The 144179-nt window shown below is 40.8% G+C and overlaps 2 protein-coding genes and 3 pseudogenes across 3 annotated transcripts; 2 read left to right on the top strand and 3 right to left on the bottom strand.

The window, feature by feature from the left end:
* The first annotated feature begins 28354 nt into the window (after positions 1-28354).
* Positions 28355-29026, top strand: LOC149009307 (uncharacterized). The gene has a single exon (XM_089164158.1). It carries the CDS (start codon positions 28400-28402, stop codon positions 28970-28972), a length of 573 nt encoding a protein of 190 aa, XP_089020284.1. The 5' UTR covers positions 28355-28399; the 3' UTR covers positions 28973-29026.
* Positions 29027-67549: 38523 nt separating this feature from the next.
* LOC149009306 (LEAF RUST 10 DISEASE-RESISTANCE LOCUS RECEPTOR-LIKE PROTEIN KINASE-like 2.1) lies at positions 67550-72352 on the bottom strand (annotated as a pseudogene).
* A 6356-nt stretch (positions 72353-78708) lies between these two features.
* Positions 78709-83031, bottom strand: LOC149009305 (protein FAR1-RELATED SEQUENCE 5-like). The gene is made up of 3 exons (XM_089163786.1): positions 79343-83031; positions 79201-79263; positions 78709-79097 (listed from the first exon to the last, which is right to left on the bottom strand). Exons 1-3 carry the CDS (start codon positions 81542-81544, stop codon positions 78993-78995), a joined length of 2370 nt encoding a protein of 789 aa, XP_089019912.1. The 5' UTR covers positions 81545-83031; the 3' UTR covers positions 78709-78992.
* Positions 83032-93835: 10804 nt separating this feature from the next.
* On the top strand, positions 93836-96297 carry LOC149009304 (protein MET1, chloroplastic-like; annotated as a pseudogene). Its single transcript, XR_016174367.1, has 5 exons — positions 93836-93925; positions 95076-95183; positions 95285-95361; positions 95599-95719; positions 95938-96297. The product of XR_016174367.1 is annotated as a protein MET1, chloroplastic-like (transcript).
* A 2085-nt stretch (positions 96298-98382) lies between these two features.
* On the bottom strand, positions 98383-117020 carry LOC149009303 (pentatricopeptide repeat-containing protein At3g62890 pseudogene; annotated as a pseudogene).
* Between the last annotated feature and the right edge of the window lie 27159 nt (positions 117021-144179).

The raw sequence follows: 144179 nt of genomic DNA, 5'->3' as shown, positions 1-144179 counted from the left end.
ATCTTGATGAATTTGAAATAGAAAACAAAGACAAGAACAATAGGAGGATGGATCATTGCTTTCGGTAATGAAAACATGAAAACATACATAGATCTTCATGGAATAAGGCTTAGAAGCATAAATCTAAATAAGGAAATAAAACCTACCATATATGTAATTATCATGCATCATGAAGAACACATAGTATGGTAGAAGAGAACAACTAGAAATCTATAGATTATGGATCATGGAAAGAAAACACAGTAATTAACTACTAACATGATCAACATAGAAGATCCAAAGAGATCAGAATTCAGATTAGAAGTTTAACGAGAGATTAGATCATGGTTTGATCATGATTCCTTCAAAAGCTTGCAATGATCATGGTTAAGATCATTGTTCTAGCCTCAAATCCTTAGGATGATCATGAGAACATGTTCAGAGATGTTTGCAACAGAGAATGCAGCATCTCTTCTACTGTCTCAACTCAAAAAGGAAAGAAAAACAAAGATGGAGGAGAAGAAGAGAGAGTAGACATACCTTTTGATGCAAAAAGAAGAGTTTCGACGAAGATCCGTCAAGAAAACACCAAGGATGCAAGAGAGATGACTTGCAGAGGTCTTTGGTTCGTTCCAGAGGGTTTGGAGGCAGCAAATACGAAGTGGACTCGAGATTGGACTTAAATAGAGCAAGAACAACCTAATTGCCAAAGACAGCACTCATTGGTCGAGTGGATTGGTCGACTGGTCCAGTCGACCAATGCTGACAGCAAGACCAAAACAGGGAATTGAAGGTCCAGATCAAATCCAATCCTAAAGGGGTTTTGCACACAAGTCAAGTGACTTACCTAATAGGTAGAAATGCCTTCAAACCAAGATAGAGAGCACTCCAAGTCCATCAACTAATTAGATCTTCATCAGGATTCAGTTTCCATAAATAGAACCTCATCATCAACTTTCATGGATTCAAAGCCAGACACCAAGTCCTCTACTGGGATGGCCCAAAGCTGACTTCTTACTTTACTTCGGGTCATCGGACCTACAAATAACAAGGTTTCCGGGTCAAGGTTAGGGCTGGGTTTTACAGAAAGAAGAAGACATGAAGGAGAAGTTTCCTCATCTTTTTGGAAGCACATGTACGCTTTCAATTTCGAGGACAAAATGTCTTTTAAGGGGGCGGGCGAGAATGTAATATCCTGCCCTATTCTAACCCTGACCCCAACCCGAATCCACTATTGTATTTAGGTCTGAAGACCCGAAGCAGTGTTAGAAGAGATTTGTGGACCATTCTGATTGATGATCATGATTCGGAGACCGAACCCATGGACATGGACGATGATACCCCTTGCTTAAATGCATTGTCAGTGTTTAAGTAAAGTCTGTGCATCGAAGAAGATTAATCTAGTTGAAGTACCTAATGACCTTCAGTGCACAATCCGAAGGTATTCCCCAAAACTAGACTTCTCGATTGAATTGTAGAAGAAAGCCTCACTCAAATAGACCTTGTATAGCCTTTCAAAACCCTACTTGAAGTTGCTAAACGAAACCGGATTTTCTGCTGAGAAACATTTTGGTCGATACCATCGACCAAGGACCATCGACCAAAGTTCCCCAGTCTGCCAAGTTAATGATTCCATGGAATATTCCATCCTATTTATTATAACCTCGAGCCTTGAGCCCTATTGCAATCATTTTCATACCTGAAAAAAAGGGGGGAGCCTCCCAAAGCAACTCCTAAGCTAATGTGAAGGGTACTCCACCAAAAACTCATTGTTTATCATTGATTCTTGTCTACATCTTCAACATCAAGGTACGAATCATCATTCCACACTCTATTCTACCTTTCTCTATTCTTTTCTATTCCTCTCTTGCTGTTAAAACATTGGAGATGGTGCTACAACCTTGCAACCACCACTCCAAGTGTGTACTCATGCTCAATCCATGATCTTCTTAGCCAACCATTGATGCTATGCCTCCATCTCATGCCTAGCATATGTATTCCTTAATTTTTCTATTAACATCATGCCATTTTGTACAAAACTGAGTTGTATGGTATGCTATGTTCATGTTTATCACTATTATATGATTCCAATCGAACTTCTATAAGTTTCCCTACCTATTACATGCCATTTCAATGCCAATGTAATCAATTCCAATTCATACCATGATGCTTGTCACTTGAACTTGTTAGCTCAATTTGGGGCTTTTTGTTTAGACCATTGGATTAGGTTATTTTCTTGACTTATAGTGTCCTACTACTGTTATTAAGCATTTCCCCAAGTTTCAGATTGATCCAAACACCGGAAAACCAAATTCGGATGAAAACCCCCAAAATCCACCATTCTGTCCCGAAGAGAATTTTGGTCAATCCTCTTTGGTCGATGCCATCGACCAAAGACCATCGACCAAGGTTTTTGCTGATAGCAACCTTGGCCAGTTTTGATCCAATTAGCATCCGATCTTCCCAATTTCTTTTCTAACTTATTATTGATGTTTGTTTAGGGTCTTAACAATTCTTTTGGACCATTTCTTGGTATTCTCAATTCATCATCAACATAACCTAAGGTAAGGATGGTTATCTCCACAAACATATAGGTCATCAACTTATAATTTGTGTTCTTATTTAAAGAATAGAATCTCTTGATTACTTTTAATCTTTATAAGACTGTTATATATGTGTTAGAATAGTAGTATTGAAATCTTTATACTCTTGTCATGTTACATTACTGTTCTTGATTACTTATGTCTATGATGATTCATTTCAATATCATGATTTAACTTTTATTATGAAGATGTATTGGATGCATGAAAGATGATGAACTTGAATATGTGATTGCCTACGCATAACTTGGAATTGGGGAGTGTCCTATTGACACTTCTGTCCTTGGGCATCGGAGGGAATATTATGGGATGTTCTCCGATGGTGCCTATCGACACTCTCCCGGGTTATTGGATGACATACATAGGATTGTCTAATTGGGTCTCTAGGTTTATCCTTGTCGTGTCAAACTCGAATCGGAAGGGCATTGAAACCGAACGACCCGTGGTAGTGTATGGTTGGATGGGCGCTCTAGGCCGGTAACCAATCCGGTAGGGGACATAAACCATTCTACGGATACTTGAAAGGGGCCATTTATTGGTAGGGTTGCAAATAGCTAAACTTGGGCTCACGGGCGCTCAACACCGGTAACCAACCAGTGAGAGGATGTGAGAGCTTCCCGTTTACTATTTGTGGATGACCAATAGGGTTGATGAGTCCGTAATCCGGGATTACACTGACTCTAGTCTGAAGGATACCGGAAAGGATCGCCAGGGGCGAGGAATGGACGTATCTGGATCTGACTTAACCGATTGAGTAGATGACTTGCATTGGGCTAGGCTTTATTGTGACATGCGCCAGTACTTATACTAAATGGTGATGTGAGAGAGCGGTGACCGATTCCCCTACCATGGTTTTTTAGATGACTTTACCGAACTTCCCTGGCAGACCCAAGATATCTTGTATGATTGAGGGGGAGTGACTGACAACCCAAAGATGTACGGTGCTATGACTTAAAGCATGTCTACCATAGAGACCAGCATTCATAGAGTTAGAATCATATTTGCATCATATGTTCCATATCACATTGCATTATGTTATGTTCTGTATATGTATGCTTTAATTGTGGAATAACTACCTTGCTGAGTTCTTTGAACTCATTCCTTTTGTACAATTGTTTTTAGATTATCCTACAGGTACTGAAGATTATGATGGCACCCCCTTCGAGACGGACTTTGATTCCGCATACTACCCTCCGGGGTGGTAGCATCTGTGAAGATCCGAGTGTTGGTGCCGAGGAGGATTATTATCCGTACCAGGGTTAGCCCCACGATTGTGCGGGAGTGGCAAAGTTGGGCTTTCTTCATCCATTCCATAGAGGAAACCATCATTAGGATAGAAGAAACCCTAGTTTAGTGCCCCATTTCCCTAGTCTATTTATAGAATCATTGGATATGTAATTAACTTGTTTTGGATTATCTTTTGATACTTAGATTTGTAATTAACTTAATCATACTTCATTTCAGTTGCTCTAAGAGGGTGATATTCATACATTCTCTCATCTTTATGATTACATTCATACTTTCACATTATCTCGTTTTTAGCACTCTGATTTATTGAATCTTATCTTATTCATGATATTTAGTATTAGTTACTTTTACCTTGATTATTATTGTTCATGATTATGTTATCGTGTATGTGGGAGGCATGGTCCCTCGATTCTTGATCCTTGGACTGTGGATCACATTCCCGGGTATGCCAAATGGGGTACCGGCTGGGTGGATGTGACAACTTCAGCCCCTTCCTGTTCTTAGTTGGAAGTGGGAAGATATCTCTATGGACTTCGTGTCTAGCTTGCCTCGGACAAGTAAAGGCAATGACACTGTGTGGGTGATTGTTGATAGGTTTACCAAATCAGCCCATTTCATTCCTATGAAGATCACTCATACTCTGGATAAGCTAGCTAGGCCTTATGTGGACAATGTGGTTCGTCTGCACGGTGTGCCAATGAGTATTGTTTCTAATCGTGATCCTAGGTTCACCTCAAGGTTTTGGAACAGTTTGCAGAAGGCCTTGGGAACCCAATTGAATTTGAGTATAGCTCATCACCCACAGTCAGATGGACAATCTGAGCGGGCAATTCAGACTTTGGAAGACATGCTCAGATCTTATGTAGTGGATATGGGTGGAAATTGGGATGAACACTTAGCTTTGGTTGAGTTTGCCTATAACAACAGTTATCAAGCAACAATAGGCATGGCTCCATTTAAGGCTTTGTATGGAAATACTTGTAGGACGCCATTGTACTGGACTGAGACAGGTGAAAGAAAAGTCTTAGGTCCTGAGATGATTGAAGCTACGAGCGCGATGGTCGATATGATAAGGAAAAGGATAAGTCTGCGCAGTCAAGACAGAAATCCTACGCTGACAAGAGAAGAACTGATCTAGAATTTCAAGTTGGAGAGAAAGTTTTCCTGAAGGTTTCACCAATGAAGGGTGTGATGAGATTCAATGTTAAAGGAAAGCTTAGCCCTCATTTCATTGGACCTTTTGAGATTTTGGAGAAGGTTGGACCTGTTGCTTATCGTTTAGCATTACCTCCGTCTATTGCTGTTGTGCACAATGTGTTCCATGTTTCGATGCTCCAGAAATATATAGAGAATCTGGAACATATTTTACAGCAAGCACCTGAAGGACTTTGTGCTGATCTTATCTATGATGAAGAGCCAGCTGGAATTTTGGATAAGAAGGACAAGCTATTGCGGAATCGCACCATCCCTTTGGTAAAGATTCGTTGGAAGAACCATACCCCTAAAGAAGCTTCTTGGGGGAACCAGTCGACCAATCAATTGACCAATTGGTTCTGATTTTACCAATTAGGTCATGGCTACTCTATTTAAGTCTAATCTTGGGAATACTCCGCCTCATCTGCCTCCTAAGCCTTTGGAACGAGTTAGAACTCCATTCTAATCAATTCCCTTGCATACTTGGTTGATATCTTGCAAGAACTCAAGTGATCTTCTTCTTCCTGCATCAAAGGTATGTCTACGCTCTCTTTTTCTTCTCTATCTCTGAACTTCTTTTCTTCAACCTTGTTCTTGATTGAGATCAAGAAGAAGATGATGCATCCTTGCAACCATCTATTCCATGATCTCATTCTATTCTTTGAGATCTATGATCATCATCATGATCTTAACCCTAGCCAAATAAATTCCTTGAAACACTAACCCTAACCCTTGAATGATCTTTCTGGAAACCTTTGGTAACCTCTCATGAGGGGGAAACCTCATGGGTAATATTTATGTTAATCTAAATTTGATCTTCTATGTTTTTCTTGCTATTATTGGCCAACAATTTACTTCCCTTTCATCCTGTGATCTCAACCTTTTCATGAGAGCCAAAAAGGTTGAAACCCTAGTTTCTTGGGTAAAACCAAGAACCCATATTTTGATCATGTTAGAAGCCAATCACTTTATTTTCTTTACAAGATCTGTAACCTATCACCCTCTAGTTCTTTATCCTTGATCATACTATATTTCCTTCATGATCCATGTTTAACCTAATTAGGTTAACTTTTTGGTTCCTAAGTTGTAACTTGGAAACTTGATTTGATTGATGGTTTGATGTCCTCTATATACTAGGATGCTGCCATTATAGTTTCCCCCTTATTTTGTACCCTTTTGAACCACCAAATTCGGTTTCTTATTCTAAAAATTCTGATTCTTGAAGGCCACTGTCTCTGTTGGTTGACTGGGACAGTAGACCAATCAATCGACCAATGAGTACAGCAACCTCATTCTTGGTTTGTTTTGATTGATTTGATATCTTTCCTTCTATGTATCTTTCCTAATATGTTGTATACACTTGTTTAGGACCTTCTTATCAGGTTTAGTCAAGGTCTTACTTGATTCCCTAAATTCCTTTACGAGTTAGAAGGTAAGGACAGTTATCTCCTTAACTACATAGATCACATACTCTCTGGTTTCTACTTTGTGAAACTATGAGTTTACCTACTGTTCTTGTTCTTTTACTTCTGATATACTACTGTGAGAACAGTAGCACTTGTTTATATAGTCTTTTCATTATTCATGTTATATGAATTGTTTATTATTGCTTGATCGGATTATGCTCTTACATTCTCTTTTATATGATAAACTATTGGTTGTGTATGTCATGACTGATCTGAGAATGTGTCTGATTAAGTTTGGTTTGGGATTGAGAGGTGTCCTTTTGACACTTTTGTCCTTGGACATTATCGAAAATAGTATGGGATGTTTCCGGGTTGCCTATTAACGCTTTTCCGAATCATTGGATGTCATACCTAGGGCTGTCTAGCAGTGTTTGGCTAGGATGTCCCCGTTATATCAGACCCGATTCGGAAGGGTATTGAGACCGAACGACCCGTGGCAGCAATGGGGATTCACGGGCGCTCAAGACCGGTAACCAACCTGTGAGAGGACGGGAATCACATTATGGAGGCCATGTATTGGAGGGTTGCATATGGCTAGACTTGGGCTCATGGGCGCTTAAGACCGGTAACCAACCCGTGAGAGGACATGAGAGCTTCCCGTTTACCATATGTGGATAACCAATAGGGTTGATGAGTCCGTAGTCCGGGACTATTAGGACTCTAATGGAAAGGATATCGGAAAGGATCACCCGGGGCGAGGAATGGAAATATATGGACCTGAGTTGATGTAACTGAGTAGATGACTTGCATTGGGCTAGGCTTTACTCTGACATGCGCCGGTACTTATACCAAATGGTTTTGTGAGAGAGAGTTGACTTAACCCCCTGCCATGGTTTGTCCCGAGGGATGTCCGACCCACTACCAACAGGAGCCGTATGTGAGACCTACCCAAAGAAGTACGGTGCTATGACTTAAAGCATGTCTGCCATAGAGACCAACATACATAGAGTTTAGATGCATACATACATTATTTGTTTCATATTGCATTGCATCTTGTTATGTTCTGCCAAATGTTATTTTTTTTGTTTTTTTTTTTTTTTTCTTTTTTCTTTTTTTTCCTTTTCTTTTTTTTTTTTTTTTTTTTTTTTTTTTTTTTTTTGTCGCGGTTTTTACGACGGACGGACAGAAAGGAGCAGGCGGGGGGGGGGCCCTTTGTCTGGCGCCCAAAGCCTCCTTTCCCGGTTTTTCCGGTCAAACCAATCTTAGCCGGGTTCGATTGAGAGAATAAAGGAAGGATGATCAACGACGTCCAAAGAGGAGCGATGATCCGACGGCTATGAATGAAAAAATGTGATAAGCGGGAAAGCTAGTATAAAAGGGAGGGAAGATTCGTAAGAAGGTAAGTCTCTGGAATCAACCAAAGTCTAAACTTGCTCTGATTGAACTCCATTAAAAACACTTTAGAAGCTCCAGAGAGCTCGGAAGCATCGTCTTCACCATACTGACTAGATCGTCGGAGACGAGACGCCGATCAAGACGATCGGCTCCGTTTCTTACTGGTATTCTGTTTCTTTCAGGAGTGAGAGGTTGATTGATCGAAGAGCAAACCAGATCGAATCAGATCTGAGGAGTTCGGTGCGGAAAACAACGGTTCAAGGCGATCGGCAGAAATAGCACCAACATTTTGGCGCCGTCTGTGGGAATCAAGAACTGGAACAAGTTCAGAATAGAAGCTATGGCTCAATCACCTGAGCGAGAGGAAGAATTACCAACGAAAATGGCAGAGACAAGTCAAAGAGAGCGAGGAGACCAAATCCAAAGAGGAGAACGAGAGAAGTGGTTCCGATACCGCAGATTCCGATGATGCAGACTTGACAGAGGCAGAGAATGATTGAAGATCATTCACCTCGTCCAACTGATCAGTTCGAAAGGCAAGAGAAGCAATTGGCGGATACATTGGCGGCATCTCGTCCAGAGCTAGATCGAAATCTGATTACTGAACGATTTGAGAGCATGCAGTATCAAATCCTGGAGACACAAAATCTGATGAGGACATTCATCAAGCAGATTGGAATTCATCCGGAGGGAAGAGTCCCGGCTTCACCAGCTAGAAGATCTCGTACTTTTTCCCGAGTTGATGCCGTTTCTATCCCGAGTCGGATTTAAAGGTCAAGAGAAGACCAAAGGAGATCAATTCTAAAGGAAGGATCAGGAGAGAGTGCGGATCCAAACTATATTCCACTGGAGACCGAAGACCGAGGATCGTCCAAGGATGATCAATTGAGTCGCATTTGGAGCAAAAAGAGTAGAAGCGTTGGAGATCGAAGAGATAAGAAGGAAACAGGAAAGGTCGGAGATAGCAGATCTGAAGTTCATGGATCGGAAATCAGTAAAAGATTTCGTATCCTAGATGATCAAATTCAGCGATTGGCAAACAAAGACACTGGAGAAAAAGTGGAGGAAGTGATGAATTAAAATCCATTCACTAAGGAGATTATGTCAGCACCATTGCCGTGCAATTTTAAACTCCCGGTATTCACGATGTATGATGGAAGCACAGATCCGATGGAGCATCTAGCTCAGTTCAATTCTGTGATGATGTTGGCAGGTAATTCTGACATTTTAAAGTGTCGATCCTTTCCATCTTCATTGAAAGGTTCTGCAACAACTTGGTTCTTCAGTTTATTACCAGATTCTATTAAGGATTTCAAAGATTTGACGAAGATATTCTTGTCGAGGTTCCAAAGTAGTATGAAGAGTAGCAAAACTGTTGATAATTTGGCTGCAATTCATCAAAAATCAGGAGAATCAGTTCGAAATTATATGAAGAGATTCAATCAAGAATCGATTCAGATTAAAAATTTGAATGAGGCAGTGGCATATGATGCTATGTTCAGAGGTCTGACAGATGATCATTTACTGGAATTCCTGATCATGAACAAGCCGGCAAATATTGCGGAGCTGACAACTCGTTGTAATCAGTATGCTAACATGAAAGACATCCTTCAGGCGAGAAAAGAAACTGATGGTGGCGGAAGCAAAAGGAAGGAAGACGGAGTCATGAGATCTGATCAGAGGGATCATAGAAGTAACAGAAATTTTCTGAGAAATGGCCCTGATTGTCAATTCAGAAGAGATATTCCGAGACCATTCCAGGAAAATTATACTCCTCTCAATACTAGAAGATCAGAAATTTTGATGCGAATTCAACATCAAGGAATTCTGAAATGGCCATTACCAATGATAGCAAAAGCAGATGAAAGGAATCCAAATAGATTTTGCAGATATCACAGGGATCATGGTCATGATACTGATGATTGTAGAATTCTAAAAAATGAGATTGAACGATTAATCAGTCAGGGAAGACTGGATAACTTTGTCCAAAGAAGAAATGGAGGTAACCGGAGAAATGTTCCTGATCAGCCAAGGAGATGGAATAACCAACCCCCACGAGGGAAGATCGAGCGAAGGGAGATTTTCAATATAATTCTCCAGATGAAAATACCAAACACCAGGAAAACCAGCAAGTTCAACAGAAGCAGTCTCCTGTTATGACCATCTTGGGAAGTTTAGATTTGAATTCAATTTCAAAGTCTAAGGCACATGCCAGGTATGTAAGTGCTGTCGAATCTCATGTTATTCCTAGAAGGATCAAAATGATGAAGGAGATAGTCTTTACGGAAGAGGAGATGGAAGGAATTCAGGAACCACATGATGACGCCATTGTGGTAGTTATTGAGGTGGCAAACAAGGATATTCACAGGGTTCTAATCGATATGGGATCTTCTGTAGACATAATGTCTTATGAAGCTTTTCAACGATTGAAACTAGATACAGTCAAGATAAAGCCTTGTGGCACGAGACTATTCGGATTTTCTGGAGAATCTACCTCGGTAGAAGGAACCGTGGAGTTAACAATAACACTGGGAACACATCCACAAACGGTAACTATGATCACCAAATTTGTGTTGATAAAGAGTTTGTCGGCATACAATATAATTTTGGGGAGACCAACGTTGAATGCTATTGGAGCTGTAGTTTCGACAAGACATTTAAAGGTGAAATTCCCAACTGAAGGAGGCGTTGGAGAGTGTAAGTTTGATCAGAGAACTTCAAGGCAAAGTTATACAACTTTTCTAAAAGATTCGAAGGCACAAGGTAAAGCTCTTGCTCTCACTGTGGAAGTCATGGACAACAGGGATGAAGAAAAAAATTCAAAGAGGTGAACCAGTGGAAAAGCTGAAGAAAATTTGTTTTGGCCTTGAAAGTCCAGATAAAGGAACCATGATTGGAGCTGATCAGAACAATCAAGACAAGGATCGTTTAAAAGAATTTCTTCAGCAAAATGCAGATGTTTTTGCTTGGTCAGCACAGGATATGCCAGGTTTAAGCAGAGAGGTGGCAGAACATTGTCTCTGGATAGATTCTTCTATCAAACCAGTAAAACAAAGGCGGAGGAATTTCTCATCAGAAAAGCATGACGCGATTAAAATTGAAGTGCAGAAGCTTCGGGAATCTCAGTTTATCGAGCAAATTGAATGTCCTAAATGGCTGGTGAACGTGGTAATGGTGATGAAGCATAATGGCAAGTGGCGAATGTGTGTAGATTATACTGATTTGAACAAGGCATGTCCTAAGGATTGCTATCCTCTGCCGCGGATTGATCAGTTAATTGATGCCACATCAAGTCAGCAGATGTTGAGTTTTATGGATGCTTATTCTGGTTATAATCAAATTCTTATGAAAAAAGAGGATCAACCCCACACGGCATTCATGACGAACCCAGAAAGCTATTGTTATAAGGTTATGCCTTTCGGGTTAAAAAATGCTGGTGCAACATACCAAAGGGCGATGAATAAGTTGTTTGCTGATCAGATTGGAAGAAATATGGAGGTTTATGTAGATGATCTTCTTGTAAAAAGTCAATTCATATCTGATCATCTTGCTGATCTAGGGGAGTGCTTTGATGTACTAAGGAGAAATGGAATGAGACTCAATCCTGAGAAGTGCGCGTTTGGGGTTTCATCTGGTAAATTTCTTGGTTACATGGTCACGCAGAGGGGTATTGAGGCCAATCCAGAAAAAATCGGGGCTATCTTGAACATGATGGCGCCCAACAGTATGAAGGAGATCCAAAGTCTAACAGGGAGAGTAGCGGCATTAAGCAGGTTCATATTGAGATCAGGAGATAAATGTGCACCATTCTTCAAGGCGTTGAAAAATCTAAATGCACTCAATGAATTCAACTGGACAGAGGATTGTCAAAAGTCATTTGAAGAATTAAAGAGGAGACTGACCAGTCCACCAGTTCTATCTCGACCAAAGCCAGGAGAGATCTTGCAGATATATTTATTTTCTTCGAAGGCGGCAGTAAGCGCAGTGTTAGTTCGGGAAGAAGGTACTGTCCAAAATCCTATCTACTTTGTAAGCCATACATTGCTAGATGCAGAATCTAGATATCCGGAATTTGAAAAACAGGCTTTAGCTTTGATAATGGCAGCTAGGAAGCTCAGACCTTATTTTCAGGCTCATCCAATTATTGTTCTTACTAACTGGCCTTTAAAGAAAATATTGCATTAACCTGATCTGGTGGGGAGAATGGTATCATGGGCAGTAGAATTAACAGAACATGAAATAGATTATAAACCCAGAACTGCGATAAAAGCACAGGTGTTGGCTGATTTTATTGCTGAAAGTATTTCACTACCGGAGGAGGAAAAAGATTCCAGTGAGATGTTTTCTGGTTGGACTTTGCATGTTGATGGGAAAAGTCATTCTCAGGGATCAGGAGCAGGGGTGATTTTACAAAGTCCGTTCGGATTTGTAATTCAGAATGCACTTCGATTTAATTTTCATGCTTCAAACAATGAAGCGGAATATGAAGCTCTTATCGCAGGTTTGCGATTGGCCAAATCTCTCTGTGTACAAAACATTGAAGTAAAAAGTGATTCTGAGCTGGTGGTTAGCCAAGTTACAGGAGCGTATGATGCGAAGGATGACCGGATGGTCAATTATCTTAAAAAGGTATGGGAGTGCAAAGAATGGTTTTCACAATTCTCAATTATGAGAATATCCCGAAATCAAAACAGTGAGGCAGATTCTCTACGAAATTAGCATCTGCAAGATCTACTTCTATGCCACAGGTTGTGTATTTTGAGGAGCTGAATATTCCAGCATATTCAGAGCCAGAGATAATGGAAATCGATGCAGAAATATCTTGGATGGAACCTATTATACAATATCTTAAAGATGGCATTCTTCTTGAGGATAGAGAAAAGGCCAGAACTGAGAAAAGAAGAGCTGCTAGGTTTATCCTAAAGAATGAGCTGTTATATAAAAGAACAGTTTATGGGCCACTCCTGAAATGTTTAGGACCATCTGATATGCAATATGCTTTATCAGAGGTCCATGAAGGAATCTGTGGAAGCCACTTAGGTGGGAAGGCTTTGGCTTATAAAGTTCTAAGACAAGGATTTTATTGGCCACGCATGCAATCTGAAGTGATTGAGTATGTAAGAAGGTGTCATCAATGTCAAATTCATGCACCAATTCAGAGTCAGCCAGCAGAACAACTAACATCAATTCTTAATCCTCTTCCATTTGCTATGTGGGGTATGGATTTGTTAGGCCCATTTCTTGTTACAACTGGAGGGAAAAAGTTCGTAGTGGCAGCAATTGATTATTTCACGAAGTGGGTAGAAGCAGAAGCCTTGGCCACGACTACCACAAATCAAATCGAGAAGTTCTTTAGAAATCATGTCATATTTAGATATGGCCTGCCAAAGATTCTACTGACTGATCATGGACCACAATTTGACAATGAAAGATTCAAGGAATTTTGTGTAGATTATCATATTGAATGCAAGCACTCATCTGTCGCATATCCTCAATGCAATGGTCAAATTGAGGTAACCAACAGAACACTTTTGCAAGGAATAAAAAAGAGGCTGGATGAGGCACATAGCTTGTGGATCGATGAACTACCTCATGTATTATGGGCGTATAGGACTACAGTCAGGACTCCAACGGGAGAAACACCTTTCAGACTAGCATATGGGTCAGAGGCGTTGGCTCCAGTGGAGGTTATGGTGGGAGCAAACAGATATGAAGGATTTGATCCAGTGGTTAATGAAGAAGGATTGCGAGCAAATCTTGAGTTCTTAGATGAAGTCAGAGAAAGAGCATTATACCGCAATACAGAATATTAGAGGAGAACATCGGCATATTACAATGCTCGAATCAGACCTAAATCTTTTAGAGTGGGAGATTTGGTTCTGAGGAAAAAATCAGCATCAGATCCAAGAAACTGTGGAAAACTTTCTGCAAACTGGGAGGGGCCATATGTGGTGACAAAAACTATGAGCAGAAACACATACTGGCTGAAAGATGCTCATGGGAGTTGTTTGAAACGACCATGGAATGTAATTCACCTTAAGAAATATTATCAGTAGAAAGGAGGCAGGATTTTCTGGTATTCTTGGAGAAATCATCTTATTAATCGTGGTCATCAAAAGTTTCTTCTTCATTTAGTCACTATGATATTTTTACGAACCAGTTGTCTGATCATGCCATTTCAACGCTGATCCAGGATCATTCCTTCCGAGGATGATCCCGACTTTCCGAAGTCAGACCAAGTGGCCAGCCTTACGAGGTCTGATCATGCCATTTCAACGCTGATCCAGGATCATTCCTTCCGAGGGTGATCCCGACTTTCCGAAGTCTGGCCAAGTGGCCAACCTTACGAGGTCTGATCATGCCTTTTCAACGCTTATTCAGGGTCATTCCTTCCGAGGATAATCCCGGCTTTCCGAAGTCAGGCTCAAGTAGCCAGCCATCTGAGGCATGATTATGCTAGCTGATTTGGATCATTCCTTCTGAGGGTGGTCCCGACTTTTTATAAGTCAGGCTCAAGTAGCCAGCCTTCCGAGGCCTAGTCATGCTTTCGGAAGATGATCATGGATCATTCCTTTCGAGGGTGGTCCCGACTTTTCGTAAGTCAGGCTCATGTAGCCAGCCTTCCGAGGCCTAGTCATGCTTTCTGAAGATGATCACGGATCATTCCTTCCGAGGGTGGTCCCGACTTTTCGTAAGTCAGGCTCAGGTAGCCAGGTCATGCTAAGCTAATCACGGATCATTCCTTCCGAGGATGATCCCGACTTTCCGAAGTCAGGCTCCAGTAGCCATTTCTCTAAGGCAACATCTTTACAAGGCAGCATCTCTCCAAGGCAGCCTTTTGATTGAGAACAATGGAATTAATCAATAAAACAATTCAAGGATCAGGTCTTATGGAAGATCATTTATCGAAAGTTCAAAGATTGTCTGCAAGTCATTATCTGAGAATATCTGATCAGCTATTGAGGTTCGTATCAAATATTTTCTCTTTAGGAGTATCTCATCAGAAGTAAATGAAGAATAAAAATATGATTAGAAATGTGTCTAATCAAATATGCGATGGTCAGAAGATGATAGTCAATATTATAAAAGATACTATTCTGTCAAAGCCAAAAGGAACGAAAGAAAGGGAGGAAATTTCATTAATATAAAAGATAGACAAGTTCAAAAACCTCATATGCTAAAGAGGTAAACGAAAAAGAGGAAAAAGGTAAATTCATAAACACAGGAAATGTTTTCTTCACACTTGAGATTTTGCAGAGGATCAACATCTGGCAACATTATCGATGGATCGACATTAGCAACATCATTTGCAGTAGTCTCTTTATCATCTTGAAGAGGTGAGTTACCATCACCATTGTTATCTGAATCACTGGCAGAATGGTTTTGGCCAGAACTGGAAAACTCTTTGTTATCATTGTCAGAATCATCTTCTGATGAGCTATCAGAGTTGGGGTATCTTAAGTTCCTAAGATCAAAAAAGGTTCTGGATGGGAGAAATTCTGGAGGTAACAATCTGAAATCTATATTAGGATGAATCTTGAGGATTTCTGAGAAGATTTGATCAGAGCAATCCTTCACCATATTCTTGCAAAATCTGAGGAAAGTTGGATTATCTCCAACTTCCTTCATTGAGGAGGTGACCGAATTTAAGACAATCTAATTTTCACTTTGTATTCTTTTCTTCTCTACTTCAAATTGTCTTCTCTCTAATTCCAAATCTTCATGCAGTAAAGTTTTGAATTTTAAAGTTTCATCCAAAAGAACATGAAGACTTTCCTTTTCTTTAGAAACCAAACCAAGGGAAACCTCAAGATTATCTCTTTCTGCTGTCACCTCACTGAGTCTCAATCCCAAACCATCATTTTTATCCTCTAAAGCAGACTTTTTTCCTGTAAAATTGAGCTGAAAGCTTTCACATGATATTCTTGGGCCAACTCTAAAGTTGTATTCAGCTTTTCAATCTCATTGAACTTTTTTGAAGTTCATTCTTTTCTTTCTCAATACTTTGTGACCAGACCAAAGCTCTGGTTATATTTTCCTTAAAATCCTCTCTTTCATCTGTGGTAATCCTGGCCCTGTCAAGGGCATCATTCTTTAACATTTCGAGCTGAAGGAGCTCATCTTTATAATTCAAGACAGCATCTCTCAACATAGAAATCTCTTCCTGTAATTTAGCACAATGGTCAGAGCAAAGTTCATAATCAGTGTGCAAACTATTAAGATCATTCATCAAATCAATCTCTCTGAACTCAGCTTCTGTTAATTTTCTCTCTAAAGAGCCCAATTTTCTCCGAAGATCTTGTACCTCATTGATCAGCTCAAAATTCCTCTTGATCAAATCATCATTTTCCTGGGATAAAGTTTTTTCCCTCTCCAACATTTCGAAAAATGCATTAAAAGCAGCTCCAAAACATCTGTAGATTAATCAATATAAACTAAATAGAATAAATATATAAATCAATAGTAAATCAATCTTAATCAAAGAATGAGAATAGGGATCTTTTTCTTACCCCCATCCGTGAGAGTAAAGTTCAGAGTTAGACATTCGAGCAGTTTTTCTCTTGTCACGGGGAATTCGGCCTTTTGTGCTCCACTCTCTGGCAACCTCCCAATTGTGGCTGGCTGTATGGTTTTCTTTTAAAAGCCACTCAGGATTGAAAGGATTTCCAGAATCAGCAACACTCATGGTATCATCAGGCTGGTTAGGGACTGGTTGAAGATCAACTATCTCAATTACATTCTCAATATTTGCATTCACAGCAGCATCATTTGAACCAGTATGCACGACAACATTTTCTTGATCTCCATGACCAATCTGGGGATTAGCTACCATAAGAGCTTCCGGATTGATAGCATTATGTTCTGGTGGGGCAACTTCATGAATTTCTTCAGGGAGAGGAATATTCTGATTATTCTCTTCTAAAGGAGGAGCATCTTGATCATTTTCTTCAACAAAAGGGGGGACATTAGTATCTGGAACAACAACATCCAACAAAGGGATGGATAAGGGTAAAACAGAAACAGAGGGTTCATTCACATGGTCCTTGGCAGCAACATCCAAGGGAGAGGTAGGCATATCAACATTTACACCACACAATTGGTCAGCAATTTCCTCAATAATATCACTTGCAGCATGAATTAATATGTCTTCAGCAATTCTCTTCAGATGATCAGGAGAATAGTCAAAAAAGTCCTTACCTCGATCTTCATCCTCAACCATCTTTTCTGGGAAGATAGAAGTATCGTGGGGTAAATCAGCTGGTGCGTGTGACAGTAAGCTTTCTCTATTTTCTTCAGCATTAGCCTCGGAGGCAACGGGAATTTCTTCATTGGTGGCAGCAGGAATTTCTTCATGTGGATTATTTTCTTCAGTGGGGACTTCTGTAGGAGCAGTATGGGATTCTTTTCTTTTCTTCTTCTTCTTCGAGCCAGACGAACCCTGGTCAGAAACTAGACTTGTAGACCTAAGTCTGCATCTCAGTGTATTGGAAGTTCTGGAGGTCCTCGCCTTGGGACCAGGTGTCTTGCTTGCAACAGTTTTCACGATTTGAACATCAATGTTTTCTCTGGCAGAATCTTCTGGCACCTGGTCGATTTTTTCTTGACCAGGGGAAGTTTCCTTCTCAGTAAGTTTTCTTTTTGAAGGGTGAAGGGCACTGTGTTTCCTTTTCTTGGAGGATTTGATAACTTTGGGATCATATTTCTTTTTTCTAAAACAATTCTTCGGAGATCAGCAACGCTAGGGACTGGACGAGCAACTATTTCTGATGATTTAAAAAAAAAAAAGAAAAAAAGTATATATATATATTGATGATGAACAAAGATTTCAAGGAAGAGGTAATGGTAAATGAAAGAAAGATATACTGTTGTTACTATCTTTACCTGGAAAGAGGCCATGACTGATAAGACCTGCATCCGTTTTCAACTTGGTTGCATCTATTGGAGTTTCAGTAGGAATCAAACTCCAAGTTTCTCGGTCGTACTCAGTGAGTTCGGGACACACTTTCAGAGGGGATAAGGAGTTCGCGGAATGTAAACACCATCAAGACCGAAAGTTTTGATTCGGAATGGCGCAGAAGAAATACTTCTCCCGCCATTGCTTCTTATCATGGGGAATGGAGGAATCAATGAAAATCTGGGAGTCTCTTCCCAGTTCATTCGAAATGCAGGTTCTTCTGGCAAAATGAAGGTATCCGCGTTCGCGGGATACTTTCAAGGTGTAGTAATTTTTGAAAAGATCAACAGAGGGGATACGATTCATCTTGAGGATAAAAGCGAAAAAACAGTAAACTAGTCTCCAACTGTTTGGAGTAAGTTGAGAAGGGCAGACATGATAGTAGTCCAATAAAGATTGAACTATGGGGATCGAGGGGATTCTAAAGCCTGAGTCAAGATGATCAAGGTAAATGGTGATAACTCCTGGATCAACTGAGTAGGGACCGTCAGAAGATTCGGGAACCCATATTCTGGCATCAGAAGGGAAATGGTAACTTTCCAAATAGGAGTCCAGGTGAGATTTCTTTATTTTGGTGGGATACCACTCGGGACCAGCATATTTTGGGTCCATCTTCTCTCTGGACGTATTTACAAGAGTGTAAATGACGATGGCCTCATCGTGAGCATATGGAATAGGTTCTCAGTCTGAAGGATTCTGATGAAAGGAAGAAGCACCAGATACGCCTTTCATTCGCTCGTCGTTTGAAGGTATAGCAGATTAAGCAGAGGTACTGGGTATTAAAGGGTTGGAAGCAGGATCCATGGCGGAGACAGGAAAGGAAGAAGAAGAAAACCTAAAAGATAAAGCCAGTTTCAAGATAATTTGGGGGCTGAGTACAGTAATATAATAATTACGCAAGGCAGTTCAAATATTATATTCAACTATTGCAGAGGACATAATTTTATAAGAGACATGGTCATAAATCAACTTTCAAGTTAATGATGATATGGTGACTTGGCATCAAAGTTTTGAAGAAATCAAGGATTATCTAGGGAAAAGGCATAATGGCTGAGCAGGGAGTACTGGATGATTTTGACAGGAAGGATTAAACGTACTGATCAGAGTCTCATGTAAGTTCAACCTGATCAGTAGGCTTGGGGGCTTATGTTGTGACTAAAGTATCCATTTCCGGTTTACACCGGTCAAACCAATCTTAGCCGGGTTCGATTGAGAGAATAAAGGAAGGATGATCAGCAACGTCCAAAGAGGAGCGATGATTCGACGGCTATGATTGAAAAAGTGTTATAAGCGGGAAAGCTAGTATAAAAGGGAGGGAAGATTCGTAAGAAGGTAAGTCTTTGGAATCAACCAAACTCTAAACTCCCTCTGATTGAACTCCATTAAAAGCACTTTAGAAGCTCCAGAGAGCTCGAAAGCATCGTCTTCACCATACTGACTAGATCGTCGGAGACGAGACGCCGATCAAAACGATCGGCTCCGTTTTTTACTGGTATTCTGTTTCTTTCAGGAGTGAGAGGTTGATTGATCGAAGAGCAAACCAGATCGAATCAGATCTGAGGAGTTCGGTGCGGAAAACAACGGTTCAAGGCGATCGGCGAAACTAACACCACCATGTACTACACGCAAGGTGTTGGCGACAATCAAGATTACTCTGATGATCCCTCAGTTGATCAAGTTGCGTACTACGATTAAAGGCAACGTGGAGTTGGAACATCTCCGTTGGATTGATGAAGTCCACTATTTTGAAGATGTCATCTATAGGATAGAAGACTCTTGAGTTTAGTTTATTTTCTTATTACTATTATTCCAGTTGTATTTCCTTTTAGACTTACATACTGCGTTCCGCTATATTTGTGGAGTGAGTTTCCGCCTCACTTTACTTCTTTTGATATCTTCAGATATCTGGTATCATTTTCTGCACTCTGATTATATTGTTTATTCGTTTCTTGTTTTGAATCTTTGTTCATAATATTTAAACCTTGATTATTCCTGTTTATGATTATGTTATTGTATATGTGAGAAGATGATTTCCTTGATACTTGATCTTCGGGGCTGTGGATCACACTCTCGGGTATGCCAGTTAGGGTACCGGCTGGGAGGATGTGACACAAATCCTAGGTATGACAACCAATAATCCAGGAAAGTGTCAAAGGGCAACATTGGAAATATCCCATACTACTCCCAATGAGGTCCAAGGACAGAAATGTCAAAAGGACATTCCCCAATCCCAAATCATACCTAAACAATCACAATCAGAATTCAGTCATATCATCCACGACAGATATCTCAACATAAGAAAGAGTATAATAAGACAAAATCGAAATAATGAAAAACATACATGAATAAGTATTCATACATGATTCAAGTACATCAAGTAAATAAGGAAATAAGATCCTAATGTACTTACAGCATTCATATCATAATAGAAACTAACATATCAGTAACAAATATAAGTAGTTCCCAAATTAGAAACTAAATCTATGCAATCTATGTTAATATGGTAATAACTTTCCTTACCTTAAATAGATTTGAATGTATTCCGAAGAAGAACAAGAGGATGAATCCAAAGTTAGCAAACAAACCCTAGAATAACATTATACAAGTCATTAGGAAGTAGTCCTAAAAGAATGAGCATCAATCGAATCGAATCCGGCGAAGAAATCAGATTCTCATTGCATTGGGTTGATTGGTCGGGTTGACTAAGTCGTTCGACCTGAGCAGTTCCCCCAAGGACAAATCCGAAAATAAAAAGGGAATCTTGATCCAAAACCTATGCTACACAATCCGAATGCATCGAAACTTGGAGAGAATGTCTAACACAGTAGTATAAGACTAAAAAGCATAATTTAGACATCAAACAACCATTAAAACCAAAACTTACTAATTTGGAATCATAGTTTCTATTTTGGTAAAAATCATGGTTTTCATGGAAAACATGCTATGAACGAAAAGAGCTGAACTAGAGATGATAAGATCTCATTCTAGTACAAGAACACAGTAGATCAGAGGTATGAATAATCATGGAGAAGCATCTATAATGCTAGATTAAATCAAAATAAGAATATGATCATGTTTTAAGAAGAAATCATAAAAAATCATAATAAGAATGAATGAGATGATCATGGCTTAAGAGAATGAAAAGAGATTGTAGAGATATGACTACAAGGTTGCAGCATCTTCATCATAATCTCAATTCAAAGATGAGAGTGACCATAAAAAGAATGAATCAATAAGACAATAGATTGATTACTAACCTTTGATTGAAGAACAAGAGAGAGAACTTGTAAGTTTGCAAGGTTAGGTCTTCTTCTTCACCTTTGGAGGCTTGGAGATGGTTTCCCTTCGTTCTCTAAGTCTTTAGGAGGCTAGGGATACTAGAATCACGAAGTCATGGGGTATATATAGCAAGATACTCAAAACGAGAAGATTATGTTCGAGTTCAGCATCTCTCGGGTCGATTGGTGGGTAGCCTGGCCCAGTCAACCCAGGCAGACAGCAAGGCCAAAATTGTGGATTTGAGGGTCTTCCACTACTCGGAATCAAACGAAACTTTAAACACATATTCTATAACATACCTAGCATGGAAAAATGGCTTTAAATCATATCCCACCAAGCTCTAAGGTCATCAACCAATCTTCTCTTCATCAAGGCGTAGTCTCTTTCCTATATCCAACACTGTCTTCAAGTATGGGGTATCATCTTCAATCTCCATAGGTTCGGAGTCGAACACTATATCATCTACTGATATGGCCCATAGTTGACTTTCACTTCTACTTCGGGTCTTCGGACCTATAGACAAAAGAGTATCCGGGTTAAGGTTAGGGCCGGGTGTAAAATCCAGCCCAAACCTAACCGGGATACCCTATTTGTTTTGGGATAAAGAAATACTTGTTTAATGTTAGACCTTGAAGTTGGACCTTGATTTCAATGTTATTATCCTTGAAAGCCTTAGGAGGCCATGTCCGGCCTTATCCTTACCCTGACCCGGCCCGGAATTTGTATTGTCTGTAGATCCAATGACCCGAAGTGGTGGGAAAAGTCCTTGTGGACCCTTTTGTTTGATGATTTGGTGTTGGAGCCCAAGCCCATGGACATTGACAATGATGCCCCTCACTTGAGAGCATTGTCAGTGTTAGTTTTGAATCTGCGCACCGAAGAGGGGTGAATTAGTTGAAATACCTAATGAACTCCTGTGCTCAATCCGATTATATTTACCAAAACTAGACTTCTTGATGGACTTGTAGGAGAAAACCCCACTCAATTTGACCCCTTATAGCCCCCCAAATCCCTGTCTGAATTTGCTGAACTATGTCTGGCAAATCCTGCTTGCGCATTGAAGAAGGTGAGCTTAGTTAGTGGACCTAATGAATTCCCATGCTTGATCAAAAGATCTTTCTAGAAACTAAACTTCTTTATTGACTTGTAGGAGAAAACCTCACTCAATTTGACCTTGTATAGCCCTCCGAATCCACATCCGAAGTTGCTGAACTATTCCTGAAAATTCTGTTGAGACTCTGTTGGTCGATACTATCAACCAAAGGTATCGACCAACAAGCCCAGATTCGAATAAAAAGGTGCTTTTTGGATATTCCTTTCTCCTTTTTAAGTGAAACCTCAAACCTAAAACATTATTTCACTCATTTCAACATCTGAGAACGTGGGAAAGCTCCTCTAAGCCTCCTCCTTGGCTTGGGTGTTGATCTTCTTCAAGAATCATTGTCTCCCTTCTCTAATCTCTTCTCCAAGGTATGTAATCTCTCACTCTCTCTCTAATATACTTCTACCTCATCTTGTTCTTGCTACTGAGTTCGTGAAGAAGGTGCTGCAACCTTGCAACCACCTCTTCTACAAGCTCTTTTGCTTTGATTAAACCTCTCTTCACCCTTTCCATTCTATGATTCTCATACATGATGTTCTTGCTTTCTTATTTAGATTTTTCTCTTCTTTACAACATGAATTCATCTCTTAATCTGATTTTCCCTTTCAATTAGGTCTGATTATATGTTAGTATGTATCTCTAATCTACTGCCCATCATTCCCTTAATTGAATTCCTAAGTTCTCTTGCAATTTCAATTGATTCCATTGAAGAACATGATTCTTGCAAGTTTGAACCTAGGACCTCAATTTGGGGGTTTTCAATTTGACCATTGGATCATGTTAATTCTTGCTACATAGCCTCCTGCTACTGTTCCTAGCATTCCCTCCAAGTTTCGTATCGATCCAAGACCCGGAAGACCAATTTTGAGCCAAAACCCAAAAATCCCATTTGCTGTCCAAGACTCTGTTGGTCGATACTATTGGTCGATACCATCAACCCAATGTATCAACCAACAGTGTTGTTGTCAGCAACTTTTGCCCAATTTTGATCCATTTGATCTCCGATTGTTTTGATTTCTTCTCTAATCCTTCATGTATGTTTGTTTAGGGCTTTAAGACTATGATTGGACCATTCTCTTGTGACTTTGGATCATCTTCTTCACAATTTGAGGTAAGGATGGTTATTGCCATATAACATAGACTGTATGACTTTTACACTATTGTTGGTAACTTAGTAGACTTAACTTATTAATTGATTTTAGACATTATATGACTACTGTAGTTACCTTATGACAGTAGCACCATGCTTAATTACTTGGTTTATCATGTTTACTTATTCTTGTCATTTATTTATACACTGTATTATGAAATGTTATGACATGTTTTCAATATGATAATGTATTGGAAATAAGCATGTGATTGCTTAGGTATGATTTGGGATTGGGGAGTGCCCTACTGGTACTTTTGTCCTTGGACATCGGAGGGAATAGTATGGGATGTTCTCCGAAGATGTCCATCGACGCTTTCATGGATCATTGGATGACATACATAGGACTTGTCTAGATGTATGGCTAGGATGTCTCTGTCATATCAGACCCGAATCGGAAGGGCATTGAGACCAAACGACCCGTGGTAGTAGTGTGGATTTGTGGGCACTCAAGACCGGTAACCACTCCGTGAGGGGACATAAATTGCATTGCAGATACCCGAAAGGAGCTATTTATTGGTAGGGTTGCAAATGGCTAGACTTGGGCTCACGGGCGCTCAAGACTAGTGAAATGATCCGTGAGGGGACGTGAGAGCTTCCCGTCTACTATTTGTGGATGACCAATAGGGTTGATGAGTCCGGTGGGTAATATTCGTGACTCTAGTGTGAAGGATACCGGAAAGGATCCCGAGAGGGGAGGAATGGACGTATCTGGAACTGACATGATATGACTAAGTAGATGACTTGCATTGGCTAGGCTTTACCTTGACATGCGCCAATACTTAGATCAAATGGTGAAATGAGAGAGTGGTGACCGAAACCCCCAACCATGGATTTGTCTGAGAGGGATGCAGGACCCCATTCCCCCCGGTGATGAGTGACTAAGACTACCTAAAGAAGTATGGTGCTACAACTTAAAGCATGTCTACCTTAGAGACCAGCATACTTAGAGTTAGATTCATGTTTGCATCCTATATCTCATATCATATTGCATCATGCTATGCTGTGCATCATATGATTTATGTTATTATGGAATAACTTTCCTTGCTGAGTTCTTTTGAACTCACTCCTTTTTGCAACATATTTTGTTAGACTTTTCTGTAGGTACTACTATTGTTGACAGTGACAGTCAACACTTTGAGGACTAAGTTGGTGACTCATATCACTTTGGCTACGGTGACTACATTGGTGAAGGCTATCAGTTCAAGACTCATATTACTAAGGAGTAGATCCGGCCTGGCTTAGTTTCTTATGATTATGTTATTGAGGAGACATTATATAAATTAGAAGAAACTGTAACTTAGTTGTTCACCTTGTTGTTTCCCTTCTTTGGGGATCTGGTTGTAACCTTTACCTTATTTCGATCTACCTTCCGCACACGTTTGTAGAGTATATTCCGCTATACTCTATAGTTGTCTTTTGATTTGGTACTTGTTATTTTGCACTCTGATGTTCTTTGTGATCCGTCTGTGATCATTTCTTAACTTTTATTATTAGATTACTTGAATACCATAATTTGTCCTTGCTTTTGATTATATTATTATGCTAAGTGGATATGATCGTTCCTAAACTGGATCTGTTGGGCTGTGGATCACTCCCGAGTAACCCAGATAGGGTACCCCCTAGGTGGATTTAGGGCGGGATGTGACACCGGGTTTCACATTGATGGCTCCCACTACGAGGCAGAGCAGGATCCCTCATACTATGGTGAAGGTCCTGGCCATTACGAAGGTTACGGTGAAGGTGCCGAGGGTGATTACCCTCCGTACTAGGATTAGCCCAACCTTGTTATGGGAGAGGCCGTGCTTGGTTTCTTTTGTGTATACATACGAGGACACCTTATACAAGATGGAGGAGACCCTAGCTTAGGCCATTTTCTGTCATTCTGGAACTTAGACATGTTATATTAACTTTTATGGATTTACTCTTTGATATTGGGTTTGTAACTTAACTTAATTAACCACTTTCTGCTGCTCCTGAGGGAGTGACTTCTGATCGCTCTCTCTCTCTTTTGAGATTACCTTTATATATACTTGATACCTTATAAATTTCCACACTCTGATTTGGTTATCTGTTTCTTATCCATTTTGATCTAGTTATTACTTGCTTAAAACATTGATTATATTGTTTGTGATTATGTTATCATGTATGTGGGGGCATGACCGCTCGATCCTTGATCCTCGGGCTGTGGATCACATTCCTGAGTATGCCAGATAGGGTACCAGCTAGGTCGATTTGACAACGTATCTTTCAGTATGATGATATATCATGTATGTATGATATGATGAACTGAGGATGTGATTGGATAAGTATGATTTGGGATTGGGGAATGTCCTTTTGACATTTTTGTCCTTGGACATCAGAGGGAATAGTATGGGATGTTCTCCGAAGATGCCCATCAACACTTCCCTGGATTATTTGATGACATACATAGGATTTGTCTAGATGTGTTGGCTAGGACATCCCCGTTGTATCAGACCCGAATCGGAAGGGCATTGAGACCGAACGACCCGTGGTAGTAGTATGGTTGATGGGCGCTCAAGACCGGTAACCACTCCATGAGAGGACATAAATCATACTACGGATACCCAAAATGGGCCATTTATTGGTAGGGTTGCAAATAGCTAGACTTGGGCTCATGGGTGCTCAAGACCGATAACCAACCCATGAGAGGACATTAGAGCTTCCCGTTTACTATTTGTCGATGACCAACAGGGTTGGTGAGTCCGTAGTCCAGGACTATGCTGACTCTAGTGTGAAGGATACCGGAAAGGATCGCCTGGGGCGAGGAATGGACATATATGAATCTGACATGATATGACTAAGTAGAAAACTTGCATTGGGCTAGGTTTCACCTTGACATGCGCCACTACTTAAACCAATGGTGATGTGAGAGAGCGGTGACTTAAACCCCAACCATGGATTGTCTGGAAGGTTTCAAGACCCATTTACCCGGCTTGAGTGATTGAGACCCACCTAAAGAAGTATGGTGCTATGACTTAAAGCATGTCTACCATAGAGACTAGCATGTGTAGAGTTAGTATCATATTTGCATCATGTCCCTCATATCATCTTGCATCATGTTATGACTTGTATCATATGGTTTATGTATTATAGATTAACTGCCTTGCTGGGTTCTTTTGAACTCACTCCTTTATGTGCAATTGTTTTGTTAGACTTCTCTGCACGTACTGAAGAAGCCGATGGCTCATACTTTGAGACGGACCAAGATCCCGCATACTACACTAAAAGTCTTGGCCATTATGAAAGTTACGGTGAAGGTGCCGACGTGATTACCCTAGATCTGTACCAAGATTAGCTCGACTTTGGTGTGGGAGATGCCTTGCTTAGTTTCCTTCATGTACACTTATGAAGACACATTGTATAAGACCGAGGAGACCCTAGCTTAGGCTTTATGCTGTTCTTTGGAACTTGGATATGTAACTTAATATTCACTGATATACTCTTTACATTTTGGGATATGTAAGTTAACTTGATTTGACTACTTTCCGCTGCCACTGAGAGAGTGACTTCTGATCGCTCTCTCTCCTTTTGAGATTATATTTATACTTTTGGTATCATCTTTATTCCGCACTCTGATTATCTGCTCTTATCTTATTCATGATTTCTTTTATTATATGTTATTACCTTGATTATTATTGTTCACGATTGTATTATCGCGTATGTGGGAGGCATGGTTGCTCGACACTTGATCTTCGGGACTGTGGATCACATACCCGGGTATGCCTGGCAGGGTACTGGCTGGGTGGATGTGACAACCTATATATTCATCCCCCACACCTACCCTTACAAAATAACCCCTCTCATGACTCTTGATCAGTATCATAACATAGGTTAATATATTGTATATGAAACCAATTTGGCCTTCCCAATTAAGGTGTTGCTCCAATAAATGATAAGGAATGAGAAAGTCATTTGAGGTGGCACAATCACGTTCAATGGATACAAAGAAGCAATTTAACACAAATTGAAGAAATTAGAAGAGCTTGAGTGGACTTGTGATAACCTTAACATCAATGGTGTGAAAGCATATGTCCTCCAATAGAGCTGATTGAAGGCAAGTATCCATGTATTTGACCCCAGTTAGTTGGGACAAGACTACTTATTTTTGTTGTTGTTGTATATGACTCACCAACTGTATACAGACTCAAGTGAAAACACTTGAATTTGAATCTATACGAACTCCAGTGAAAACACTTGAATCTTCTTCAACTTGAACTAATCATGACAGATTATGGTTCTTTTCACCCTTACAAGTTAATCGAACTCTTGATCAAATTTTCCATAATCTTGACTTGTCTTGAGTGACACAGTCAAGCCAAAGCCTAGTCTCCCAATAATTGTGTATTCAGTCAAACTGACCCACTTTTATGTGCCTAATTGGGTCCACTTTGTTGTATGAGTGCTAGAACTATTTTTTTTTTGGCCAAAACAGAAAAAATTTGAGTGCTAGATTGGATCAGCCTAAAATTGGAATAGGTGCCAAAAGGCTTAACTCAACTCATTTCATCTTTAAAGTTGAGGGAATAGGTGAAGTCAATCTCTTTAACCTATCTCATTTTACGTTAGTCCAATCTAGCGCCTATCACAAGAATGAACCCCATTAATTAGACACATAACATCCATCACTTTTTGGGTCTTGAAATAATTCTTCAACAAGAATATGATCTTAATGGAACAATGGTTGATGCCAAATGGTCCATTAACCTGGATTGGAGTTTTGTACACATCTCTTACCCAAAAAAAAAAGGAGTTTTGTACTCATCTTGGACATTATGTCTAAAAGGTAGGTTGTCATGTCAACGTATGTTAAGGTGTTGGGAAGAAAAACATTCTTTCAAGGGAAACCCAGAAATTTTGAGAAGTGCTTTATAATCCATTGAATGACAACAGTATCATTTCTTAGAATGAGAGTCAAGTCACTCAAACTTACAAGTTTCTTCCTTCCTTCACCCAATCAATCCACCCCTCCCTCAACAGTACAAGTAGACCTTCTCACGTTCCTCTCTTCAACATCTTTCACTGTCTTCTACAGTTCTACTTACCCACACCATTTTCTCCATTACTTCCAAGATGGCTCCATTGAAACACATTACCAATCCTTTCCCTTACCATCCACCACCTCCTTCCTCACCCTCTGCAACACCACCACCAGCACCGTTTCATCCTATAGTTCCACCATCACCATCTCATCCTATAATTCCACCACCACCTCATATTGTTCCAACGCCACCTCCACCACCGCCAGGGAACCACACTATCATCATAATAATTATAGTGATTGCAGTTCTCTTGTTCCTTGCCTCCATCGCAGTTGCTTTGTGTTGTTTCCTTTCGAAGAAAAAGAAGAAGAAGATGGTTACAAAAACTGAGATCATAAATATGGATGAACATATGAAGTTCCAAGAAGCCATGGTACCTGGTCCCCATGGAACTCAAGTTAAGGTAATAACTATGGAGGAGGACATGCATGTAGTAGAAAAGATTGAGAAGAAAGAAAAGGTTGGTGAAGGATCCAACTCTCTTTCTCATTCAGAGACGCAGATTAGCAGTGCAGCTGAAGGAGGTGAGATCGGTTCTAGAGAAATTGAGGCTAAGCCATCCTCTCAGCGTTCCTTGGAATCCCATCTCCAGCAGAAGCTCTGATTACTTTAGTCTATTTCTTTGTAATCTGTAAGGCTATAATAATAAAATCAATAAAATGCAATCCATTGTCTAAACTATTTTCTTTCCATTTATCTCTTTCTGTCGCCACAGAGACCCTTCGGTGTTCACTGCCATCTCTCTTTTGACTGAGTCAATTTCCTGAGTACAGCTCCCAATTCTAGATGATACTTCTTCTGAGCTGTGAGCAGAAGGAGATCCAGGGTAGTGTTGGTATAGCAGAGGACATGAGGGAAGGATATAGTGGGGAATGTGAGACTGAACTGTAGGAGAGCGGATGAGATGGACAGAGGTTAAGAGAGTTTTTGAAGTAGATTTGCAACAGTGTGCAGAAATTATGCATATTTCAAAAAAGTGAAAACGTTAATTGACTGAAAATATCTTATTACAGTGTTTAGTGGATTCATCCTGAGAGATTGTTTAGATGATAACCAAAAGGATACCAAATAAAACAAAAGAAATGGTATAACGTAGTTTACAGGTGATGCGTCCAAATTCTGTTAAGCCGCCGGACTTCTTGATGCATCCTGCAAAAGAAAGTTAGATGTGGTTCTACCGGGGGGGTCGGAAGGCCACCTCCGATGCTTAAGTCAGTAACTGGATTGATCACAAAGGCTCTGGCAAAATGCAGAGCATAAAAGCAATGAATGCGTAATTGAGAAACGATTTAGATACCTGATAGGTTGTGCGTCTTGATTTATATAGATTTTACCTCTAATCTTTGGTCGTTGATTGTATTCTCAATCTCCTTCGGTGGCCGTCCGATCTTAGGGTTTTTCCCTAAAGATTCGGGATATAACTAGTTACCTATTCTCAGCATGATTCCTTCACCGCTTTGTTGATAGAGGCCTTCTACAAGTCGGCTTTGTCTACCACAAAGTTCGGGAGGCCATACCGGATTAGTAACTGGAATACGGCGCCCTTATGATTGTTTCATTAGGTCTTGGTGGGCCCTGGTCATGGTCCGACCAGGACGAAGACTGTGAACCTGGTCTGTCGAGTTCGGTACAATTTTCATCGTATCATTTGCCCCACAGGCCAAACTTTCAGGCAACATTGCAGAATGAGAGTAAGTTCGGGTCATCTCCGATGATCAAAACATCTTTGCATTTAATTCCCCTGACATTTTTTCCAATGGGGTGCCGTCGAAGTGTTTCGATGTCTCGTTGCTCGTGCGTTATGGGCCACGTGTTGACGGAAGAAGCATACACACTACCTCCTACTGTCCAAACCGTCGTGTCCGAACTTTTATCATCATGGCGAGAGTTTTGAACCGTCAAGGGTTACAAGCCGTCGATGGTCCTCAATATTGAACGTTAGATCCTTCCTTTGAATCGGTGCGTGCTCCTAACTGTCAATAGGATTCATCCTTGTTTCTTTCTTTTCTATAAAAGATTCTTTCTTCTTCATTTCATCTTTTTACTTCCTTGCGTTTCTTTAGCAGAGCTTTCGCCTTGCATCTTTTCCAATTCCAAACTGTAATCCAAGCTTTTATCCTTAGCTCTTTTGGGATCACAAGTAAGTTTTTTCTTCTCCTTACTTTCGCTTTTTCCTTTTCGTTCCAATATGGGTAGTGATAAAACTTCAAGTGATGATTCTGTCTCTCGTATGGTTTTGGGAAGAGATTCTGCTGAACAGAGGTCTCCCTCAGTTTCTATTGAACTTTCTAATGAGGGGACTTAATCCAGTCTGTCGCCCCTAGGGTCCTCCCTGGTTGTCACGCCCTCCCAGCCGGTACCCTATCTGGCATACCCGAGAGTGTGATCCACAGCCCGAAGATCAGGTATCGAGTGATCAACCTCCCACATAAACAATAACATAATCATGAACAATCAAAACAAGAGTGCGGAAGATAAATCATAGATCCAATAAAGAAAGAATGAATCGTAAATGAATCAGAATAATAGATATAATCAGAGTATCAAACAGATAAGTAAAGTGAAGCAAAAATCCCACTTTACATCCAGCGGAAAAGTAGCTCTAAAGAATAAACTAGACAAAATCTAATCCCAGTAGCAAGTACATTGGGTAACTAAATTGTTCTCCACTTTATAGACAACATCCTTGTAAGTGTAAATCTCATAAATGGCACAAGGACGCTTCCACTCAATGGTCGGACTAAGCATCGTACGGAGCATAACCACTCGTGGGATCTTCAGAGTAATTGTGGTAACCGCAATCACCTTCCTGGAGATATGCCTCTTCGCCTTGCGCTTCTTCATAGGGACCGTCATAGTACTCAGTACCTGCAGGATAGTCTAACAACATTGTACAATAAAGGAATGAGTTTCAAAGAAACTCAGTAAGGCAGTTAAAAATCCATAATAACATAAATGGCAGGATTCCAGAACAAACATAAATGCAATATGATATGAGACAAACAATGAGTGAATGAATCTAACTCTATGTATGCTGGTCTCTATTGGCAGACATGCTTTAAGTCATAGCACCGTACCTCTTTAGGAAAGTCCACTCACATCCTCAACCATTTAAGATATCTTGGATTCTCTCACGGATCATTTCACCGGTCTTGAGCAGCCGATTGGTAATGGGTCCTTCATCCCTCAGGACAAACCATGGCAGGGGGTTAAGTCAACACACTCTCTCACAACCATTTGGTATAAGTACTGGCGCATTGTAAAACCCAGCCCTAACCTTGACCCGGAAACCTTGTTATTTGTAGGTCCGATGACCCGAAGTAAAGTAAGAAGTCAGCTTTGGGCCATCCCGGAGAGGGACTTGGTGTCTGGCTTTGAATCCATGAAAGTTGATGATGAGGTTCTATTTATGGAAACTGAATCCTGATGAAGATCTAATTAGTTGATGGACTTGGAGTGCTCTCTATCTTGGTTTGAAGGCATTTCTACCTATTAGGTAAGTCACTTGACTTGTGTGCAAAACCCCTTTTGAATTGGATTTGATCTGGACCATCAATTCCCTGTTTTGGTCTTCTTGTCGGCATTGGTCGACGATTGGTCGATCGGGCCAGTCGACCAATCCACTCGACCAATGAGTGCTGTCTTTGGCAATTAGGTTGTTCTTGCTCTATTTAAGTCCAATCTCGAGTCCACTTCGTATTTGCTGCCTCCAAACCCTCTGGAACGAACCAAAGACCTCTGCAAGTCATCTCTCTTGCATCCTTGGTGTTTTCTTGACGGATCTTCGTCGAAACTCTTCTTTTTGCATCAAAAGGTATGTCTACTCTCTCTTCTTCTCCTCCATCTTTGTTTTTCTTTCCTTTTTGAGTTGAGACAGTAGAAGAGATGCTGCATTCTCTGTTGCAAACATCTCTGAACATGTTCTCATGATCATCCTAAGGATTTGAGGCTAGAACAATGATCTTAACCATGATCATTGCAAGCTTTTGAAAGAATCATGATCAAACCATGATCTAATCTCTGTTAAACTTCTAATCTGAATTCTGATCTCTTTGGATCTTCTATGTTGATCATGTTAGTAGTTAATTCCTGTGTTTTCTTTCCATGATCCATAATCTATAGATTTCTAGTTGTTCTCTTCTACCATACTATGTGTTCTTCATGATGCATGATAATTACATATATGGTAGGTTTTATTTCCTTATTTAGATTTATGCTTCTAAGCCTTATTCCATGAAGATCTATGTATGTTTTCATGTTTTCATTACCGAAAGCAATGATCCATCCTCCTATTGTTCTTGTCTTTGTTTTCTATTTCAAATTCATCAAGATCCATGGTTGAGTTAATTATGGTAACTTTTTGTTTCCTAATTTGGATCTTGATATCTTGATTTGATTGGTGTTTTGAGGTCCCCTATTTGTTAGAATACTACTGATGTAGTCTACCCCTTGATTAGTACCCTTTTGAACCACCAAATTCGGATTTCATATCTTAAAACTCTGATTTTATAGGCTTCTGTCTGCATTGGTCGACTGATTGGTCGACTGGACCACTCGACCAATTCGACCAATGAGTACCGCAACTCCAGTTTGGTCCGTTTCGAATGTTTTGATATCTTTTCTGTTAGGGATCTTTCCTAATATGTTGTATATACTTGTTTAGGACCTTCTTCTCAAGTTTGCCAAGATCTTACTTGATTTCTTAGGATTCCTTTGCGAGTTATAAAAGGTAAGGATGGTTATTTCCTTAATTACATAGATAGCATGAATCTAGTTTCTATATTTGAATATCATTAATATGTTTCCTAAATTAGATTCTTACAATGATATACTACTGTTGCATAACTTTGATTACAGTAGCATTACTTATTCATATTAAATTGATTCATGTATGATTTACTTACCAATGTTATACAAGTGATTGTAATTATTGATTTCTTTCCATATATGAAGTTACCATATATGTGATGATATGAATTGATGCATGTGTATGCTTACGTATGGTTTGGGAAGGAGAGGTGTCCTTTCGACACTTCGTCCTTGGACTACTACGGGAATATTATGGGATGTTTCCGGAGATGCCCTCTGGACACCTTCCTAAACCGTTGGATGACATATCTAGGATTGTCTAGTAGTGTTTGGCTAGGATGTCCTGTTATGTCGACCCTAATCGGAGGGGTATTGAGACCGAACGACCCGTGGTAGCAATGGGGATTCATGGGCGCTCAAGACCGGTAACCAACCCGGTGAGAGGACAGGAATCACATTGTGGGGGCCATTTATTGGTAGGGTTGCATATGGTTAGACTTGGGCTCACGGGCGCTTAAGACCGGTAACCAACCCGTGAGAGGACGTGAGAGCTTCCCGTTTACCATATGTGGATGATCAATAGGGTTGATGAGTCCGTAGTCCGAGTTGGTCGGTGCCATAGGATACGCCGACTCTAGTGTGAAGGATACCGGAAAGGATCGTCGGGGACGAGGAATGGAAGTATCTGGATCTGACTTGATGTAACCAAGTAGAAGACTTGCATTTGGCTAGGTTTTACCCGACATGCGCCAGTACTTATACCAAATGGTTGTGAGAGAGTGTGTTGACTTAACCCCCGCCATGGTTTGTCCCGAGGGATGAAGGACCCATTACCAAACGGCTGCTCAAGACCGGTGAAATGATCCGTGAGAGAATCCAAGATATCTTAAATGGTTGAGGATGTGAGTGGACTTTCCTAAAGAAGTACGGTGCTATGACTTAAAGCATGTCTGCCAATAGAGACCAGCATACATAGAGTTAGATTCATTCATTCATTGCTTGTCTCATATCATATTGCATTTATGTTTGTTCTGGAATCCTGCCATTTATGTTATTATGGATTTTAAGCGCCTTCTTGAGTTTCTTTGAAACTCATTCCTTTATTGTACAATGTTGTTAGACTATCCTGCAGTCTTGGTGTTATGACGGTCCCTATGAAGAAGCGCAAGGCGAAGAGGCATATCTCCGGGAAGGTGATTGCGGTTACCACAATTACTACGAAGATTCCACGAGTGGTTATGCTCCGTACGATGCTTAGTCCGACCATTGAGTGGAAGCGTCCTTGTGCTATTTATGAGATTTACACTTACAAGGATGTTGTCTATAAAGTGGAGAACAATTTAGTTACCCAATGTACATGTTACTGGGAATAGATTTTTGTCTAGTTTATTCTTTTAGAGCTACTTTTTCCGCTGGTTGTAAAGTGGGATATTTGCCTCGCTTTACTTATCTGTTTGATACTCTGATTATATTTAGTATTCTGATTCATTTATGATTCATACTTTCTTTATTGGATCTATGATTTATCTTCCGCACTCTTGTTATGATTGTTCATGATTATGTTATTGTTTATGTGGGAGGTTGATCACTCGATACCTGGGGGGTCGGTGGGCCAGTGGGGGTGGTGGGGTTCGGTCTCAATACCCCTCCGATTAGGGTCCGACATAACAGGACATCCTAGCCAAACACTACTAGACAAATCCTAGATATGTCATCCAACGGTTTAGGAAGGTGTCCAGAGGGCATCTCCGGAAACATCCCATAATATTCCCGTAGTAGTCCAAGGACGAGTGTCGAAAGGACACCTCTCCTTTCCAAACCATACTTAAGCATACACATGCATCAAATCATATCATCACATATAGTGGTTTTTTTTTTTTTTAAATACAATTTTTTTAATATCTTCTTTTACATTAGTTTTTTATTTATAATACAATCATTTTTTTTATTTTTATTAATTATTTTAACATAAAACAATAAAAAACAAAAATATATTATATTAAAATATTTTTTTTTAGTATTTTTTTTTTTTTTTTTAAAATTAAAAAAATACTTTTTATATTTTTTATTTTATAAAAAAAAACACCCTTACCTTTTATAATAACCAAAAAACCAACCAAAAAAAAAAAAAAAAACCCACAAAATAAGAAAAAGGGCCCAAAAACAAATATATACAAAATAAGAAAGAACCCCCCCAAAAAAAGATACCAAAACATCCAACATAGACCAATTCGGAGTTCCTTGTACTCATTGGTCGAGTGGATTGGTCGAGTGGTCCGATCGACCAATGCGCAATGCGACGATAGCCTAAAAAAAACGAGTTTTAAGATATGAAATCTGAATTTGGTGGTTCAAAAGGGTACTAATCAAGGGGTAGACTACATCAGTAGTATTCTAGCATAAAGGGGACCTCAAAACACTAATCCAATCAAGATATCAAGATCCAAATTAGGAAACAAAAAGTTACCATAATTAAATCAATCATGGATCTTGATGAATTTGAAATAGAAAACAAAGACAAGAACAAAAGGAGGATAGATCTTTGCTTCAGGTAATGGTATCATGAAAACATACATAGATCTTCATGGAATAAGGCTTAGAAGCATAAATCTAAATAAGGAAATAAAACCTACCATATATGTAACTACCATGCATCATGAAGAACACATAGTATGGTAGAAGAGAACAACTAGAAATCTATAGATTATGGATCATGGAAAGAAAACACAGTAATTAACTACTAACATGATCAACATAGAAGATCCAAAGAGATCAGAATTTAGATTAGAAGATTAATCAAAGATTAGATCATGGTTTGATCATGATTCCTTCAAAAGCTTGCAATGATCATGGTTAAGATCATTGTTCTAGCCTCAAATCCTTAGGATGATCATGAGAACATGTTCGAGATGTTTGCAACAGAGAATGCAGCATCTCTTCTACTGTCTCAACTCAAAAAGGAAAGAAAAACAAAGATGGAGGAGAAGAAGAGAGAGTAGACATACCTTTTGATGCAAAAAGAAGAGTTTCGACGAAGATCCGTCAAGAATACACCAAGGATGCAAGAGAGATGACTTGCAGAGGTCTTTGGTTCGTTCCGGAGGGTTTGGAGGCAGCAAATACGAAGTGGACTCGAGATTGGACTTAAATAGATCAAGAACAACCTAATTGCCAAAGACAGCACTCATTGGTCGAGTGGATTGGTCGATCGGCCCCGATCGACCAATCAGTCGACCAATGCTGACAGCAAGACCAAAACAGGGAATTGAAGGTCCAGATCAAATCCAATCCTAAAGGGGTTTTGCACACAAGTCAAGTGACTTACCTAATAGGTAGAAATGCCTTCAAACCAAGATAGAGAGCACTCCAAGTCCATCAACTAATCAGATCTTCATCAGGATTCAGTTTCCATAAATAGAACCTCATCATCAACTTTCATGGATTCAAAGCCAGACACCAAGTCCTCTACTGGGATGGCCCAAAGCTGACTTCTTACTTTACTTCGGGTCATCGGACCTACAAATAACAAGGTTTCCGGGTCAAGGTTAGGGCTGGGTTTTACACTGGTAATGCCCCATTAACCCTAGGAACTTCCTTGAAGAGGAGGAAGGCTGTTAAGAAGCCTATGGCTGGGAGTTCTCGGCCATCCAAGCGTCCTTCTACTTTGCCCTCAGATATTAAGTCTTCAGTTAGTCCGGAAGATATCACCATGTTCTATTCTGATTATTCGATTCCTATTTCCTATTATCTTTGTGTCCCAAATGATAATGAGAGGGATGACTCTAACTGTCCCATCCCCCGAGCCGGTACCCTAACTGGCATATCCGAGTGTGTGATCCACAGCCCCGAAGATCAAGTATCGAGGAAATCATCCTCCCACATATACAATAACATAATCATAAACAGGAAATAATCAAGGTTTTAATATTATAAAAGAAATATCCAAATCAGTGAACGAATAATCAATATAATTAGAATGCGAAAAAGATACCAGATGTAAGCATATCAAAAGAAGTAGAGTGAGGCAGAAACTCAATCCACAGATACAGCGGAACGTAGTACGTAAGTCTAAAAAGAATTACAACTGTTTCTAAAGAAAAGCAAGAATAGAATGTTCAAAGTAAACTACACGTTTTCTAATTTATAGATGACATCTTCAAAATAGTGGACTTCATCAATCCAACATAGATGTTCCAGCTCTACATTACGTCTAATCGTAGTACGCAATGTGATCGCTCGTGAGATCATCAGTGTAATCTTCATTGTTGCCAGCACCTTGCGTGTAGTACTGTAAAACCCAGCCCTAACCTTGACCCGGAAACCTTGTTATTTGTAGGTCCAGTGACCCGAAGTAAAGTAAGAAGTCAGCTTTGGGCCATCCCAGTGGAGGACTTGGTGTCTGGCTTTAAATCCATGAGAGTTGATGATGAAGTTCTATTTATGGAAACTGAATCTTGATGAAGATCGGATTAGTTGATGGACTTGGAGTGCTCTCTATCATGGTTTGAAGGCATTTCTACCTATTAGGTAAGTCACTTGATATGTGTGCAAAACCCCTTTAGGATTGGATTTGATCTGGGTCTTCAATTCCCTGTTTTGGCAATTAGGTCTTGTTTGCTCTATTTAAGTCCAATCTCGAGTCTACTTCGTATTTGCTGCCTCCAAACTCTTTGGAACGAACCAAAGACCTCTGCAAGTCATCTCCCTTGCATCCTTGGTGATTTTCTTGACGGATCTTCGTCAAAACTCTTCCTTTTGCATCAAAGGTATGTCTACACTCTCTTCTTCTCCTCCATCTCAGTTTTTCTTCCCTTTTTGAGTTGAGACAGTAGAGGAGATGCTGCATTCTCTGTTGCAAACATCTCTGGACTTGTCTCTCATGATCTTCCTAAGGATTAATGGCTAATGCAATGATCTTAACCATGATCATTGCAAGCTTTTGAAGGAATCATGATCAAATCATGATCTAGTCTTTGTTTATCTTTTGATTTGAATTCTGATCTCCTTGGATCTACTATATTGATCATGATTAGTAGTCAATTGCTGTGTTTTCTTTTCATGATCCATGATCTATCAATCTCTAGTTGTTTCTCTTCTACCATACCATGCTTTCTTCATGAATCATGATAATTACATATATGGTAGGTTTTGTTTCCTTATTTAGATTTCTGCTCTTAGGTCTATTTTCTTGAAGATCTAAGTATGCCTTTCATGATACCTTTACCTGAATCAATGATCCATTCTCATATTGTTATTGTCTTTGATTTCTATCTTGAATTCTTCAAGAACCATGATTGATCTAATTATGGTAACTTTTTGTTTCCTAATTTGTATCTTGATGACTTGATTCGATTAGTGTTTTGAGATCCCCTATATGTTAGGATACTACTAATGTAGTTTACCCCTCGATTAGTACCCTTTTGAACCACCAAATTCGGATTTTATATCTCAAAACTCTGATTTTATAGGCTACTGTCTGCATTGGTCGACTGATTGGTCGACTGGACCAGTCGACCAATCCACTCGGCCAATGAGTACAGCAACTCCAGAATTGGTCTGTTTTGGATGTTTTGGTATCTTTTCTATTAGGGATCTTTCCTAATATGTTGTATACACTTGTTTAGGACCTTCTTCTCAAGTTTGTCAAGATCTTACTTGATTTCTTAGGATTCCTTTGCGAGTTATAAAAGGTAAGGATGGTTACTTCTTTAACAACATAAATTGCATATCTTAGTTTCTATATTTGAATCTTGTTAAGTTATTTCTTTAATTAGATTCTTATAATGTTATACTACTGTGGTACTGTCTTGATATCAGTAGCATTACTTATTCATATTGAATTGACTCATGTATGATTTACTTACCAGTTATATACAAATTGATTGTAATTATTGATTTCTTTCCATATATGAAGTTACCATATATGTGATGATATGAATTGATGCATGTGTATGCTTAAGTATGGTTTGGAAAGGAGAGGTGTCCTTTTGACACTTCTGTCCTTGGACTACTACGGGAATATTATGGGATGTTTCCGGAGATGCCCTCTGGACACCTTCCTAAACTGTTGGATGACATATTTAGGACTGTCTAGTAGTGTTTGGCTAGGATGTCCCGTTATGTCAGACCCTAATCGGAGGGGTATTGAGACCGAACGACCCGTGGTAGCAATGGGGATTCATGGGCGCTCAAGACCGGTAACCAACCCGTGAGAGGACAGGAATCACATTGTGGGGGCCATTTATTGGTAGGGTTGCATATGGATAGACTTGGGCTCACGGGCGCTTAAGACCGGTAACCAACCCGTGAGAGGACGTGAGAGCTTCCCGTTTACCATATGTGGATGACCAGTAGGGTTGATGAGTCCGTAGTCAGGGACTATGAGGACTCTAGTGTGAAGGATACCGGAAAGGATCGTCAGGGACGAGGAATGGACGTATCTGGATCTGACTTTATGTAACTAAGTAGAAGACTTGCATATGGCTAGGCTTTACCCTGACATGCGCCGGTACTTAGACCAATGGTGATGTGAGAGAATGGTGACCTATACCCCCAGCCATGGAATGTCCCGAGGGACGCCGGACCCATTACCAACTGATGATGAGTGATTGAGACCTTTCTAAAGAAGTACGGTGCTATGACTTAAAGCATGTCTGCCAATAGAGACCAGCATATGTAGAGTTAGATTCATACATTCATTGTTTGTCTCATACCATATTGCATTTATGTTTGTTCTGAAATCCTGCCATTTATGTTATTATGGATTTAATCGCTTCTTCCGAGTTTCTTTGAAACTCATTCCTTTATTGTACAATGTTTGTTAGACTATTCTACAGGTACTGAATATCATGACGGCCCCTATGAAGAAGCGCAAGGAGAAGAGGCATATCTCCAGGAAAGTGATTGCGGTTACAACAATTACACTGAAGATCCCGCGAGTGGTTATGCTCCGTACGATGCTTAGTCCGACCATAGAGTGGAAGCGCCCTTGTGCCGTTTATGAGATTTATACTTATAGGGATGTTGTCTATAAAGTTGAGAACAATTTAGTTACCCATTGTACCTGCTATTGGGATTAGATTCTGTCTTGCTTATTCTCTTTTAGAACTACTTTTCCGCTGGTTGTAGAGTGGGATTTCGCCTCACTTTACTTATCTGATTTAGACACTCTGATTATATTTAGTACTCTGATTATATATGATTCATTCTTTCCTTATTTGGATCTATGGTTTATCTTCCGCACTTTTATTATTATTGTTCATGATTATGTTATTGTTTATGTAGGAGGTTGATTACTCGATACCTGATCTTCAAGGCGTGGATCACACTCTCGGGTATGCCAGATAGGGTACCGGCTGGGAGGATGTGACAGATTGGTATCAGAGCCCAAGGTTTGAGGAAATCCTAACAACCAAAAGACAATAACTGAACATTCCTGAGTCATTGATCTAAAATGACTCCTCTACTCTTAGAAGTGAATAATAGAACACTTGGATTAGAAACTTAACCTATGAAGCATAACAGAACATTTCCGAATAACATACCATAATTATACTTAAACAAATGTCACTAATACAAAGAAAAGAAAGGTGCATAATATACAATAATTAAGTGAAACAAAATGAACTTCATTAATTTCAAAAGCTTTTACAGCGATTACATCTGAAATGCATAAATGGAAATCCTAGGGTACAGTCTATCTAGGTGATCTTCTCGATCTCTCGTATGCTCGAACTCCTCCGCTAGCTGAGTCACCCGATGCTCTATCCTATCCCGTCGTGACTCCATCCTCTCATACATCTGCTCTGTTTGACCTCCATCCTCTCTAGCATGGAAGTCATCGATCTCATCCGTGCCCCAAGATCTGAAGTCTCCGGAACCGCATGTGAAGGGACACCGCCTCGAAGTGTGATGAAGGAAACTCGTGATGCACCGGCTCAGCCTTGTGCATATCTCAGTATCATCTCCGGCCTGATCATCACTATCAGGACCGATATCCTCTCCTCCATCCTCCGACTCCCGATCCTCATCCTCCGACTCCTCATCATCCTCACCCTCCGGACCAGGAGATCTCTCGGATTGCTGCAGTCTCATCCGACGAATGGTCCGAGTCCCGATAGAGTATCCCCGTGGAACCAGTGTCCACCGGTGTATCCTTGAAACTCACCCCGAAATGCCCGAAGATCAAGGTCGGTAGCCTCCCATAGAAAAGGTTCCGCATGCTAGGCCGCAGAACCAAGTCCAAAGATGACCTGCTGAATGATGTAGGAGAGATCGATCTCGAAGCCCATGTAGATGCGGTAGATGACTAAGGCCTCCATCACTGTGACCCGATGGTGATGTCCGGCCTTCGGCATAATGTTTCGGCCGACTATGCGACCGATAATCCGTGCAGAGTCCGTCATCCGTCCGCTGGTCCACGGAGTGAAGCATCGACGACTATCCCATAGCGTAGAGCATATCTTGCGAAGCTCGTACGGCATCAGATGGCTGTCCAAATCTGCTCCAGCAGGTATCCACACACACTGCTATGGATAGTAAGGAACCCGCAAGATCTCAGCCCGGTGCTCGGGTGGAAAAGCGAATCTGAGTCCGGAAGACCCTGCTCCTTAGGACAAGTCTAAGTGGATGTCCTTGACCTCGAGCCTCCTCTGTGTAGGTTAGGTTGCTGAAGAACAACCTCACTAGCTCCGGGTATACCGGCAGATCCTCGGTGAAGAGATGAGTCCACTGCAACGTGTCGAATCTCTGCCGAATCCTAAAGACTAGAGCTGGTGCTAATGTGAATCCTCATGCCGCAGTCCTGAATGCGGGAGGTTTAGCTGGAACTCCTCATACTCGACTGATGGAGAGTTTTCTAAAGATGCAAGTACCCACTTTCACTGGAGTTACCAAGGACCCCTTGTTTCCTAACAAGTGGCTTCGTGAGTTGGAGAAGGCTTTCCGACATCTGCAATGCTCGGAAGCTCAGAAGATTTTGTTTGCTGAATAGAAGTTGCAACAAGAAGCTGATGCATGGTGGATCTCCACTTGGCCTGTTTTGGAAGGTTTGCATGCAGGAGTTGTAACTTGGGAGTTGTTCAAAGAGGCTTTTTGTATGAATTATTTCCCCGAGGCGGTGAAGGATGCGAAGGAAGCTGAGTTTATGGTTCTCACACAAGGATCTTTGTCTATGTTGCAGTACCAACAGAAGTTTGAGGAGCTTCATTTCTTTGCTCCAGATTCTCTGAAGGTCGATCTCGCCAAAGCGAAGAAGTTCTTCAAAGGACTTCGCCACCCTGCCATTAAAGCTTACCTCACAAGTCCAGCCTATAGTGAGCTATGCTCAAGTGGTGCAGAACTCGAAGAAATTGGAAGAAACAGAGAAGGAAAGTGCACGTGTGCAAAAGCCCTGGCAGCCAAGGAACCCTGGGTTGGTGGATCGTAATGATCGGCGTTTTGTGAGACCTACACCCTACCCCACTCCTACCTTTCAGCCTAAGAGTGTAGGTCAGAACTCGGGTTTTCAGCAGCCCGGCCAGTTTAGACAGTATGGCGGAAACCGACCACCAGCAAGTGCAAGTGCAAGTGCTAGGCCTTTTGTTCAAAAGCCCTCTGTTGCAGCTACCCCAATTGGACCCAGCAATCCTGTTTGCTTTTACTGCAAGCAAGCTGGTCATTTCGCTCGTGCCTGTCCGAAGCGGCCTGTCCAAGCAGCCTCGCTCCAAAGTGGTGAAGAGTGCTCCCGCTCCTCCCTCTCGGTAGAGTTTTCAGTATTTTCGGTGCTCGAGCAGATCCAAGCCATGAAGTGATTACGGTGTACATTGTTAGTTGCTTCTATTTCCGCATTTGTCTTATTTGATACGGGTGCATCTCATTCGTTTATGTCATCTACATTCATCAAGAAGACTGACCTAATCCCTGAGAAGTTGTCTAGTTGTTTATTGATTAGCACACCTCACGGGTCCTGTTGTGAAACTAGATAAGGGGTTATCTAAATGTCCTGTGTTGATTGGTGAGAAGAACTTGGAAGCCAATTTTGTAATTCTTGACATGAAGGACTTCGATGTTATTTTGGGAATTGATTGGTTAACAGCCCATAAAGTTGTGTTTCTTTGTTCCTCAAAGAAGATTCAGTTCCATATTTGTGGAAGTCCGGTCTTAGAATTTCATGGTGAGAAGAGAAGGGTTTGTAAGAAGGTGTTGTCCGCGACCGATGCAAGTCTATGCCCTAGTGGATGATGCTTCATCCGAAGGCAAGGGTAAAGTGGAGAAAAGAGTCGATGAAGTCGGGGTTGTCTCTGGACTTTGTTGATGTCTTCCCCGATGATCTATCGGGAGTGCCTCCAGACAGGATGTCAAGTTTTCTATTGATCTCGTCCCTCGGTGCCGCTCCGGTATCTAAAGCTCCGTATAGGATGGCTCCTACTGAGTTGAAAGAGTTGCAAAACCAGTTGAATGAGCTCATTGATAGAGGTTTCGTACAACCTAGTGTATCACCTTGGGGAGCTCCGGTCTTGTTTGTCAAGAAGAAAGACGGTAGTATGCGCCTGTGCATCGACTACCGTGAGTTGAATAAGCTGACTATCAAGAATAGATACCCGCTGCCCAGAATAGATGATCTCTTCGATCAGTTAAAGGGTGCAGTTGTGTTCTCAAAGATTGACTTAAGATCCGGATATATCATATTTAAAATTAATTTTATTGTTTTATTAAAAACACCTCTTCCCACACGCGGGGGGGCGCGCGGTTTTTGGGGGCGCCCCCCCCGGCCCCCCCCCCCCCCCCGGGGGGCGGCCGCCCCCCCCGCGCCCCCCCCCCCCCCCCCCCCCCCCTTTTTCCCCCCCCCGGGGGGCCCCCCCCCCCCCAAGATCCATAGTTCAGGGACCACATAATCCACATCGACGATAATACAATCATAAACAGATAATAATCATAAACTAACAATGAATGATCATGGAATTCAGAAATAAGGTGTCAGACATAATCAAAGTGCGGAAATAAATATCAAATCAGATAAATTAAGAAGGCAGTGGGCGGAATCCACTCCTTCACCAAACGGAAGTGAGGTCAAAATTTAGTTAAGTACAAGTCTCAAGTTATAAAGGTAAGTTAAAGTTATTACAATTCTTCTAAGTATACTGTCACAAAAGAAGGGGTAACTACTCATAAGTCTCCTCCATAATGAATATATCTTCTTCAAAGTGGAGGACCATGGAGACCCAACATGACTGCTCCCATACAACTCTGGGGCTAACCCTGGTACGCCTAGTAATCTTCTTCGGTATGGTCACCGAAGTCTTCAACGTAGCCAGCCTCCGGATGGTAGTATGAGGTATCTGGGTCCGCCTCAGGGAGGGTGCCATCAGAGTAATCACCTGTAGAATAGCCTAACAAAATATTGCAACAGAAAAGGAATGAGTTCAAAAGAACTCAGCAAGGAAGTTATCCCACCAAACATAAACCACAAGATAATCATAAAACGATGCAAATGATATGAGGCATATAATGCAATATGACTTTATTCTAAGTATGCTGGTCATCTATGGTAGACATGCTTTAAGTCATAGCACCATACTTCTTTAGGTAGTCTCAGTCACTCATCACCGGGGGGAAATTGGGTCCTGCATCCCTCTCGGACAAATCCATGGTTGGGGGTTTCGGTCACCGCTCTCTCACATCACCGTTTGGTCTAAGTATTGGCGCATGTCAGGGTATAGCCTAGCCCAATGCAAGTCATCTACTTAATCATATCATGCCAGTTCCAGATACTTCCATTCCTCCCCTCTCGGGATCCTTTCCGGTATCCTTCACACTAGAGTCACGGATATTACTCACCGGACTCATCAACCCTATTGGTCATCCACAAATGGTAAACGGGAAGCTCTCACGTCCCTCTCACGGATCATTTCACCGGTCTTGAGTGCCCGTGAGCCCAAGTCTAGCCATTTGTAACCCTACCAATAAATGGCCCCTTTCGGGTAACCGTAATGCAATTTATGTCCTCTCACGGAGTGGATACCGGTCTTGAGCGCCCACAAATCCACACTACTACCACGGGTTGTTCGGTCTCAATGCCCTTCCGAATCGGGTCTGATATGATGGGGACATCCTAGCCATACATCTAGACAAATCCTATGCATGTCATTCAATAACCCGGGAAAGCGTCAATGGACACCTTCGGAGAACATCCCATACTATTCCCTCCGATGTCCAAGGACAGAAGCACCAGTAGGGTACCCCTCAATCCCAAGTTATACTTAAGCAATCACATGCCCAAGTTCATCATATCAGTTCACAAGATACAACGTCATAATAAACATTCAATTCATGACATTGACATAAGTCATCATATATTGAAATTGATAAACATGATAAAACATTGAAGTAATATAATGTAAACACAAAGCTACTGTTAAAAGACATATGTAGCAAGTCTAACACGATAAGAATATGAAATAGAAACTATATTTACTAGGTTAGGAATACCAAGTCAAGATTTCCATATCCTAGGTAATTACATCGATAACTATCCTTACCTTGAATCGGAGAAGAGAATGGTCCAAGATCACAAGCAGTGGCCCAAATAGTCTTAAAGTCCTAAACAAGCATATATGAAAGGTTAGAGAAGAAATCAGAACAATCGGAGATCAAACGAATCAGAACTGGGCAAAAGTTGCTGACAACAACTCTATTGGTCGATACATTTGGTCGATAGTATCGACCAATAGTATCGACCAAATCAATTCCGGGACGGCAAGCTGGCTTTTCGGATTCTTGCCCAGATTTGGTCTTCCGGGTCTCGGATTGACATGAAACTTGGAGGATAGTCTAAGCACAACATGGGGACACTAATTATCAAGAAACTTTCATAATCCAATGGTCCATTTGGAAATCCCCAAATTGACATATTAAGGTTAAGAGTTGTAGATCATGGCATTGGCTATAACTCAATGCAAATTAGGGGAAAACATGGGGGATTAGGTAGGGAATCGTTTAGAAGTAACATGGAGCACATATGCAAGGTATAGATTAGGTTAATCATGAGCTTCATCTCAGTTTTGGTAAATAAAGCAAGTTGGTAAGCAATAAATCATGGAAATGTGTAGTCAATGATCATGAGGTGAATCAATCATAGTCATATCGGTGAAAACATCATTGTATGGGGTTTAGAAGGTTCATGGCAAGGTGTATGCAAGGTTGCAGCACCTTGGCCATGGTCCCAACAGTAAAATAGAGAAAAGATGAGTGAGAAAGTGATTAGGAGAGAGAGTCATACCTTTAAAGTGGAACAAGAAAGTAGGAATGAGTGGTTGGCAATGATTGATGAAGAAGATGCTTCACCACTACCAAGGAGGAGTTCTTGGGAGGCTCTCTCACGTTCCCAGATGTTAAAGACGCGAGAATAGGGCTCCAGTCTCGAGGAATAAATAAATAGAAAAGAATATTCCAAGAATCTTTAAATACGGGCTCAGCAGACTTGTTGGTCGATACCTTTGGTCGATGGTATCGACCAATAGTATCGACCAAAACAATCTCTGCAGAAATTTTACAGAATAGTTCAGCAACTTTAGGTGCGGACTTGGAGGGCTATACAAGGTCAAATTGCATGGGGTTTTCTCCTACAGTTCACTCAAGAGGTCTAGTTTCAGGGAGTACCTTCGGATTATGCACAGGAGTCCGTTTGCTATTTCAACTGTCTCGCTCTTCATCAGTGCGCAGATTCTAACTTAGCACTGGTAATGTGCTCAAGGAAGGAGCAGCATCATCAATGTCCATAAACTGGAATCCCGACATTACGTCATCAACCAGTAGGGCCCATAAGTCCCTCCTACCACCACTTCGGGTCTTTGGACCTACAAACATAACAATGACCGGGTCGGGTCAAGGTTAGGTAAAAGCTGGATTTTACATTCTTCCCCCCTTAAAAGAATTTCGTCCTCGAAATTGAAAGCGTACCTGTGCTCCCAAAAAGATGAGGAAACTTCTCCTTCATTTCTTCTTCCTTTTCCCATGAAGCCTCTTCCGGGGTATGGTTCTTCCACCGAATCTTCACCAAAGGGATGGTGCGATTCCGCAGCTGCTTGTCCTTTTTATCTAGGATTTCAGCTGGTCCTTCATCGTAAGAAAGATCAGCACTAAGTCCTTCGGGTGCTTGCTGTAGTATGTGTTCCGGGTTCTCTATGTACTTCCGAAGCATCGAAACATGGAACACATTGTGAACTCCAGCAAGAGATGGAGGCAAGGCCAAGCGATAAGCAACAGGTCCAACCCTTTCCAAGATTTCAAAAGGTCCGATGAAGCGGGGGCTAAGCTTTCCTCTCACATTGAATCTCATCACACCTTTCATAGGTGATACCTTAAGGAAAACTTTCTCTCCAATAGGAAACTCCAGATCGGTCCTTCTCTTGTCGGCATAGGATTTCTGTCTTGGCTGAGCAGACTTAATCCTCTCTCTAATCATGTCGACCATAGCACTTGTAGCTTCAATCATTTCCGGGCCTAAGACTTTTCTTTCACTGTCTCGAGTCCAATACAAAGGCGTTCTACAAGTGTTACCGTACAAAGCTTTAAAAGGAGCCATGCCTATTGTTGATTGATAACTGTTGTTATAGGCAAACTCCACTAAAGCTAAGTGTTCATCCCAATTTCCACCCATGTCCACCACACAAGATCTAAGCATATCTTCTAAAATTTGAATCGTCCGCTCGGATTGTCCATCGGCTGGGATGATGAGCTGTACTCGGGTTTAATTGGGTTCCCGGGGCTTTCTGCAATCCATTCCAAAACCTGATGGTGAACCTAGGATCACGGTCAGACACAATACTCACCGGCACACCGTGTAGACGAACCACGTTGTCCACGTAGAGTCTAGCTAGCTTGTCCAAAGTGTAGGTGATCTTCATAGGTATGAAATGGGCTGATTTAGTCAACCTATCTACAACCACCCACACAGTGTCATTTCCTTTACTTGTCCGCGGCAAGCTAGTCACGAAGTCCATGGATATATCTTCCCACTTCCAACTAGGAACGGGAAGGGGCTGAAGCAATCCGGACGGAGGTTGGCGAAACGGCTTTAACACGCTGACAAGTCTCGCACTTGGCAACAAAGTCTTCCACATCCGCTTTCAAGCTATTCCACCAAAAATGTTCCCTTAAGTCTTTATACATTTTGGTACCCCCGAGTGTGTATTGTAAAGATCGACTGGTGTGCTTCTTTCAATATTTCCTTCTTGATTTCATCAACAGCAGGCACACAGAGTCTACCTCTAAACAATAGGCACCATCTAAAGATGTACTAAAAGCAGGGTCCATCTCTGAATTCGTGGCAACCTTCCCAATCTTCTCTCTCAGTTCGGGGTCAGAACTTTGCAAAGCGACGATCCGGTCTCTAAGGGTGGATCTTGCCGTCATGGCAAAAAGAATACAATCCGAACCCTCAGGAACCACTTCTAAGCCAAACCTTTCCATTGACAGCAACAAAGGTCGACTCAAAGCACACAAGTTCAAATCCTTCTTCGACTCTTCCTACTAAGAGCATCCGCAACTACATTTGCTTTACACGGGTGATATTGGATGTCACAATCATAGTCGAGAAACCAACTCCAGCCATCTTCTTTGTCTCATATTCAGCTCTTTACGGGTGAAGAAGTATTTCAAACTCTTATGATCTGTGAAGATAGCGATCTTCTCACCGTATAGGTAATGTCTCCAAATCTTTAAAGCAAAAACAACGGCGGCAAGCTCTAAGTCGTGAGTGGGATAATTCCGCTCATAGTCTTTCAATTGCCGAGAGGCATAAGCCACAACTTTGTCGTGTTGCATCAACACGCAACCCAATCCGATCATGGAAGCATCGGTGTAGACTGTCAACCCACCGGAACTATCAGGTATAGTCAAAACCGGGCGCTTGTCAATCTAACCTTCAGCTCCTCAAAATTCCTCTCGCAAGACTCGGTCCAAACGAACTTCTCTTCCTTTCTAGTTAGCTTAGTCATAGGGGCAGCCAACCTAGAAAAATTCTCGATAAATCTCCGATAGTATCCTGCCAATCCAAGGAAACTTCTTATCTCAGTCACGGTCTTCGGTCTTTCCCAATCGGTAACGGTTTGCACTTTTTCCGGGTCGACACGAATACCTTCGGCTGAAACAACATGGCCAAGAAACACTACCCTTGAGTGCCAAAAGTCACACTTGCCAAACTTAGCATAGAGTTTCTTTTCTCTCAACCTTTGCAAAGTGAAGTTCAGATGTTCCGCATGCTCTTCTTCATTCTTCGAGTAAATCAAGATGTCATCAATGAATACGATCACAAACTTATCGAGCACATCATGAAATACCCGGTTCATGAGGTCCATGAACACGGCAGGGGCATTTGTTAAGCCAAAAGGCATAACTTTGAATTCATAGTGTCCATACCTTGTTCGGAACGCCGTCTTAAAGATATCACTTGACTTCACTTTCAACTGGTGATACCCTGATCTTAAGTCAATCTTCGAGAAAACAGACGCGCCCTTCAACTGGTCAAACAGGTCATCAATCCGAGGCAACGGGTATCTGTTCTTGATCGTTAACTTGTTCAACTCTCTGTAGTCAATGCATAGGCGCATACTACCATCTTTCTTCTTAACGAACAAGACCGGAGCTCCCCAGGGTGACACACTTGGCTGCACAAAACCTCTATCCAGGAGTTCATTCAGCTGAGCTTGCAACTCCTCTAGCTCGGTAGGCGCCATCCTGTAAGGAGCTTTAGACACCGGAGACGCTCCAGGAGTTAAGTCTATGGAAAACTCAACCTCTCTATCAGGGGGTAGTCCTGATAAATCGTCTGGAAACACATCAGCGAAGTTACAAACTACACTGACATTTTCAGGTCTCTTCTTTTCCTTAACCTTGCTTCCAGATGAAACATCTTCCACTAGGGAGTGGACTTGCATTAAAGCGGTCAAAGTCTTCTTGCTCACTCTTCCCTTCCTTCCTTGGAACTCCAAAACTGAATTCCCCTCCAATCGGAATTGGATCTTCTTTGAAGAGCACAAGATCACAACGTTGTAGGATGTCAACCAATCAATTCCCAAGATCACGTCGAAATCTCTCATATCGAACAACACCAACCTTGCCTTCAAGTTCAAACCACAAACACAAACAGGACATTCCTCTAACACTTTATCTAGTTTAACAGCAGACCCAACAGGGGTACAAATTGATAAATAACTAGACAAACATTTGGGTGTTAGGTTAGTCTTCACAGCAAAAGTAGATGAAATGAATGAATGAGATGCACCCGTATCAAACAATACAAATGCTGGTAAAGAAGCGACTAACAATGTACCTATAACAACATCATGACAAGCTTCTTGGTCGGTACCGGATATCTCGAAGACTCTGCCGGCGGGAGAGGGCGGGGACACTCTTACGAACAGGAGCACCGGGCTGAACAGACTTCTTGGGGCGAGGCGGGCAAAATGGCCGGGCTGTTTGCAAAAGAAGCAAACATTATCCTTCGGTCCAACGAGGTAGCTGCCACTTGGAGGTCTCTGAAATGCGGGCACAGGGTGTACCATTCCGGGTAGAGAAGGGCTGAACAATTCTTGCGGGTCGGGTCCCACTAGTCTGGCCATACTGGCCTACATGAGCAGCACTGGGACTCGGCCCAACACTCCGGGGCTGATAGGTGGGAGTGGGGTACGGTGCAGGCTTCACAAAACGACGGTCAGTACGATCAACAAATCCAGAAGGTCTGGATTGCCAAGGTTTCTGTGCTCGCACATTCTCCTTCTCAGTTTCCTCAATTTTCTTCGCATTCTCCACGGCCTGAGCATAGTCTCCAAGAGGTAAGGCAGTGAGGTGGACTTTGATCGAAGGTCGCAGCCCTTTGAAAAATTTCTTCACCTTGGCAACATCGGAACTCAAAGAATCAGGAGCGAAGAAAAAGAGTTCTTCAAACTTCTGCTGGTATTCCCCCGCCAGAAAGGGCACCTTGTACCAATGCCATGAATTCTGCCTCTTTGGCATCCTTCACCGACTCAGGGAAATAGTTCCTACAAAATGCTTCCTTGAACAACTCCCAAGTAACCACACCAGCATGAAGGTTCTCGAGAATAGGCCTGGTGGAGGTCCACCATGCATCAGCTTCATGTTGGAGCTTCTGTTCTGCAAACAACACCTTCTGATTATCTGAACACTGCAGGTGTCTAAATGCCTTTTCCAATTCTCTCAACCATCTATTAGGAAAGAGGGTGTCCTTGGTCATTCCGGTAAAAGATGGTACTTGGAGTTTAAGAAAACTTTCCATCAGCTTGGTATGCGGGATCTCAGTGGACCTCTCCACATACGGAGCTGCACGGCCAGGGTTTCTTGAACCACTTGCTTGGTTCTCTTCTCGCATAGCCAAAAATCCGGTCATCATTTGATTGAACTGCGCCGCTTGTTGCTGCATCATGTTGGTCATAATGCTAGCAATGTCTCTGAAGCTTCCGATTTCAGGAGCATCGGGAACTCCATTAGGGGCGGGGTGCTCTCCTTGTCTTTGCTGGTCCGGGGTCCCAGCAGGCACATCTTCAACTCCGGAATTATCAGAACCAATCAAACGATTCCTCAGAAGCACCATTCTGCAAACATCGGAAATTTACAACATCGAAAATCAACTTGTCAAAATCACTTGATCAATAGAATAGAATGCCCAAATCATGCTTAAAATCATCAACATAGCAAAATTATAGTCCAACATTGACAAGAAACAAATCACAAATCAGATTTCCACAAAAGCCCAAAAGCAGAAAATTTTCCCTATTGGTCGATGGCATCGACCAATAGTATCGACCAAAAAAAACATTCTGCGCGAAAAACAGAATAAATGGCCCACTCGTTTCATTTCCAAAACATTTCCATTTCAAACTTGGCTCTGGGGAAAACTTCTCCTTAAGGTCTCTAAGGGTTTTAGGGGTGATTTGAGGCTTCCAACACTCTTGCAAGCTTGCATTGATCAACAACACAAGTAAGTCTCATTCTCTTCTTCTCTCTTCTTGCGTTTTCATTTACCAAGATATGATTTTTCTTCAAAACTGCAAAATGGTTGATGCTAATGGTTAGAATCATGTCTAGGGACGTTTAGAAACATGCTCCCACCATTTTACAAGCCAAACTAAGCATGAAACACAAGATTTCACATTCTTAGGATTCAAAAATCACTATTCATCTCAATATTTCCAACTTTACAAATACTTGCCTCATTTTTAAACCAAAATGAATTTTGACATGAAACCAAGTCCCACATGACTAATTTACCATGGGGAAGGTGTTCCCACATTCGGTTTGCCGAAATTCCAACTTTTGAAAAATCTCAAACATAGCCCAAAGAGGGATTTCTTCCTTCACCTTCTTGCTGAATTTTCACTTCTACATGGCCAAGATGTTAGATTTTCACCAAACGAAACATCCCAGCATGTTTATCCAAGTCTTATACACATGCTAGTATGTTCGAATCGCATTTTCCCAACAATTTCAAATTTTCGAAAAATTACAAAAATGCCCTTCATCTAACAAATGAACAAGGGAATTAATCAAAATGAAATTTCTTTCTTGTCTCCCGCAGGTTCATCATGCCCGAGAGGAGGACGGAGGGCTGACAGAGGTATAGGACATGCTCCACGGCGGGGAGGTGACCGAGGAGGACCTCTTCATATCACCTCGGGCGAGTTCTTGTTCGAGCACTACTTCTATGACATACCGATCGAGTACGGGCGGTTGGTAGTCTTAGATGAGCTAGAGACCTTTCGCATACGGGAGAGAGGTTAGAGGCGATGGGATGGTTATCTTTGTACACCACGCCATATCCGGTCTACCCGAGCTTGTCGGGTACTTTTATAGTAACTCGACCTACCGATTCGAGGATGACCCGCGAGATGGTCCTCGGATTGTCATCTGCTCCGTGGTCAGAGGCGTTGAGATCACATTCACTACCAGCGAGTTGGCTGGGATCTTGGGAGTGCCGTCTGTACCAAACTTTCGCTTGTGGATTCCTCCTCGCACTGACATTCTGGAGGGTCTCATTCCATACGAGACACACGAGGTATGCAAGACTCTGTGGGACGATGAGAATTGCTTCATGCCCAGGAGTGGCACTTCTATAATACCATCTGCCCGAGTCATCGCTCGCTTTGTCGGGCGAAACATTATTCCGAAGGCAGGGCATCACAGTAGGGTGATGATTATGGAGGCACTAGTCATCTATTGCATTTACACTGGCGTGCAGATAGACTTGGCTCACATCATGCAGCATATCATGATGGACCGAGTTGAGTCTCCCGGTGTCAGGAACTTAGCTTTCGGCCGGGTCTTGACACGCATTTTCCAGTACTTCCAGGTGGATTTAGAGGACACACTAATGATTCCCGATATAGAGATACGTGAGGACCTCTGTGCATGATCGGTCAAGAAAATGGGGCTTGGTAATGCGGTTAGATCAGACAATGAGGCCGACATCGATGGGGATGCCGAGGATGACGATGTAGATGAGCATGGAGACGATGATGATCGGGGTGATGCTCCGGTTCGGGATGATGACCGGGGGCATCGGGAGATTCCCGCTCCACGATTCTCCGAGGATGGAGGTCCATCTCACCGGACTTACGAGGCTCCGGGTGTGACTTCTCATCGGTCTTCGATTTATTCCATACTCGAGAGGATCGAGGCTCGACAGATGAGGATGGAGACATACATGCACACTTTAGGTGAGAGGTTTACACGGCTCGAGGATGAGTTCGGATCGAGGAGGGATCGGACGGATCGTCGGAGTAAATCACCTAGATAGATAGCATTAGGAGTTTTCCTTTTTATGTTTCCCGGGATGTACTTTCTTTCGGACTTGTAAAAATTTTCTTATGTGATTAATGAGATCAAGTTGTTTTGCTTATATTATTGTATCTTATTCCATAATCGGTTAAGTTTCATTTATTCGATTTACTAATCTCGGTTATCTATTATTCAGCTCTAAGAATAGTTGAGTTACCCTTTTTGATCGGTAACTCGGAATGTTCCATCATCGCTTCCATGGTTAGGGTCTTACTGAACCTGGGGCTTTGATACCACTCTGTCACATCCACCCAGCCGGTACCCTATCTGGCATACCCGGGATGTGATCCACAGCCCCGAAGATCCATAGTTCAGGGACCACATAATCCACATCGACGATAATACAATCATGAACAGATAATAATCATAAACTAACAATGAATGATCATGGAATTCAGAAATAAGGTGTCAGACATAATCAGAGTGCGGAAATAAATATCAAATCAGATAAATTAAGAAGGCAGTGGGCGGAATCCACTCCTTCACCAAACGGAAGTGAGGTCAAAATTTAGTTAAGTACAAGTCTCAAGTTATAAAGGTAAGTTAAAGTTATTACAATTCTTCTAAGTATCTTGTCACAAAAGAAGGGGTAACTACTCATAAGTCTCCTCCATAATAAATATATCTTCTTCAAAGTGGAGGACCATGGAGATCCAACATGACTGCTCCCATACAACTCTGGGGCTAACCCTGGTACGCCTGGTAATCTTCTTCGGTATGGTCACCGAAGTCTTCAACGTAGCCAGCCTCCGGATGGTAGTATGAGGTATCTGGGTCCGCCTCGGGGGAGGGTGCCATCGGAGTAATCACCTGTAGAATAGCCTAACAAAATATTGCAACGAAAAAGGAATGAGTTCAAAAGAACTCGGCAAGGAAGTTATCCCACCAAACATAAACCACAAGATAATCATAAAACGATGCAGATGATATGAGGCATATAATGCAATATGACTTTATTCTAAGTATGCTGGTCATCTATGGTAGACATGCTTTAAGTCATAGCACCATACTTCTTTAGGTAGTCTCGATCACTCATCACCGGGGGAATTGGGTCTGCATCCCTCTCGGACAAATCCATGGTTGGGGGTTTCGGTCACCGCTTTCTCACATCACCGTTTGGTCTAAGTATTGGCGCATGTCAGGGTATAGCCTAGCCCAATGCAAGTCATCTACTTAATCATATCATGCCGGTTCCGGATACTTCCATTCCTCCCCTCTCGGGATCCTTTCCGGTATCCTTCACACTAGAGTCACGGATATTACTCACCGGACTCATCAACCCTATTGGTCATCCACAAATGGTAAACGGGAAGCTCTCACGTCCCTCTCACGGATCATTTCACCGGTCTTGAGTGCCCGTGAGCCCAAGTCTAGCCATTTGTAACCCTACCAATAAATGGCCCCTTTCGGGTAACCGTAATGCAATTTATGTCCTCTCACGGAGTGGATATACCGGTCTTGAGCGCCCACAAATCCACACTACTACCACGGGTTGTTCGGTCTCAATGCCCTTCCGAATCGGGTCTGATATGATGGGGACATCCTAGCCATACATCTAGACAAATCCTATGTATGTCATTCAATAACCCGGGAAAGCGTCAATGGACACCTTCGGAGAACATCCCATACTATTCCCTCCGATGTCCAAGGACAGAAGCACCAGTAGGGTACCCCTCAATCCCAAGTTATACTTAAGCAATCACATGCCCAAGTTCATCATATCAGTTCACAAGATACAACGTCATAATAAACATTCAATTCATGACAGTGACATAAGTCATCATATATTGAAATTGATAAACATGATAAAACATTGAAGTAATATAATGTAAACACAAAGCTACTGTTAAAAGATATATGTAGCAAGTCTAACACGATAAGAATATGAAATAGAAACTATATTTACTAGGTTAGGAATACCAAGTCAAGATTTCCATATCCTAGGTAATTACATCGATAACTATCCTTACCTTGAATCGGAGAAGAGAATGGTCCAAGATCACAAGCAATGGCCCAAATAGTCTTAAAGTCCTAAACAAGCATATATGAAAGGTTAGAGAAGAAATCAGAACAATCGGAGATCAAACGAATCAGAACTGGGCAAAAGTTGCTGACAACAACTCTATTGGTCGATACATTTGGTCGATAGTATCGACCAATAGTATCGACCAAATCAATTCCCGGACAACAAGGCTGGCTTTTCGGATTCTTGCCCCATTTGGTCTTCCGTGGTCTCGGATTGACATGAAACTTGGAGGATAGTCTAAGCACAACATGGGGACACTAATTATCAAGAAACTTTCATAATCCAATGGTCCATTTGGAAATCCCCAAATTGACATATTAAGGTTAAGAGTTGTAGATCATAGCATTGGCTATAACTCAATGCAAATTAGGGGAAAACATGGGGGATTAGGTAGGGAATCGTTTAGAAGTAACATGGAGCACATATGCAAGGTATAGATTAGGTTAATCACGAGCTTCATCTCAGTTTTGGTAAATAAAGCAAGTTGGTAAGCAATAAATCATGGAAATGTGTAGTCAATGATCATGAGGTGAATCAATCATAGTCATATCGGTGAAAACATCATTGTATGGGGTTTAGAAGGTTCATGGCAAGGTGTATGCAAGGTTGCAGCACCTTGACCATGGTCCCAACAGTAAAATAGAGAAAAGATGAGTGAGAAAGTGATTAGGAGAGAGAGTCATACCTTTAAAGTGGAACAAGAAAGTAGGAATGAGTGGTTGGCAATGATTGATGAAGAAGATGCTTCACCACTACCAAGGAGGAGTTCTTGGGAGGCTCTCTCACGTTCCCGGATGTTAAAGACGCGAGAATAGGGCTCCGGTCTCGAGGAATAAATAAATAGAAAAGAATATTCCAAGAATCTTTAAATGCGGGCTCAATGAGACTTGTTGGTCGATACCTTTGGTCGATGGTATCGACCAATAGTATCGACCAAAACAATCTCTGCAGAAATTTTACAGAATAGTTCAGCAACTTTAGGTGCGGACTTGGAGGGCTATACAAGGTCAAATTGCATGGGGTTTTCTCCTACAGTTCACTCAAGAGGTCTAGTTTCAGGGAGTACCTTCGGATTATGCACAGGAGTCCGTTTGCTATTTCAACTGTCTCGCTCTTCATCTCCTCCATTCCTCCCACCCACCCACCAACCCCCCCCAAGGAGCCGAACCCACCACCCCCCACCCCAAACCACCCCCCCCCACCACCCCCCCCCCCCCCCCCCCCCCCCCCCCCCCCCCCCCCCCCCCCCCCCCCCCTCCGCCCCCCACCCCCCCCACCCCCCCCCCCGGCGCGACATGAGATGTTAGTTTTTTTTTTACATCACCCCCCCCGATTTTCCCCCCCTGTTTTTTTATTTTTTTGTTTTTTTCCACCCCCCCCCTCTTGCTCTTTTCGAAGAGCTAAGAAGAGCATGCGAGTCATCTAAGTTTCACTTTGCAAAGGTTGCGAGAAAAGAAGTTGTACGCTAAGTTTAGCAAGTGTGATTTCTGGCTTAAGAGAGTAGTATTCCTTGGCCATGTGGTTTCAGCCGAAGGTATTCGTGTTGATCCTGAAAAGGTTCAAGCTGTGGCTGATTGGGAAAGACCGAAGTCGGTAACTGAAATAAGATGTTTTCTTGGATTGGCGGGTTACTACAGAAGGTTTATTGAGAATTTTTCTCAGTTGGCTGCTCCTATGACTAAGTTGACCAGGAAAGAAGAAAAGTTTGTTTGGTCTGACGCCTGCGAGAAGAATTTCCAAGAGTTGAAAGATAGATTGACAAGTGCCCCGGTTTTGACTATACCTGATAGTTCCGGTGGTATGACAATTTATACCGATGCGTCAAAGATTGGATTGGGTTGCGTACTGATGCAACATGGCAAGGTCGTAACCTATGCATCTCGGCAATTGAAAGATTATGAGCGGAATTACCCCACTCACGATCTAGAACTTGCCGCTGTTGTCTTTGCTTTGAAGATTTGGAGACATTACCTCTACGGTGAGAAGATTGCCATATTCATGGATCATAAGAGTTTGAAATACTTCTTTACCCAAAAGGAGTTGAACATGAGACAAAGGAGATGGTTAGAACTAGTCTCTGATTATAATTGTGATATTCAGTATCACCCTAGGAAGGCAAACGTTGTTGCTGATGCTCTTAGTAGGAAGAACCAGAAGAAGACTTTGGATTTGAATGCTTTGAGTTTACCATTGTGGTCTTCTATTGAGAGTTTTGATTTGGAAATTGTCCCTGAGAATTCTGATTTTATTCTTGTTGCCATGACGGCAAGATCTGGTCTTAGAGATAAGATTGTTGCTCTGCAGAGTTCTGATCAAGAACTTTTGATCAAAGTTGAGAAGATTTCTTCGAATCCTGAGTCGGACCCCGACTTTGGTATATCCATGGATGGTGCTTTATTGTTTAGAGGAAGACCGTGTGCGTGCACAAAAACGAAGAAATTAAGAAGGAAATATTGAAGGAAGCACACCAGTCAGTCTTTACTATACACCCAGGAAGCACCAAGATGTACAAGGACTTGAAGGAAAATTTTTGGTGGATTGGTTTGAAGGCTGATGTTGATGATTTTGTTGCCAAATGTGAGACTTGCCAATGTGTGAAAGCCGTTCGACAACCCCCATCTGGATTACTTCAACCTCTTCCTATTCCTAGTTGGAAGTGGGAGGATATCTCTATGGACTTTGTGACTAGCTTGCCTCGGACAAGTAAAGGCAATGACACTGTGTGGGTGATTGTTGATAGGTTGACCAAATCAGCCCACTTCATTCCTATGAAGATCACTCATACTCCGGATAAGCTAGCAAGGCTTTACGTGGATAATGTGGTTCGGTGCATGGTGTGCCATTGAGTATTGTTTCCGATCGTAATCCTAGGTTCACCTCAAGGTTTTGGAATAGTTTGCGAAGGCCTTGGGAACCCAATTGAACTTGAGTACAGCTCATCATCCACGGTCGATGGACAATGCGAGCGGACAATTCGGACATTGGAAGACATGCTCGGATCTTGTCTGGTGGATATGGGTGGTAATTGGGATGAACACCTAGCTTTGGTTGAGTTTGCCTATAACAACGGTTATCAAGCAACAATAGGCATGGCTCCATTCAAGGCTTTGTATGGCGGTACTTGTAGGACACCTTTGTCTTGGAGTGAGACAGGTGAAAGAAAAGTCTTAGGTCTCGAGATGATTGAAGCTACGAGTGCTATGGTAGATATGATAAGAGAAAGGATTAAGTCTGCCCAATCAAGACAGAAATCTTATGCTGATAAGAGAAGGACCGATTTGGAATTTCAAGTTGGAGAGAAAGTCTTTCTGAAGGTTTCACCAATGAAGGGTGTGATGAGATTTAATGTTAAGGGAAAGCTTAGCCCTCGTTTCATTGGACCTTTCGAGATTTTGGAAAAGGTTGGACCTGTTGCGTATCGATTAGCAATACCTCCGCCTCTTGCTGGTGTTCACAATGTGTTTCATATTTCGATGTTCCGGAAATACATAGAGAATCCGGAACACATTTTGCAGCAAGCACCTGAAGGACTTAGTGCTTATTTGACCTACGATGAAGAACCGGCCGAAATCTTGGATAGGAAGGACAAGCAGCTGCGGAATCGCACCATCCCTTTGGTGAAGATTCGGTGGAAGAACCATACCCCTGAAGAAGCTTCTTGGGAGAAGGAAGAAGACATGAAGGAGAAGTTTCCTTACCTCTTTGGAAGCACAGGTACGCTTTCAATTTCGAGGACGAAATTTCTTTAAGGGGGGGGAGAATGTAAAACCCAGCCCTAACCTTGACCCGGAAACCTTGTTATTTGTAGGTCCAGGGGACCCGAAGTAAAGTAAGAAGTCAGCTTTGGGCCATCCCAGTGGAGGACTTGGTGTCTGGCTTTAAATCCATGAGAGTTGATGATGAAGTTCTATTTATGGAAACTGAATCTTGATGAAGATCGGATTAGTTGATGGACTTGGAGTGCTCTCTATCATGGTTTGAAGGCATTTCTACCTATTAGGTAAGTCACTTGATATGTGTGCAAAACCCCTTTAGGATTGGATTTGATCTGGGTCTTCAATTCCCTGTTTTGGAATTGCTGTCTGCATTGGTCGACTGATTGGTCGACTGGACCAGTCGACCAATCCACTCGACCAATGAGTGTTGTCTTTGGCAATTAGGTCTTGTTTGCTCTATTTAAGTCCAATCTCGAGTCTACTTCGTATTTGCTGCCTCCAAACTCTTTGGAATGAACCAAAGACCTCTGCAAGTCATCTCCCTTGCATCCTTGGTGATTTTCTTGACGGATCTTCGTCAAAACTCTTCCTTTTGCATCAAAGGTATGTCTACACTCTCTTCTTCTCCTCCATCTCAGTTTTTCTTTCCTTTTTGAGTTGAGACAGTAGAGGAGATGCTGCATTCTCTGTTGCAAACATCTCTGGACTTGTCTCTCATGATCTTCCTAAGGATTAATGGCTAATGCAATGATCTTAACCATGATCATTGCAAGCTTTTGAAGGAATCATGATCAAATCATGATCTAGTCTTTGTTTATCTTTTGATTTGAATTCTGATCTCCTTGGATCTACTATATTGATCATGATTAGTAGTCAATTGATGTGTTTTCTTTTCATGATCCATGATCTATCAATATCTAGTTGTTTCTCTTCTACCATACCATGTTTTCTTCATGAATCATGATAATTACATATATGGTAGGTTTTGTTTCCTTATTTAGATTTATGCTATTAGGTCTATTTTCTTGAAGATCTAAGTATGCCTTTCATGATACCTTTACCTGAATCAATGATCCATTCTCCTATTGTTCTTGTCTTTGATTTCTATCTTGAATTCTTCAAGAACCATGATTGATCTAATTATGGTAACTTTTTGTTTCCTAATTTGTATCTTGATGACTTGATTCGATTAGTGTTTTGAGATCCCCTGTATGTTAGGATACTACTAATGTAGTTTACCCCTTGATTAGTACCCTTTTGAACCACCAAATTCGGATTTTGTATCTCAAAACTCTGATTTTATAGGCTACTATCTGCATTGGTCGACTGGACCAGTCGACCAATCCACTCGACCAATGAGTACAGCAACTTCAGAATTGGTCTATTTTGGATGTTTTGGTATCTTTTCTATTAGGGATCTTTCCTAATATGTTGTATACACTTGTTTAGGACCTTCTTCTCAAGTTTGTCAAGATCTTACTTGATTTCTTAGGATTCCTTTGCGAGTTATAAAAGGTAAGGATGGTTACTTCTTTAACAACATAAATTGCATATCTTAGTTTCTATATTTGAATCTTGTTAAGTTATTTCTTTAATTAGATTCTTATAATGTTATACTACTGTGGTACTGTCTTGATATCAGTAGCATTACTTATTCATATTGAATTGACTCATGTATGATTTACTTACCAGTTATATACAAATTGATTGTAATTATTGATTTCTTTCCATATATGAAGTTACCATATATGTGATGATATGAATTGATGCATGTGTATGCTTAAGTATGGTTTGGAAAGGAGAGGTGTCCTTTTGACACTTCTGTCCTTGGACTACTACGGGAATATTATGGGATGTTTCCGGAGATGCCCTCTGGACACCTTCCTAAATTGTTGGATGACATATTTAGGACTGTCTAGTAGTGTTTGGCTATGATGTCCCGTTATGTCAGACCCTAATCGGAGGGGTATTAAGACCGAACGACCCGTGGTAGCAATGGGGATTCATGGGCGCTCAAGACCGGTAACCAACCCGTGAGAGGACAGGAATCACATTGTGGGGGCCATTTATTGGTAGGGTTGCATATGGATAGACTTGGGCTCATGGGCGCTTAAGACCGGTAACCAACCAATGAGAGGACGTGAGAGCTTCCCGTTTACCATATGTGGATGACCAGTAGGGTTGATGAGTCCGTAGTCAGGGACTATAAGGACTCTAGTGTGAAGGATACCGGAAAGGATCGTCAGGGACGAGGAATGGACGTATCTGGATCTGACTTGATGTAACTAAGTAGAAGACTTGCATTTGGCTAGGCTTTACCCTAACATGCGCCGGTACTTAGACCAATGGTGATGTGAGAGAGTGGTGACCTATACCCCCAGCCATGGAATTTCCCGAGGGATGCCGGACCCATTACCAACTGATGATGAGTGATTGAGACCTTCCTAAAGAAGTACGGTGCTATGACTTAAAGCATGTCTGCCAATAGAGACCAACATATGTAGAGTTAGATTCATACATTCATTGTTTGTCTCATACCATATTGCATTTATGTTTGTTCCGAAATCCTGCCATTTATGTTATTATGGATTTAACTGCCTTACTGAGTTTCTTTGAAACTCATTCCTTTATTGTACAATTTTTGTTAGACTATTCTACTGGTACTGAATATCATGACGGCCCCTATGAAGAAGCGCAAGGAGAAGAGGCACATCTCCAGGAAAGTGATTGCGGTTACAACAATTACACTGAAGATCCCGCGAGTGGTTATGCTCTGTACGATGCTTAGTCCGACCATAGAGTGGAAGCGCCCTTGTGCCGTTTATGAGATTTATACTTATAGGGATGTTGTCTATAAAGTTGAGAACAATTTAGTTACCCATTGTACCTGCTACTGGGATTAGATTCTGTCTTGCTTATTCTCTTTTAGAACTACTTTTTCGCTGGTTGTAGAGTGGGATTTCGCCTCACTTTACTTATCGGATTTAGACACTCTGATTATATATGATTCATTTTTTCCTTATTTGGATCTATGGTTTATCTTCCGCACTTTTATTATTATTGTTCATGATTATGTTATTGTTTATGTGGGAGGTTGATTACTCGATACCTGATCTTCCGGCTGTGGGATCACACTCCTCGAACAAGCCAAAAAGCAGACCCGCCGGGGGGGGGTGGGAAAAAAGAACCTTGAGCTGTTGGGGTTTAAAATTTTTTTCTTTTTTTTTTTTTTGGCCCCGGAGAATAATCTAACAGAAAGATTGCACAAAAAGGAGTGAGTTCGAATGAACTCAGCAAGGCAAGTTAACTCATAACAACGTAAATAACATGCGGCAGAACATAACAAGATGCAATGCAGTATGAAATAGATAATGTATGTATGCTAGTCTCTATGGGAAGACATGCTTTAAGTCATAGCACCATACTTCTTTGGGAAGGTCTCAATCACTCGGCTTCAGTTGGTAGTGGGTCCTTCATCCCTCGGGACATTCCATGGCTGAGGGTTAAGTCACCGCTCTCTCACATCACCATTGGTCTAAGTACTGGCGCATGTCAGGGTTAAGCCTAGCCCAATGCAAGTCATCTACTCAGTCACATAAACTCAGTTCCAGATACGTCCATTCCTCATCCCTGACGATCCTTTCTGGTATCCTTCACACTAGAGTCCTAATAGTTCCTTACTACGGACTCATCAACCCTATTGGTTATCCACATATGGTAAACGGGAAGCTCTCACGTCCTCTCACGGGTTGGTTACCGGTCTTGAGGGCCCATGAGCCCAAGTCTATCCATATGCAACCCTCCAATAAATGGCCCCCACAATGTGATTCCCGTCCTCTCATGGGTTGGTTACCGGTCTTGAGCGCCCGTGAATCACATTGCTACCACGGGTCGTTCGGTCTCAATTCCCTTCCGAATCGGGTCTGATATGATGGGGACATCCTAGCCAAACACTGCTAGACAGTCCTAGGTATGATACCCAATGATTCGGGAAAGCGTCAATGGGCAACCCCGGAAACATCCCATACTATTTCCATAATCAAAAAGATGAAAGAGATAGTCTTCACAGAGGAGGAGATGGATGGAAATCAGGAACCACATGATGATGCCATTGTGGTAGTCATTGAAGTGGCAAACAGGGATATTCACAGGGTTCTAGTCGATACGGGATCTTTCGTAGACATCATGTCTTATGAAGTTTTTCAATGGTTAAAGTTGGATACGATCAAGGTAAAACCTTGTGGGACAAGATTATTTGGATTTTCTGGAGAATCTACTTCGGTAGAAGGAACTGTGGAGTTAACAATCACACTGGGAACACATCCACAAACAGTAACTACAGTTACTAAATTCTTGTTGATAAAGAATTTGTCAACCTACAATATAATTTTGGGAAGACCAACATTGAATGCTATTGGAGCTGTAGTTTCGACAAGACATTTGAAAGTCAAATTCCCAACTGAAGGAGGTATTGGAGAATGCAAGTCTGATCAGAGAATTTCAAGGCAAAGCTATACAACTCTTTTGAAAGATTCAAAGGCACAAGGTAAAGCTCTTGCCCTTACTGTGGAGGTCATGGATAACAGGGATGAAGAAAATATTCAAAGAGGTGAACCAGTAGAAAAGCTGGAAAAAATTTGTTTTGGCCTTGAAAATCCAGACAAAGGAACCATGATTGGAGCTAATCAGAGCAGTCAAGACAAAGATCAGTTAAAAGAATTTCTTTAGCAAAATGCAAATGTCTTCGCTTGGTCAGCACAGGATATGCCAAGTTTAAGCAGAGAAGTGGCAGAACATTGTCTCTGGATAGATAAATCTATCAAACCAGTGAAACAAAGGCGAAGGAATTTCTCATCAGAAAAGCATGATGCAATTAAGATTGAAGTGGAAAAGCTCAGAGAATCTAAGTTTATTGAGCAAATTGAATGTCCTAAATGGCTGGCGAACGTGGTAATGGTGAAGAAGCATAATGGCAAATGGCGAACGTGCGTAGATTATACTAATTTGAACAAGGCATGTCCTAAGGATTGTTATCCTTTGCCACGAATTGATCAGTTGATCAATGCTACGTCAGGTCAACAAATGTTAAGCTTTATGGATGCTTATTCTAGTTATAATCAAATTCTTATGAAAAAGGAGGACCAACCCCACACAACATTCATGACAAATCAGGAAAACTATAGTTATAAGGTTATGCCTTTCGGATTAAAAAATGCTGGTGCAACATATCAAAGGGCAATGAATAAGTTGTTTGCTAATCAGATTGGAAGAAATATGGAAGTTTATGTAGATGATCTTCTCGTAAAAAGTCAATTCAGATCTGATCATCTTACTGATCTAAAGGAGTGCTTTGATGTACTCAGAAGGAATGGAATGAGACACAATCCTGAAAAGTGTGCATTTGGAGTTTCGTCTGGTAAATTCCTTGGTTATATGGTAACACAAAGAGGTATTGAGGCGAATCCAAAGAAAATCAGGGCCATCTTGAATATGACAGCACCCAGCAGTATGAAGGAAATCCAAAGTTTAACAGCAAGAGTTGCGGCATTAAGCAGATTTATATCAAAATCAGAAGATAAATGCGCACCATTCTTCAAGGCGTTGAAAAATCTAAATGCACTTAACGAATTCAAATGGTCAGAGGACTGTAAGAATTCATTTGAAGAATTAAAAAGGAGGCTGACCAGTCCACCAGTTCTGTCTCGACCAAAGCCAGGAGAGATCTTGCAGATATATTTATCTTCTTCGAAGGCAGCCGTAAGCGCAGTATTAATTCGAGAAGAAGGTACTGTCCAAAATCCTATCTACTTTGTAAGTCATACATTGTTAGATGCAGAATCTAGATATCCAGAATTTGAAAAACAGGCTTTAGCTTTGATAATAGCGGTCAGGAAGCTCAGACCTTATTTTCAGGTTCATCCAATTATTGTTCTTACTAACTGGCCTTTAAAGAAAATATTGCATAAGCTTGATCGCACGGAGAGAATGGTATCATGGGCGGTAGAATTAACGGGAACATGATATAGATTACAAACCCAGAACTGCGATAAAAGCACAGGTGTTGGCTGATTTTACTGCTGAAAGTATTTCGCTACCGGAGGAGGAAAAAGATTCCAATGAGATGTCTTCTGAGTGGATTCTGCATGTGGATGGGTCAAGTCATTCCCAGGGATCAGGAGCAGGGGTGATTTTACAAAGTCCGTTCGGATTTGTAATCCAAAATGCACTTCGATTTAATTTTCACGCTTCAAACAATGAAGCAGAATATGAAGCCCTTATTGCAGGTTTGTGGCTGGCCAGATCCTTCTGTGTACAGAACATTGAAGTAAGAAGTGATTCCGAGCTGGTGGTCAGCCAAGTTACAAGAGTGTATGATGCGAAGGGTGATCGGATGATCAATTATCTTAAGAAGGTATGGGAGTGTAAAGAGTGGTTTTCACAATTCTTGATCATGAGAATATCCTGAAATCAAAACAATGAAGCAGATTCTCTGGCGAAATTGGCATCTGCAAAATCTACTTTTTTACCACAGGCTGTATATTTTGAGGAGCTAGATATCCCAGCATATTCAGAGCCAGAGATAATGGAAATTGACGCAGAAATATCTTGGATGGATCCTATTATACAGTATCTTAAAGATGGTATTCTTCCTGAGGATAGAGAAAAGGCCAGAACTGTGAAAAGAAGAGCTACTAAGTTTATTCTAAAGAATGAACTGTTATATAAAAGAATAGTTTCTGAGCCACTTTTGAAATGTTTGGGACCATCTGATGCACGATATGCTTTGGCAGAGGTCCATGAAGGAATCTGCGGAAGTCATTTAGGTGGGAAGGCTTTGGCTTATAAAGTTCTAAGACAAGGATTTTATTGGCCACGCATGCAATCTGAAGCAATTGAGTATGTAAGGAGGTGTCATCAATGTCAAATTCATGCACCAATTCGAGCCAGCCAATGAACAACCGACATCAATACTCTATCCCCTTCCATTTGCTATGTGGGGAATGGATTTATTAGGTCCATTTCCTGTTACAACCGGAGGAAAAAATTAAGTGGTAGGCTGCGATCGATTATTTCACAAAATGGGTGGGAAGCAGAAGCCTTGGCCACGACCACCACAAATCAGATTGAGAAGTTCGTTAGAAACCATGTTATATTCAGATATGGTCTGCCAAAGATTTTACTGACAGATCATGGAATTCAATTTGACAATGAAAGATTCAAAGAATTCTGTGCAGATTATCACATTGAATGCAAGAACTCATCTGTGGCATATGCTCAATGCAATGGTCAAATCAAGGTAACCAACAGAACACTTCTGCAAGGAATAAAAAGGAGACTGGATGAGGCAAATAGCCTATGGATCGATGAATTACCTCATGTACTGTGGGCGTATAGGACTACAGTCAGGACACCAACGGGAGAAACGCCTTTTAGACTAGCATATGGGACCATATGTTCTACACTGCTCTCGAGCATTTCTATGACTCTGCTCATTGCAGTATTTCGCTTTGTAGACATGGAAATCCAGCCAGATTGATGTTCAACAAGAAATGATTTCGTATATTTGAAGGCAACACATAATAGGAGCCTTCTATGTAGCATAAATACCAGTTGCAAAATAAAACCCATCATTCTTAGTCACACTCAAAATTTCAAAAGACCAACAATTTAACAGTTTTTATTTGTGCAAACCAACAATTTAACAGTTAAAACATTCAAGTAGATACCACTAAAATACAGAACGGGGGGAGACGAATAAAAGAAACACAGAAGAAAAAAACGTTTTACATAATAGATTTTATACATTCACATTTGAGATGATGGAAACCCTAGAGGAAGCATTTGATTCATCACAAATTGTTGAATGTGCAGAATTCGAGATAGCTTCATTAGCTTCATCAAGAGTCCCAGATGGAGATGCAAAGCAGGGTTTGGGTGGCATTTGCAGATGTTCTACACTGCTCTCGAGCATTTCTATGACCCTACTCATTGAAGGATGATCATTAGGCATCATCTGTATGCACCATAATGCAACTATAATCAGTTTCTTCATCGTATCCTTTTCAACTTCTGTTTCGGTTCCCAAATCCAAGTCTTCTTCTTGATCCAACCGATCATATACCCATGTTGGAAAGTAAACTTGGCTTGAGTTATCGACAAGAGGGTTGATATTTTTCCTTCTTCCAACAATTTCCATCAGTAACTTCCCGTAACTAAATACATCAGACTTATATGAAACTCCTCCAAATTTTCTGTAAAATAGTTCAGGAGCCATGTACCCTAATGTTCCTCGTACAACAGTTACAGATACAATGCTATCATCGGCTGGATAGAGCTTTGCAAGCCCAAAGTCTGATACTTTTGGAGTGAAATTCTCATCAAGAAGAATGTTTTGGGGCTTGATATCAAAATGTAAAATCTGCATATCACAACCTCGATGTAGATATTCAATTCCACGAGCAATTCCTATGGCTGTCTCATACAACTTATCCCAGCTTAGAGTATTGCTCTTGGGAATCTTGAGCAAATATATACTTATCCAGAGATCCATTAGGCATGAATTCATATAGTAGAGCCCTCTTGGATCCTGATGCACAGAACCCAATCAGTCGAACAACATTAATGTGATGAATCCTACCAATGGTGGCTACTTCATTGATGAAGTCTTGTCCATTCCCTTTAGTCTTGTTCAACATCTTTACTGCAACTGGATGGCCGTTGTGAAGCAGTCCCTTCTAAACAGTGCCAAAACCTCCTTGGCCTAATTTTTCTTTGAAACGCTTGGTTATTATCCAAATTTCCCAATATGAATATTGCATTGGCTCGTAATTCTTGTAGTTGGTCAAGAACTCTTCAATTCTGTCATCCATGGACAGATGTTTCCTGTGTAATTTGTAGATAACAAGGGCTGACAGACCCAATATTCCGATTGACGTCTTTGCTATCATGAAGTACCCTACAGTGAACAGAAAGAAGCGTTAAGGGATTTCATAACGCATCAATGCTGGTAAAAGCACAAGCTAGGGGTAAACACCTCTGTTATCTTGGTCTCACCTATTTCCGGAGCGACTCCGAGAAATTCATCTGTATAAGAACAAAATCAACAAGTTTAGGAGCGACTTTTAGTGAATCTTGAAAATGGCAGGGTAAAATTGAAGAAAGGATTTCTAAAGCTCTTACCAAGTATCTGTCGAAATACACCAGAAAGGAATTTCAAGAAACCTGCATCATATAAAAATAATCGCATCAGAAAAGCTGAAAGACTTACAGATGTTAGAATGTTCAACCACTGAACATTTTATTTGACTAGCATATATACAACTCAAAATCATATCTATATAAAACTACTGAATATTAAATTCTAGTTTACCGTTGCTACTGACAGTGAAGAGAGCCGAATGGTCTGGGACATTCCTTATGCTCGGCAAGAGGATCTTGCCAACCAACGTAAAAGCCGGACAGCAAAGCCTGGTGAATTTCTGGGTATGTATGGTTCAGAATTCCCTTTGCCGGACTAGGAGAGACACATAAAACTTTGCAGTTATGATGAAGGGCAGCTAATGTCTTGTCGAGAAGAACATACGAATATGGTCGCGAGGAACTTCCATTGAGACAAGGAGAGGTAGATATGTAATCTGTGTCATTCTCAACTGGTGAAGAACAATTCACGAATGTGATTCCATTCTTATTTGATTTCAGCCAGTATATACCGCTGTAACCATAGTAGTTATTGAAGTTGGAAGTAGCAGAGAAGCCAAAATAGTTGGGAACAAAGGAGCAATTCCCTCTCTACAAACCAAGATCAACAACTCGAATAAGTGTTTTGTCGTATAAGATTTCATCCACGAAGTATTTTCTTGTGTAGTATGAAGCCGACGTATAGTTGAAGAATTGCAGATTCAAAATGGTTCGATTGTTGTTGTTGCATTTGAGTAGGAAGTCAGTAAACTGAGTACAATTGTTGGGATCAGTATCCAAGTGAAATGGGAACAGGATGTTGAGAACATCACCACAAGATGCGGAAGAGTTCCAGACTTCTCGCAGGGCGGTGACATGGGCTGATTGGCAATCGATGAAGCACAAGAACATGAAAATAAGAGCAGCAAAAGAAGAAACAAAAGGTATCACTCTCATCTTGAACTGAATTGAGATTTGAAAAAACTCGTCTGAAGTATGCTCTTGCTTTTGCTATTCTGCCTCGGGATAGTCATTAACCACAAATTTTTTTGGCCCAATTTAACCACAATTAGGGAAAACAAGGCACCGCAATGGGACGAGTAATTCTAAGCAAGGTGATGTTGAAACAAACCAATAATTTATTAATTTGAAAATGGAAGAATGGAAAAGATAAAATATAAAATATAAAACCTCAAATCGGTTCAGTTGAATAAAAAGGGTTAGCCCTGATATCCGCCATTCAGGAGTTAGATTTTTGTTTTTTTCTCCGGGTCAATCAAAAGAAGTCAAGAGTAAGAATAATTGAATGTTTTGTTTTTGGAGTCTTGCTTCCTTTTTTCTATCTTCTTCTTGACTCGCAGCTGCCCCCTTCTTTCTCTGTATTTCTTTATATGTTCCTTTGATTTTTTTCTTCTGTTAATTAAATAATTATTCATAAAAAAATTTTACGTATTGCAGGGTTTTATTAGTTGTGGACTTGTGGGACAGTTTGAAGGTGTCTCCAGTCATGCCTTCTAAATTTGACACATTCATTGACGAAGACTCAGAGACCTCTACATTACCTGGAAGATTTTATTTTTAAGTAGCATTACCTAGAAGTTTTATAAAGCTCTAATTACAAATCAAACAACCCCTCCCCTTTTTCCCTCTGCCCAAAATGAAAAGATGCCCATATTAAAAGGGATAGGAAAGGGATACTTCTTTCTTTATTGTATTTTTCTTAACATTACTTATTCTTAACATCCAAAGTAAGGAAAAGCTGTATTTTATTGTATTTTATAGAGAGGGACTTGGATTAGAGACAAGTCCAAAAGCTTGCAATTTTTTCAAACTTAGCTTTGGATGGACTCATTTTGAAGAATTAGGGGGCGTTTGGTTCCGCATTTTCCTGAAATCAGATTATGAGGGAATATGGAAACACCTTTTCCTTTACTTTTTTGTTTTGTTTTTTTTTTTTTATAAAGATTTTTTTTGAGCAAATTACATGGCAGCCACTATATATGGGATGAAACTAAATTGTCTCATAAATTACATAACACCCACACATAAACTACAAGTTATTTACAATTAGTGTATTATTAAAATAAATTATGAAATTACTTAAATGTCCTTAATTTTATTTAAAGCATTTAAAATTTAAATTTTAAATTATCCAAATGCCTTCTGAACAGAATACCTCATAGGCATGTGGTTCCTATAGTTGGTTAAGAACTCTTCAATTCTGTCATCCATTGACAGATGTTTCCTGTGTAATTTGTAGATAACAAGCGCTGAGAGGATCAATATCCCAATTGATGACCTCGCTATCATGAAGTACCCTGCAGCGAACAGAAAGAAGCAAGGGATTTCATAACGTGCCATCGCTGATGAAAACACAAGGGATACGGTATCTCTCATATCTTCAGATGGTCTTACCTATTTTCAAGGCCACTTGGAGAGATACATCTGTATAAGAACAAAGTCAACAAGTTCAGGAGCCACTTTTAGTGAATCTGGAAAGTGGCAGGGTAAAATTGAAGAAAGGATTTCCAAAGCTCTTACCAAGTATCTGTTGAAATACACTAGGAAGGAATTTTAAGAAACCTGCATGATACAAATAATCGCATCAGAAAACCTGAAATACTTATAGACGTTAGAATATTCAACTACTGAATTTTAAATCCTAGTTTTGCCGCTGCCACTGACTGTGAGAAGAGCCGAATGGTCTGGGGAATTCTTTATGCTCGACAAAAGGAACATAAGGATCTTTCCAGTGAAGGTAAAAACCGGACAGCAAAGCCTAGTAAATTTCTGCGTATGTATGGTTCACAATTCTCTTTGCCGAACTGGGAGAGAAACGCAAAATGTTGCAGTTACGACGGAGGTCAGCGACTGTTTTCTCAAGCAGTACATACGAATATGGTTGCGAGGAACTTCCATTGAGACAAGGAGAGGTAGATATGTAATCTGTGTCATTCTCGACTGGTGACAAACAACTGACGAATATGATACCATTCCCATTTGATTCTAGAAAATATGGTGAATTATAGTTGTAACCAGAGAAATCAGAATGGTAGGGAACAGAGGAGCAATTCCCTCTCCGCAAACCGGGATCAACAACTTGGAGAAGTGTCTTGTTGTATAAGATTGCATCCACAAAGAATTTTCTTGTATAGTATGAATCCAACATAGAGTTGAAGAATTGCTGATTCAAAACAGTTCGATTGTTGTTATTGAATTTGAGTTGGAAATCAGAAAATTGAGTACAGTTGTTGGGATCAGTGTCCAAGTGAAATGGGAACTGGATGTTGAGAACATCACCACAAGAGGGGGAAGAGTTGCAGACATCTCACTAGGCAGTGACATGGGCTAATTGGAAGTTGATGAAGCACAAGAATAAGAAAATGAGAGCAGCAAAAGAAGCAATGAAAGGTACCATTATCATCTTGAACTGAAATGAGATTTGGAAGAACTTGTCTAAAGGACTCCAGTTTTTGTATACAGAAGTGAGCTCTTGCTTCTGCTATCCTGCCCCGGAATAGTGAACCACAAATTATGTAGCTTGTAAGGTCACCGTATAAAGATGAGCTCAAAAGTCAAGCCTTGCTCACTTTCCAGAGTTGGGTGAACCATCGAAAAATTTGACAACACTTGTATCGTCCAGTTTCAAAAGTCATGCCTTCAAAATTTGACACCCCAATGAGAAAGACTCAGAGTCCTTGACATTACCTAGAACTTCATAGAAACTCTAATTACAACCCTGCCTTTTCTCCTCTGATCAAAATGAAAAGAGACCCGCATTAGAAGTTGTGAAAAAACTCACAATGGAAACTCACAATGGCATTGAAAAGGAGTTTATTAGTCATAAAAATCAAATCAAATACTGCTTACACTTTATATCTAACATATCTCAAGTTACAAGTCTCGAATGATTTACCATGTCAAAAATCTCAAGAAGGATGATATAAGCAGGGTTCAGGACCGTGTTCAGCAAAATGAGGAAATGCAGGAGAAGCTTATCCATCTGAACTTCCTTAGCATCAGTTCCTAAACTTTATAACTTGCACAAGCCCTGCTTCAAAGCTAGAACTACAATTGCTGTGGCTAAAGGTGGTCCTATGGTATTGCATTCTGCTGCAAAAAAAAAGAAATCTTTTTTTAATAAAAAAAACACCAAAAAAAAAAAAAAGGGGGGAAAAAAAAATTTTTTAATTATAGAAAGAAAAAAAAAAAAAAAAAAGAAAAAAATAAAAAAAGAGAAAGGCCCCCCCGGGGGGCGAGAAGGACAAGATGGTTTACCAAATTTGTAACCTTCAAGGATTTACATCGTCTGTAATTCGTTTCCCTGTAATTCCCTGAAATTCCCTGTCACGATTGTGCCACGTGGCATCAGCGAATCCAATGGTCATCAAATACTAAACCTTCCATATATTTCTCTCTCTCCCCCCTCTCTTCCCCAAATTCAAAAATCCCTGAATCGTTCGCGGTTTTTCCGTCTCTCAGAGTCACTCTCGGTGCGAAATTCCTGAATCGTTCGCGGTTTTTCCGTCTCTCAGAGTCACTCTCGGTGCGAAATTCATAAAATGCCCTCTTCACTGTGTCTCTGCTGCGAAGACTCCTCTTTTTCATGAAATTTAGAAAAGCCCCGAAGAGCGAAGCCGTAGAGCGATTTTCTCATCTGCGGTTTTTCCGTCTCTCAGTCACTCTCCGTGCGAAATTCAGAAAAGTCCCTCTTCACTATCGGCGGCTGTTGAAGACTCCTCTTCTTCACTAAAATTTAGTAAAGGACCGAAGAAGCAACGATTTTCTCATCCCCGGCAAGGCTCACGGTTCTCTCCACTCTCTTCACAAATCAGAGTGATCGGCTGGAATTGCAGCGATCAATCTCACCTTGTCTTCTTTCCCAACGATACACGCCTGAGGTATTTTCACTCGACGAAATTCTTGCGCTTTAATTTCATTGAGGATTTGGTGTTTGATTTCACTGAGCTTTATGAGGAGATGGCGGTGGTGGTTCTTGGTTTTGATAGAGTTGAGTTGAGGTTTTGAAAATTACGTGGTTTGCAGAAAAGCAATCCTTCATTTCATAGTGATTCATAAAAAACAGAATAGAGTAGCCACTTGAGTATAGGATGATTACTAGCTTGTCGCAGGGATAGCACTCAAATTCAAAATTCAAATAACTGAAGGGACACAGCTCTCTACTATAATAATATATACAAAGAATGAAAAATCATGATTTCCTTAGCTACATTAGTACATTGGAACAAAATGTAGTTTCCTTAGCTTCATGATTCACAATGTAACAAGTTGGGTAGTTACGAGTACTAGGAGTTTATCTTTTAATTAACTTAGGTTTATAAAAAGGAGACTGCCTGCAATAGGACTCATTATTTGACTATAACTCAACCGGACATTGCTTTCCCTGTTAGTGTTCTAACTCAATTTCTTTGTGCTCCTCGAACATCTCATTGGGATGATAAATGCATTTTAAGGTAGAACTTCCCAATTTGAGGCTTTGTCTTGTTTCCATTCTGCCTACTCAACACATATACAGATATATGTATGTTGAAGGAGTCCATCTAATCAACTGAATGCTCTATTAGGGCATCAAGTTCTCCTCCTCTTCTTTTTCTTGTCTTTTTCTTCCTAGTTACATGTTACAATACTAAACTACACAAACAACAGGCTAGACTAGAGAAGTAAACAACCCGGTATGGCAGGCACCAGTACTACCAACCTAAGGTACAAACAAAATCGGTATGTCATCTTACAATCCAAAGGTTCATGTAGATAAGAAATGCTTCATTATGATTTTCCTCAATTTTAGGCCAAAATAAGGCAATTTGACAACCAAAATGGCCAAGCAAAACATGCAACCATGTTTGTCATTTTTTCATCAAAACATGAAATAATGCAAAAGTCAACCTCAAAATTTATAGAAACTCCAAAACTTACCAAAGAGCAAGAGTAGAAGAGGCCCAGCGTAGGTGTAGACTATTAGAATCTGGCACCAACGAGGAAATGTGGGAAACAAGCCTAGTACTGGAATCAACACAGCCCCGGAAAATGAAAGAATTGTATACCACAGAGGTTGTCATTTCATAAATGTCCATGCAAAGAAAACATCATTATCGGAAAAAACTTGATCTTGGGCAAAGAACAATTGAGAAGAATAAGTTACAAGTCAAAAGATGATCCATTCAGACATCCAACCAACGTCACCTTCCCCTCTTCCCCCCCCCCCCAAAAAAAAAAAAAAAAAAGGGAGAAAAAATAAGGTATTTTAGCTGCTGCTACAAAAGCTACAAATTTATCAGATGTTCTAACACAGAAGGAGCCACATCATCAACTATGCTAGTAATACTTAATCTGAAACATCGGCAGTACAAATAGAGAGAATATGAAGCTCTTGAACTGAAGTAAGTTGACAATAACTCACTTGAACAATTCTTGACAACATCTTAGTTCATTAGTTTGTACACATGTAGAGGCAACTCAGGCAAGAGTTAACCATATGCACACTGCATCAATGGGAAGAGCATGATTTATTTCGATTATGCGATAGATACACCGTCTCTTTAAAAACATAAACATCAGAAAATGCAGACCTGAAAACATAGACAATGGGCTCAAGCAGCCAAAACACATATGCCATGTGATGAATATGTTTAGTGGATCTTGCTTCTTTTAGCATCTCTGTGATGGCATCCAAGACATCTTTTAAAACGTCTTTTCTGAAGCACTAACAGATATGAACACTAGACATCTTGGTAATCCTTTTTGTGAATACTATCTGCAGTGTGCTTTTTTGACTTGCAACTGGAACATGTACTTATTCATTTAATATTATTGATTCATTCTTATTTAACTTTGAGACAGTCTGGCCTTGCAACCATCTATTGTTATAGTGTTTTTTTTTTTTTTGTGTGTTGGGTTTGATGTGCTTCTTTTTGACAGTATGGGTAGAGTATGGCTTATGATTGCTGGTCCTGTGACTTGCTGTGTGCTGCTTCTTCTCCAGATCTCTACCAAATTAACTTGGAACAGGTTCTAATTAATTTTCCCCCCATCTCCTCTATTGGTTTCTTTACCTGACTCAGTGTATGAATGAGCATTCATTAGTTATTATCTTCTACTTGCGTTGTTTACATTATGTATAAAACATTCAGATATTCCTATGGGATGGCATTTTCACCTTCTTTATACCTAGTACCTTTATTGTCTTCCAAATGTTCAGATATTTGCATTGACATTTTCCAGCTTTTATTACATGCGCTTTGGGTAATATTTATGACAATATCTTTTTCATGCTTAGGCTTGTTTCTTGTCATCGCTCAACACTCAATTGCCAGCATTAAATGTTGTTTTCGGGAGGTGGTTGGATAATCTTGAAACTTTTGTAAATGAAATATCAAAATGACCAAGAGCTTCTGATTGTTGATGTAATAAGCCTTTGCATACTAATGTAGGGTTGTACTTTTCAAAAATTCTAATATGGTTTTTCACCTCCTGTTCAGCAAGCTTCACGGCCTAGTTGCTTCTGGTGGTGAGGATGGAGCAGTTGAATGTTTTGATCCAAGGACAAAATCTTCAGTTGGCAGAATAAATGCTGTTACGCCTGCTAGTGATGTTGATCAGGTAAGGTACATGTATGTCAGTGGAGATATTTCTGTTGTACAAGGCATTCTAATGGTCCATGAAAACTCTCGCCTTCCATGTTCTTCATGGAATTGAGGAAGTGTTTTTCTTCATCCCATCCCAGTAATGTTCCTACTTCCTTTTGTTGACTTCCCTCCCTTAAAGAGATATATATGAATTTGCTGAACCATTGCAAGATAAGCAAAAAACTGTTAATAATTGTGAGAACTTCCTGTTACTTTGGTCACTTGGTCATTTTAACTACTTTCATCTTGATCATCCTGTTGAAGCTCAAATTATATCATTAATTTGTTTCTTTGGTCCTGAAAAGCTGAAATTATTTTTTTTGGGGTCTGATTTAGGAGGTTACTGCATTAGAGTTTGATGACTACGGGGTTACCTCATGGCTGTTGGAAGTAGTGCTGGAAAGGTATGATGACAGATCTATCTAACAATTGGATCTGTGTACTCTGTCTAAAGCTTCAGAATAATGTTCATAGATTGTTGTTGACAATTATGGTTGGTATGTATTGATTGTTTGTCTTGTCATAATCTATGCCAAGTGTTTAACTAGATTATATCCAAAACATCTTAGCATCATCTAGTTTTGTCATAATAAGCCAGGCACCAAATCCTTGCACCTGAAAGATATGTCTGTATGACAAGAGGGCTTCACACCCATCTCACTGGTCAAAATTCTAGCAAAAGCACAATAGGCTACTCTTTACAAGGTAAATTTGAAGTTCCATAAAATTACTAGAATGCATTTCATACTAGTGGCATTTGTGATTTTTATCACTTACGCTTGCTTTTGAGGCACTTATAGTGCTTGTTGTGCTGAAATTTGACCACTGAGATGGGTTTTATTTATAGGCACTTAAACTCTCCTACTATTTAATGTATTTTTCAGGTTCATATTCAGTAGACTCAATGTTTTTTAGTTGCAATCTGGCTACTAATATACATCTTCAAATTCTGCAGGGGAGTTGCCATTATTGTACACGGCCTGAATGAGCAGAGGTATGTCTAGATGTTCTTTTCTCCTGCGTGATTCAAGTGAAATCGATGTTCATGAGACCATAGGTGTGCATGTTTTCTTGAAGATTCATTCCAAAATGGACTATGGAACAGTTACTTCGATTTTTTATTGGGCTATGTAAGACCCAAGCAGGAATTTGTCACAATCTTATCTACTTGCCACAAGATTGCAATGTTGGAGTATTATAGGTCTCTGTTTCCTGCATGTACCTCAAATTCTGCTTTTAGAACACATTCCTAAACTAGATCACTCCTGTGTATTCTTACTCAGTAATGCATTCTCTCTCTTGGTGAAATGGGTTTGATGAGACTTGAGGAAAGATGATCGGTTGTAGGTCTTAGCTGTTAGATATGGCTAGGCAAAATTAGATGGATCTCCTACCCATCCTTTCTGTATTTCTGAATTTCTGTATTTCTGCAGGAATAAAAACTGAATAACATGGCATTAGATGGATCTCAAAGTTTGCACTTGTTGTTCCTAAATACATTGAAGGTAATTATTAGCTTCCTGTTTGAGTCTTTAGCTCAAAATGGAAGAGCATCTAGGTCTTCCTAGAAGATGATGGTTCGAGCCCATCAAGACTCATTGACTCATGTTCAGGTGATTGGTGACTTCCCATGCATGGCTTGTATTTAGTTGGTTTAAATTATGTCTTACCAGAAGTTAAATCCATTTACTCAATCTCACAGAAACGAACTTTTTTTAGATTGGAAATTTGAAAAGAGAAACAAGGTAATGTTTAACAAATACCAACTTGTGAAGTGATTACTTATTACCTTCCAGTCATGAACTTTTTGGACATCCAACTCTGAAAAACAGCAAAAAAAAAAAAAAAAAAAAAGCCTGCCAAGCATAAGAAAAGGAAATAATGATTGATAGATGTTCAACCACATCTTCATGTTGGATTAATGATTATCAGGAAGTAATCAATAATGTCAACTAAGGAAGTAACGTGAAAATACAGAGGAGATGATCAGCTGAACTGGTCAGCTAGGCAAGAAAGATGTGTTGAACTGAGATTTGCATTTTCTGTTTCAAGTTTTAGCAACTAATATAGCATAAACAGAGTCTTTTCCCCTAGGAACAAAACAAAGTCTTTAGCAAGTTTATATGAGTCTTGATGGATTTGAACCATCATCTCCTAGGAACAAACCCAGGTGCTCTTCCTAGTTTGAGCTAAAGACTCACCTACATTTCAAAACATGTTAGTCAAAGTCTATGACAAAAAAATTATATGAATCACACAAGGGCTGATGTATGATTTACAAACCAAACAGAGTAGAATACCAATCATAATGAAAAACAATTGAATATTAAAACCTACCAACAGTATTACAATTCAAATGTTAAAATTCTTACAACCAAACAAGTAATCATGTCTTATATTAAAAACTATAGAGTAACCCTAACTTAGACCAAACTTTGGAGTGTTGTTTTCAGCTTGCAAGATTGTATTTGGTTCAACAATTGGATCCGCCATTAAAGTAGTAGGTGCAAAGGAGGAGACAGCCTGCGAATCAAATGGATCATCATCATTCACCTATGCATGAATACATGAAGAAATTTTCAAATACAATATCTCAACATATACTTCTTCAGGTGAAAAACAATACCTGGACTACAGAGGTTTGGGAGGAACATATACCACGTATTGACTCATCTAATGACCCTTGAGACTGTAAAGTAGCAGACTGTTAATGAAAAAAATGAAGCAAAGATGTTAAAATTAAGAAAATCAAGATGAGCAGAAAGTACCAGAAGTAGATCCATGTAGCCAAGTTTGTCTGCACTTCTTTGAGTTCCGTCTGAGTGATTCAGATTTACTATATCACATACTGTGGAGGGGGCTCTAGAAGCATTGGATGAACCTGGCCTTTTTTTCTTTCTTTTTGCTTGTGTTTCATTCCAAGGTTTTAGCCGTTTACTTGTTGTAGAGCTCGTTTTCTTCTTCCTCTCTTTCTTTTTAAGCCCTTTGCCAATATTCAGATTAAGATTATCAGTTTCTTCATCTAGATTTGTATTTGGGGTATGTGTGACAAGATTGTCCAATTGTTTATACAAATCACTTGTAATATTGTTGACCAACATATATCCCTCGATTGAATTACATGCTTGTGAGGCAATATTTATTAGTTTTCGACAAAGGATCCTATAACGCTGTGTTGAATCCAACTTAGGATCTTCCTCAACTTGTATTCCTTTACTATTTTCCACCACCATGCTTCTTGCTTCACGTGTCCATCTGTTCAAAACATATGCTTCTGGAATAAACTTAATATCTAATCTCTCAAAAATTTTCGAAGCATGAGAACACAGGATGCCAAAGGTCTCGAATTTCCTACAACCGCAACGAACAATTGATTCGGATGGATTACATTCAACACTAAATTCAACCTTCAAACCAGAAGCACCAATTACATATTTATGCAAGCTATCACTTTCATCCTTCCACTTTATGGAGCAAGAACCAGCCCATGTATACTCATTGTGGAATTCATCAAAGATGTAAGGATTGTATATTTTTGCTGCTTGTATCATGATGGGTGTCTGAGGAAATAAGTTCCTTGGGAGCTTATTTCTTGCCTCAAACTCAGATTTCAATTCGTTAGCTCGTTTATCATTGACCACCCCATCAAAACTATTTAAAAACCGAATAATGTCCAAAGTAGACTTCGTACATTTCTTCAAGTCAGCATTTATACTTTCACTCACTTGGGTACTCTGTATGCCTCCTGTGAATGTATTCTTCATATAACACTCAGCCCACTTCTGTTTGAGTCCATGAATACGATCTAACCATGAGCCATTTTCAACCTGATAGTGACACCTTAATTGTTCCCATGCAGTTTCGAATTGTACTTCATCATCATACTGATATACACATTTCTTAAAATCTGAAAAGAAGCTTGATCCGTCCTTCATTAAATTGCCTAGATGTTTAATTCCATTTTGCATTATATGCCGTGTACACAAACCATGCCATGTCTTAGGAAATACCTCGGATATTGCATTTGCCATTGCAACATCCTGATCCTGATAAAAAATTGTTATAGGTTGTTTTTGCCCATGAGTTGCTAAGAAAGTCTGAAACAACCATTTGAAAGAATCAATCGTCTCATCATACAAAAGTGCTGCCCCAAATATAATGACTCCTCTGTGATGGTTAAATCCAGAAAAAATACCAAAAGGTCTACTCTCGTTGTTTGTACCAAATGTTGTATCAAATGTAACCACATCACCGAATATTGCATAATCTATTATCATTCTTGCGTCAGCCCAAAATAAATTTGTAATATGTTCTTCCATATCCAACTGTACACTATAAGTAAAAGAAGGATTGAGCCTTGTTTGGTTTGCAAAATATTGTAACAAACCCCCTGCTTCACCATAACACAAGTTATGTTGACGTTTACTACGAAGATAATTGTAATGATCTACAGCTGTAAAACCTAAACTTTCCTTCCCACCTGCTTGTTTACTCATATACTGTAACATGGCTTTATTTTCTATGCCAGAATTAGTGCCCAAATCAAGCTCATATGCATGTACTTCTGAAACTTTCCGTTGTGGCCGCATCATGTGAGTGGTAGATGGTATATGAAGCTCATGATTGTGATCTTCAACAAAACTATAGAATTCGTATATCCCATTTTTCATAATTTGTATTGTCATATGAGCAGGATAGTTAGTTCTCATCTCCGCTCGACTTTTAGTTATACCAATAGCATGCTTGTCCTTTTGCCGATTGCCTTGTTTATTGCATACGAAACTCCTTGAAGTTATAATTGAATTATCTTTTTTACTTCTATTTACAAACCCTCTTCTGACACTAAAACCCAAAATTCCTCCATAATCATTATAAAAATTAAATGCCACGTTTTCATAATCAAACTGCATTCCAATCTTAGGCTTACTTTCATCATATAGACCTATGTCTTTATCCATTAGATTATCCATAACTCACCTGAACAATAACCATGAGAAGAAAATTATCGAAATAAAAAATTTGAACTAAAAAGTATACCCCAAAAAATATAACCTAGAGAAAAAGACAAATTATCCTTGGAATCACATTTAATATAATACAAGAAGTATTACTACTACCAACAACATTTAATTTAAGTCCTTGGGGCAAGGAAAATTTTACAATCTCTAACATAACAAGTCCAGTAATAAAGGTCCAAACTTGTTTTCAAATTACTCGGGTAAGCTGCTGCTCTGAAAAACCTGCAACTATTGTTTCTTTACTTCTAGAAGGTCATATGAAAGGTGTTTTTGACAAGAATTTTTCCCATCCATATCTAACAGTTAAGACCTACAACCATTCTTCTCTACTTCTAGTAGGTCATATACAAGGTATTTTTGAAGGGAATGCTGCCCAGCCATCTCAAACAGTTAAAAACTGCTTAAACTTTTTGATCGAGTTTTTTCTAACCCAAAGGGAGACTCCACCCAAATTTCATATTTATCCACCCAGTGGGTTGCTTGAAATTATCATTTAACCCTTCAGTCCTGCTTCTACAAGAATCCTCCTTTATTGGATATTAAACAACCTGATTTAGTTGCAACTTCCAACATATAATCTACACTACAGTAACTTGATCACCAAATCTAACCATTAAATCCTGGCTTTGCCCTAACTCTACCTTTCAATTAGACCTCACACTGAACTCTTGCTTTCCCAACCTTACCAATTCATACTAGATCCTGAATTTTGACTCCTATTTGCTTTTCTACCAAGCTTTCCCTATCTTATATATCCACAGCTGGGAGCCTTCCAAACAGATAAAGATAAAAGCATAAAAACAGAAAAGTAAAAATCACATACATATGACACACACTTATCTAACATTGATTTAAAATCACTAGTCATGTCCCTCCCAATCCATACCTCCCTTAACTCTGCAACTACTATTCTTTTGGAGAGTCACTGCCAGATGGGTTGTATTGCTTTCACCTTCTCCACAGAAGAAGATCCTGATCCTTATCTCTGATCAGAACGGTACAAATCCACCACAATCACTATGGCTTCAAGCAGCTGCGCTTCTCTCTGTTCTTCTCCTCCATTACCAAGACGAACACCAGACATTAGGCAAAACCCATGCCTCAACTTCCCTCCAAAGCTATGCTTCTCTTGGATTCCAAATTATTAATTCTCAGACTCTTCAATAAATATCTTCAATACCGGGTCGATTAAACCTTCCAATTTAATCTCTAAAGCATCCGTCACTGAATCAGAGTCATCAAAATCAGAGAGTGAAGGTAAAGGAGGAGAAGGAGAAGAGGAGGAACAGAAATATGAAGAGTATGAGGTAGAATTAGATCAGCCATAAGGGTTGAGGTTTCTCAAGGGCAGTGATGGAGGTACCTACATTGATGCCATTGCTCCGGGAGGCTCAGCCAACAAAACTGGAAAGTTCACTGTTGGGGATAAAGTACTTGCAACCAGGTTTCTTTTTCTTACTCTAGTTTTCTTGTTTTCATCTCTTGCTGCTATTGTTTTTTTTTTTTTTTTTGGGGGGGGGTTTTTTCCTGTTGTAACTAATATATCCATTGCCGGTTTGTACCGGTCAAACCAATCTCAATCGGGTTCAATTGAGATATAAAGCTAAGATGATCGAAGACGTCCAAAGAGGAGCAATGATCTGATGGCCATGATTTAAAGAGTATTATAAGCGGGAAAGCCAAGATATAAAAGCGAGGGAAGATCCGTGAGAAGGTAAGTCTCTGGAATCAACCAAAACTCTAAGCTCACTCTGATTGAACTCCATTACTAGCATTCCAAAAGCTCCAGAGAGAGCTCTGTGAACACCATTGACTCCATACTGACTAGATCGTCGGAGACGAGACGCCGATCAAGACGATCGGCTCCGTTTCTTACTGTGATTCTGTTTTCTTTCAGGAGTGAGAGGTTGATTGATCAAGGAGCAAACCAGATCGAATCAGATCTGAGGAGTTCGGTGCGAGAAACTTCGGTTCAAGGCGATCGACAAAAGTAGCACTAACATTTGGCGCCGTCTGTGGGAATTCAAGTCAGAACAGAAGCTATGGCTCAATCACCTGAGCGAGAGGGGGAATTACCGATAGAAATGGCGGAAACAAGCCAGAGGGAGCCAAGGAGAGTAAATCCAAAAAGAAGAGCGAGAGAAGTGGTTCCGATGCCGCAAATTCCAATTGATGCAAACTCGACAAAGGCAGAGAATGCCGGAAGATCATTCTCCATCTCGTCCAACCGATCAGCTTTGAAAGGCAAGAGAAACAATTAGCAGATACATTGGCGACATCTCGTCCGTAGTTAGATCCAAATCTAATTGCCGAGCGGTTTGAGAGCATGCAAAGATCAAATACTGGAGACACAAAATCTAATGAGAACCTTCATCAAGCAGATCGGAGTACATCCCGAGGAGAGAGTTCCGGTTTTGTCAGTTGGAAGATCTCGAACTCTTTCCCGAGCAAAAGCGACTTCTGTCCCAAACTCTCAGGTTCAAAAATCAGGAGGAAGTCGAAGGAGATCATTTCTGAAGGAAGGATCAGGAGAAAGTGCAGATCCAAACTATATTCCACTAGAGACTGAAGATCGAGAATCGTCCAGAGATGATCAATTGAGTCATATCTGGAGCAAAAAAAGCAGGAGCGTTGGGAATTGGAGAGATAAGAGAGAAACAGAAGATCAGAGATTGCAGATCTGAAGTTTATGGATCGGAAATCAGCAAAAGATTTCGCGTCCTCGATGATCAGATCCAACGATTGGTGAATAAAGATGGCGGAGAAAATACTGAGGAAATAATGAACCAGAATCCATTTGCTAAAGATATTATGTCAGCACCATTGCCGCGCAAATTTTAAACTTCCGACATTCACGATGTACGATGGAAGTACAGATCCAATGGAGCACCTGCTCGCTTCAACTCTCGTTATGATGCTAGCAGTAACTCGATATTTTAAAGTGTCGCCATTTCCATCTTCCCCGAAAGGATCTGCAACAACCTGGTTCTTCACTTATTGCCGACTCCATTAAGGATTTTAAGGATTTGACGAAAGTATTCTTGTCAAGATTCCAAAGTAGCATGAAAAGCAAGAAAAATCATTGATAACTTGGCCGCAATCCGCCAAAAATCGGGAGAATCAGTTCGAAATTATATGAAGAGATTCAATCAGAGTCAATTCAAATTAAAAATTTGAATGAGGCGGTGGCATATGACGCTATGTTCGTGAGGCCTAACAGATGAACATCTTCTCGAATTCCCGATTATGAATAAACCAAAGAAACATAGCAGAATTGACGACTCACCAGAATCGCGATGCAAATATGAAAGACATTCTCCAAGCAAGAAAAGAAACTGATAGCAAGGAGTTAAAAGAAAAGATGATGGAGTTGTGAAATCTGATCGAGAGATCGAGAGAACGAAGGAACAAGCAGAGCTTTTCAAGAAATATTCCCGATCGTCAATACAGAAGGGATATTCCCAAACCATTCCAAGAAAACTACACTCCTCTCAACGTAAGAAGATCGGAAATTCCGATGCAAATTCAGCACCAGGGATTTATGAAATGGCCATTACCTATGATAGCAAAGGCGGATGAAAGGAATCCGAATAAATTCTCAGAGATATCACAAAGATCATGGTCATGATACCGATGACTCCAGAATTCTAAAATATGAAATTGAACGACTGATCAACCAAGGAAGATTAGATCAAGATGTTCAAAAAAGAAATGGGGGAAACAGAAGAAATGTTGCTGATCAGCCGAGAAGGTGGAACAATCGAACACCAAAGAAGAGAAGAACAAGCCAAGGGAGATTTTCAAGATAACTCTCCAGGAGGAAAATACTAAACAACAGAAAATCGGCAGATTCAACGTATGCAGCCCCCGTCATGACCATCCTGGGAAGTTTGGACTTAAATTCAATTTCAAAATCTAAGGCTCATGCCGTATGTGAATTCTCGTTGAATCTCATGTTATTCCTAGAAGAATCAAAATGATGAAGGAAATAGTCTTCACGGAGGAAGAAATGGAAGGAATTCAAGAACCACACGATGACGCAGCTTGTGATAGTCATTGAGGTGGCGAACAGAGATATTCATAGAGTTCTCGTAGACACAGGATCATCTCGTAGACATCATGTCTTACGAAGCTTTTCAACGATTGAAGTTGGATACGGTCAAGATAAAACCTTGCAAGACAAGACTATTTGGATTTTCTCGAGAGTCTACTTCGGTAGAGGGAACTGTGGAACTAACGATAACACTTGGAACACATCCACAAACGGTAACTACAGCTTACCAAATTTTTGTTAATAAAAAGTCTATCAAAGATACAATATAATTCTGGGAGACCAACGCTGAATACTATTGGTGCAATAATTTCGACAAGACATTTGAAAGTCAAATTTCCAACGTAAAGTGGCATTGGAGAATGCAAATCAGATCGAAAACTTCAAGGCAAAGCTACACAACTTTTTTGAAGGATTCGAAAGCACAAGGTAAGGCACTTGCCTTTACCAATGAAGTTACGATAATAGAGATGAGGAAAAAATTCAAAGAGGTGAACCAAAGAGAAAAGCTAGAAAAAATTTGTTTTGATTTGGAGAATCCGTAAAAGGGACCATGATAGGAGCTGATCGTAATGTCAGATAAGGAACAATTGAAAGAATTTCTCCAAAGAAAACGCAGATGTCTTTGCCTGGTCAAGACAAGACATGCCAGGTTTAAGTAGTGGAGGTAGCAGAGCATTGTTTATGGATAGATAAATCTATCAAACCAAAGAAAGGTAGACGAAGGAATTTCTCATCGTAAAAGCATGATGCAATTAAGGTTGAAGTGGACAAACTTAAGAAATCTGAGTTCATTGAGCAAATCGAAGTGCCCAAGGTGGTTAGCAAATGTGGTAATGGTGAAAAAACATAATGGAAAATGGCGAATGTGTGTAGATTACACTGATTTGAACAAGGCATGTCCCAAGGATTGCTATCCTTTGCCACTTAATCGATCAACTAATCGATGCCACATCAAAGTCAAGCAGATGTTGAGTTTTATGGATGCTTATTCAGAGTTATAATCAAATTCTTATGAAAAAGGAGGATCAACCTCACACGGCATTCATGACCAATCGGGAAAGCTATTGTTATAAAGTTATGCCTTTTGGGTTAAAAAATGCTGGTGCAACATACCAAAGGGCAATGAACAAGTCGTCACTGATCAAATTGGAAGAAATATGGAGGTTTATGTAGATGATCTTCTTGTAAAAAGTCAATTTAAATCTGATCATCTCGCTGATCCGAGAGAATGCTTTGATGTATTGAGGAGAAATGGAATGAGACTCAATCCCGAGAAGTGTGCATTTGGAGTTTCATCTCGTAAATTCCTAGGTTTCATGGTCACACAGAGGGGCATTGAAGCAAATCCAAAAAAATCAGTGGCTATCTTAAATATGACGGCTCCCAAAAGAAGATGAAGGAAATTCAAAGCTTAACAGAAGAGTTGCAAGATTAAGTAGATTTATATCCAGATCAGAGATAAGTGTGCACCATTCTTCAAGGCTTTGAAGAATCTAAATGCACTCAACGAATTCAAATGGTCGAGGACTCAAAAATCATTTGAAGAGTCAAGAGGAGGTTGACCACCTCCACCAGCTTTATCTCGACCAAAGCCCGGAGAAAGCTTGCAGATATATCTATCTTCTTCAAAGGCGGCGGTAAGCGCGGTGTTAATCCGGGAGGAAGGTACTGTCCAAAATCCTATCTACTTTGTAAGCCATACATTGTTAGATGCAGAATCTAGATATCCGAATTTGAGAAACAAAGCTTTCGCCTTAATAATAGCAAACAGAAGCTCCGGCCCTATTTTCAAGCTCATCCAATTATCGTTCTTACTAACCGCCTTTAAAGAAAATACCGCATAAACCCGATCTCGCAGGAAGAATGGTATCATGGGCGTAGAGTTAACGTAACATGATATAGATTATAGACCTAGAACTGCAATAAAGGCACAAGTTTTGGCTGATTTTATTGCTGAAAGTATTTCATCACCAGAGGAGGAAAAAGATTCTAGTAAGGTATCTTCTATATGGACCTTGCATGTAGATGGGTCAAGTCATTCGCAGGATCAGGAGCGGAGTGATTTTACAAAGTCCGTTCGGATTTGTAATTCAAAATGCACTTCGGTTTAATTTTCATGCTTCAAACAATGAAGCGCATAATATGAAGCTCTTATTGCAGGATTACGACTAGCTAGATCTCTCTCGTGTTCAAAGCATCGAAGTAAAAAGTGATTCAGAATCGGTGGTCACCAAGTCACGGGAGCGTATGGTGCGAAAGATGATCGAATGGTCAGCTATCTTAAAAAGTATCACAATGTAAGGAGTGGTTCGCACAGCTTCTACCACAAGGATATCTCGAAATCAAAACAATGAAGCAGATTCTCTGGCAAAATTGGCATCCGCAAAGTCTGTTTCTATTCCACAAACTGTATATTATGAGGAGCTAGATATTCCGGCATATTCAGAGCCAGAGATAATGGAAATTGATGCAGAGATATCTTGGATGGATCCTATTATGCAATATCTAAAAGATGGTATTCTTCCCGAAGATAGAGAAAAGGCCGAATCGTAAAAAGAAGAGCTGCCAAGTTTATTCTAAAAAATGAGTTATTATATAAAAGAACAGCTTTCGGGCCACCGTTGAAATGTTTGGGACCCTCTCGATGCTCTTTATGCTCTATCCGAAGTTCATGAAGGAATTTGTGGAAACCACTTAGGTGGGAAAGCTTTGGCATATAAAATTTTAAGACAAGGATTTTATTGGCCACGTAATGCAATCTGAGGCAATTGAGTATGTAAAAAGGTGTCATCAATGCCGATTCATGCACCAATTCGGAGCCAGCCAACAGAGCAGCTAACATCAATTCTTAATCCTCTCCCATTTGCTATGTGGGGTATGGATTTGTTGGGACCTTTTCCCCGTTGCAGCTGGAGGGAAAAAGTTTGTGGTGGCTGCAATCGATTATTTTACGAAATGGGTAGAAGCAGTAAGCCTTGGCAACAACTACCACGAGTCAAATTGAAAAGTTCTTCGTAAATCATGTCATATTCAGATATGGCCTACCAAAGATTCTACCGACCGATCACGGACCACAATTTGACAATGAGAGATTCAAGGAATTCTCAGGCAGATTATCATATTGAGTGCAAACACTCATCTCGTAGCGTATCCTCAATGCAATGGCCAAATTGAGGTAACAAACATAACACTTTTGCAGGGGATAAAAAAGAGACCGGATGAAGCGCATAGTCTGTGGATTGATGAACTACCTCATGTATTATGGGCATATAGGACTACGGTCGTAACCCCAACAGTGAAACACCTTTCAGATCGGCGTATGGATCGTAAGCATTGGCTCCAAAGTGGAAGTTATGGTGGGATCAAATAGATATGAAGGATTTGATCCAATAACTAATGAAGAGGGACTACGGGCAAACCTCGAATTTTTAGATGAAGTCGAGAAAAGGCCTTATACCGTAATATGGAATATCAAAGGAGAACAAAGCAGCGTATTATAATGCTCGAATCAAACATAAATCTTTCGTAGTAGGAGATTTGGTTTTGAGGAAAAAATCAGCGCGATCCAAGGAATTGTGGAAAGCTTTCCGCAAACCGGGAGGGACCATATGTGGTAACAAAAACCGTGAGCAAAAACACATACCGGCTGAAGGACTCTCATGGAAGTTGTTTGAAACGACCGTGGAATGTAGTTCACCTTAAGAAATATTATCAAGAGAAAGAATTTTCTTGTATTCTTGGAGAATGCATTTTATAAAGCGGGGTCATCCAAAGTTTCTTTCTCGTTATTAAACCAAGGAACATCAATGCGAACCAGCTTTCTTCCCGATCAAGCCATATCAACGCTGATCCAGGGTCATTCCTTCCGAGGATGATCCCGACTTTCCGGTCAGGCCCAAGTGGCCAGCCTTCCGAGGCCTGGTCATGCTTTCCGAAGCCGATCACGGATCATTCCGCACCGAGGATGATCCCGACTCTTCGTGAGTTAGGCTCAAGTAGCCAGCCTTCCGAGGCGTGATTATGCTAGCTGATCCGGATCATTCCGCACCGAGGATGATCCCGACTCTTCGTGGAGTTAGGCTCAAGTAGCCAGCCTTCCGAGGCCTGGTCATGCTTTCCGAGCCGATCACGGATCATTCCGCACCGAGGATGATCCCGACTCTTCGTGAGTTAGGCTCAAGTAGCCAGCCTTCCGAGGCCTAGTCATGCTTTCCGAGCCGATCACGGATCATTCCGCACCGAGGATGATCCCGACTCTTCGTGAGTTAGGCTCTGTAGCCAGGTGTCACGCTTAGCTAATCACGGATCATTCCTTTCGCGAGGGTGATCCCGGATTGTTCCTTCCGAGGAATGATCCCGACTCAGCGGGCACCCCGGGCGAGGGTGATCCCGGATCGTTCCTTCCGAGGAATGATCCCGACTTTCCGAAGTCGACCCAAGTGGTCAGCCTTCCGAGGCCGGGTTATGCTTTCCGAAGCCGATCATGGATCATTCCGCACCGAGGGTGATCCCGACTTTCCAGAGTCGACTCCAAGAGGCCATCTTTCTAAGGCATCATTTGGATCGAGTACGACGGAATTAATCAAGAAATAACTCAAGGATCAAAGTTACATCGAAGTCTCGTAATTAAAGCTCAAAGGTCGATCGTATTAAATCAACATCTCAAGCTATCTCGATCGTGATTAAAAAATCATTTCAAATACTTTTTCATCGTGAGGTATTTTCAGCAAAGATATATATAAATATAAAAATAATCACAATAGAAGGAGGGAAGAAAATTTCATTCACATAAAAGATGGACAAGTAAAAAAAAAGAAGAAAAACCTCATATGCAAAAGAGGTAGGCAAGAAAGAAAAAGGTAAGTCCATAAAGCAAAAAGAGTGTTTTCTTCATATGTGTGATTTTGTAGATGGATCAACATCTCGTAGCATTATCGACGGATCAACATCAACAAGATCATTAGCAGCAATATCTTCATCTCCTTGAGCAGTAAATTATCATCATCATTATCATCCCAACCACCGCGTAATGATCCGGGCCGTAGCCGGAGGAGTCACTCATATCATCATCGTAATCATCTTCTCGATGAACAATCGAATCGGGATGCTTCAAATTCCTAAGATCAAAAAAGGTTCTAGAAGGGAGAAACTCGGAGGTAACAACTTGAAATCTAAACCAGGGTGAGTCTTAAGGATCTCTCGAAAAAATTTGGTCGAGCAAATCCTTTACCATATTTTTGCAAAACCCTAGGAAAGTCGGATTATCTCCAACTTCCTTTATAGAGGAGGTAACCGAGTTTAAAACTATCCCGCTCTCATTTTGTATTCTTCTCTTTTCAATTTCAAACTGTTTCCTCTCTCGCTCTAAGTCTTCATGCAAAGAAAGTTTTGAATTTTAAAGTTTCATCCAGGAGTGCATGAAGGTTTTCTTTCTCCTTAGAAACCAAATTAAAGGAAGCATTGAGATTATCCTTTTCCACCGTCATCTCATTTAGCCTTGACTCCAAACCATTATTCTTATCTTCCAAAGTAGACTTCTCCAGCAGAATTGAACTCAAGGCTTTCACATGATATTCTTGTGCCAACTCTAAAGCAAAGATTCAACTTCTCAATCTCATCAAACTTCTCCCGGAGTTCATTCTTTTCCTTCTCAATGCTTTGTGACCAGCACCAAGGCTCGGTCGCCTTTCCTTTAAAATCTTCTTCTTTCACCTCGTGGCAATTTTGGCCCCACAAGGGCATCATCCTTTAACATTTTAAGTTGAAAAAGCTCATTCCTATGATTCAAAACGGCTTCTCTCAACATAGAAACTTCTTCCCGCAATTCAAAGACAATGGTCGGAGCAAATTTCATAATCATTATGCAAACTATCAAGATCATTCATCAAATCTATTTCTCTCGAACTCACCGTTAATTTTCTTTTCTCAAGATCCCAATTTTCTTCGAAGATCCCGTACCTCATTAACCAATTCGAAGTTCTTCTTGATCGGCTCAACATTTTCCCGAGACAAAGTTTTCTCTCTCCTCCAACACTTCAGAAAATGCATTGAAGGCAGCTCCAAAACATCTCGTTTATCAATCAATATATATGTATACATTAAAGACAATATAAATAATCAGATCAAAAGTGAATTAGTTTTAAATAAATAAAAAGAAGGAGAGGTCTAATTCTTACCCCCACCCATGAGAATAAAGATCGAATCGACATCCGTGCAAGATTCTTCTTGTCGCGAGGAATTCCCGCTTTTGTACCCCATTCTCCTCGGCAGCCTCCCAATTACGGCCGGGTCGTGTGATTTTCTTTTAAAAACCACTCAGTGGTGGAAAGGATTCCCGTAATCAGCATTGCTCATGGTATCATCAACCCGATCGGGGCTGGTTGGAGATCAGCCTACCTCAAGAATATTCTCGGGATTAACATTCACCGCAAAGATCATTTGAACCACCGCATGATGATATTTTCTTGATCTTCATGAGGGACAATTACCACGAGGGCTTCAGGAGGGACAGGATTATTCTCCTGGGAGAACTACTTCATGAATTCCATGGGAAACATTTTGGTTATTATCCTCCAAGGGAGGAACATCTTCATTACTTTTCTCAGAGGAGGAACATCTTCATCATTTTTCTCAGGAGGGGGAACATTAGTATCTGGGGGAGCAAGAACATTGGTATCTGGAGGAGCAAGAACATCAGTATCTGGGACAGCAACATCCAACACAGGGATGGACAAAGGTAAAACGGAAGCGGAAATTTCATTTACACGGTCTTCGGCAACAACATCCAAGGGAGAGACAGGAACATCAATATTTTCATCACATAGTTGATCGGCTATTTCTTCAATAATACCACCTGCAAGATATGTTAGTATGTCTTCAGCAATTTTCTTCGATGGTCGAAGAATAGTCAAATAAATCCTTACCTTGACCTTCGTCCTCAACCATTTTTTCTGGGAAGACAAGTATCATGAGGAATTTCTTCACATGGATTATCTTCAACAACAGAACTTTTATGGGGGCGGTATGAATTTCTTTTCTTCTTTTCTTCTTCTTCTTTGAGCCGATGGGCCCCGGTCGAGATCGGACCTCGAGACCTAAGTCTACATCTCAAGTGTATTGGAGGTTCTGGAGGTCCTCATCTTGGGACCAGGGATTTCACTTGCAACTGCTTTCACAATTTGCACATCAAGATCTTCTCCGATGGCACTTTCTGAGCCGGGGTAGTTTTCTCTTGATCGTGGGAATCTCTCTTAGCAGTTTTTCTTCGAAGGATGACGGGCAAGATGTTTTCTTTTCTTGGAGGGTTTAATAACCCTAGAATCGACTTCTTTTCCTCCGAAACACTTCTCCGTAAGTCAAGAACATTAAGGATGGGACGAGCAATTACTTCGATGGCAAAAATATATGATAATGAGTAAGGATTACAAAAGGATAGAAAGGTATACAACAGTTATTATCTTTACCTGGAAAGAGGCCATGACTAATGAGACCTGCATCCGTCTTCAACTTGGCCGCATCTATGGGAGTTCCAAATGGAATCATTCTCCAAAGTTATTCGGTCATATTCAAGAAGCACAGGACGTACTTTTAGAGGAGATAAGGATTCCAAGGAATGAAGACACCATCGAGACCGGAAGTTTGGATTTGGAATAGCGCAGAAGAAGTATTTTTCCCGCCATTGCTTATTGTCATGGGGAATGGAGGAATCAATGAAAATTTTGGATTCTCTTCCCGCTCACCCAAAATGCAGGTTCTTCCGGCAAAATGAAGATATCCGCGTCATGGGATACTTTCAAGGTGTAATAATTTCTGAAGAGATCAACAGACGGGACACGATTCATCTGGAGAATAAACGCAAAAAAACAGTAAACCAGCCTCCAACTATTTGGAGTAAGCTGAGAAGGACAGACATGATAATAGTCCAACAAAGATTGAACTACGGAATCAGCGGATTCTAAAACCTGAATCAAGGTGATCAAGGTAGATGGTGATAACACCAGGATCAACCGAGTAAGGACGGTCGGAGGAGTCGGAACCCATACTCTAGCATCGAAGGAAAATGGTAACTTTCCAAGTAAGAATCCAGGGGGATTTCTTTATTTTAGTGGGATACCATTCAGACCGGCATGCTTTGGGTCCATTTTTTCTCCGGACATGTTGACAGGAGTATAAGGAAGGATGGCTTCGCCATGAGCATACGGGACCGGTTTCCAATCAAGGATCATGTTGAGAAGAGGAAGAAGCACCGGACACATTTTTCATTTGCTCTCTGCTTGAAGGTATATCAAAGTTGGGAAGAGATACTGGGTACTGAAGGATTGGAAGCAGGATCCATGGCGGAGATAAGCAAGGAAGAAGAAGGAAATTGAAAAGGTAAAATCTGAAAAGGAGTAATAAAGAAGTTAGCAGATAGGTATGTTGGTGTTCGCGAAGAAGAACAGAGTACGGAAAGGAAAAGGCGACAATGATGATGATATATATAAAGAATGAGAGAGGATTTCTTGAAAGGAGGGGGAAATACACGATGGTCCAAAATCAATGGTCATTACCTTTCGTGAACCGACGCGTGGGATTAATCAGCCTAACGCATGAAAAACAACAATGAAAAAATGAAGATGATGTGTGAAAAGACAAGGGAACAATATGATGGCAATACATGGGAAAAAGATGAAGTCATGGATCAAAGTGCGGTAACGCTAAGGAAGTTAAAAAGTTATATTTGAAAATTCAGAAAAGATCTCGACAAGACAAAGTGATTTCAGCCGGTTTTAAGATAATTTGGGGGCTGAATACAAAGAATATAATGTCAACCAATACGAAGGACATGATCTCATGAGAGATATAATTATAAGCAGATTTTCAAGATAATGATGATATGATGCGGTAACTTGTCATCAAGGTTTTGAAGAAACCGAGAATTACCTGGGGAAAAGGCATAATAGCTGGACAAGAGATGCTGTGTGTTTTTTATGAAAAGGATAAAACCTCCCCGACTGCAGTCTCATACAAGCTCGACCCGATCAGCAGTTTGGGGGCTTATGTTGTAACTAATATATCCATTGCCGGTTTGTACTGGTCAAACCAATCTCAATCGGGTTCAATTGAGATATAAAGCTAAGATGATCGAAGACGTCCAAAGAGGAGCAATGATCTGATGGCCATGATTTAAAGAGTATTATAAGCGGGAAAGCCAGTATAAAAGCGAGGGAAGATCCGTGAGAAGGTAAGTCTCTGGAATCAACCAAAACTCTAAACTCACTCTGATTGAACTCCATTACTAGCATTCCAAAAGCTCCAGAGAGAGCTCTGTGAACACCATTGACTCTATACTGACTAGATCGTCGGAGACGAGACGCCGATCAAGACGATCGGCTCCGTTTCTTACTGTGATTCTGTTTTCTTTCAGGAGTGAGAGGTTGATTTATCAAGGAGCAAACCAGATCGAATCAGATCTCCGGAGGAGGGGCAACCGAGAAGGAGATTATCAGAGTTGAGAGGAATTCTGGTGTGATCAGTACTAGAGTGAGGGATATTCAAGTGAGTTCCAATTTTCACTGTGAAAATTTGGGATAGTGTAGTTGGCAAAAGTATCAGCACTTGATTACTCTTAATTCACTATGGAAGGATTTTGTTTTCAGATGCAAAATTATTTGAGAAAAGTTGAACAAAAAGAACGAACAGAAAAGGACCTTCGTGAGGGGTTACAACTCTACAAGTAAGTATTAGGTAAAATGATTTTTTTTTCTTCCCCTTCAAGTTGCTTACTTTCTTATTGGTGAGTTTATGGGTTAGTTCTTTCTATTTTAACATTCTGATATTTTTTGGTAAAGCAATACCTTTGACCATTTAAAGTATAAAGTTACAAATCAATTTTAATTTTGAGTTGAGTATACGGCGTTTGGTTGTTTGTCCTCCAGCTCCTAACTAGAGTTTTCTTTGTTTATAACACAAGGGAGGCAAAACATGAAGAAGCACTGGAGAAATTTGAATCAGTATTGGGATCAAAACCAAAACCAAATGAAGCATCAGTAGCAAGTTACAATGTAGCTTGCTGTTATTCCAAACTTAACCAGGTACAGCACTAGTCTCCTTAGTGCTGTCATACAATGCTCTCAGCCACAGTCGTGGTAATTTTGTATAGATTGTCTTTTCTGCTGCATAAATTTTTCTGGTATACACCTATACTGTAAATTCCAATAGTTGATCAAGGCAGGAACATTCTGGCTTCTACAATTCTAAATTTTGTTTGATCTTCTTTTTTACTGCTTAATGTTTTAGTTCTCTTTGGCAGGTACAAGCTGGACTCTCTGCACTTGAAGATGCTCTGAATAATGGATATGAAAATACAGTTCTTACTGAAATGATTTCTCAACAATTATGCCTAAAGACCACCTGACATTCTATGCTGCTGCAATTCCAGAGAATTCAGACAGATCCTGATTTGGCCAACCTAAGGACATCAGAAGAATTTGAGCCTCTACTGAATAGATTTGATGAGTCTTTCATCAATGAGAATGCCATCAATGCAATCAAATCGATTTTTGGCATATTCAACAAGAAATACGCCATGAGTTCACATCGCGAAGTCCCATGGTGTGATTCAGCAATCATTCAACTCATAGATATTCCAAATCATAAGTGGGATCCGTAAAACTTTTGACTCTTTCTCCTTGAATAATTTCGTTTACGGTGCACTCACTCTCATTGGGATGTTGTGGAGAAGAGTTCCAGAAACATTAGTTTCTGTTAGTAGTTTAGGTTTGTGGTCTTTTGTTCACTTACAATCTTTTGCCTGTATGGATAGTAGAATAGTTGGAATGGGGAAAAAGATCATAATAAAGTGGCCTTACATGTATAAGGAAAATTTCCCAACTACATATTTTTGCTACTCTTGTAAAAGAATGAAATTATTCAATAAAGGAGGTGGAGAATACATCTTCTTAGATTTTGAAGGGTCAAACAAGGAAGGGTAGATCCTAATCTGTGCCTTTGATATTGTGAAATTTTTTCTGATGAATGAATTGCTCAAGAGAGAGAGTTACTGGTTCTGTTTCTCAGGAATCTGGAGTGAGAATACTGATATGTTGAAATTGATCTCGCGTGAAACTGTATGATTCACTTTATTGTTACATTGTGAATCATGAAGCTAAGGAAACTACATTTTGTTCCAATGTACTAATGTAGCTAAGGAAATCATGATTTTTCATTCTTTGTATATATTATTATAGTAGAGAGCTGTGTCCCTTCAGTTATTTGAATTTTGAATTTGAGTGCTATCCCTGCGACAAGCTAGTAATCATCCTATACTCAAGTGGCTACTCTATTCTGTTTTTTATGAATCACTATGAAATGAAGGATTGCTTTTCTGCAAACCACGTAATTTTCAAAACCTCAACTCAACTCTATCAAAACCAAGAACCACCACTGCCATCTCCTCATAAAGCTCAGTGAAATCAAACACCAAATCCTCAATGAAATTAAAGCGCAAGAATTTCGTCGAGTGAAAATACCTCAGGCGTGTATCGTTGGGAAAGAAGACAAGGTGAGATTGATTGCTGCAATTCCAGCCGATCACTCTGATTTGTGAAGAGAGTGGAGAGAACCGTGAGCCTTGCCGGGGATGAGAAAATCGCTGCTTCTTCAGTCCTTTTCTAAATTTTAGTGAAGAAGAGGAGTCTTCAACAGCCGCCGATAGTGAAGAGGGACTTTTCTAAATTTCGCACGGAGAGTGACTGAGAGACGGAAAAACCGCAGATGAGAAAATCGCTCTTCGCCTTCGCTCTTCGGGGCTTTTCTAAATTTCATGAAAAAGAGGAGTCTTCGCAGCAGAGACACAATGAAGAGGGCATTTTATGAATTTCGCACCGAGAGTGACTCTGAGAGACGGAAAAACCACGAACGATTCAGGGATTTTGAATTTGGGGAAGAGAGGGGAGAGAGAGAAATATACGGAAGGTTTAGTATTTGATGACCGTTGGATTCGCTGATGCCACGTGGCACAATCGTGACAGGGAATTTTAGGGAATTACAGGGAAACGAATTACAGACGATTTGGACCCAACGTTGAAGCCTTTGTGTCTATCCCCATATCCTGATCAGGACAGGATTGTATCAGTAAGATATCATGTTACATTAGGTATCTGTCACTGCATGCACCTGCCAAACTCGGATGGTCATAGGTGGGTCCACGTGATGGAAAACTCACATCCATCTCAATGGTCACAATTTTCTGCTGAAAATACTTAGGGAAGTGCATTAAAGTGGTTTAAAGATTCAGAAGTTATAGATAAACCACAAGATTACAGTAAAATTGCATTGTTTTATTCTGTAACCATAAAATCTTACTTTTTAACCACTTACCTCGTTGTTTCATGCTGAAATTTGACCATGAGAGGGGGATTGTGTCCATATAACATGATCCACCCATGCCAATCCATGTCTACCTGGTATCAATGTAACAATTAACATATTGTTTTGTATCTCCCAGCTTCGATTCATCAGTTCATCCATTTTCCATCACATCACTGTGTAGTGATCTATGTAAATGATACATCTCCAGAACCAACCATTGCAATAAGCCAAAGTACAGGGCCTAAGCCTGAGGAACAAAAAGTTATGAAGATGACTGTTAACCACAAATTTATCTAAATGGTTTAAAAATTAATATAAGTCCCAAGAGTTATATTGCAGTTTTTTAATTTGTCATAATGAACAAAGAAGGCAAAACCAACCTTGAGAATGAAGATCTAGTTCAAATTAGCAGGCCTTAGTTACCTTAGGCGACTGAGTTTTGTAACGGAACACATCACCAGTAATCCTTGCACGAACACAAACCTTGTCTGAAGTGGTGAAATCGATGGCGGTCCCTCACTATAATTTCGCGTGCAAAGGCTCTTGAGATGAGCTTTGCTGCAGTATGGCAATCGGGACATATGCGCAAGTTCTTCATTATCCTGATTGGAATTGGTGGTTTAATGCTGATAAGTCCAAAGGCAATGGAAAGTTTTTCACTATGTCTGTACAAAATGGATTCTTTCTCTTCTGCATCTATATCTAGAGCAACCTCATTTGTTTCTGGAGCATAGCCTTCCATCTTCAATCTTTTAGCCATCTCATCCAACATTCTATCTACAACAACAACAATAAGCCTTATCCCAACTAAATGGGGTCGGCTACATGGATTCTTGCCCTCCAATCAGTTCTGTTCGAGGCCATGCTACATACAAGGCCTAAGCTATACATATCCTTTCTCACCACTTCTCCTAAGGTTGTCTTAGGTCTACCCCTAGCTCTTCTAGTTCCTTCAATATGGATTATATCACTTCTCCGTACAGGAGCATTTATAGGTCTCTGTTGAACGTGGTCGTGCCACCTCAAATGACTTTCTCTAAGCTTATCACTTATGGGAGCAACTCCCAGCCCAACTCTAATATGATCGTTTCTTATCTTATCCATCCTAGTTTTGCCACTCATCCATCTTAGCATCTTCATTTCTGCTACACTGAGTTTATCAATATGATTCTTTTTAACAGCCCAACACTCTGCACCGTACATCATAGCTGGTCGAACAATGGTCCTATAAAATTTTTCTTTAAGCTTTAATGGAATACGCCGATCACATAAGACCCCGGACGCACCTCTCCACTTCATCCACCCTATTTTAATTCTTTGGGAAACCTCATCTTCCAAATCACCTCTTTTACTTATGATTGAACCTAGGTACCTAAAACAATCACTCTGAGAAATCTCTTTATCGTCAAGTATCACCACCTCATCATCTGGTCGATCATGACTAAAGTTACAAACTAAATATTCTGTCTTCGATCTACTAAGTTTAAAGCCTTTTGATTCCAAAGCTAATCTCCATGATTCTAATTTGGTATTAATCCCCACTTGGGTCTCATCAATCAACACAATATCATCCGCAAAAAGCATACACGAGGGGACCTCATCTTGAATGTCTTTGGTTAATTCATCCATTACCAGTGCAAATAGATATGGGCTTAAAGTTGACCCTTGATGTAGCCCAACTGTTATCGGGAATTCATTACTTTGTCCCCCCACTATTCTAACACTAGTCACCGAACCATCATACATATCCTTAACTATATGTATATATTTACTTGCAATACTTCTTTTCTCTAGTACTTGCCAAATTAACGCTCTAGGGACTCTATCATAAGCTTTTTCTAGGTCAATAAATACCATATGAAGATCTTTCCTACATTCTCTATACCTTTCCATAAGTCTCCTAATTAAGTAAATAGCCTCCGTTGTAGATCTTCCCGGCATAAACCCAAATTGGTTCTCCGTGAATCGTAGTTAAATGTCTCAAACGGGTTTCAATTATTCTCTCCCATAATTTCATCGTATGGCTCATCAATTTAATGCCCCTATAGTTATTACAACTTTGAATATCTCCTTTATTTTTGTAAATTGGAACCACAACACTTCTCCTCCAATCACCTGGCATTTTCCCTGTGCTCATAATCTTATTAAACAACTTAGTCAATCAAACTAGTCCATGGGTTCCTAAGCTCTTCCATACTTCAATTGGGATTTCATCAGGACCTTGTGTCTTGCCGAGTTTCATCCTCCTTAAAGCTTCTTTTACTTCGGACATCGAAATTCTACGTATATAAGTTCGGACCTTGGTGCCTTGGTGAAAAGTGTAATCGTCCAAAACATAAGTGCTTGAAGAATGCTCATTTAGTAAACTAGAGAAATAGGTTTTCCATCTTTTCTTAATATCCTCCTCACAAACTAATACTTTACCATCTCCATTTTTAATACATCTAACATGGTCAAGATCTCTACTCTTCCTATCCCTCATCTTAGCTATCTTATAAATAGATTTTTCCCCTTCCTTTGTGCCCAATTTATTATACAACTCTTCATATTTCCTTTCCCTTGCTTTTCCTGCAATTTTCTTAGCTTCATTTCTATCCAACCTATACCTATGAAGATCCTCAACATCTTTAGTTCTTTGCCATGCCTTAAAACTAGCTTTTTTATTCCTAATGGCAACTTGAACCTCACTATCCCACCACCACGTCTCTCTATAAGAATGAGTCTTTCCTTTTGATTCACCTAGAACATCTTTAGCCACCTTCTTAATACACATAGCCATCTCATTCCACATTGCATGGTATCCCCTTTAAAATCCCATTTTCCTTGTTTGACTACTTCATTAATGAAGGATTTAGAGTACTCTCCTTTCAAATTCCACCATCTTATTCTGGGATAGTTTACCTTGGACCTTTTATGTGTTCTTGGGACTAAGCACATATCCAAGACCACAAGTTTATGTTGTGCAGTTAAGCTTTCCCCCGGTATCACCTTGCAATCCTTGCACAACAATCTATCAGTCCTTCTAGTTAGGAAGAAATCTATTTGGCTTCTATGCTGTCCACTTTTGAAAGTAATTAAATGTTCATCTCTCTTTTTGAAGTAAGTATTTAATATAGATAGATCAAAAGCAGTAGCAAAATCCAAAATTGAAATCCCCTCCTCATTCCTTTCTCCAAAACCATATCCTCCATGAACACTCTCATATCCTCTTTGATTTTTTCCAATATGTCCATTTAAATCACCTCCTATGATAATCTTTTCTCCTTGACGAATTCCTTGCATTAATCCATCCATACTTTCCCAAAATTCTAGCTTTAGACTTTCATCTAATCCTACTTGAGGTGCATATGCACAAATTATATTTATGCATTCTTTCTCCATTACCAGCTTGATAGCAATAATCCTATCACCCACTCTTTTAACATCCACCACATCATTTTTTAAATCTTTATCCACTATTATACCCACTCCATTTTTATTTTTTTTATCCCCAGTATACCAAAGTTTAAAGTCATCCAACTCTTTGGCTTTTTTACCCCTCCATCTAGTCTCTTGGATGCAAGTTACATTAATCCTTCTTCTCCTCATAACATCAATCAATTCTAAGCTCTTACCAGTTAATGATCCTATGTTCCAAGATGCCAATCTAATCCTACGCTTATGGACTAGCTTCTTTACCTGCACTCGTCCACGGCGCGGGAACCCTTGCCTACTTATCACCGCATCCGGGCGCCGATGCGACGCGTCGCTTACAGGGGACACCCTAGCTAACCCTTGCCCACTTATCACTACACCCGGGCCATAGTGTAGCGCGTCGCTTCTTTTGTCGGGGAACGCCCTAGTATAGCTTTTATCATATAAGATCGAATCCATGAAAAAAGGTTTGGCTAGATTTTTCCGGTGCCGGCTGTCGACCTGACGCACCAACCCTCCTCCTTTACCCTGGCTTGGGACCGGCAGCAAAACACTGGCGGAGTTATCCAACATTCTATCTATCTCGTCTATTTGTGGGTGCATCCTATCCCCTATCAAGAATTCATGAACAATACCATTGGCTTCTATCAAGCTACAGCCAGGGGTTTTCACCACTCCATGTTGCTTCATCATCCCTCTTATCTCTATAACATCATCCCATTTTCCCTTTGAAGCATATATATTAGATAACAGTACATGGAAACCATCATGATCAGGCTGAAGCTCAATAAGCTTCCTTCCTACTCTTTCTCCCATTTCAGTGTTACCATATTTCCGACAAGCCCCAAGCAAGGCACCCCAAGTAGGCACATCTGGTGCCATTGGCATGCTCTCTATATGTTCTTCTGCTTCTTTGAGCATACCTGCACGGCCAAGAAGATCAACCATGCAACCATAATGTTTAACATTGGGTTTTAGGTTGTGCATCTGAATCATGGAATGAAAGTATCAGCGGCCCTCATCTACTAAACCGACGTGTCTACATGCACCCAGTACCCCAATGAAGGTTATTTCATTGGGTGCAACTCCACACCTATTCATCTCCAAAAACTTATCGAGAGACTCCTCCACCAACCCATTCATGGCCAGTCCTAAAATCATAGCATTCCGGGTAGACACACCCTTTTCCTCCAATTTATAGAAGACCTCCAGTGCACTTTCCACACACCCGCATTTCATATACATGTCTACAAGGGTTGTACCAAGTATGGGATTGATCTTTAGACCGTACTTATCTATATAAGCATGAACCCATTTGCCTTGATCTAAAGCAGCCAAGTGAGCACAAGCTGAGATTACGCTCACCAAGTGTGGTCTCATCGGGCCCGGTATCTCCAAGCTGCATCTCATTGAACAAGGTTAAGGTCTTGGCAAACTGATTGTGTTGTGCATAACCCGATATCATGGCACTCCATGATATAACATCCTTATTGGGCATAGAATCAAATAATTTCTCAAGCATGTTCGATTTGACCACATTTCAAGTACCCAGAGATCATCGAATTCCAAGATATCTGATCCAATCCCTGGTTGGCATCAAATAGTCTCTACGTGTTGCAATAATATCCCCACATTCCGAATACAAGTGAATTAGTGCATTCCAAGATTAATATAGGTCTCAATTCCCATCTTAATTATAATTCCATGAACAAGTTCTCCTTCCTTAATAGCCGACAAGCCCCCACAAGCGAAAAGAACACCGACCACCGCAACCTCATCTACATTAATTCCAAGAGTGTGCATTTGTTTGAATACAATCAAGGCCTCTTCCAACATACCATTTTGCTCATAAGAGGAAATCGGTGCGCTCCAGGAAACAACATCCTTTTGGGAAATTTCAGCAAAGATTTGACGAGCTTCGGTCCACAAGTCCTATTCGACCAAACAAGTGCAATCATAGAATTTGAAGCAATCGTGTTCCTCTCGGGCATCCGATCAAATAAAAGTTTTGCATTTCCCACATCCCCTATCCGAACATAACCCGCCAATAGTGAATTCCATGATATTGAATCCAACCCTACGCTTTCATCAAACAACCTTCGTGCATCGCAAAGTTTCCCACAAACCGCATACATATTGATTAATGTATTCTTGACATAGACATCAGAATCAAAACCTAGCTTCAAAACATGATTATGAATCTGTTTTCCTTCTAATTCGGATGAACGAAGAGCACTAGCATGGGCTAGAGCCTGGTGTAAGAAATGTTATGTCGTGTTTCCTCCCCCCCCCCCCCCCCCCCCCCCCCCCCCCCCCCCCCCCCCCCCCCCCCCCCCCCCCCCCCCCCCCCCCCCCCCCCCCCCCCACCGGCCCCCCCCAACAAAAAATTAATCCCCCCCCCCCCCCCCCCCCCCCTCCCCTCTGGGTGCCCCCCCCCCCCCCCCCCCCCCCCCCCCCCCCCCCCCCCCCCCCACCCCCCCTCCACCAACACCCCCCCCCCCCCCCCCCCCCCCTTTTCCCCCCCCCCCCCCCCCCCCCCCCTAGTAGAAGTCTATCGCTCAACGGATCTCATTGATAAGATCCAACGACTACCCGAAGAAGGCTCGAGTGCATCCAACGAAGGAGATTCGAAGGTACACTCTATATAAACCTCACTACCATACAAGGTGAGGGACGGATCAATCGATCAAAAAGAATACTATCTCGAGACTCAGTTCGGGACACATACCGATAGATCCAAACTATCGGCGTCCCGCTATCTAGATCACCTTTCCCGTTTCTTCATTCATTAGCTCTGTGCTTCTAGCAGAGCCGTTTGTGATTAAGTTCATCAACCGACTTAGCCTTCGGAGGTGGACTCCCGACCCCAGCCGGTCGGGCCACATCCGATGCTTTCTTTGGCAGACATCACGTGGAGATCCAAGGGCCGAGCAGATTTTGGACGCATCATTTGGCGCCGTCTCGTGGGAAAGACTTGAAAAAGCCATTGTGACTAGATCGGCAGCCGCAGCAGCCGCCGCACAACGCAATTCCGATGTTCGATACCCGGGGTGAATAATCCAGATATTCCCCAGAAACCCAAAATCCTATCGAGGTGGATGATGGCCAGGGAGGACGTAATCTTCCTCCCCGATACAATCCAAGATCAATTGGATCAGGTAAAGATTCAACTCTTGGAGGTGAGCCAAGCACTCCGCGTGCTCACTGCATCGAGTGGTTTTACCACAAGAACCCGATCAACACGATTCAGGGAGACGTGCATTGCCACGTGACCCTGCCAAAGAATGGCTCGAAGACCGGAATGTTGATCGGAATTTCCGTGAAGGAGACCGAGGACTTCGGAGGATTGATGATCAACCAAGGCGAGGCGATCGGTTCGATAGACCGCAAGAGAGTACAACCGATTCAAATACAAGGTTGGATACAGGGGTAAGAACTCACTCACCCACCGTCGAAGAACCGTTCGAGATGATCGAGCAGCTTCGTGACGAGAGAAACGTTCGTGAAGGACGGGCTGTTCGTGATGATCGAGTAGCACGTGATGATCGTGTTAATCGAGGTCGTGATCGTATTGCTGAAGATCACCCGACCCAGATTGGTCAAGAATTGGCCAACATCAATGAGAAGTTAGGGCACTTGGCTAAGGGAAGAATAATCGAGGATATTTACTCACTCATTCGGAAGACTCCTTTTGCCGAGCCAATTGCGGGATATCGGTTTCCCCATAACTTCCGCTTTGCCTACCTTCTCAACATTCGATGGCTCCGGAGAGATCCAACAGCTCACATCGGCTATTACCAATGCACCATGGCAGCTTCTGGTAATTCCGATGAAATTTTATGCGGTTTTCGATTCATCTCTAACGGAGCGGCACAAAAGTGGTTTTCTAACCTCCCCCGGGAAGGATCGTAAACTTTGACGAATTGGCGCGCCAATTCATAGGGCGATTCCAGAGTGGGATACAGGTCAAGAAAATGGAAGAAACCTTGTTTATCGTCAAACAAGGAAAGAACGAATCGATCGTAGAGTTTCCGAAAAGATTCAACAAAGTGACGATGGAGATAGAAAACTTGGATGAACAAGTAGCCGTAACCGCTCTATTCACAGGACTCACAAATCGGAAACTCCCGGAGTTATTACTACAGGATATACCCACGACTTATGCCGAGTTGGAATAGAGATGCCGTGCGGTGCTGAAGTCATGGAGATTCTAGATGCGCGCCAAGGAGATAATAAAGTCTCCAATAAGGAACAAAAGGCTCCCGAGCGTAAGGTAAGCCAAAGAAGAATGTTCGTGATCGGGTTGGAAGATCCCAACCTTGGCGCCAAAGATCCCCCGGTAGAAGTGAGTACACTCCATTGAATGCTCCTCGGGCCGATATTTTGAATATCCTCAAAAGAAAAAATATTTTGAAGTGGCCGCCTAAAATTCTTTTGAAACCCGGAGAGAGCAGCAGATCGGGAAAAGTATTGCCGATTCCACAAGGACTATGGTCATTACACTAATGACTCGTCGTCATCTCAAGGCGTATATTGAGAGATTGATATCTCAGGGACATCTGTCCAGCTTTGTTAGCAGGAGAAGGGAGGAGCCACGTGGGCCACGTGCGGCTGCCCCTAAAAGGGATCGTTCGGTTAGTTCGTAACGATCGAGGGAGGCCCCGAAGTCTAAAAAAGGCAAGGAGGTGATTGAAGCTGCTACTCGGTCACCGATTCTTACCATCTTCGGGGGTCCAGAGCCCGAATCATTCCGGAGTTTAAAAACCAAATCCAAATTTGTTGGAGCCGGAGAGGCGCAGAAGCGGAAGAAGCTGAATGGTGAAGATTCTATCACCTTTAGCGAAGAAGACGAAAGAGACGTTTGTTTACCTCATGATGATGCTATAGTCATCAAGGTAGAGATTGCACGGCGGGAAGTGCATAGAGTATTGATTGATACAGTGGTCTCAGCAGCTGACCTAATTTCTTACGAAGTGTATCAAAAATTGAAGGTGGATCAGACTTGATGAAACCTTCATCTACACACCTATATGGCTTTGCAGGTCATCTCAGAGAGCGGAAGGATCGGTTCAGTTGGATCTTTCCATTGGAAGTTTTCCTAAAGAAACAACTGTCCGAATCAATTTTTTGGTGGTTCGAGAACTACCAACCTATAATATGATTCTCGGGCACCATCTTTATCCAAGATAGGTGCTATTGTTTCGACAAAGCACCCGAAGATAAAATTCCCGATCGATATGGGAATCGGTCAAGTCTCCTCCGACTCGTAAGATCTCTCGGCAGTTGTTATGTTGCCTATTTAAAAGACAAGGAGGGTCCGAGGAAGGTTACTGCCCTCCCCATAGAAGTTCGAGATGATCGGGAAGAGACAGAGATGCAAAGGCCCGAACCAAAGGAGAAATCGAGCAAATCCAGCCGTGTACCGAGGATGAGAAAAAGATTACTTATGTCGGGTCCGAACAAATTGGAAGAGTTTAAAGATGAGTTGAAGTTATTTCTTCAACAGAATAAGGATGTATTCGCATGGTCTCGCCGAGGACATGCCCGGGATCGATCGGGCCATTGCAGAGCACAAACTCGGATAGACCCTAAGGCGAAACCAAAGGATATAGAAAAGAAGAAATTTCTCTATTGAAAAGTATGAAGCCGTTCGGAACGAAGTTGAAAAACTTAAGAATTCTGGTTTCATAGAACCAATCGAGTGCCCAACTTGGTTGGCCAACGTGGTGATGGTGAAAAAGGCGAATGGGAAGTGGAGGATGTGTACAGACTACACACGGATCTAAACAAAGCTTGCCCAAAAGATTGCTACCCGCTGCCTCGGATTGACCTCTTGATAGATGCTATCAGCAGGATATGAAACTTTAAGTTTCATGGATGCCTACTCAGGTATAATCAGATCCTTATGAATAAGGAGGATGAGAAGTATACGGCTTTCATGACTGATCGTGAAAGCTATTATTACAAGGTCATGCCTTTTGGCCTTAAGAATGCAGGAGCAACATATCGAGGGCCGTCAACAAGATTTTCAAAGAGCCGATAGGAAAGAATGTTGAAGCATATGTTGACGACATGCTGGTGAAAAGCTTTACAAAAGCAAATCACATTGCAGATTTGATCGAGGTTTTCTCAAGATCGAGGAAACATCAAATGAAGTTGAACCCCGAAAAATGTGCCTTTGGAGTCTCCTCGGGCAAATTCTTGGGTTTCATGGTATCACAGAGGGGAATTGAGGCAAATCCCGCCAAAATACAAGCTCGATTGATATGGAGGCTCCCAAAACCGTTCGGGATGTACAATGTTTGACAGGAGAGTTGCCGCCTTAAATCGATTTATCTCCAAGTCCTGAGAAAAATGTTTGCCTTTCTTCAAGGCACTTAAAGACCCGAAGGGCAGTAAGGAAGCAAAGTGGATCGAAGAGTGCCGTAAAGCTTTCGAGGAATTAAAAGAAGCACTTGGACAACCACCGATCCCGTCCCGCACTGCAGAAGGGGGAAATATTACAGCTATATCTAGCGACATCCCTTTCGGCGGTCGCAGGCAAGACTTGTTCGGGAGAAAGATAAGAAACAAGGGCCGATTTACTATGTAAGCCACGTGTTGCTAGATGCGGAGACGAGATATTCGCAGATTGAGAAGCAGTGCTCTGGCTCTCATGATGGCCGCCAGAAGCTAAGGCCATATTTTCAGGCTCATCCAATTGAGGTATTTACAACTTTTCCTCTTAGTAAAGTTCTTAACAAACCCGATTTGTCCGGAAGGATGGTATCCCGGTCGGTTGAGCTAAGTGAGTTCCAAGTGAGTTTTAAGCCCAGAACCGCAATCAAGGCTCGGGCATTAGCCGACTTTGTAGTAGAAACTACCGCACCAAAGGGAACCCACCATTGAGGATCCCATTATACCAACCACTTGGGAGGTATATGTGGATGGTTCGAGTAATAAAGATGGAGCAAAGCGCTGGAATTCTATTAAAAAGTCCAAGCAGGATTTATTATTCGATATGCTTTGAGATTCGCATTTGATGCAAGTAATAACGAAGCGGAATATGAGGCCCCGATAGCGGGACTTCGGTTGTCAAAGGCATTAGCTATTGCAGATGTTACTATTTATAGTGACTCTCACCTTATAGTCAACCAAGTCCAGGGGGAGTATGGCATTAAAGAACCACGCTTGCAAAAATATCGGGAGATAGTGCAGCATTTCAGAACCAATTTCGGAATTTGAAGATATCTCAGATTTCGAGGAATGAAAATTCAAAGGGCAGATGAGCTATCCCGACTAGCCAATGCCAAGGAAAAGAATCTAGACCCTTCGGTCTACATTGAAGAGGTAACTTTTCCAAGTTATCATGAGAAAGAAATTTCTTATATTGAAGCAGTAACGTTGCCGGATGGATCCAATAATCGAATATCTAAGAGATGACAAGTTACCCGAGGATCCAAAGAGAGGCAAGGTTGATCAAGATTCGATCAGCTAGATTTGTCATTCGGAATGGGAGACTATACAAAAGATCTTATGCTGGACCCCTTATGAGATGTATAGGCCCCGAAGGAGCAAAATCAGCTTTGGCCGAGGTTCATGAAGGAATTTGTGGCGCTCACATGGGTGGCAGAGCCCCGGCCCACAAAATTCTAAGACTTGGGTTATATTGGCCCAAGATCCAAGAGGCTGCTATGGACTACGTTCGTCGATGTAGTAACTCACAAATTCATGCTACAAAGATCTGAAGCGCCCGGCGGAAATTATGACTTCAATTCTAAATCCCATTCCCTTTGCAATGTGGGGAATTGATATCATGGGCAAATTCACCAAGGCATCAAAGCGGACGGGAATATCCGATAGTAGCAATTGATTACTTCACAAAATGGGTAGAAGCTGCACCGGCGACAATTACCGAGAAAAAAGTGGAGAAATTTGTGCTTGAATCAATCATATATCGCTTTGGGATTCCAAAGATAATTGTCACCGACCATGGTACTCAGCCCGACCGTCCACAATTTGAGCAATTCTCAGGAACATATATGATCGAGCATCGTATGTCCTCGTGGCATACCCCCAAAGCAATGGCCAGGTAGAGGTTACTAACCGAACGCTACCGGAAGGAATAAAGAGAAGACTCGAAGCCGACAAAGCTTCTTGGGTCGAAGAACTACATAATGTATTGTGGGCTTATAGAACTACGGTTCGAACACCTACAGGAGAAACTCCATTCAGGTTGGCATATGGATCCGAAGCATTGGCACCTGTGGAGATAATGGCGGGGACGTTACGGGATCGTGAGTTCGAGGAAAAAGCAAATGAACAAGGACTGCTTGATAGTCTTGATTTGTTGGACGAAGTTCGGGCAAAGGCAATAGCACGAACTCAACATTATCAAAGAAGGATAGCGTCTCATTATAATACTCGAGTGAAGAATCGTCGGTACTTAGCCGGAGATTTGGTGTTGAGAAACACCCTAGCTTCCGACCCGCGTCACCAAAGAAAGTTGGACCCTTCCCCGGGAAGGACCCTATATGGTTGTGAAACCGGTCGGTTCAGAGCTTACAGGCTGAAGAACATAGATTCCCGTAAAGAGTTGGATCGTTCGTGGAATGCTAGGCATCTCAAAAAGTTTTATCCTTGAGGATGATTTCAATTTTGTTCGTGATGTAATCATTTTCAACTCAATCAATGCAATTTTTGGCTTTCAACAAACTATCTTTTGATTGGGGGGCATCATACACCACATTCAAGAACAAGATCCAACTATAAGGCATCGGATGAAAATTCGTGTGGGTCCTTCAACACTTCAACGCTTATGGAAAATTTTTCGAACTTTCTTAAGTCGGGGCATCGGATGAAAATCCGAGTGAGTTCCTTTTGCAAGGCGTCGGTTTGAAACCCGAGTGAGTTCCTTCGAGACTTATTGAATTTTTGAATTATCCTTAAGTATAAGGCATCGGTTTAAAACCCGAGTGAGTTCCTTCTCGCACTTATTGTATTTCTCCGGAAATCCTTAAGTATAAGGCATCGGTTTAAAACCCGAGTGAGTTCCTTCTCAGACTTATTGTATTTCTCCGGAAATCCTTAAGTATAGGGCATCGGTTTAAAACCCGAGTGAGTTCCTTCTCGGGTTCTCCCTTTGGCTCGGTTTCCCGGTGGTTCCTTCTCGCTTATTGTATTTCTCCGGAAATCCTTAAGTAAAGGCATTGTTTCCCACAACTAAGACCTAATGCAACGGCGATTCAAGTGGCTAGCAAAGTTCAAAGATAAAGTAATTTCTTATTTCTTCGGAAGATCCAAAGAGGCCAAAGATCAAAATAATTACAAGAGCTGGATACAATCTCCCGATCAAAGAAGAAAGTCATTACAGGTGACTCATTAACAAGTTATACAAGATCGACGCGACTTTGCTAGAACAAACATATGAGTCAACCATTGGTGGGGAGTCAAGGAAAAGAAGAGAAGAAATGAGGATTACAAAAATATTTCGATATTCAGAAAATCCTCCGCAATTTCATACTCTTTGTCCAAATTTTGTCCAAGAGAAGAATGGTCCTCGACCAAACTCGCATTCGGTACAAGCTCGTCATAATTGACTTCTTCCAAGCGGAGAATAAACAGAGAATCTTCCGGATATTGCATAATATCTGGATCGGAAGGTGGAGGATCAATCTTATCCTTGGTCCAACTGGGAGGAGGAATACCCGTGTCGGTAAATACTTCAGGATGGCAAACAAGACCGTAGGGAGTCGTATCAAAATGAGGATCTTTCCTTAATATTGATTCCCATACTTCGTTCTCACCATCCCGGTACGCCCGCAAGTTATAAGCATTCAGCATATCAACAAAAGGCTTACCGTGTAAATACTTGAAGACGCAGCTCGCGAACATCACTTGGAAGGGATTCGGGCAAAGGAACGACAGCTTGCCTTTCGGGTAATGTTTCAGATCCTTTAGCTCCCGACTTTCCAACTGTCCGCTCCAGCCGCCGGATCTTCTCCCCGGCATCATCCAAGTCCGACCGAAGACGACCAATCATCGAATTCTTTTCTCCCCGCCACCTCCCAAGCTAGATTCCGAAGGCGAGCAATCTCAACATCTTTAGCTTCGTAGATTTCCCGAAGCCTAGAAACTTCATTGCTCAACCTACTGAGTCTAGTAACCGCTTCCACTTGGTTGTGGAAGTTACCAAAGAAGACTCCCGCAAACAACTTTCGAGTTAGCGAGGAGCAGAAAAGTAATTTTTCAAAATCGAGGATAATGAAGAAAGACTTACATCACCAAAGTGACTTCGTAAAGACTTCATCCGGAAGTTTGGAAAGAACCGCGCTCTCGTAAGTCATTCGAGCAGCAAGACACCATTCCAACGCTTCGTCAAACTCGTTTGACACTAATTCAGGCGAAGGATGAGAAGGATGAACTACACCAAGCAAAGGCCGAGCTTCATCACTTGTCACCCGACGGCGCTTCCTCGTGGCAAAATCCTCCAACTCGAAGGAGAGGAGGAGGATGCCAAACAAGCACTGGAGTTAGAAATAGGAGCAGCACTCGCTGGGACCACACCTTCATCGACGCCAACATAGTTGCCTCGGATGCCCGAAGAGTCTTCTTCGGGGGTGCACCAACAAAGCTCACCAACAAGCTCACCAGCCAGAGTGCCGGCAGCACCATCGGCAACGGAGTGATCAAGATCTTCCCGGGAAAGACGAGCGATCACTTCGGGCAAAGGAGGCGTAGGGACGGCATCAACGTAAGCCGCAGGAATCGACTTGAAGATTCACCGCCAAAGCTAGCCGCCTTACGCTTGGAGGATTCACTAGCTGAAACCACCACACCGGCCCCAACCACCACCGACGCAACCCTTTTCTTGCAAGATTTTGCTCGATAAAGTTCGGGTTGATCTTGGGAGCCACTATGCAAAACAACAAAAAAACCAGCCGTATCGATACAGTAAATAAACGACAAAGAACAATGGGGAAACCCTAGTTTTCTAAAGCTTCGATGACATGACCAACAAACTAAACCCCAAGTATAACCACTGCAGCTTACTTCGGGGGAAGTGGGGAAAGAGATGAGAAATCAAAAAACTCACTTGTTCGTAAATGGATAGAGCTGTCGTTGGAGTACGAGGAATACGGAAGCGGGCCGAAGGACGAAAGGTTGCTTTGGCACTTTAGCAAATCTATCTTGCAGTCGTCGATAGATGGAGAGTACCCACGAAGGCTTTAAATAGCCTAAGGTATAAGACGACGGTTGAAGGCTAAGGACAACCGACGACCCAGATCGAAACGACGCTTCAAATCCGCAAAAAGCAAGATCAACGGTCGAAGGGATGCCACATGGAAACATGTGGAAGCGAGCACCGATGCAGAGAAACCTCCAATCGTCGCACCGCCATTAAAATAATGGATGTATTTCCGATTCATTGGAAACAATGAATGGTATACAAAAGCAGAGAAAACGTTTGAACTTCGCAGAAGGGAAACGTGCGGACTTTGCAATAAATGAAGTAGTGGGGAAGATTAACGCATGCTTCCCGAAACGCATCTTCACAATATTTCTATAAGATCATTATTCGGCGAGGAATGAAAAGTTAAGTGATAAGTTTTATCATTAATACTTTGATATTCAAGGCAAGACTTCGGCAGGAGACGGGGAAATTTTGAGGCCAACATGAATAAAGAAATGTCTATTCATTAAATTGAGGGTACATCTTTACAAAAGAACAACTCCCTAAGCCTTTTCTTCATTGTTGCCCGAGGGACCCCGGTCGGGAGGACTTTTCTCAGACCATGAGAAGAGCCTTCCTCAAGAGTGGCATCGGCTGAATCCTCTACAAAGCAACAACTTGAGACTCGGCTTGTGATTTCTCCTCCGGAAGTGCCGGCTCGTCATTCAGATATGCCTCATATTGAGGGTCACCTGAAAAGGATCATCTTCTCCCCGAGCCCAGGCCTGGAAGATCCATACCAACTTTCCCGAAGACCTCCGGGGTGGCATACCTCACGAAAAAGGAGCAAGAGTCGAAGTCGTGGATCGTTCCAAGGATCTGCTCCCAAACGTCGTTCCGCCCCCATGCGATAAGCCCGAATGTTGTAGAAACCTAGCAATTCGGAGAAAGGTACGCTGTTCGTGTATTTCCGAATGCACTCCTTCCGAAGGTCCGGCTTTATATGCTCAGCTTGCTAGGGATTGCCAACTTCAGATGTTCTTCGAGCTCCCTACTTTTGATTTCAAGGCTGTCACCAAACAACGTGGCAGCTGCCTTTTGCTTCCTGGCCTCGCGCTCGGCAGCAGAGACACGAATTTTCGAAGCTTCAAGAGCTTCCTTGAGGGAGATCACTTCTTCCTCATGCTTTTTCTCGCAGCTCCACGGTAGCTGCAGTCACTGGTGTCTATTTCAGAATTGGCCTTGGCCAATTTCTCTTCACAAGTTTGCAAAGAAGGAGCCAGTGCGACCAACCCGGCTCAATGCTTCCATGTGTTGATAAAAGCTCAACACAAAGATTCCCGGGAAGACGGAAGATATCGAAGAAGTCATAAGAAATTATGAAAACATAAGTAAGCAAGAAGACCGGTACCTTGTAGATTGACTAACAAGGGAGGTGTCATCCAGGGCTTCAAACTCCCGGCGATCGAAGGAGCAAGACTGAGGGAGCTCCACTCTGCAGCCTTTCTCAGATCCCGAGTGACCCCGTCGGTCATCTTCAGTGGTCCACTGGGGGATGAAGACTTCCTCACCATCCGTCGAAGCTTTGGATTTTTTGTTGGAGGGAGCATCAATTGTGTCATGCCTCCTCTTGGTTCGGACGGAGGAGGAGAGACGTTAGCCCTCTCCACCATTGGTTTCTTCCCTTTACCCGAAGCATCAGCTACAGCCCGATATTCCCGATACCCCCGTAAGAGGGGTCGGGAGAGGGAAGAGAAGCCTCTTGATCTGCAGTCAAGACCCCGGGCGATCGTTGCTCGGCTGTCACAACGGCCCTAGCGGCCTTCACCCGCAGCTTTCAGTGGTCTGCTCGGGGAGGCACCGCAAAGAAGAAGGACAAGAATCAGAATTCAAGACATATCACTTCAGTCAAATCAAAGGATGATGGTTAGAAGCTCACAATGAGCCAAGCCCCAAGATCGAAGGATGGAGTTATACTCCATTTCATATCCATGTATCTCTTGATACCACGGAATGGATTTGATCTTCCCGATGGCCGCCTCGTCTTCTTTGGATAAGGGAAGGCCCCGGTTACTTTCGGACGAAGAAGTAAACCTCCTCCGGTGGTCGGGAAGTTAAGATCCGATGGAGGCGCTCGACGTAAAAAGTATCGTTCGCGCCATCTTTTGTGATTAGAAGGGCAAGTTCCTTTGACAAGGATGCTGCCCCTCCAATCAAGTTCAGCCTTATTGCGTTTGGAAAGAAAGACCCATCCGGGAGGATGGGAGATAGAAAGAACATGAAAATGTACAAAAAGAGAAAGAGATGGCGTAATGCCAAGCTCAAAACACAAACCCAAGAAGCCGACGATGAGACGCCAGCTATTGGGGAGGAGCATTCCGGGACAAATGTTCCAATGATTCAAAACTCATGGAGAATAAAGGATTAAAAAAGGGAAAGCGAACCCCGCTTTCCAAGGGCATCTATGTACAGAGAAAATTCACCCGAAAGGGATGAATCAACCCTCTCATCGTGGTGGGGAGCCCTAACCCGATAAGAGGAAGGAAGGTCAAAATCTTGGACAGCTGAAAGAAGGGTTTCTCCATTATAAATGGAAGGAACAGAGCTAGGCCCACCATTGGACCCGGAGGTTTGAGGCTGCCTAGAAGACTCGACAATCTTGGAAGATCCAGACTCGAGAAGGACAGGAGAAGTTTCGGTTTTTCTTTCAAAACCTTTTTGAGAAACCTCAGCGAACTCCCGCGCGCAGGACGGTTAGGGTTTTGTTATCACTATCCGACTGTTCGGGAGTAGGAGAAGCAAAAGCATCACTGCTATCACCAACATGGGGTACTAAAGAAGCCCTATCGTCCGCCATTACTCAGTTTCAAGAAACTACAAAAAGAAAAGACCAAGAAACTTACCGATTCAATGAGACGGAAGCTTGAGAGCAAGAAGGCGCGCAGGCATAACAACAAAGGTTCAAATTCCAGACAGAAGAATGAAACCTACGAAGACAACGAACCGCTTTTAAAACTCCCGCACGAGTGTTCGGGAATCCGAACGATCGAGATTGATTCAAAATCAACGATCAAGATTGAAAGATGTTTTGAAAGTTTGAACTCACGAATCCGAAATAGGCGTTCGGAAACCGTCGCTTGGATGACGTGAGCCACGACGATCAACCGCAACGAAGATACGTGGCCTTACACTCACAACGCTCGAGGAAAAGTGACCACCGCATTAAATGTGATATGACATTTAATGAAGCACGCAGAGATCATCACCCGACGACGAACCTGCTTAAAAACCAAGCCCTCGGGATCGACCGAACGCTTGGTCCGGGGGGCTCGTGATATGGAGAGTTTATGATCGACCGGGTTCATACCTGGTCCGACCCTCGACCCCGGTCGAGACGGAGAAAACCGAATCGCTCCCGAGCGAACCGGATCCGGAAGATGGCTTGTCGAAGAAGAAAGATTATTCGGCCGCAAGCGTGCCCTAATCTTACTTATGGATTAGGGTAATCACCCCGATGACAAAGCAGACTCAAACCGACGGCCGTGGATAATCATCATCAAAGGGATAACTATCGCATAACCTAACGGTTATCTCAGAGTCCTCTACTAGCCCAAACTAGTAGAAGTCTATCGCTCAACGGATCTCATTGATAAGATCCAACGACTACCCGAAGAAGGCTCGAGTGCATCCAACGAAGGAGATTCGAAGGTACACTCTATATAAACCTCACTACCATACAAGGTGAGGGACGGATCAATCGATCAAAAAGAATACTATCTCGAGACTCGTGTTCGGATACATACCGATAGATCCAAACTATCGGCGTCCCGCTATCTAGATCACCTTTCCCGTTTCTTCATTCATTAGCTCTGTGCTTCTAGCAGAGCCGTTTGTGATTAAGTTCATCAACCGACTTAGCCTTCGGCCCCCCCCGGGGGGGGGGGGGGGGGGGGGGGGGGGGCCGCCGGGCGGGCCGGCGGCCGCCGGGCGGCCCCCCCCCTCCGTCGCGCCACCACGGGGGGCGGGGGGGGGGGGGGGGTGGGGGGCCGGGGTGGGGATTTTGGGGGCGCCACCGCCCCCCCCACCTCCCACCAAAATGTTGGGGGGGGGGGGGGGGGGGGGGGGGAGTTTTTGTTTGGGCTCTTTTCCCCGGTTTTGGTAAAAAAAAAATTTGTTTGGGGTTTTGGATAGGGGGGGGGGGGGGGGGTACGAAAGGAGGGGGAAAACGGCAAAGGGGGGGGGATTAAGGGGGGGGGCGGCGGCAAACGTATCGGCAATGAATCCAGAAACTATCATCCGAGAAAGGATTTGATTGAAATCCCTAAGATTTTGGCATTTTCGCATACGATCTTCCAAGGCTATTATTGTTAACGGCGGTCGAAGGGTAGGAATCGACGAACAGAAAGTCCTTCACTTTGCAGTCCAAGCTTAACCTTCACAAATCGTTCAAACCCCATTCGATTCTATGCGTGGATCTGAATCCATTTAAAGCCAGGCTTGAACTGCGTAGCCGTTCTCAGTTTAAGACCTATGTAGCTCTTTTTTTTTCTTTTCTTTTTTCTTCGCTAAGGTCCTATATTAGCTCTTCAAGGAATAACCAAATGAATCTTCTCTTCAGATCAAACCAAATGAATCTACTGTATAGAAAGTCGTTGTTACTGGAGTAGCTTTCGAAAAAACAAAGAAAAAAAAAGAAAAGAAAAGAAGAAGAGAAACCGTCGTAACGTAAGGGTATAACGGTAATTTTGATGACACTAGCCTTTAGCAAGAAAGGGCAAAAAAGGAAATAGAGAAAAAGAAAAAAATTAATGAGAAAAGCTGAAAAGGAAATCAAGAAAGACATTCTTGTCTCGGGCCCACACTCAACTCAACACTTCCTTCTATTCCATATTTTCCCTCCAAATAATAGCGATTAGGGAAGCGGAACTAAGGGGTTGTATGGTAACCATTCTGGCACACTAATTCTGTGCCATTTGCCCGTTTTGGCAAAGAAATGACTAGAATCATGTGTGGTAAACCGGTTTGGATTTTCAGTGCTGGTTCAGCAAATGTGTGCCGAACCAGGCAATGGGCACACTTTTTCCTTGTGTCAGAGAAGCTCTAAATTGGAGCTTCTCTGGCACATAAGCGATTCTTTACAAAAATGTGGGGCACACTGGGTTCGTTGACGGTACTTAGGGTTATCAATGTAATTTCATCGATAACCCTAAAGCTTTATATGCGCTTCTCTAACGTCTCTCTGCACTCTCATTTCTCTGCAATCGAAGTTGCAACGGTCATCTCTTGCCCTAGTTCTACCTCTCGGATCTGTCTCATCTCCCTTATCTCTCACAACTCTCCCAAGACTCGCATCATTCTCTCTCGTCTCTCTCATCTCTCCCAACTCTCTCAATCTCTCGACTCCGAAACCAGTGTCTCCAACCAACCGATCGTGTTTGGAAGCATCTTTGCAGCCTCTCTCTGTTTGGAAGCATCTGTGCAACCGATCATAGGGAAGTGTCTCTGCAATCGATTAAACACAAGTGTTTGGATCCCTGTCTTTGCAACTCTCTCATCTCTGCAACTATCTCATCTCTGCAAGCCGAAGCCCTCTTGTGTCACTCAGATCCCTGTCTCTACAAGCCGAAGCCGTTTGCAACCCACTTCTTCATCTTCGTTCAATGTGAGTGGCACAGAATGGTGTTTGCCCTATCTCTGCAACTGTTCATAGTTTTTTTTTTTTTTTGCACATAGTTGTTCTGAACCACAAAACCAGATTCTTTCTTATTTTTCTGTTCCTTTTCCTTTCTTGAATGCAAGCTATTGCTGCACTTTTTTATTTTTTAAATGCATCACATTTATCTTCTCCATAAAACGTAGGTAGCAACAGCAGATTTTCTCCTTTTCTTTCTATTCTCTTCCTCTTTGTTTTTCTGCAATAGAAAATTTTGAAAAGGTAAATAGAGAGATGATTGAAATTTTGTACAGCTTCATACCTGGTTGAAAGTATTAGATACAATGATTATGTTTTTTTGATCTCCATGATAATTCCATCTGCTGATTTATTCAGAACATCGCTGGTTGGATTGTTATTTAAGTATTTGTACATGCGTATGTTAAGCTTCCTTCTGATTCTCTGTTATGGCAGCAAGATAGGCTCTGGTCTCCCGGACTTGCTCATATACCTTAATGATAATTTTTGGTATACTCCAATTTTCCATGTGTTTTCTTATGCTTCTAAAAGTAATTTCTTCTGAATTCTGAATATTTATAGAGTCCAAAGATAAACATCTAGATGAAAACCGAAATAGATTTGCCATAAGGGAAAATGTTACTGGTAACTATCAACACAAATCAGCCTTCAAAACCATGCCTTGACACCCCTTGGGTTATGCACACAAATGAGGTCAATGCAACTTGGGTGATAGTTAGTAACCCTTTACAGATTATATCTTGCATTACAATGATCCTGCTATTTCATTTTCTATTAGTCATTGATCCTTCCACGCATGGTACTAGAGTCTCTCTCTATCTATTTGTAAATAGATAGATAATCAAAATCTTGTGATAGGAGTAGTTGTATTATGTGGTGTATTTTTTTTCTTATTTGGTTCACTTGCAGTGTAGTAGTTTGTGATGTTGTTATGGACTTTTAACTGATATTATGACTGTTCTTATGTAATTTTTTTAAATGTTAGAATCATTGTCAGCACCTTTACTAGTTGTTAAGTAGTATAACATATCATCATTATTTGTATGAATTAGTAGTTTCAAAAATGGCAACATCAAACACTCAAACTGCCACTTGGAGCCAACAAAATACACAGATTTTTATTGAGATAATGGTTGAGGAGGTTAAGGCAGGAAATAGAACAACATCCACATTCAACAAGGTAGGGTGGAGAAATATTTTGGAGAAATTTCGAAGTAGATCAAACATCAATTATGAAATGAAGCAGTTGACAAACAAATTCAACAAGTTAAGGTAGCAGTATGCTAGTTTCAAGAAATTGATGGAAACATCAGGATTTGGGTGGAATCCTGTCTCCAAAACTGCCACTGTTGAGGATGAGTCATTATGGGAAATGCACATCAAGGTAATTTCGGCTATGGTACCACTGTTTATATTATTTTATTAAAATTCGTACATTTTATGGTATTAATGTTTCTTTTTTTTATAATAAAATATGAACTGTATGCTTATGTACAATGACTTGCAATATTTATGACAGGACAATCCAGGCTGGGCTAAGTTTAGGAAGCATGGCCTAACTGAGTGGGAAGACTTGTGTAAAATTTTTGGAGGTACTTATGCTACCGGTGAGGAAGCGATGACTCTTGACACTGCACTGCAGCCTTCAGTGGACTTGAGCATGGATAATGATGAATTTGTGGGTGTTGATAGCTCAGATGAAGATAACATGAATATGTTTTCTAATGTCAATCCTCAGATGTCATCTTCCCATCAGCTTCAAACACCCAGTGGACCAGTCCCTCCAACTAAAAGACATGACAAGACTCCAAATGCAAAGAGAAGGAAGAGAAAGAGCTTAGGCCTAGGATTAAGCAATTCTACTGCAGTTCAGACCTTCTTAGATATGTGTTCGGCAAAGCGGGACAAGTACCTAGCTCAGACTACAGCAACGTCCGCTGTTAGTAATGACTTCAGCATTGCTAGGACCTTTGATGTTCTGATGTCAATGAATTTGGATCCTGACACATTAGGCGATGCAATCTTGCATGTTAAGTCGAATCCAACTTTCAGAGAAATGATAATATGTGCCCCCCCTGAAGTTAGACATCTTACACTAAAGCGATTGCTTCAGCCTACCCAGCCACCCTGTGATCCTACTCAAAGTTGAATTGTTTGTGTTTGCTCCTTTTCTTTTTATATCTGCTTTTTGAGGATAATATTGACCTGGTGTGTATTATGTTTGGATATATATTTCTAGAACTCTTTTGGTGTGTTTTTTTCATTTTTAGTTATGGATTGTATGGATGATAAGTATTTTGAAATATGGTATGGCTCTTCCTACTTTGAATTTGCAGTGTAAGCACCTATGTATGAAATGAACATGCATGTTTAGTTATTTTTAATGTCTTTTATATTTATCTTTTTAAATATTTTTATTAAAAAAATGTACCCATTTTGGCACAGAAGTTGTACATACCATACAAGATTCTGTGCCAAGATGGGCCAAAGAAACGTGCCCATCTGTAGGTTACCATACAAGATTATGACAATGATTCTATGCCAAATTTGCCCACTTCAGCACAGAAGCATAAAAAATGGATTATGTGCTGAAGTGGGAATTTTGGCACAGAATGGTTACCATACAACCCCTAAGGGCCTGTTTGGTTAAATGAGTCTGGAGATTTCAAAAATCTAGAGATTTCAAATCTATAGATTTCAAATCTATGGAGTCATAATTCTTAAAATTAACTGTTTGGTTAACCCTGATCTGTGGAATGAAATCTATGGATTCATCCTAAAAAATTGTTTGGTTACCTGAATCTGTGGAATGAAATCTGTGGATTCATCTTGAAAAACTGTTTGGTTATCCTGAATCTGTAATTGAAATTTGTAGATTCATTCTAAAAAACTGTTTGGTTATCTGAATCCATAGATTTCAAAACATTGACTATAAAAATTGATTTTTTTTTTTCTTATCCTAAAAAATTTCTTTTTAAGTTCATTTTTGATCATCATCAATTTGTTGGGTGCCTATTGTTATTGTTATGTTTCTTTTTGGGAATGCCTCGTATGTATTATTATTGACTTATCATCATTACCTTGTCATAGGTCAGAGCAGGACCATGCCAGTGTGAATTTCCTTAGTAATGTGATTCTCAGAAGTCAGATGAGTGAGATTTTGTGGGACTAGTTCTCATCAAACCACAGATATATGTTGGACTGAACTCCGTAGATGATGACCCTTCAACTTGACATCCTTGTCACCTGTCTGTTTCATCATGGAACATGTTGCCTATAGCTCGTCACTAATCTGGCATGGATCGATCAATAGATGGTAAGAAATGGGACAAGTGAAGGATGATTGAAGTTCTTGCTAAAGAAAATGAGGAAACTTATTTGCATGATGTTGTTGCTTCAAAACATGTGCCTACACCTCCTAGTGTCAAAACTTAATTTTTTGGTATGAAATGGGTACTTCTATTCTTGTTCTACTGCTCTGGTGGAAAGTGAGGCGATAGATTCAATTATAACTCAAGGTAGAATTAATTTTTTTGGATTGGAAAACAAAACTTATGCCAGGAACTTCTTGCCAAATTTTGTTGGCCTTCTTATGGTATTGGAGCAGACCCATAAAACTTGCTTCCTTAGGCTTCAGAACAAAAAAGTTTTCACTGAATCCCTCATTGCAATTGCAAGCCATGGATCAAGAGGGAGAGAAAAAGGCAGAGTAAGAGGAAGAAGAGATTGGTTCAGGCTTCAAAGTCTAAAACTCTACACACCCTATGAAGCAAAATGTATTGTACCTACAAAGCAAAATGTATTGTACCTATATGACTTAACAAACTATGAGCATATCCATAAACAGATCAACAAAGCAAAATGGGGGTAAATATAACAAATTCTGGTTAAGTTCAAGAATGTCAGCCCCTTCCCACTTCTAATGAAATTACTTTCAAGAAGTTGATATATAACATTACCTACCTTGAATCAAGAGCCGTCAAAACAAAAATATAAACATCAAAAGTAAACTTGTCAAGTAGAAAATAACAAAAGACAGAACTATGTTGTTCAACTAAACAGATTTTGAGGTAAGCTAGATCCATTGCCACCAAGAACACGGTCTTCAAGCATTATGAGCTTCTCTTCATCGTTGTAATCCAAAAACTCCTGTGCATCGGTCTTGTTGTTCAGTAAATACCTTTTTGCAGCCATTCTCTGACGGACATCAAGGCCAGGGAGCACCTCAAGTGCTAGTGTGAGCCTTTTCGAGATGTCTAGGAGATATTCTATGTCAACAAACTTGTCAAACGCATTAGCAAGCTGCTTCAAAGGACTTGCTACCTTGTCAGCCGGAGTCTTGTCCTTCTTCTTCTTCTTCTTGCTTGAAGACTCTAAGAGAGCATCTGATGCTGCCCTAGTACTACTTGCAGACCTTTGATCAGAAGGGGTTGGTTGAGAAGTTAAATCATCATCAGCCCCTAATGTCATATCCACCAAGTTTATATCCTCCATGTGTGCATCAGCTGGGTGTGCTGCATCATGACCAGTGGCAATTTCATTGCCAAACCATGCCAACACATCTCTATGGATTTGAAGGACTGGGTGGTCCTTGCAATACTTCTCTTCGGGCTTCTGCACAAATGTAATATTGACATGTCAATTGCTTAAAATGAGTTTTCAAAACCATTTGAATGCAAATGATGAAAAAGTTATTGATTAAAAAGTAAAATGTTCATACCTGAAATCCAGCCCATAGATGTTCTGGTCCATCGAAACATGAATTTTGATCATTCCATCCCAGGCCACTACACTTGATTAGGTCCATCAGAGCTTTAATTCTCAACCTCCACACCCGGTAGTGGTTTTTTATTTGGTGAGGCTCATATGTAGTTTGTTGAGCATTGTTTATCATGTTTGCAATTTCAGCAAAGTGGGCTGGCCTAAGGCCGTTATCCCCACCTTTGCCGCACCTATGATGGGTCACGAGAGTCTCCAAAAAATAGTTGGACTGAAGCCTTGACCACCTGGCATTATCCTTCTTTCTAGCTTGTGACTCTTGAACTTGTGATTCCGCCATCTAATTCCAAGAACAAATAATAAACCAAAGGAATACATTCTATAAACTAAATTGTTTAAGATCAATCATCAATGCAACTCATTACAAATTATCAAGGAAAAACTCATCAAGATTTTGAGGGGAGATAATGCTTATCTCAAATTGATAAAATAAATAAATAATGTGGGGAGGGCACAGGGCTTAGATTTATCCAGACTTTGGGCTTAGGCTTAGCCAATAAGACCATACCATGTGGGTTGATACTAGCCCTGCATGACAACCACCAGCCCAGTAATGAATCTACAACAGTGTATCTCTTTAATAAGCTCTTCTAGAATCTCTTTGGATGGCACGGACAGTAGCACTTAGATAGGATGGGTTATTGATTCTGGTAAGGGGTAATGCTATTGCCCCTGCATTAGTCTCCCAAGGCATACACTCAAGCAGCAAGATGCTGGAATGCAGCCATGTTTTTTTTGTAGCACCTCCATCAAGTCTCTTATAGTTGGTCTGCCATCGCTAACTGTATTAAAGATCAGTCCACAACATGCACAACCATGTATCTTTTATGGCTAACTGTATTAAATCAGTCCACAACATGCACAACCATGTATCTAGGTGCAATATATTTATACCCTCAACAGCTAACAAAATATCAGAGTACATTAAAATACCAAAAGCTTTGATCCTATTTAAACAACTACTTTGAGAAAACATTCCCATCATAATCCCAATGTTCAGGTCTCCCTATAATCATCTCAGCATGGGTTATACAAACAACAACTTCATAGAAAGGGCCAATTGTGACATGAAAGCACTTATACCATTAGTCCCCCTTTGAAAGCCACAGATTGAGTCCTTTCTAAACCTACCCCAGAAGATTCTAATTCTAAATTGTAATTAAAAAAGAATTAACTACACATACAATCCTTTGATAACTGGGATGCAAGGGAATGGTTCATAACAACAAATTCAAGTGCTAGTATCAATAATAATAGTCATGACAGCAACAGCAACAGCAAATTTAAGAGAATTTAAGAGAAGACCATAATAACCCATTTCATATACAATAAAAGAAAAAACAAATTCTATGTTGCAACACCACATTGATGGAACTGATTTCAAAATTGATGTATAAGACATGAATTCATTCCTAAAAAGTGCATTAACAAATATACGTCCATTTCATGTAGAGTTTGAAGAAACATTAAATAACTGCAGTTGAAGAACATCAAAAGAAACATCGATAAGGGAACTAAGCCATGCATGATTTGGCTTTTACATTCTTCAATAAGATACATCATTTAAGAAAGTTCATTCAAGTTAATTCCTCCATCCCAGGCATCCCACATTGTTTGTGCGAGGTCATCACGAAAATGTTCTGCATTGAAGGCAACATCATCATGAACTTGATGATTTTCTTCATCAGATTCTTCATCACTCTCTAGATCCTCACTTGAGCTTGAATCTTCATCATCATCATCATCATCATCATCATTAGATTCACCATTTCCAACCCATTGAATTTCTTCTTCGAAAGTGTTTTCAGTAAGAATAAAATTATGCAGAAGAGCACAAGCTAAGGCAATCCTCACTTGTGTTTTGAAGGGGTATTCTGCTTGGACTCTCAAAATCTTGAAACGCATCTTCAACATACCGAAAGTACGCTCAATGACATTTTGTATAGAAGAATGTCTCAAGTTAAACAGTTCTTTTGGATTTTTGGGTGATTCATGACAGTTCCTCCACTCTTTCAAATGGTATCGAGTACATCGATACGGTCTTAAGATGCCCCTTCTATTAGGGAAACCAGCATCAACTAGAAAGAATTTCTCTTCAGGTACCATTAATTGACTTTCTCCATTCCTATGTATGGCATCATCAAAAACTCTTGAGTCCGAAGCTGAACCTTCCCAACCAGCCAAGATATAAGTAAACTTGTGATCATGATCGCACGCAGCCAAGATATTTTGAGTAATGTTTCCCTTCCTATCCCGAAACCTTTTTTGTTCGTCCACCCCTACCATTGCAGGCACAAGGGATCCATCTATGGCACCAATGCAATTCTTGAAGAACGGATAATGTTTAGCTTGATACTCCCTCGTGCATGGAGGCTTCAACAGTATTGGATACAATTTTATTATTGCATTCAAAGCAAAATCAAAGTGTCGACTCACAGTCTCACCGGAATGACTAAATTGATGACCAACGTCACGATTCGAATGGTTCAGCCCAAGTACTCTCAAAAACATCACCATTTGTTCCTCCAAACTCACATACCTACTATCAAACATAAGACCCCTATCCCTCACCAATTTGCACAACCCGAAGAATGCCTTTCTACTCAACCTAATTTGCTCTCGGCAAATGCGATTAGATACCCCAATAATTCTATGTGTCTCTTGTTGGCCACGAAGAGTCTCGCCCCGGTATGGAGCTCTAGTTGGGAACAACAATCTTTTAATTTTTTCCATTGCTAGGGCAACACCAATAATCACAAATATCACGGCTTTTCTCCGCCTCTGTCTCCTTAACTCCTCTCTCTGTCTCCTAAGCTGTTCATCATTGTTCTCGCAATCCATTTCAGTAGTGGTCTACAATTAATTTCAATCAATTAGAATTATGTAGTATTTATATCAGAATCCCACAAAGTTGTAATCATATAGTAAAAATGATAAGGCGAGACATTTATTACAAATAAGACAAGATAATATATGGCATATACTGATTTGGTGGAAAAATTTTCTATTTTTTGGAAGATTGCAAACCAAACAAAAAAGGAAACAGTATATTCTTTTGCATATTTTCTGTTAGTTTAGAGGGTATTTTTATTTTATTGCAAGAGAATCTTAGGTAGTTTTTAATTTCAGTTGATATAAATTGAGATATGAAGAAAACAAACTAAAACACTAGTTCATGATTCATGCAAACAGTGTCACAGGCTCACAGCACACATTGACCTTGTGGATTGGGATGCTTTTTAGAAGGCTTTGTGGACCCATTGAGTGGCAAGAGAATCTATCTAATGCTGTGGTACTTAGTTTCTACCTTCAGTTTTGGACGGTATATTAACATCTATTTTGTTTTCTAAAGTAAGCTGGTTGGTAGCAAGGAATTTCTATTTTTATTGTTTCTATTTTGGGCTCAACCCTTGAGTCTATATTCTATGCCCCTAGAGGCCTCCACACAATTTAAGGAATGAAGTTAAGTTGCTTTTTACAATGCATGCATTGTCCTGAGAGAGATTGAGAAGGGTGAGATGCCAAGGCAGGGATAGCCAAGAGTGTCATTTCAACAGAGATAGCTGTGGGTGAGAGACCAAGGCTGAGATAGCCAAACCCTCCTTTGTCTATCTTTTATTTTCTTTTATTTTCCAATCATTCTGCACGTGCTTTGTTTACTGCAAGTCTGAATACATTCAATCAATCCTACGCAGAGTGGTTCTTACTTGAACTGACTTCTACATTACTTATTCAATAGTACAGTAATCTAGAACCTTTTTCTATATTAATCATATTTCATATTTGGTTGGATGTGCATGTTTCCAGAGAAGTTCAGCAAGAATTACCAAAAAAACACTAAGGAGACAAACCAGCAAATGAAATTCACAGGGAAAAGGATAAGAAGTAGAAGTAGTAGCAGTAGAGCATCTGCTAGAGAAAAAGTGGATTGCAGCAACCTCTGCTGCACTGCTGTAGAAGAAGAAGAGGAAGGGGTCATGCCTGCTCTAGTGTTGTTCAATGTCGATGACTTCATCTCTCCTCTGCAATTGCTGATTTCATATGAATCCATCTCTCCTTAAAGGTTAAATAATATCTTTTTTGTTGTCTTTAACTCTCTTAGTTTTATATGGGAGTGTTTGAATGACACCTTGAGAAAGGAAATAAAAAGTACAGCAAAAATAAAAAGGAAAACCAACTGATCTCAAAAGGGAATCTAGATTCAGCCGATTACTTGTTCAAAACCTCCATAAAGAACTCATCTACGATGCATTCATGTCAACAAAATAAATAAATAAAAGAACTCAAATCACCAGAGAAAAAATTATAATAGTAATAACAACAACCATTGAGCATAAAACACAACACAAAGCTCATTGAAATCTGGTGAGAAACAAAAATCATTGAAGGAAAGCGGAAACAATCTGCAGCAATCAAAACGAGAAACAAAAAGGGTTGAAATCTAGTGAGAAGAAGATGCAAGCAATGACCTAGTATTCCTTAATCAAAAATGAAGCAGAACTGATAGGAGAAGAAGATGAAGAAGAACGATCTAGCAGAAGAAGTAGAAGAAGATTACCTTTTTCACTGCAGATGGGAACCGAAGCGAACTGCTAAGTGAAAGACCAACATGAAGGAACGATAGGAGAAGAAGATGAAGAAGAACGAACTAGCAGAAGAAGATCTACCTTTTTTTTACCGTAGATGGGAACCGAAGCGAGTAGCAGAACCGAAAACCTTTGGGATTCCTGAGTCGAAATGAACCTCCCACTCGTTCCGTCAAAGTCGTAGATTTCCGTCAAGTAAATTTGGTGAATGCGCAAATTCCTCTTTCTTTTATAGTCAAGGTGAAAAAGAATGAAATCTACAGATTTCACCCCACACCCAAAAATCTATAGACTCACGATTATAGGCTAAAAACGTGAATCTCAAGATTTCGTGAATCTGCCCATTTCAAGTAACCAAACGGTAATAAATCTTCCATTTATGAATCTAGAGATTTGAAATCTCTAGATTCAAGAAACCAAACACCCCCCCCCCCCTCCAACCCTTACTCCTCAAAGTTCTACAAATTTAATCAAAAAACACAAAAAAAAAAAAAAAAAAAAAAAAAAAAAAAAAATATTTTAAAATTTTAACTCCATGAAGGAAGGAGGAAAGACGGCGGCTCGCCCCGACTCCAAACACCTTTCCACCTTTCCTCCCACCTTCCACCTGTCTTCGCTTTTTTTTTTGTTTTTTTTTTTTTTATTTTTTTTTTTATTTTTTTTAATTTTTTTTTTTTTTTTTCCCCGCCTTTCCTCCCCTCCGCCCCCCCGCCCTCCGTTTTTTTTTGGGGAAAAAATTTTTATTTTTTGGGGCTCGGTGATCGTTCGTTTTCATTTAACGAAGAACTCAGCTTTGATCTCTGGAGGGTCGAGAATCCAAGATCCATTGCTAGAGAGGAGAGCTGGAATAGAATTATAGTTATTTCTCGCTTTGAGGGAACGGTGGAAGAAAGCCGAATTGGAGTCTCCGAGTTGGAGCCATTTAATTCTAGCCTTTTGGCGGAGAAATTTCTCTTCAATGGAGACCAATGAGGAAAGTTCAGAAGAGAGAAGTCTCTCACAATCTGCAAGCGAAGGATTGAGGGGGTCAGTTTGGAGATTGGCCTGGATTTGCAAGAGATGAGAGCGGCAATCATAAACCCTAGAGGGGATGTTTCAAAACGTGGAGAGGTTCCAATGACGGAGAGCATCCTTGGTATTCCTAAGCCAAAGGGCAAAGCTAATGAGGGGAAGGGAGTGGCAATGAACGGGCTTCTCCCAAGCTTCCTTGACCGTGTCGAGGAAAGACGAGTTGGAGGTCCACATATCAAAGAATTTGAATGGTTTGGGACCGAAGGAAGAGAAGGAGAAGATATGGACTAGACAGGGAGAATAATCAGAAAGGCCCGCAGGGGAGAAGGAAGCGTGGGAGTCAAGAAAGGAGGAGAGCCAATGATGGTTGACAAGGAAGCGGTCGAGCTTCGAAGCAATCCTATCCAAGCCAATCCTATGGTTATGCCAAGAAAGAGAGTGGCCCGACCATTGGAGATCGGTAATACAAGAATCATCAAGACAGGAATTAAAATCCTCAACCGCTAAAGGGTTAGGCCGGCGACCACCCACTCGCTCATGAGAGTAACGAACAATATTAAAACCCCCCCCCCCACACACCCCAAGAGTGATTTATGAGAGTGGAGGAAAGAGAACGAATGGAGTCCCATAGAGGGGCACGCTCAGCAGCCCGATTGAACCCGTAGACAATGGTGAGGAAGAGATTGGAATTGGAATTAGGATGGGACAAGGAGAGATGCATAAATTGGGGAGAAGAGTCGATGAGGGTTATATTGAGGAAGGAGGGGTTCCAGAGAATCCAGATTCTACCATTGGAACAATGGGAATAGTTGGAAAGGAAGGACCAGGAAGGGGCTAAGAAACTGGCAATCCGATGGGAGTTCTCAACTTGAACATGAGTCTCAAGAAGGGCACAAAAATTAGCTTTAGAATCCAAGAGAAATTTCTTGACTTCACTCGCTTTAGCAATATTATTTAAACCTCTAACATTCCACACAATGCAATCAGACATAATAACATAAAAAAAGGGTCAAGAAAGCAAGCTAATGGGGCGAACTAGACATAGTCTCACATAAGAGGGGGTTCCCATGGGTAGTGATTCCAGAGATATTAGGGCCAATGGAGGGTGCAGGGGTGGGGGAAGAAGGTTCATTTGGCCTGGTTGGGGGTTGGTTGGCTGTAGGCAAGTTTAAAGCTTTGGGGCTAGTGTTTTTAGAGTTGGAATGGACTGAGGACAGAGGCTGATGGAGCCCATTAGAAGAGATAGTCTTGTCTTTGGGTGGCAAAGACCGTTTGGACCTAGGTCTACGGTTCAGAGGCCCAAAAGAAGGGGTTAAAGTGTTAATGGGCTTCGGCCCATGAGAGGGAGGTTTGATAATGTGGGAAATATGGTGATGGGCCGAATGACGGTGGGGAGAAGTTGAATGTTTTGGAGCAGCTCCCAGCTGTATAGTGGAAGAGATATTTGAAGTGAGCCCCAGCTGGAGAGAAGGAGAGGGTAAAAGTGATTTAGAAGGGGAAGTAGGGATTAGGTCGTTCAACGTCTTTGGGATGGAAGTAGCTCTGGGCGAAACTTCTTTCAAGGTCAGGGTGTTGCAGTTATCATCAAATGGGAAAACCGGTGACTGAGCGTCAACGGAGCAAGGAACAGGTACCTCAGTATATCGATCTGGGCCTCTATCAGTGGCAGCAGCTTCATCAGGAGGAGCAGGAATCTCAGGCGCATCAGAATCCTCATCCGCAGAGTAACTATTAGGAATAGCCTTCGATTTTGATTGGTCTTCGTTTGAGGGGATGACAGCTTTCGAGGCTGTGGCCAGAGCAGCAGGTAAGGCATCAACTTTATTCCTTCTTCTTCTTCGGTAAGTACTGGTTGCCGGAGTTGTGTGTCTGGCAGCCGACGACAGAGTTGCAGGCAAGAAAAGTGGTGACTGAAGCAGGAACCGAAACCAACTCAAGAGCGTCTATAGAATTCATTTTTAGAAGGGCTTTGGTAGAGAGTCTTGAAACATCATATGGCAGCGAGTGAACAGGAACAGTGGTCTTCGCATGTTGATGAGTTGCAAAGGAACATTCATTAGAGGCGTGACCGAAAGTGGAACAATGGTCACAACGAGAAGGGATCCAGTTGAAAACGATGAGTTGGCAATATTTAAGGCCAAGGTCATCAGCAATGGTGACATTCGACAGCAGATCTTTTGCCGCAAAAAATTCAACGCAGATTCTAGCGTATGAAAGACGAGTGGAATCCAGCGTTTTCGCATCAGTGCGCAGTGGCTTTCCAAGTGCAGAACCAATTCTACTCAGACAATTAGAGTTCCAGAACTCAAGCGGAAGTCTTGGCAAATTGATCCACAGGGGAAGAGAGTTGAAGTCGACCCTGCAGAGAGGAAGCGAAGGAGTCCAGGGTTTAAAGAATAAGGGTGATTTTCCTACGAACCATGGGGAGCCTTTAAGGGCACGAGAGCGGCAGTCAGGGTAATCGATTGTGAATAAGAAAATGCCTGAATCAATTCGTCGGATATCCAACATTCCTTGGGCTCACCATTGTTTGGTGAGTGAAGCTTTCAGAATGGCGAAAGGGGGAAGGGGGGCCAAGAAACGGCCAAGGAAAGCAAAGGACCATCTTAGGATACTAGCAGCAGTGGAGGCGGAGGGGCAATGAGCAACCGGACAAGGGTCATTAGAGGAGGAGGGAATGAAAGAAAGGTCAAGGTTAGTGGGGGAAGGGTTGTGTTGGTTGGAGAATAGAGAGTTCCATGGTTTGGGAGGGGCGGAGGGCGAATGGTGGACGGGGAGGAGGGGGAGGGTGGAAGGGGGAATGGTGGACAGGGGAGGAGGGGAGGGGGGAAGGGGGAGCCACAAGGGGGTCACTTGAGGAAACACGGGCAAACATCTCAAATGGGTTTTAATTACTCTCTCCCATTATTTTATAGTATGACTCATCAATTTAATGCCCGTATAGTTATTGCAGCTTTGAATATCTCCTTTATTTTTGTTAATTGGAACCACGATGCTTCTTCTCCATTCATCTGGCGTGCTAATAATCTTATTAAACAACTTAGTCAGCCAAACTAATCCATATGTTCTTAAGCTCTTCCATACTTTTATTGGGATTTCATTAGGATATTGTGTCTTGCTGAGTTTCATCCTCCTTAGTGCTTCTTTTACTTCGGATGTCAAAATTCTTTGTATATAAGTTCGAAAATTGGTGCATTGGTGAATGGTGTAATCATCCAAATCATAGTTGCTTGAAGTATGCTCGTTTAGGAGACCTTGTGTCTTGCCGAGTCTTATCCTCCTTAGTGCTTCTTTTACTTCAAACGTTGAAATTCTTTGTATATAAGTTCGAAAATTGGTGCCTTGGTGAATGGTGTAATCGTCCAATCATAGGTGTTTGAAGCATGCTCGTTTAGTTGACTAGAGAAATAGAATTCCCATCCTTTCTTAATGTCCTCATCACATAGTAGTACTTAATCATCTCCATTTTTAATACTTCTAACATGGTCAAGTTCTCTACTCTTCCTATCCCTCATCTTAGATATCTTATAAATAGATTTTCCCCCTTCTTTCATGCCCAACTTGTTGTATAACTCTTCATACTTCTTTTGCCTTGCTTTTCCTGCAATTTTCTTAGCTTCATTTCTGTCCAACCTATACTTTTGAAGTTCCTCAACATCCTTAGTTCTTACATGTCTTAATACTAGCTTTCTTATTCCTAATGACAGCTTGAACCTCACTATCCCACAACCAAGTCTCTCTATAAGAATGGAGCTTTCCTTTTGATTCACCTAGGACATCTTTAGGCACATTTTTAAATACCTTTCGAATCCTTGTGAGAGTCCATATCTGTGAATCACAGCTTTCTGACCGAATTTTTAACTTGGTGCAGGGTTGTCATAAGTCAAGTTAGCTCACATTTAAAAAAAAGAATTCATAAATACTCACAATTTCTTCTCTTTTATGGGTATGTTTTCTAGGTGCTGACCGAATTTTTAACTTGGTGCAGGGTTGTCACAAGTCAAGTTAGCTCACGTTTAAAAAAAAGAATTCATAAATACTCACAATTTCTTCTCTTTTATGGGTATGTTTTCTAGGTGCTGACCGAATTTTTAACTTGGTGCAGGGTTGTCACAAGTCAAGTTAGCTCACGTTTAAAAAAAAGAATTCATAAATACTCACAATTTCTTCTCTTTTATGGGTATGTTTTCTAGGTGCTGTGTATTTTCTTTTGAGGATAGCATTCAAGGTGTTCTGATTGATGCTGGTTCCAGTCATAGAATGTGTAGTTCTATGACATGCTTAATTCAGTAAAAATAAACAATACATTTGCCAGTATGACTATCAACAAATTGCTTCTGGTGCAGTGGTACACTGTGATTTGTTAGCTGACTCTGAGGCTAAATCCATCTCCCCCTTATTTGAAATTTTGTTACCTGAAGCTCAGATGTTTTCCCCATAATATCTGTCAGGTTGCCTTGTATATAGTACTTACTGACTCTCCCCTATTTGCCTCAACGAAGATTCAGCGATTTGAGTCGAAGAGTTTTGAAATACTGTTAACTTGACGCCTGAATTTTTGGGGTTATGTGTATGGCCCTAAAAGGTCAATTTCCTACTAAGGAATCTATGCTGTGAATCATTGATATTTGTGGTAGTACCAAAACAGTAAAAATCAATGTATGGATGGAGGAGGGTAGAGAATAAAGTAGACAGAAGAAAGAAAAAGAAAAAAAAAAAAGATTTTGAGAGGCAAAACAGAGCCCTTGGTAGAATGGTATCAAACTTCTACCTTGGGCAATAAAAAATGATGTACCCAAGGTTTAGAGTTTCAGAATCAGGTAATGATGTGAAACCCAATTTTACAATGAGGGGTTTTTGATGATTTCCCTAAAATTAAGGGGTGCCCAGATTCATCTAGCAAATAAGTCTAAATTTACGGGATGGTTTTAGGGTTCACACTTCACCAGGTTTACGCAAGGGCCTAGAAGAATCCAGCCAGGCTTAGGTTGAGGGGCTGAGGATTTTAAACATGAATCCTTGCTGTAATGACAATTTCAGATCTGGATTTAACGGTTACGGTTTAGAAACCAGGGTCTTAGGGTTTCGGTTACGTTAGGAATGGGACTATTGTCGTTTTGTAATTTCAGATTTAGTCCTAATGGTTTTAGGTTTAGTTGGAGATTTCCTACTTGTAGTGGGACTTTTAGGGAAGTCAACTAGAGTTGGGATTTGGAAGGGGAAGTAGAGTAGGTATGGGAGCTGCTGATCCTAAGTAGGTTTGGAGTGTGGTTGAGTTTATGTTGAACTAGGGTTTAGGTCTATAGGTTGAATATGAATGATAGGCCCCTTATATCTCGTGTGTATCTCGCAAGCACAAGAAGAAAGCTGGATTTGGTGAACAATGGCTAGGGAAGGCAATCAGATATGGTCGTGAGAAGGAGGTTGCTGAATAGAGTAAACAATCAAATCTAGTCTTGAGAAGGAGGTTGCTGAATAGAGAATAATTTGGAGAATATTTACTACTGAATAAGAGGGATTTGGGGATAGGCAGAATATTGTGAATGATTTGCAGAATATTTACTACTGAAGAGAGAGATTTGGGGAGATTAGGGTTGATTAGGGGTTATAAATAGGGGTAAGATGTAAGCAGTAGTTAAGGATTATTTATGTGAGTGTTTGGGCAGCCGTAGGCTGAGGGGCAGCAATGTGCTATGGGGGTGACTAGCACAATTGTAACCAATTTATCATTGTTCTTCGTTATTCTATCCATTAAATAATATCAGTTTTGCATTTGATTCGTGGGTTCTCATCAATGAATTGCAAAATTTTATTGAAGAAGATGAAATGCATGGAATTTAGAAGTGTTAGGTTTTAGGCTTTAGATGGAATTAAAGGTAGGGATGGGATGAGGGGTGATATGTGATCCAACTAGGAGGGAAAGGGGAGGTAAGGGGGTGGGGATTAGGGACCTAATAGGGGAGGGGGTGCTGCTGCTGCTATTGGGAAGAAGAGACCGCGAGAGAGGGCCAAGAGATTGGGGAGGGGTATGGGAAGGTCTAGGGGAGATCCTAGGGGGAGGAGGTGTCGTGGGCCTTGGGGAAGGATACTGGTAGAGTATGCCAGCAAGGGGAAAGGGGAGATAGGATTGTGTAGGGAGGGGAAGGGGCTGTAGGAGGTGAAGGGGATGGGGTATGCTGTACGTACTTGCAGGCTGCTGTAGTTTCTTATAGATGTTGATGGGGACCGGAAGAAGAGTTCTAGACAAAAGATGGTTGCTGATTTTTGAAGAAGAAACTTGCTAGAAAACTGTCGTGGCCCCTTCAAACAGAAACCATAGTCCTCAATAACTCTTATTCAAATGATCAGACTTAACTTTTAAAAAGAAATAGCCTACAAAGACTCTAAACCAAAAGAGTGACTCCTTTATAGATGAGGATGCCATTACAAATAATGACAACCAACCAAAATAATAATAAAAGGTCTAATGGAAACTAAAATCCTAATTAACTAATGACTCTAATTGACAGTTGACACATGCTGAATTCTATTCAACTACAACAACAACAACAATAAGCCTTGTCCCAACTAAATAGGGTCGGCTACATGTATTCTTGCCCTCCAATCAGTTCTGTTTGAGGCCATGCTAGATACAAGGCCTAAGCTATACATATCCTTTCTCACCACTTCTCCTAAGGTTATCTTAGGTCTACCCTTATCTCTTCTAGTTCCTTCAATATGGATTATATCACTTCTCCGTACAGGAGCATTTATAGGTCTCCGTTGAACGTGGCCATGCCACCTCAAATGACTTTCTCTAAGCTTATCACTTATGGGAGCAACTCCCAGACCAACTCTAATATGATCGTTTCTTATCTTATCCATCCTAGTCTTGCCACTCATCCATCTTAGCATCCTCATTTCTGCTACACTGAGTTTATCTATATGATTCTTTTTAACAGCCCAACACTTTGCACCATACATCATAGCTGGTCGAACAACAGTCCTATAAAATTTTTCTTTAAGCTTTAATGGAATACGCCGATCACATAAGACCCCGGACGCACCTCTCCACTTCATCCACCCTATTTTAAATTCTTTGGGAAACCTCATCCTCTAAATCACCTCTTTTACTTATGATTGAACCTAGGTACCTAAAACAATCACTCTGAGGAATCTCTTTATCGTCAAGTATCACCACCTCATCATCTGCCCGATCATAACTAAAGTTGCAAACTAGATATTCTGTCTTCAATCTACTAAGTTTATTGGCTTTTGATTCCAAAGCTACTCTCCATTATTCTAATTTGGTATTAATCCCCACTTGGGTCTCATCAATCAACACAATATCATCCGCAAAAAGCATACACCAGGGGACCTTATCTTGAATGTCTTTGGTTAATTCATCCATTACCAGTGCAAATAATATGGGCTTAAAGTTGACCCTTGATGTAGCCCAACTGTTATCGGGAACTCATTACTTTGTCCCCCCACTATTCTAACACTAGTCACCGAACCATCATACATATCCTTAACTATATCTACATATTTACTTGCAACACTTCTTTCTCTAGTACTTGCCAAATTAACGCTCTAGGGACTCTATCATAATCTTTTTCTAGGTCAATAAATACCATATGAAGGGCTTTCCTACATTCTCTATACCTTTCCATAAGTCTCCTAATTAAGTATTTAGCTGAATTCTATTCAACTAAATACTCTAATTGGCACATGCTGAATTTAAAAACTAAAGACTCACATGCTGAAACTAAAACCTAATTTACAGAAGAGAAATGCTGAAATCAGAGGATTAATTATTCTAAGGGGGGAAATAAGGTCAAAACTGCTAAGGCTTCCCTTATGTGGGTTTTGGGCCCAACTGGCCATGGGGAGAATTTTGGTTCACATCAGGTAAATTATCAGGAGGCTGATTTCAAGAAAATTATAGTACCATATAAGAGATACATATAGGATGGTGTAGAAATGCATGAAAATGGTCAAAATACACAGGGAGCTATTAAAAAAACCATAAACAAGCAATGTGGAGTCAGTCTATCATGCATAAATGCTCAAATAGAGCATATGTATAACCAAGACACCAAATAAATTGTTTGACTCATAAAAAAGATGAGGTTTCTTGTACATATCCCTCCATCTATAGCCATGTAAAGTTTTTGGGAAGTTCAAACTCATATGCAGAATAATTTTCAAAGAATAGGAGGGACTAAGAGGATGCTGTGCGGTGATTGAACATGACCACAATACTGACTTTGGTCGTCAAACTAATGGCAATGTGTCTCAGTTCACAGTAGAATCTCGTGTATGCTTTGGAGCAGTTAATGCTGGTAAGTTGTGGTTGTGCCTCACCGTAACCTTAAGAACCATAAACTTCCTTACCTTATGAATCCCAATGGCCCTAGACTAAAGAGGCACTTGATGGATACTCTTCTCATGCTTGAGGTACACCTGTGTGATCTGCAAAATGCTTAAGGAATCCATGCCATAAGCATATCTCTATCATGTGGATTGTGGGAACATGTACCCTTTCACTTGAGTATCTGTTGGTAGCCAGGCTACCTTAGCCACCCACTTGAACATTAAAGAAGACACACCACAAACTACCCTTACCAACGGTTCAGGTGAAAGACTGGGCTACTAATCTCAACAGCATGAATCATCCAGAAATATGTCCTAACATGAAATGGCATCCACCGCAGTTCCTGGTGACATTATTTTCTGATTGGAACGTTTATGTAGAAGTTTGATTAATCTGGCATGTTATTAGTATCCTATCATATATTTGATGCATTCTATTAATGTGCCCACTATTTTATGCACTTTAATTCTTCTTTTGACCATAGGTATTTTATTTACATAATCTTTTTTCTGCTGTATGATCGACTAGGTATTGATCAATGTTGATGTTGTCATGTTGATGTCAGGAATGCCTATTTTGAACAACTTTTCTTTATCTAGCAACTGTGGAACATATAAGTATATAGCCATATAACCATATCTTAGATGTTTGTTTTGTGGTAGTAAATTTTGGATGGTGCTTTTCCGTTTTGTCTATCCATTTGACCAATCACTTTCAAGTCTCATCATCATATGAATAACAATTTTTCGAAGTAAGATGCTTTCATTACAACCCAGATCATACATATGTTACTTCTGACCAACATTTTTTGACATACTCATATATGATATCTGACATATTCGTATACCATATCTGATTAGGCATAAAGAAGGCATTGGGAGCAGATAACCTCAGCCTAGAGATTGTTCTTCAAGTTTCTCATGTGAAAAAAGAAATATCTATCCAAATGTTGTCTGATGATGATTTCCCCGATGTAAGCTTATGCGTTATTTTATTTTTGGATTACCATAGGAAATGACTTATTTTAAGACTGATTTTAGAGGCTGGGTCTGCCATGTATGAACTTGAGATGAATTCTGGGTTTGTTGTTTCTTGATCTCTTTAGCCCAAACATGGAAATGGAGCGGATCTAGGCATATAGCTAAGAGACCATTCAAGTTTAGAGAGCTTACAATATAGGGCATACTAACGGTTCACTCATCTATTACTTGTAGTTGCCAAGAATAAATTTGTTGTGTCAAACTTCTGCTTGCGATTTGGATGTATGCCTTTGTGTTTATTTTGCTCAAATATCTATCACTATGTTTGACTTTTGAGGGATCATATACAATTGGAAAAGAATTTTAATATTTGCTGAAGTCTAACTGTTGTCCTGGATTTCTTCTTTCTATGTGTTTTTGGCTTTAGAATTGTGTAGATATTCTCCTGCTGATTTCCATTTGGGTTAGTGACTGCAATATGAGCACGGGTTCTTTGATTGCATCCCAAGTATTTCAAGTTGGTTGACACATATTGTAGTCTACTATCATGTGTAATGTGTGTGCGTGTAGGTTGAGGAGAGATAATTACTATAATTGTTCTTTAGCGTATATGCTTCCTTGGATGTTTGTTTCTGTACCAATAAGTGCCTCTCTGAATTCTAGGTGAGTTATGTATTGGTTCTTGTTTTGTTTTTGTTCTTTTAGTTGGTTTGTGCATTGCCTGTCTTCTAGAATCGCATGCATCTTATCATACATTTGATTGTTCAGCAAGGTGCCAGCTACTCAGCTGTCAAGTATGGCTACTGGTTAGCGTATTGCTGGTTTTATGAGATGTCTTGGCAAAATATTGGAGAGGCAATAAAGAGATGTTAATACACTTTGATATTCACAAATATGCTTACCATAGATGCCAAACTAGTGTTTAGAGCATTTTGCTCTATATATCATCAATGAAGAATGCTTTCCAATCAATATCGGGTTAGTCTATGTCTATATCTCTGGCCATCGGCTATTTCTTGCTGCAGAAGCATTTCTTCTTTTTATTTTATCTTTTTAATACAGTCATTGCATGTGACTTTCAAACATGTCTTGGTGGCTCTATGAAGTTGCACTTTAAGCAAGCTTACATTTCTGTCCTACGTTTTGAGGACATGACCTGCTTTTAAATTTTGAGAAGTCTTGTTTTGTGGAGTTTGGTGTTGTTTAGTTTTAGCCTGAGGACTTGGCACTTGTCACTTAATTCCTTTTGTCTTGTACCTAAGCCATCTTGCTAGTCAGTCAGTTTTAAGTTCTAACTGCTATGATGGAGTAAAAGGCTGTATGTCCTATTCTAACATGCTATATGCATACAAGTAATCAATGCATCTATTCATGTTCAAACAAGTTTGTGATAAACATTTCAGATGTTAAAAGGCTAAAATGACCTATTCTACACAATATATTTACACAAATAATCAACACATAAAGTATGTTTGAAGAAGTCTATGATGAGAAAAACGGACATTCAAACTTTAAATTAACATTTTTACACAAACAACACATAAAAAGACAACACAATTTTAAAATATATCACCCACCAATTTTTAAAAAATACTGGTTTCAGCAATTTGGGGCGATGCGAGGCGGTTTTAGCAAGTTGAGGCGATGAGTTGACAAGGCGCCTTTAAGGCGTTTTTGAGGCGGTCGAGGTGTTTTAAGTGAAATTTTTACTTTTTAGTGTATATCTCATACACTAATTCATTATAAACCTATCATATCGTATATAATAAAAAAACTAATATTAGCCATTTAGCCTACCTCAAGTCATCCAACATACTACAAACCACACATAGTAGGTCCTAAATAAATTCCAAGAATCATACTACTTGGAGTAGGAATAGGATGCAGTAACCAGATAGTAGGTTTAGAGTATGAAAGATGTTGAATGACCTTTAAACAACAGTAATCAAATACTACTTGGAGTAGGAATAGAATGCAATAACCAGATAGCAGGTTCAGAGTATGACATCAGAACAGTACATGAATAACAACCACATGAAAGTCACAGAGAAGTAGCTATGTCACAGGAACCACAATAGAAACTTTAATTGCAATTTGCAAGTCACAGAGAAGTAAATAATCAGTTAATAATCTCCAAACAGAAATTAAACAACGAGTAGCAACTTATAACATTGTTAAAAAAAACAAAAGAAAAAAAAAAGCATGCCGGCGACATACCGTCGCCTGAGATGGTGAACAAAATCATCCGGAGGCCGTTGCAAAACGTTAGTGAATTAATGTTACAAATGATCCCATGTATTCCATGTAACATTTGTATAAGCATTCAGCCATTAGATTATTCCCAATTGAAATCTAATTTCCAATTTATTTTTGGCCTTTGATTTGGAATAAAAAAATGGTAATTTTTTAAAAATCCCATAAGGCGGTCGCCTCAAGGTCTGAGGCGTCTAAGGTGTTTGAGGCGACGCCTCAGAGCCCGAGGCGACCGCCTTATGGGCTCCAACTGAGGTGAGTATCGCCTCAAACCCTCTAATGCCGCCAGGACGCCTTGACAACTATGATAAAAATAACCTGCGAGGAAGAATTCACCACCTTGGGTTGTGTTCGTTCAAAGAATTAACGGACAAAAGAAGAAACAAATAGAGACAGCACGGACAATTAAAGTGGTTTGCACACCAACATGACATGTTAAATTAATGGGTGAAGAACTTTCACCATGCGCGAAAGAACATTACCAAAATGGCATTATAAACTCTCACCCAAAGCTGTCAAGCAAATATTCCCAAATCTCAAAATGACTTTACAAGAGAATTTGAAATATATGAAATATAAATATTATTCCAACTGGGTAAGCAGGTCAACCCATTGGATTGGGTCATGCCATATTGCAAGGGGCAGCCCTTTGCTTCCGTCTTAGATCTCAGAAAACAGGTTGCTCAATTTGCCCACCAAAATACGTCAAATTGGGCCAATCTTCAAAACCAAGTAGGAGAATTGAGGCATACATAACAGGTTGAAGTTGTTTCATTACAAGAACTGCTCTTAGCAATACCAATGAGGAGCTACATTCAACTTAGTAATAGCCAAAAACATACGGGCCCCATGCCCCATCCTTTTTATTCAAGCTGGCTACAACAACACAGCTTCATACAATTAATGGGATTGGCTACATAAATCCTTGCCCAGCTTTATTGAGGCCATACTTGATTTATAAGGCCCAAACTATTCATGGGTTTTCTCACCTTTTCTTCTAACATCATTTAGCTTAATACCCGTTGTTGATCAATGGATAATTGGCTTGTCAATTTTGACTGGCAAGTATTTTCTTGCATGTTATCTTAAATTTTTCCTGTGTATTATTTAGATCTTTCTATGAATAAGGTTTGGATATCTTTTGCTTGTTCTTTTCTTTTTTCTTTTTCCCAGTGTTAGGGGTGGGGTACCAAATGTTGCAAACTCATCTAACTCTGGATTTGAAATTCATTGATTTGAAGGAATTTCGCATTGGAATATGCTGAACCTCTGAACTCGGAGTTATTGTTTTTGGAATTTAAAATAACTAGCTTTTATTAGTTTGGAGAGCCAAAATACGCATTAAATGAAATAAGTTAAGAATGAAAAGCACTGAGTCAACTGGTAAACTATCATGTGTAGTGTTTAGTGATCACTAAACCAGCGGATACAAAAATAAGAATGCATGCAAGAAAGACAGTTTATTTGCAACCTAAAGGAATTGATAAACAGAAATTTTTTATGAATTCAAAGAATTTCTGTCTAGTGAGGATTTTCATGCTGTTACATGTATGCATAATGTGGCATAATCCTCCCTTTATTTGTTGGATTCAAATTCATTTTGATAAAGTTGATGCCGTAGAATTATCATGGCTGGACTAGTATGACTGGGTTTTTCTTGTAATATTTTATTTTGGGGATATGTAGGATTTTAGTTTCAGGTCTCCTTTTCTTGTTAGACTCTTGTCTAGGGGAGGCCTTACCCAAGTAATTTATGCTGAGAGGCTGTTTCAATGCCTTGACCTCAGGCTACAACTATGGTTGGCTGACCATTAAAACCATGGTTAGCTGTTAATTGTTGACCCACTTCCCTGTTGTTTTCTTCTTTCATTCTTATTTCTTCTATCCTTACATTTTCCTGTATTATTATCCTGTTGGTTTTGTTTCAACTTCATTTCTTCTTTTTGCTTTCTTCCACAAACTATGGGCCTCGAGTTCCCTTCCGGGCCGGAAATGTAGCACAGGAGCCATAGTAACTTTGACCTCACATTTAATGGGGAACATGGTTAGATGAGCCTTGGAATAAGGGGTTCTTTTTGGTTCATTCTACCAGATCATGGGGATTGTTGTCTCTTTATTTTTGAAATCTTTGTCAAGTTGAAGCTCTGGTTCCAGTATCAAGTTCGTGAGATCAGTGGGTGAGTTACCGACCGGGGCCAAAGGTGAAAGAGGCTTCAGCCATACTCAACATCTGAGGGACATATGAAGCCTTTGATTACTGCTAGAGTTGTTACTATTGGAAACTGAGAATACTGCTCTGTTGCTGCTTCATTTGAGCTCAAATTGAAGATTCAAGAACATTACGAGCAGATCAACATTTGTTACCCTGAAATAGTGATCTTCAGATCAATTCATTAGATGTTTACCAAATTTTGATGTTGTTTTACTCTTCTGTATTTCATCATCCAATAGTAGTTTGAGACAATATAAATGGCTGAAGATACCATATTGAGTGAGTTTTTTTTTTTTTTGGTGAAGAAAAAACTTTAATTAAAGATAAGTTAGTGCGGGTAGCACCTACATATTGTTCTTAATATACTATTACAACCCTCCAGCTGAGTAGCTGCAAAAGATGCATATTTTTCAAAATAGTGATAGAGCATTGGATTAGGGAAGTCCACATAGTTCACCAATTTTGTTGCTTGAGCTAGGTCCATTAACCTTGGTAGTTCCTCTAGGGCCAATTTCTCTGTTGAGGGTCTTGGTAAAAGCTTCTTGATTTGATGATGATTAGTCAAGATTTCATCAATCATTATCTTCTTCCCGTTTGCAATGTGCATGCCTATTTGTAAGCACGAAAGCATTGTGTCCAATAATCTCCTAGAATCCCGCTTTCCAAAATTGACAGTTAATAGATGTCCGTTTCTGCAGATTCCAATGCTCCACCCTGTCGCTCCTAGTTGCTGGTTAGAGACCCCTGCACAGATCAAAATATTCTTATTAAATTTCAATGTTTGTAGACACAATCTATCATCCGGCTCAACTAGAATATTGAGGTTATTGTGGTTTTCTGGAATATTTTGTAAATCCCTTTCCTCCCTCCTTTGTTGGTTCAATTTCTTAATCCATTGGTTTGTATTATTTAATACAACCATTGGGTTAGGTTGTGTATTATTAAAAACCTTTTCATTCCTGGCTTTCCATATGAAGTAGCAAGTTATAAATACTGACATAACCCATCGCTTATTGGCCTTGCTCAATTGTGAAATCATCTTGATGCATTGATCCATTAGTGATGAATTTTGCCAATATTCAGTTCTTAAACCTAAAGGTCCAGCCGCATGGATTCTTTTTCCCCAGTCACAGGAAACAAATATATGCCATATCGTTTCATCGAATTTTCTGCAAATGGCGCAATCCGGCCCAATGTTTGACCATTGAGCAAGTTTGGCTTTGACTGGTAATCCAGCATTTAATACCCTCCAGAAGAATACTTTAAATTTGGGATGTATGGGAAGTTCCCACATTTGTTTCCACCACTGTGCGTGGTGCTGGTCTTGGTTCCCAAACCTAAGTTTAACTAATTCTTTATAGGCCAGTTTAACCGTAAATTCTCCATGTGGAGAGATTATTGAAGACCAACAATCTTCAAAATTCAAGTAACGGTGCATAAAGGATTAATGAAGATAAAGGATCCGATAACATCTCCCCTCGTTTTGAGTGCGACTTTGGAATGCTTCGCCATATCCGCAACTATCACTTTGTCTAGACCATCTTCCGAAGTCCTGATTTTCTGCAATGATTTGTGATTGAGATTGAGCCCATGGGTCAAACCATAATGAAGTAGTTCGTCCATCCCCAATCTTTCTTGCCACCATTCCCTTTAGATGAGGTATAATGCTTGCAATGCTATTCCACACCCATGATCCCTTTTTTCTGGTGACTAATGGATCAAAGAGGCTTTGATTCTTAAAGTATCT

This window comes from Hakea prostrata, chromosome 7 (assembly GCF_041222555.1).
Source record: "Hakea prostrata isolate BN-2017 chromosome 7, UWA_Hpros_2, whole genome shotgun sequence".
NCBI lineage: Eukaryota > Viridiplantae > Streptophyta > Magnoliopsida > Proteales > Proteaceae > Hakea > Hakea prostrata.
The sequence above is the reverse complement of the archived record's forward strand: the minus strand, read 5'-3'. Positions and strand labels throughout refer to the sequence as shown.

Excerpts from the sequence above, each read along its gene's own strand:
- LOC149009307 (XM_089164158.1), top strand. The coding sequence starts at position 28,400 with ATGGCTCCATTGAAACACATTACCAATCCTTTCCCTTACCATCCACCA.
- LOC149009305 (XM_089163786.1), bottom strand. The coding sequence starts at position 81,544 with ATGGATAATCTAATGGATAAAGACATAGGTCTATATGATGAAAGTAAG. Across the intron at positions 79,264-79,342 it reads GCTACATGGATCTACTTCTG|TCTCAAGGGTCATTAGATGA; the intron begins GTACTTTCTGCT and ends GCTACTTTACAG. Across the intron at positions 79,098-79,200 it reads CCCAAACCTCTGTAGTCCAG|GCTGTCTCCTCCTTTGCACC; the intron begins GTATTGTTTTTC and ends TTTGATTCGCAG.